The sequence below is a fragment of the Dioscorea cayenensis genome, chromosome 16 (genome assembly GCF_009730915.1).
Source record: "Dioscorea cayenensis subsp. rotundata cultivar TDr96_F1 chromosome 16, TDr96_F1_v2_PseudoChromosome.rev07_lg8_w22 25.fasta, whole genome shotgun sequence".
In the NCBI taxonomy this organism is placed as follows: domain Eukaryota; kingdom Viridiplantae; phylum Streptophyta; class Magnoliopsida; order Dioscoreales; family Dioscoreaceae; genus Dioscorea; species Dioscorea cayenensis.
Genome location: NC_052486.1, coordinates 19,040,479 through 19,184,657, shown reverse-complemented (window position 1 = coordinate 19,184,657; position 144,179 = coordinate 19,040,479). Strand labels below are relative to the sequence as shown.

General features: G+C 34.6%; 5 protein-coding genes and 1 long non-coding RNA gene across 6 annotated transcripts; 3 read left to right on the top strand and 3 right to left on the bottom strand.

The window, feature by feature from the left end:
• Positions 1–38,063: 38,063 nt before the first annotated feature.
• On the bottom strand, positions 38,064–50,549 carry LOC120278595 (pentatricopeptide repeat-containing protein At4g02750-like). The gene is made up of 3 exons (XM_039285339.1): positions 50,336–50,549; positions 49,436–49,539; positions 38,064–38,384 (listed from the first exon to the last, which is right to left on the bottom strand). Exons 1-3 carry the CDS (start codon positions 50,547–50,549, stop codon positions 38,064–38,066), a joined length of 639 nt encoding a protein of 212 aa, XP_039141273.1.
• Positions 50,550–77,174: 26,625 nt separating this feature from the next.
• On the top strand, positions 77,175–92,473 carry LOC120279008 (V-type proton ATPase subunit a2-like). Its single transcript, XM_039285830.1, has 18 exons — positions 77,175–77,333; positions 78,067–78,111; positions 79,281–79,403; positions 79,491–79,598; positions 80,202–80,309; positions 80,400–80,573; positions 81,204–81,341; positions 83,360–83,467; positions 83,623–83,730; positions 83,843–83,991; positions 87,462–87,615; positions 88,905–89,065; positions 89,165–89,371; positions 90,099–90,282; positions 90,362–90,445; positions 90,523–90,713; positions 91,750–91,809; positions 91,890–92,473. Exons 1-18 carry the CDS (start codon positions 77,175–77,177, stop codon positions 92,092–92,094), a joined length of 2,466 nt encoding a protein of 821 aa, XP_039141764.1. The 3' UTR covers positions 92,095–92,473.
• Positions 92,474–92,907: 434 nt separating this feature from the next.
• LOC120278855 (synaptotagmin-5-like) lies at positions 92,908–113,694 on the bottom strand. Its single transcript, XM_039285596.1, has 11 exons — positions 113,367–113,694; positions 112,233–112,334; positions 111,939–111,989; positions 103,554–103,674; positions 101,578–101,696; positions 101,306–101,404; positions 101,063–101,143; positions 100,873–100,958; positions 99,246–99,471; positions 96,015–96,182; positions 92,908–93,613 (listed from the first exon to the last, which is right to left on the bottom strand). Exons 1-11 carry the CDS (start codon positions 113,469–113,471, stop codon positions 93,164–93,166), a joined length of 1,608 nt encoding a protein of 535 aa, XP_039141530.1. The 5' UTR covers positions 113,472–113,694; the 3' UTR covers positions 92,908–93,163.
• A 9,799-nt stretch (positions 113,695–123,493) lies between these two features.
• Positions 123,494–128,064, bottom strand: LOC120279578. Its single transcript, XR_005541951.1, has 4 exons — positions 127,857–128,064; positions 127,403–127,483; positions 124,197–124,545; positions 123,494–124,102 (listed from the first exon to the last, which is right to left on the bottom strand). It is a non-coding gene; the product is annotated as an uncharacterized LOC120279578 (long non-coding RNA).
• A 5,458-nt stretch (positions 128,065–133,522) lies between these two features.
• LOC120278594 (uncharacterized protein At2g29880-like) lies at positions 133,523–134,612 on the top strand. The gene is made up of 3 exons (XM_039285338.1): positions 133,523–133,849; positions 133,924–133,996; positions 134,077–134,612. Exons 1-3 carry the CDS (start codon positions 133,523–133,525, stop codon positions 134,610–134,612), a joined length of 936 nt encoding a protein of 311 aa, XP_039141272.1.
• Positions 134,613–136,745: 2,133 nt separating this feature from the next.
• On the top strand, positions 136,746–143,016 carry LOC120279339 (general transcription factor IIF subunit 2). The gene is made up of 6 exons (XM_039286266.1): positions 136,746–137,102; positions 138,347–138,455; positions 140,777–140,907; positions 141,029–141,103; positions 141,804–141,953; positions 142,666–143,016. The coding sequence occupies exons 1-6, from the start codon at positions 136,893–136,895 to the stop codon at positions 142,783–142,785; spliced, it is 795 nt and encodes a 264-aa protein (XP_039142200.1). The 5' UTR covers positions 136,746–136,892; the 3' UTR covers positions 142,786–143,016.
• Positions 143,017–144,179: the final 1,163 nt, after the last annotated feature.

Sequence of the window (144,179 nt, the reverse complement as noted above, 5' to 3'; positions counted from 1 at the left end):
GTGTTGGCATATATGTGTAAAGTAGTTTATCTATGCATGTGTGCTATGTTAGGTGGGATATATATATATATATATGGTTATTCTTGTGAGTGAGTGTTGAAAGAAAATTTCTTTGTATCGGTGTTGGTTGTGAGTATCGATATGAGATGTATTCATGAGTAGGTTGGTGTTTTGATAATAGTTATATGCTAAAGTCGGGTTAATGGCATTGTATATTTACTGTAGCAGTAGGAAACTTCTATCCCTTTTTTCCTTTCAAGTATATTGTCGAGGGGGGCTTGGGGATGTGAAGAAAGGGAAAAGAGTGAGATATGAAAGGGGAGCAAGAAGGAGTAACAAGCAGAGGAAATAGAGACCAGGTGGTAGCTTAGAAGGTGGTGCAGCTTTTTGGCACGAGGGGCCGAAGGCCTACTTGAGCAAGGAGTTGTTACCTCAAAGTGTGCTTAGTAACAAGATGAGGCTAGTAGAGAATCCTTAATGTATGTAGGAAGGGATCACCATCTTGATGTTGGTGTTAATGATAGCATTGTTTAGATTATCATTGTTATTGACCCTAGTGATTTATATGTTATATCTCTACTTCTAAAGTCTCCTTGGCTAGAATATTAAATGTTCTTATATGTTGTCAGTCAAGAATCCGATGAGGTTGTGAATATTGCTACATACTTTTGAGCTATCAAAGTGTATGTGAGCATTTATATGTTTGACTTAGAAGTAAAGCTTATGTTTAATTATAATATGTACATGCGAGACCTATATATATATATATATTAGTATTTAGAAAATGGTTATATAACTACATACAGGTTTTGAAATTATCACTGTAGCTTATAAGTATTCTTGCTTTGTAGGAAATTACTATAGGTTTGGTATGGGTCGTTAATGTGTGTATATATATCTACATAGGCCTATGTACGTATTCCCATGCATAGAATGCTTGGGATGTTATTTTTGTTCATAGTGAATGCTTTATATTGGTTAGATGTTAGTACATTGTTCATTATTCAAACTGATATAGACTTTTTGCTTTTAGGATTATTTATTATCCTTCATCTGTTATTTTGATGTTGTGCATTCAATATAGTCATGGGTGTATGGTTATTTGAGCCATGGTTGTATAATATTTTTCCTTGCATATGTTGTTTGTATTTTTGCATGATGTAATTTTATGGTGACAGGGAGCCTAGAGCTTCACCTATTATAGTAGAGTTCCTCATGGTCCGACCATCGAGAGGTAGTATGGGTAATCAGTATGTCTAAACCCATTTAGGAGGCGTGGAAACAAATCTAATGGGGAAATTGGCACCTCCAATAAACTAAGACACCATAATTCACCACGCGTGTGGTTTCAGTGGCCAATGTCAAGGGTGGCAGCCCAGGTGGGCCCTAACTTAGCCATGACCATGGTTAGATTCTGGCTAATTTCTTGGCAAACCCTCAGAGTCATGTGATAGAACCCTTTTTCTTGTCTTGCTTCATTTCTATATGTGGTGAAATCTTTATATATATATATATATATATTATTTTTTTCTATTACTTTTAGGAAAATCTGTTCATTGGTTATTAGTAGCCTGGCGATATTTTGGGGTAGTGAATTAGTTTATCGTCCACTTTAGGATAACGCGGAGGTTAACACATGCCTGATTTTGGGTTAGGGCATGAAGGTAGAGCCTTGCCAGTCATGTAGAAGGTTGTGATGGTGAGTTTCTGGTCACTAGTGATCTGGTGATAGCGGAAGAAATATTCGATCTAAAATAGTAGTTGAGGACATTCTCTCCGGTGAGCTGAGGGACTTCTAGCTTTGGCAGTCGTGAAGGCATCAATCAAAGTGGTTTCATTGTGCTTGGAAGTCCGACTATCGTAGATGGAGGTGGAGTTGGCGTCAGTGTCAAACTCATGGGTAATAGTAGAAATGAAGGTGGTGGAGGTCCCTTGTCAATCTTCTATACTTTTCATAGTAACTCAGTTATGACGGCCAATTGAGATGCGAGAGACTTCTGCACCATTTCAAAAGTCTTAGAATATATGTTGCTGTACCATCATGGATAGAGCATCAAGCTTAGAGAGAATGGTGTTCATGTGTGATAATTGCTTGGCGATGATGATGTCTCCTGATGAAACTAGTCATATTGATGGAGGAAAGTTGCTCATCCAATGCTTTAGCTCTTGCCTTCATTCCTTCAGACTGACTCTTAACGAAAGCACCAAAAAAATGATATGTGCAAAAGGCGATGGTCAAAACAAGAGGAGATAAAAGAGAGAAAGGGTGAGATAGTGATAAGGAGTGAGATAAAGAGAAAGAGATGATAGAGAAGTGAAAATGTTGAGAGAAATATTCTTCTTATCTATTCAAATAATCCAAATCACTTTATATGAGATGGAATCTAACAAATCTGGAACTAAATCAACAACCATATCTCTCACTATCATGATTTATTCCACATAATAATTTAATAGACACTACGAAATAACCACTATGAATATTCTTCTAGACTGGGACCATCCGCAACAAGTTACTATCTAAATACTCGTAACCTTCTGCTCAATAAAAGAATAAAAATTTCTTATATTTTTTTCCCAAAGGTTAAAACCAAATCTACTAGCTCCCTTGCCATTGGCATGATTCACCATCAACCATCAATCAACCGATTTGCCTTCACAGGAACATACAAAAGAGATCATATATATATATATATATATATATCAATTATATAGTAGTTTTGTCCTGTTCGATCGTGTCAAATGGATCACTGTCAAAGAGGTAGGTTGACAAGAATCATTTAGGATCAATTCATGAATCGATCAAATTGATTTGTCGCCTTCACATAAACACACAAAAGAGATTTCAACCAGACTCATAAACAAAAGGGAGCGCATCTATATCAAAGTCATGCACAAAAACAGTGTTTCAAGTCCTTGTGAAAAGAAAGGAGAATGGCTCACGGAAAGCAAGATTCCATGCATGTGCTTTGCATGCAAAGCCAAGCAGTGAGAAAGACTTCATCTCTCTCCACTCAAAGGGATGGAACATGCGCATGGCCCTAATAGGGTCACCGTCCTACGTTGTATTCGGTCCCATGCATGTCCCTCTCTTTTTACTACCCTACGTTGTTAGGTGTAACATGAAACCATTGTTTGCAATTTAGCATTGTCTAGATCGAATTCTTATTCTATACTTCATAATATTTTTATAAATTTATTAGTATAACCAAATGCATGTCCCTCTCTTTTAACCACCCTACGTTGTTAGTTGTAACATGAAACCATTGTTTGCAATTTAGCATTGTCTAGATCGAATTATTATTCTATACTTCATAATATTTTTATAAATTTATTAGTATAACCAATGATGTTGATTTACGTAATTGAAATTTAGATCACTTAAGTTAATAATTTTCTGTTCGAATTTTTATATATACAAAAAGCATCTATTTGAAGAGATTTAAGCTCAATCTTATAAGACTTCATGTCAATGACCTAAAAATGTTATTATTATAAAAATAAACAAATATATAATAATTATAATTGAAAATAATATTAAAGTAATGACTCAAATTTATAATATCATATATATTTAATATTAAAATAACTAGTGATAAATATAAAATAATCATCTCTAATATATATCTTTGAAATGAGGTGTGTTTATATGTGTGTTCGTTCATTTTTAATAATTTACAAAAAAATTCAAGTGATTGAATAATTGAAAATCCAAAATTTAACCGAAAGTACAATGGAAAAATCCAAAGCTTTTGCAAAAAGAATACTAGAGTGAAAAACTTTAAAATTGATTTATGTATGTTCATGATGTTATTATTTCTATATATTAAATATTATATTAATAGATAAAGGATTTTATGGAACAATAACACCAAGTCAGCTGGTATCCCTCCAATAAGGATTTGTCATGTTAGATATTTTTGCCACATCAATCTATTTAATCATCTTACTTACCCCACTTACTCCCCATCAACCATAATTTATTTTTCTTTTTTTTATTTTCAAATTATTTTTTTTCAAATTTTTTGTTTCAACCTTATCTCTTATTATATTTAAATTCAATTGTTAAATCTATGATGATCAGCATGCCCCTTTGCTAGCTTCAGTGGCATGCTTTTCACGATGTCAAACATCGGACGTCGAACACCAGACTCTGGATGCCGACTGCCACATATACTATGTTCTTCCATATTTTACACAGTTCTCCTATCTTGAGTGACTTCTATTCAAATATATATATTTTTTTAATTTGTTTCACTTTTTGAAATGGGATAACGCTAGTATTTACTTGCTTAAACTCAATTTTCTCCTCGTGAGATCTCTCAATCTTATAATGTTTCCATCTCTTCCCCTCTTAAGGTTTCTCTTGCTCCTCTCTTTGGGATCACCTTAATTTGATTATCATGATTGTGAAATTCTTAGGTAATTCCTTTATTCTTTTTAATTTCATCATTTCATTGATCTATTAAGTTGATTTTAAATGTTTTCTCTCCAATATTTCTATTTTTGGTATTGTAACATTCTTATTTTTACTTGTTATCATTTTTCTCTGTTAGATCTGTTAATCCATAATTATAATATTATAGAGATAGAGAAAGAATAAAGAGTTCCATTGCTAGACAATTTAGATAATATTTTTGATGGAATTGAAGTTGGGATGGGATGAAGATGCATTTTGAAGAAGATGGTTATGATTTTTATAATCAAGATGCTATGAATAAGGGTTTAGTGTTCAAAGAGGTAACAAGCGTAGTAGTTTGGGTGAATCTATAAGGTAACATGACTTTTTATGCTCAAAAGTAGGGTATTGTGAGCATGCCATTCATGTTAGTGAAGTGAAAAAAAATTAATCATCAAGAAGAAAAATTTTAGAGGGACATGCCAATGTTCTTCTTCCAATGGTTGCTACAAGAGTCGAACAAACAAATTCATATCATTTTCCTAGGAAAAGAGATTGGTTATGAAAATATTAGCTTTACAAATGAAAGCAAGATCATTATAATTTCTTGCTAATCGGAAGAGATAAAATGATTAAAATAGAAATGCACAAAGCATTATCAACTTTTTTAAGCGTAAGCAAGTTGAAGACCTAATGTTTTTTTATTCACTCCAAATCTACCAAAATAATCGGCTAGTAAATTTCTTTTGGAAGGATGGAAGATCAAAATCGGGCCTCTTTTAGAGATATTCTTGTGTTTGATACAACATATAGAACAATCAAGTATAATTTAGTTTGTGCTCCATTTGTTGGAATCAACAATCATTGGAATAATATGTTATTTGGTTGTGCTTTTTTATCGGATGAGATCATTAATTCATTCGTATGGCTATTTGAAACATTAATTTTTAGAATCCATGGGATACCAACAAGTGAAAAGCATTTTCCCTGATTAAGATCAAGCAATAATGAAAGCAACAAAGATGGTGTTCCCAAAGTCATCTCATAGTTGCGTATGTGGCATACTTCCAATAATGCTAAACAACATCTTGCTGGCCATTTTGTAAATTTTGTTTTAAAGCACAATTTACTAAATGCTTCTATAGATGTGAAAGTAAAGTGGAGTTTGAATATAATTGGGTTGCTATGATTGAAAAGTTTCAACTTGAAGATCACTCTTGGTTTAAGAGATCATATGAACTTCTAGCAAATTGGTGCCTACCTTTAGCATGGAAAATTTTCAGCTAGCACAAAATCCACTCAAAAGAGTGTGAGTATGAACAACATATTACATCATATCATGGATTCTTTTATGTCTCTTATTCAAGGTATACAACATTATGAGGAGAAGGAAAAAAAAAAAAGAATTCTTCAAGAAAAATTAAATCAAGATTTTGATGTCAAAATAGAGCACCAAGCAAAGTTAATGGTCATGAGATTTTGAAAAATGCTTCCAATGTCTAAATTCTTACTATATTCAAAAGGTTTGAAGAAAAGTTAATGGATAGCATTGGGTTAATTGTGCTAAAGGAACTGAGGATAGCCATGAGAGAGTTTATTTTGTGAAGTTTTCAATTTCAAATAGCAACATCTCTTGTAGTTGCAATACATTTAGACTCTTGAATTGTTATGTTGTCATGCTTTATGGGTACTTTTCATGAATAACATGAAAGAGATGCGTGAACCATATGTACTGAAGAGATGGACAAAGAAAGTAAAGGCCCTCTCCGCTATTGTTGTTCCAGATCTCTTCATGTCCTGAGTTCTCTTTCCTTCAATGGCATCTGTCACCATTCTCTCCACAATCTCTCTCCCATGCACATCCTTCATGTCTAGACCAATCTTCCATACTTCATTCACAAACTTGCTAGTGATCTGTTAGTCCACAAAGAAAGGCCAACATATCATTGGCACCCCAGCCACCACACTCTCTAAGGTTGAGTTCCAACTATTGATTGAAGAAGCAGCACATTGAGGGATGAGCGAGCACCTCCTCATGTAGCTCCTATGCAATGAGTCATCCTCTTTCACTCATCCCCTCTACCACCTTCGCTGGCATCGATAGTGACAGTAACAGGCCTCCCTCTTTGTCAACCTCGTTGACTAAATCCGGTTGTATTCCCCATAAAAACCATTAACCAGAGTCCATGCCAAAACTCCAAGAGATCTTCACTGGTTATCACTATAAAGCTACCAAAGCTCACTCTTATTACAACTTAGTAAGCTAAATCATATTGGTTACAACCTTTTTTGATAAATATTCAATAACTCTTAAATGTAGTAAAATTGTTAAAGATAAATTGATGGAGGTACTATGACTAATTGTGAAGGAAATGGAAAAATCGAAAGATGTGAAAGAATTAGAAAATTCTAGTAAAAAAATCATTCGAGAAGATGCTAGTGCTGGTGTTAATGATTGTGTGCATTCCTCCATTCATGAGAAGCCTTTGTTTGATCCTATAGATGTTAGAACAAAAGGTTCAAGAAGTTCTAATTTCAAAAGTCAATTGGAGAAGAGCCAAAATAAGAAAATAAAAGAAAAGAAAAGCAAAGAAAGTAGATAGCTCCCAAATTTCAAGAGAAAAAGAGAAAATATTAGGTAATTATATTATAACTTATATCTCCTTATCTTTAATCATAATTTATTAACAATTATTTTCTATAAAGTGCTAGAAAGCAAATCATTTACAAATGGGGATCCAATGGTGATTTTCCTCAACCAAGTTATGTTTATCCCTTATGTCAAGATTTTTCAAGTGCCAATAACTCCAAACTACCATAATTAGTTTTTTTTCTTTTTATTTTTATTAATCTAGTATGTTAATATATGTTTCTTTTCCATGGTATACCATGCTATAACCTAATTTCAAAATGTAAATAGGTTAATTTTGTTGGTGCTCATCAACAATTTATTCATCTTTATAGGTATTTATCAAATATTTTGTAATTTTCTATAATTATCTTATAGTTGTTGCACTTTAGGGTTCAATTTCCTATTTAATGTAAGTTTTATATAGGCCTCTCCTTCAAATTGGGGGTTAAATCTTCAAGGTAACATGAGTTTTACAAGAATGTTGGAAGAGAATAATTGATCTCCAATTATTAGTCAAGTGAAACATGGTGTTTTTCTTATAGTCTAAAAAAAGTCTCATAGACAACCAGTCGTTCATCTCGCTTGGGTTGGTGTTAAGTGTCTGGTGTTGGTTCCGAGAATGCAAAGAAATCAATGCTGCGAAACTTCAATCTTTGAGCAAGGTGGGTTGGTTCGGGTGGGGAAGGAAGAAGGAAATAGCTATAGAAATAGCTTTAGAAAAGCGTTAAGTGCTTTATACATTGTGTTGGAATTTTTCTAATTGCATAGTACATTTATGTATAGGCCTACTTCCTAAGTAAGTTGGAACCTCAACAAACGTGATGGAAGATCATACGGCAGCATCCAACTTTCTTTTATTTTAGACCTTTATAAAGAAACCCATCATTTTTGTTATTGTATTAATTTCAATACTTTGAAGATGCATTTTTGCATAAATGAAAGATTTCAGTTTTATTTTGTATTATTTTTTTTTCCAATCTATAGATGAAGAATGGCATCTTTGCTTCAATTTGTGGGGTTTTTTTTCAATCTTTGAAAATAGTTATATTAATCTGCATAAATGAAAAAATTTGGTTGTTGTATAGGGTTATTCTTTTCAATCTATGAGCAAAATAGTGGTATCTCTGCTTTAAAAGCATTACATTTTTGGTTGTTGTTGGTGATGATTCTGTTCCACAAGTATTCAAAATATTCACAAATAAACTCTTAAGAATTAGATATTAACATTTCATTGAATGGAAGTAATGATCAACTAGTGGTAATTGATCTAATGGAGTGACTGCTGGCCAACCATAATGTAGATGGTTTATATGATCCCCACTAGCCTTTAAAAATCTTTGTTTATTACTCTCTCATTTGTTTTCTGCATCATAAGAGTTTTTGATGTATAACAATTCTTATTGTATTTATCATAGCTATTGTTGAAGGTTCGATAGTTTCTGCAACATAAGAGTTTCTGCAACATAAGAGTTTCTCTAGTGTAAGAGTCTATGTAGCATAAGGTTTGTTATATTTATCATAGTTCTTGTTGATTTTTTTTTCTCGTGATGTTAGGGGCTATTCGTATAGCAATGGACAAAAAATTATAAGTTATGCTTCAATAATGTCACTAGTTCCTGCATATTAATTGGAATCTTATAAGAAAAATTCACAATGCCATCATCATGCCATTAAATTAAATTCATTATCACAACAAATTGATCAAGAAGAGGCAAACACAACCTGAAAAATCCTTGTAAGGAGGAGCATTTATCAAATGATCTTTCATTCATCATTGTTTATGAATTTTACAATGTAGATACAAATTTGACATGCAATAATTTAATTTTAATTTCATATGTTGTGAAGTTCTAGATGATAAAGTCACAAAGCCATGACATTTTCCAATGGCAAAACTTTTCATGGTTTATCAATTATCTATGTCTCATTGCAAAGTACAAAGGTGTTGCGCCTTTATAATATCTAACATTCTGAAAATGAGCGCCGTAATACAAAACCATAAAGCAAAAACGAATGTGCACAAGATTTAAATGATGATTCAGTCTTCAATATCTTAATCAATTTGAAGCATAAACAGCTATGAAATTAACTCTTACCATGAATCATTAACAGGACCATAATGAACAATCGCTAAAATGAGTTGCAAGCAATCTGCATGCAATAATAAGAAGCATAATGCAAGCAAGTCCTTTGATACAGTGAATCAAACATCAAGATCTAATACAAATCAAACCATAACAAATCAAATTCCCATTAACTCAAATGATAAAACACAGAAATGGAAAACCCAAAAATTTGAAAATTGTAAAGTTTACATACATTAACACTAGCCTGGAGAATCTTATGCATGAAGGCATCCTTCCCATTTATTGCAACCAACATCAATGAAGCCTAAAACAAACAAAACCAATAAAATCACATCTTTATGCATAACAAACTTGAAAAGATAATAGAATGAAAAAAAAAAATCTAATTTTTATGCATAAATTAGACTTGTTTATGTTGGTTCAACAAGTTAGAATTTTTAGATTAGTCTAATTTCATAGTATGAGCCTAAAAACAACAAAAAATAAAAAATAAAATAAGCAAAAATAGTATATTAAACTCTCTAAAAAAATAAAAACCAAAAAATGTCGGGAAAAAATGTTAGAATAAAAGGCAACAGACTTAGACATGATCATTAGCATTAGCGATGTAGAGGGCAGAAAGACAGTTATAGATGGTGGTCTAAAATACCATATTTGAATCTCTCTTAAGCGCAAGCTCCACTAGTACTAAGTCACCTTATGGAACGGTTGAGATGAAGCCATGTACATATATTGAGCTGCTATAGCTCACCCTTGGCCTATCATGCTCTATTATTTGACGACTCCGTTTACTCTTGGCCTCCAATGACTCCCCAACCACTCAGAATAGCTTAAGGCAGCCTAATTATGCTCCACACGCAAGGATGAAAAGATCTTGAGTGGATGGATTAGGTAAAAATTTTAAGTGAGAGGACAAAGTTAAGATAAACGTTTTTTTTAAATATAAATATAAATATAAAGAATAAATTATGGCTTATCTAGGGTAAGTGCGGTGATTAGATAAGCTAACATGGAAAAAATATTTGACGTGTAAATTCTTATTAGAAGGGGATACAAGCTGGCTTGGTGTCTCCATCACATAAGAATCCTTTCTCATATATTAATATTCTAAAAGTCAAGTTTCATTTAAGCAAAAATTTGAAATTAAATAAAATTAAGTTTGGTTAACTACAATGCCTCGTTTTGTAACTTTTTTCTTTCATATATCTATAAGGTAGTTGAAAGATAGATAGATTGAGAGAGAGAGAGAGAGAGAGAGAGAGAGAGAAGGACAACTATAATGTAGAAGGTATACTAGTTGTATGCCACAGATTTCAAGAAGAACATTGTATTCAACTGAAGCTAATAAATGCCCTCTATGAGTCTAATGCATTAGGTTGACTTTTCAGTGCCTAATGGCCATTATTATGCTACCTTCTTCTTGTTGCTATCCTAAATAGGGTCAATTTGGCCACTCTAATCATTTGTACCATCCTAGTGAGTGAACCTTGAGAGAGAAAAATAATAGTAACGATTTTAATAAACTATAACGCTAAAAGAATGAACATTAAAATATTTAACATTAGGCCAAACATTATGACATAAAAACATTAAATAGTAAGTGTTATGCGATAACTTGATACTATTATATAGTAAATTGTACACAATAATAGTGTACTTTGATAGCTATATAGTAAATTGTTATTATAATACAATAAACCTTTACATATGACCAATACACTATTAAATTGGAACATTGTACCCTACAAATGAATAAAAACATCTAACATGGAAATAGTCATATGAAGAACTCAATCCAATCACACATATCCAGACATATTGTAAAACTAATTAAGTGTTATATACTTATCTCTCTCATAGACAATACATTTGGCTATCCATAGTGGTCTTTGGGTAGAAGGAATGAGTACCATAGCGCACGATCTTGGGGAAATAGCCTTCCATTTGTTGCTTACTGGTACTTTTTACCTTGTAAATCCATTAGTTAAGAATGATTACATACCCTATATTATCCCATTTGGGTAGGTTCCCTACACAACGCTATTTCACTTTTTCCACTTCTTTGGGGATGTCTTTTATGATCTAGCAGTGGATAATAAGAGCTTTTACATAACTCTTTAACTTGTTAAAGCCACTTGCATGGCAATCGACAAACTGAGGCATCGCCTTGTAATTGTTAATATTAGAAATATCGTTTTTAGTTTTAAAGATGTTGCTCCCCTCATTGTAAATATTGAGTAGCTTAACTTAGAGCACCTTTTTAGACAACTGCTAACAGATCCAATAAGTGGCAAAAGGGGGGCTGCCCCAATAGTTCCATGCATTAGTGGGTTAATCATGTCTTTAATTCCTCTAGTTTGTGCTCAAGTTACTCTAATAGTAACTGATAAGAGCTAGAAAGTTCAAATTTTACATATCATTTATACTGCATTTAGTATGAGATTCGAGATGTTTGGCACCTAATTAGTACGAAAATTTATTTTTTTTGTTCACCACAGGATTTATTTCTATTTTAAGGACAAAGAAGTGAATTCGGGGCCATTTTGAAATAAAATGGACTAAGTTGCTGAATCAGAATTTCACCACGGCTCATAACGGCCGTGGTGACATCTCACCACGGTCGTTGTCTAAACTCAACACTACCGTTATCAAGTCATGTCAGTGTGGAATCATTAGGAGCAATAACTTACTCACCACGAGCATCACAACGCCTGTGGTGAGGCAGTGGCGGACTAAATATTATATAAACCCTAGGTTTTTCTAGCTCAAAGGGAGATTATTTTACAGAATAAGGTACAACGGTCGGAGTTCTGGAGATCTGAGCGGCTGGAGAGGACTTTCTTCACTTTTTTAGCATATTCTAGTGAGTTTTCCGAGGGAGAGTCAGCGTTCATCATTAGAGGAGGGTTTGCGAAGAGATTCTATGCCGTCTTATCAATCTTAGGATCCTCTCAACCTCAACCTTAGCAGACTTATTGGAGGTAGTTAGTTTAGGAATTCTTTAACATTATTCTTTGGTCTTATGGTTCTATTTTTATTTATATCTTTATTTGTGATCAATAAGAACTCAATTCGAGGGGAATTATATGTCTAGGTCTCTTGATTATTGCTTATGAATCTTGATTGTTAAATCCAATAAATCTTTCTAGTTTATGTGATTCATTGCATGTTTCTTGAATGTTATTCTTGTTAATGTGGATAAGGAAGATATGCCCCTACATTATAACACACATGCTATGTTAGATCTATAAATGCACTAAGAGATTAGACATAGCTAGGTTTCTGGATTAGAGATTGATTGCCCCTTCAGCTTAGGGTTTGATTTGTCCCTTCTAGAGGAATTTGATTTGTATTTAAGTTAAACATAGGAGGTTGGGGTAGGAAAAGATTCCATCTTAAGTTCCTAATGATTTAGACCTGGTTGCCAAGAGATTTGGACCAGTACGTAATTGAATTCCCCCGATCTACTACTAGAATATGATTGTCATACTCAACACCTATCATAAGTAATAATCAAGATAACTACCACAAAACCACCAAACTTCTTCCAATTGTGTTTAATAATCCTCCATTGTATTGTTTAATAAATTGTAGAAGTAGAATAAATAAATAACGTAAACATTTAGCCTATTTCTTAGAGGTCTGTCAAATTTTTGGCGTCATTGCCAAGGAGCGCTTAGTCGAGAGATTCTAAGAAAACTTGTAGCTTAGTGTTTTAGCTATTTATTCTTTTACATCTAAATTAGTCAATTCAGTTTATCACTTGTTTCTATCATTGCGACACAATACTGTGAATATTTGCCTTTTCATGTCAGGTATGAAAGGTCAGATAGAAAGGGTACATGCCCTACTTGATTAATGAATTGAACATCATGTAACGCAAAAACTTGATGCACAATACCTCAATATAGTGCAAGTAGGCTCAAACCGTCCATTGAGGAGCCTCTATGAGAATTGATAGTTTGCAGATAGATGGCATGAATAAGGAAGAAATCAGGGCTTATGAAATAAAGGATAATGGCAGTGGTAATCAAGATCCTGAGAAAGAGGAAAGCACCACTGGAGCCACGTTAAGCATGGATAGTAGGCTCAAACCGTCCATTGAGGAGCCTCCGGACCTGGAATTAAAGACATTACCAAAACACTTGGAGTATGCCTTCTTGTGAGAAGAATCAAAACTCCTAGTGATTATTATAGCAAGTTTAACTAATGAACAAAAGGAGAAGTTGTTGGAGGTTTTGCGAAAGCATAAGAGATCCATTGCTTGGAAGATATCTGACATCAAGGAAATCGGTTTGTCATTTTACCCATAAGATCCTGATGGAAGATGGTCACAAACCCTCTGCTCTACCTTAACGAAGATTGAATCTGAACATAAAGGAAGTGATAAAGACAGAGGTAATGAAACTTTTGGATATAGGAATCATCTATCTGATTTTAGATAGCACATGGGTGAGCCTAGTGCAGGTAGTGCCAAAAAAAAGAGGGATGCACATAATTACCAACAAGAAGATTGAGCTTATACCCACTAGAATAGTCACAAGTTGGTGAGTGTGTATCGACTATAGAAAACTGAATGACACCACTAGAAACCACTTCCTTTTGCATCATAGATCAGATGCTCGAGAGGTTAGCAAGACATTCATATTACCATTTCTTGGATGGAGTTTCTGGATACTTTCAGATCCCCATTGCTTCCAAAGATCAAGAGAAGACCACATTCACATGTCCATACGGAACTGTCAAGTATCGCTGAATACCTTTTAGTTTATACAATGCCCCTGCAACATTTCAGAGTTATATGTTGGCTATCTTAGAGGATATGGTGGACACGATAGAGGTGTTCATGGATGAATTTTCTGTATTTGGTGACTCCTTCAATATCTGCCTAAAAAAATCTAGAACAGGTACTAGCGAGATGTGAGAAGACTAAGCTTGTACTCAGTTGGGATAAATGTCACTACATGGTTCAGGAAAGCATTGTATTGGGGCACAAAATTTGAAGAAAGGGGATTAAGGTGGACAAGGCCAAGGTTACTACTATTAAGAAGCTTCTATCAACCACATTGGTCAAAGTCATTCGTAGCTTTCTGGGACATGCAGGCTTTTACAAAAGGTTCATCAAAGACTTCTCACAGATTGCTAGACCTATGACCAAGCTCTTGGAGAAGGATGCACCATTTCACTTTAATCGGGATTGCATGGCAGCGTTCAAAACATTGAAGGATAAACTTGTGCAAGTTTTGATTATGATCGCTCCAGAATGGGACTTTCCATTCAAGTTGATGTGCGATGCTAGTGATTTCGCAGTTGGGGCAGTATTGGGTCATCGTAAGGACAAGCACTTTCATACCATATACTATGCTAGCAAGACCTTGAATGAGGCACAAGAAAATTACACAACCACTGAAAAAGAATTGCTAGTTGCCTTCGATAAATTCTGGTTGTACCTAGTGTTATGAAAAGTTATGGCTTACACTGATCACTCTACGCTCAGTTATCTCATGAGTAAATATGATGCTAAGGGCCTATTTGGTTATGAAGTGGATGACCAAAATGATGGAAGTCTGAAAACACCACTTTAGTGGAAGTATGGGATTTAATTGGAGGTCTCTATTTCATGTGTTTGGTTGAGGGGGAAATTGCACATCAGTAACCACTTCAGGTGTTTGAATGGTGGAAGTGAAAAGCTGGAAAAGTGACATTATGTAGTTCCTTGTGTTTGGTACACCGAAGTGTGGTTATGATCACCACTTCGAGTATGGGGTGAGGTTACCCTAGTAATATATGTTAAAGAGTCTATTAATCCCATTTAAAATATAATTTTTTTTACTAAAATATTTTAATCTTAATTATTTAATTACAAAACATTCCATTTATAATGGCAAATGAAAATTAAAAATCGACAGTTACATTTTAAATCAACTTTTAAATGGTTTATTCAACAAATAAAAATAATATAAATTTAAAGTAAATTCTGTTAATCTTAACTTTGCAAGTTTTAATTTGCAAGTTTAAATTGAAAGTATTGTTTAGCTCTCTTAAGGTTTCACTTTCAAAAAGAAATTAGATTTGACTAAAATATGCTTTCCAGTTAGATTAAAGGAAATTTTCATCAAAACAACCAAATGTTGATTTAATTATATTATTAATGTAAATCTTTTGATAACCAAAATTTTATTTGTTGGTTAATGTTAAATATTTTAATTTAATTTTTTAAATCTATATACTACCGCATTTAAATTTTTGCACGTATGCAGTGTAGGCCTTTTCTTAAACAAGCCGACGGCCGCCTGTAGAATTGACAAAATGATACCATATTGAAAAAAAAATGAAAACAAAAGACAAATGTCATAACATTCAGTTAGTAAACCTATCAATTTACAGCAAATGAATCCAAAACCCATACTACAATGTGTACACCTTCATTTTAGGTCCATGAAATGAAGAGCAAACAATCAAGTTTATAACAAACAGTTTACATATATTTTTTTTTTTTGGTAAAAGAGCTACAGAGTAGCTAAATAGTATTAAAACAAAAGTCCAATCTTACAAGAAAGAAAACTAAAAAGATAGGACCAAGAGTGCAGAAAATTAATACAAAAAATTAAAAAAAACAAAGAGAAGGGAAAAGAATGAGTAGCAACAAGTTAATGATTAAAGCCATCTTGACTTAGCAATTTAGTTAGCTGTTTTCACTTTTCCATTCCCTGGTGATAAAGAGATAATTTATTTCCTTTGATTCCATGACTGGCTAAATTAGCAGCTAATTCTTTGATGAGTGATGAATCAGGTCGATTTAAGTATTGTTTAGCAATGCAAACTGTTGTTTAATCTCATTGATTCTTCTAGAGTTATCCCAGTTATAAATTTCTTCTTGTCCTTGCATCACCATCCAGAATTCATGAGAACTTATAAATATGTTGGAACACCTTTGATTAGAATCTCTAAGAGTTGTGATAGCTACCATCAAAGCTTTTGATTCCATTTCCACTTTTCCTTCCAGAGTTATACAATGAGAGCCTGCCCAAAAAAAAATTTGCATTAGAATCAATGATTAGAAAGCTTATCCCTCATTTACTTGATTCTTCATTCCAAGCGACTGCAGTTAAGATTCCCATAGCTTCCAGTTTACATGTTGTAAAACTTGCTATACATAAGGAAAACAACATGAAAAATCCACCATAAAACTGCAAGTGCTACTAGATCAAAACAAATGGGAAGAAATTAATTAAAGTACACACCAAAATCTTGTAAAAGTTAAATATTAACAAACCTGCAAAACATGTTGTTACCCCGTTGAAGTGGCCGCAGTTGCTCAACTTCATCTCTGTGGCTCAAGTGACAAGGGTGACAATGCATATTCATCAGCATTACCAACTATCCTCATACTGTATTATTGTTGAAAATTAAAAACAAACAAAGAACAAAAAAAAGGAGACTGCAATGGTGCCATGTATGCCATCCAATTGCCACGCCTCGTTTGTTAAACACAGAAAAAACACAGCAATTGATGGACGAAAAATCTAAGCATGGTGATAAGAAATATGGCTAACTACTATGACAACTGTGATATTGCTGCAAAAGAAAAGCGCTTAGCCACTCATCAAAGAAAAATTGGAAAGCTGACAAATATACAAGGAATTCACAATACAACAGAATTAAGGATAACGAGTAATTATATTGTAATTATAGCCAACTAAAAGCCATAATGGGGCACGATATGGCTGCAAAAGGAAAGCGCTTCATCGCTCATCAATTTGCCCTACCAGTGCACCCCATTTGCTTTTAGGCTTTATTAAGGGAACTTGCCTCTATGCATTGTCACAAATCTTGTACTCATCATCGCCATACCATCATCTCCTACAAAAATAAATAAACAAATAAATAAATAAATAAACACATACAAAAAAGAAGGGAATAAATGAGCAGTTTTAGTGAAATGAAATACACATCATAGAGTATGGCATAGATAACATCAAGTAAGTCCATGGGTATATAAGCATGCCATTAGCTAATATGATGCAACTAACAACTGATAAAAGTTAGGATATTAAGATAGCATGGCATCAGGATAAAAATGCATGAAACATGATAAAAGTTAGGATATGTGGATGCAAATGCAAATAACACATTATTGTGCTGTTGACATAGTCAATGTAATGACATACAAATGATGCATGCGATGCAAAAATATAGGAGACATAACAAAATAGATAAACTGGGATAGTTATATATCTAGAACATCAGATAGTTGAGATTATGTAGTGATTGATAAGTCACTCCATTCTAGATTGGTAATTCTTAATCCAATCCACACGCAATGCCATTTTCCTTGCCATGAACCCCCTATCTAGACCTTCACATAACTGAAGATAGTCGAACACATCAATGAGCACGGCCTCATCAAATCCCTCAACCTCCATGACCTTCTTGTATAAAATCTCAGTCCAGTGGGTTGGATTTTTAATTGCATCAATTATTTCACCCACAACAACAAGGAGGTCACTCATTGATGGACTTTTCTGGCTCTTGTTTGAGTGCTAAGATCTTGGGGCTGATGATATGGCTAGACTACTAACAACTGGGGGCAGAATGGTCATCGCCTTCCTCATCAATTGGTTGTTCTAGTAGAGCTATGTCAGCATTATCAAGGTTGTTATCTTCATTTTTAGATCTATCCACGAACTCAAAAAACATAAATGCCGCGTAGAAACTGGTTGCTTAGTCCTCACTACAAATAACCCTTAAGGCTTCATGGTTTTCAATTGGTTTATTGATGAATAGCCGTGTAGTCGGGTTAGCCTGCAGTATAATATAAATTAGGTAAACTGTTGTGACTAATATAGAATTTATAACACATTACCTCTATGTATGTGAAATCCACAACAAGTTCAAGAATGATGGTCTTGGTGGCATCGTCCACCTTGCACCACTCAAGTATTTTGCTTTTTTTATCTCAACATATCGCACCTTCAATGTTCTATAATGGTTCTCTACATTCTCAACAGTAAACTCCGTGTTGAATTCAACATTAAGAGCAAGGGCAACATATGCAAACACTGCCCATTTGAACGATTTATCACATTTAAGTCCATCACAGCTTGATCCACAAGTAGTGGGATCAAGAAATTATCGTACTCCGTTTTCCATCTTTTGTTAGGGGTACCCCATTTGCTTGAAATAGATTTTGAAGTGGCCCTATCACTTGTGTGGTCAAGACTTCCCATGATTCTTTGAATTCTAATGAAAAGTAAAATCACAACGTGTTAAGTTTCATATACATGCTAACTACAATGCATCAAGCAACCACAATAAATTGTGCAACCAACAAAGCTTACCAAAAAACAACAATGTACTCAAGTCATATGTTAGACATAGCATATTAGTTACAATAAAGAAATCACATTACATTCACAAAGCCATGAAATAATCAGCAAATTGCAGTAAGCAATTAAGATGGACATGTAGACATGTTACCAAAAGAATACAAGAACTGCTACCAACATGCTATCAACAACGGAACAAATAATCAGCAAAATTCAGTGACAAAAAATATAAGACAGGTACATACAAGAAATTCACAGTTACATAAACCCAACATGCTATCAACAATGAAGTACTCAACAACAATAAATACACATCATTAAAGAAAACAGAGGTAACGGAAAAATATGACAGAACAAGTCAATATAATACAACGACTTCATACGAAGCCACTGTATCGGTTCCAAATGTCACTCGCGATCTTCTTCCTCAACTCCATCCATTGACTATTTTTCTCACGTTGCTCCCGCTACGTTTGGGTTGCGATGAGGAAAATTGTGAATCCTACCGCGTGCTTTCATCATGCAAAATTGTGTCACTCGGGTCGATGCCTACAATATAGTTATGTACCATACAACATGCAAGAACCAACTTGACCTGCATCTTGAATGGAAAAAAAAAGGGATGAGATGTTAGAATCTTAAAGCAATTTTTGAGTGTTGCAAAAGCACGCTCAACGCGGGAATGCATCATGGAGTGTTGAAGATTGAATAATTCTTTCAGATTTTTTGGTGGCCTTCTGTTGTGTTCTTTTAGATAGTACCTAACGCCTTGATATGGAGCTAGAAAACCATCCATAGTAGTGTACCCAACATCTTACCTACAATTAAAGAATACATGTAAATTATTGTTGGTTTAATAATTAAGTGGGAGAGTTGCAACTTATCCTATCTTCTATCACTTTCAACCTTTTAGGTTGTGGTCTCGACAATGCAGTTCTTAGAACTGTAAAATCGTTGGCAGATCCTTCCCAACTGCCAACACGCATGTGAATGCAAATCAAGATTCACCACAATGAGGACATTTTGGGTCAGACCCTTTTGACCACGAAATCGTGGTATTTCATTAGTAGGGATGGACGCATCGATATGCGTTCCATCCAATAATCCTATACAGTCCTACATTAAAGCAAAATTAATGGGAAAATAACACAAGAGATGTAACTTTTTCAAACAAATTTATGTTACCATCTAATAACATGCTTACTTTGAAAAAAAGGGTACCAGTTTGGGTTTGACTCAATTCTAGGATGACATGCAACATTTGGGGGATAAACAAAGTCATCACGTATGACGCAGATTGCTTGGAGGACATTGTTAAAATACCGGCAAATTATTTCACTGGTTTGTAAAAACTCAACTCTCATGGTCCTGTTTTTGGTGTTGTGCCCAACTATATGTAAAAAAATAGCTAACTGCTTCTAGACTAACACATGTCAGGTGTCTACAAGTAGATGGTTGTCACGGAAAATAGAAGCAAGATACAAGAATAGTCCTACGCCCATCATAAGATAACTTACAGCATAGTCACGTCCACCCCTCAGAATGCGTTCCATGTGCCTTTTTCTAGTTAGGTTATGGAGCATTGATGGTTCTTTACTTCTACCAGGCCTATTAAGATGCTTTTCCTCAAATAGCCATGCAATAACAACAACAATGGTGGTGAAAGAAGCAACTAATGGCCTTGCCCGCTCATGTGCTTTTTCATCTAATAAGAATGGTGAAGTGCTGAATTAATTAGCTTTACTAATGGGAGTCTATACATTCTACTAAGAATTTACACCTACTACGCAAAATTAGGTAAGTTGAAAATTCAATCACAGATCTACAGAAAAATAAAGTAGAACAAGATTAGATCACCTGTAAAACCACATTATAAGAACAAGATTAGTACAACATTCAAAATATAAGAGGCAAGACATGCTTTACAAAATAAAAAAAATTAAAATAAGAACAATATAAATTGTAGAGGATCATTAAGAGGATGACAACTTAAGAGGGAGATTCAAACAAACATGTTTACAACTTTGGTAAGGACACATGTATTGGAAAACAATGAAGAATACAAAATTCAAAGCATACATGCTAGTCATGCAAGCATTAAAAAACAAAATAGACTTAGGTTAGCTAACCAACTCATTGAAGAATACAACATTCAAAACATAAGAGGCAGGGCATGCTTTACAAAATAAAGAAATTAAAATAAGAACAATATAAGCTGTAGAGGATCATTAAGTGGGTGACAACATAAGAGAGACAATCAAACAAACATGTTTACAACTTTGATAAGGGCACATGTATAGGAAAACAAGTGAAGAATAAAAAATTCAGAGCATACATGCTATTCATGCAAGCATAAAAAAAACAAAATACACCAAGGTTAGATCACCAACTCATTAAAAAATACAACATTCAAAACATAAGAGGGATAAGTAAACAAACATGTTTATCACATTGGTAAGGACATATGTATAGAAAAACTAGGGAAAAACAAAAAACATACATGCTAGTCATGCAAACATACAATTATAAAAGCCTACAAAATAAAATAGATCAAGGTTAAAGCAATGAGCATTTGAAGAATACAACATTTTCTGTATAAAATTTCAGGCATGCTTTAAGAAACAAAAATAAAATAAAATAGCAGTTCATGTAAGAAACAAACAAAAACATCTATAATAGATTGATCAAGGATAGCTCTCCAAAAAATCTATGATCACAATATGGACAGTGGGTTGTCAGGGTGAAAACAAAGATCACAAGATACTTGTGGTTCAACATGACACCTTTGAAAAAACCAATTAAAACCTCTGAAAAATAGAGAATGGCCTCGAAAATGGCATGACCCGATGACATAGAAAGAGGGTATTGTGAAATAGATCTACAAAAGCAAAAGATCTTTGAAATATTTTGGAAAGAAGAATCACGGATGAGATATTTTGTAGACGGTGTTGACAAAATAAAAAAAATTACTGGAAAGATCTACAAATACACCACGCTTTCAATCAAAAAATCTTTAAAATATTTTGGAAAGAGGAATCACGGATGAGATATTTTGCAAATGGTGTGCACAAAATCCAAAAATAATGGAAAGATCTACAAATACACCCAAGAAAATGTTTTTAAATTCAAAAATCTTTGAAATATTTTTGAAAGATAACTCACAGATGAAGCTAGAATTGGCTTGATGATGGATGAGTGTAGGCCGAACCACCGGCAACGAAGGATGTAATAGATATGGAATATGACAGTCTTAACAGATATTTTGGAAAACTTTGAAAAATCTAACAAAGAAAACAAGCAATAAGGACAAGTGGTGTTGGAAAACTGAAAAAAAAACCTCAAAGATACACTGATGCCATATCGCAAGGAGGGGATCAAAGCGAATGAAAACTTGAAAACTTGAAAGAAATAATGAGAGAATGGTAAAAACTCATATCTACAAGAGAGGATGAAGCCAAAAGGCCATGGGAGAAGATGGAGAAGATGGCGGTGATGAAGAAACCCTAGAGGAATGCTGAAGTAGATAAGTCAGGGGGTGATTACAAGCAAGGTCACGTGTTGTCACATGGGGGGAGTGAAACGCTGAAGTATGACTTCAGATTTTTTTTGCCAAAGTCAAAGGAGTGAAGTCAGATGGAAAAGAAGTTGCCAAATCACCACTTTAGGACCCAGTTTAGTGAACCAAACAAACTGAACTAGTCTAGAACTCACCACTTCTGCCACTTCAAGCCCAGTTCAGTGAACCAAACAGGCCCTAAACCTTGTTTGATTAGAAGGATTTTACTCTTACAAGAATTTGATGTGGAGATCAATGATAAGCGTGGAGTGGAGAACTTTGCTACAGATTACCTATCCAGGCTAGAAGATCCTGAAAAGAAATCATTGAAGGATGGAGATATTGATGACACAATCCCTGAAGAGCACTTATACAAACTTCATATGGTGAGAAACAAAGACCCATCTTGGTTTGCTGACTTTGCCAATTATTTGGTTGCAGGAACGCTCCCTAAATGGTTCACGTATCAAAAAGAGATGAAATTCTTCTCAGACCTTAGCAATATGTATGGGAAGATCCATTTTTGTTCAAACTTTGTACAGACCAAATCATCACGAGATGTGTACCTCGAGCCGAAGGATGGAAAATTCTCATGCATTGTTACTCAGGACCAGATGGAGGACATTTTGGTGTAAATAGAATAGTCGGTAAGGTCCTCGAATAAGGTTTTTATTGATCCACAATCTTTCAGGATGCTCACAGGTGTGAAAGAAATTGTTATAAATGCCAACGCACAGGTAATATTTCTCACTGAGATAAAATACCTCAGAATTCTATTCTTATATGTGAAATATTTGATGTAAGGTGTATTGATTTTATGGGTCCATTTCCTACATCATTTGGTAACAAGTTTATCTTGGTCATAGTTGATTATGTTTCTAAATGGGTAGAAGCGCAAGCTTTCCCTTCGAACGATGCTAGAGTTGTGATTAAATTCTTAAAGAAGCTATTCTTTACATTTAGAGCACCTAGGACAATCTTAAGTAATAGGGGTACACAGTTTTGCAATGACAAGTTAATGAAACATTAAGGAAATATGGAGTTACACATAGACTAGCCACCCCTTATCATCTACAAACAAGTGATCAAGTAGAGGTGTCTAATAGGTAGTTAAAACAAATTCTTGAAAGATTGTAGCTCATCATCGAAAAGATTGGTCGGATAAATTGGACAATGCCTTGTGGGCATATAGGACCGCATATAAAACACCCATAGGAATTTCACCGTATAGATTTGTGTAGGGGAAAGCTTCTCATCGACCTGTAGAACTTGAACATAGGGCATATTGGGCAATAAAAAGCTTAAATCTAGATATTCATCATTTAGGAAGAAAGAGAGTTACAACTCCAAGAGCTTGAAGAGTGGCAGATGACTGTCTACAAAAATTCAGAGATTTACAAAGAGCGCACAAAGAAATACCATGAATAGAACTTCAAATGCGGTAATGAGTTCCAAGAAAAAGATCAAATATTTCTTTTAATTCAAGACTAAGGTTGTTTCCTGATAAGTTGAAATCAAGGTAGGTTGGACCGTTCATGGTAACACGAGTTTTTCAATATAGTGCTGTAGAGATCACTCACCCCGAGAGAGATAGGTTCAAGGCAAATGGTCACCGTTTAAAATATTATCTTGGGGTGAACAATTGGAATGACAAGGGAGAAGAATTTGACCTTTTCCAATCATCTTGAAGTAAGAGCATGTATGTCAGGGTCATGACGTAAAACAAGCGCTTCTTAGGAGGCAACCCAAGTAGTTGTTATGCCTTACTTCGATTATTTTCAATTTTTAGTTTTTTATCGTTTTGTGATTGAATAAAGAGTGATGCATGATTGAATGGGGTGAAGTTGAATCATTTTTATTGGATTTTATGGGCAGAATTTGTCTTCGGAGTCTAGTTTTACTGTTAGGAGTTGTTTACATGCCTTTTTGCACATGGAGAATCCTTAATTTTTCACTATTTGCATCACAACGGGCGTGGTACGCCCATTAAGCACCCATTGTGATATACAGGAAAAGAGATGTGTTTTTTGAAAAATTTGCGTTAATCTGTTACGGGCTCACCACAGCCGTGGTGACTCATCACAACCGTTCTTTAGAGTGCGCTATTTCTCTAAATTTTCAAAAGTTTTGGCACTGACTCACCACTCCCGTGGTGAGGCAGTTATGAGCATAATGAGCCCTAGAATGGCCGTTGTTAACACTTAGACATTTTTGAGCCCTGATTGAGTTGACAATGGCCCCATAACGGGCTTGTAACGGTCGTGGTGCCTCAGGGAACTAAATCTATGAACATTGGCCATTATCTGGCCATTATTAAGGCTATTATGAGGTTATATAGGGTTTTCATGGGTTGACTCTTGGCTTTTCTCACTCTAAACTTTATTTTCTCTCTTTCACTTCCCCGGAGAAGCCTCCCCAATAATAGTTTATTGATTTCGAGAACCTAGGAATTGTTTCCAAACCATTTAACACAAGGTCAACTTGATTTTTATCGTGGAACAACATTCTCTTCTCGGCCAATTTTGTAAAAAAATTTTAAAATATTTTAAAATGTTTTTTTATAATGCATAAATGGCATGAAATAGTTTAGAAATGCCCATTGTAAGGACGTTGTGAACTTTTCCTGCTCATCTTGTCGTGGCAACATCTGACAACGGGGTCTGCCCGTTGTAAGCAGGTCATCGCTCCATTTTAGCACACAACGGACTCACTACGGGTGTTTTGCGCCCGTGGTGACTCTACAGAAGTGCACAACAAAGCTGTTGAATCACATAATAGGCCATTGTGTGCTCATTATACACATCCAGAGAGTCACCACGGTCATCGTTACGGGCATGTTGAGGCTATTATTGTCACATAACGGCCGTGGTAACCAGTTGTGCATCCATTGTCCATTCTTGCATTGCATTTTTTGTACTCTTTATGAATTGTAAGATATGAATCAGAAGAGGATTGCCAGTGATCCTCATGCAGAAGAAGAGAAGGAGAAGAAGACTGGGAAGTCTTCTTGGTCAGGAGTATCGTGATATGGGAATCTTAAGCATAGGGTACGCTATAGGCAGCTTGTGGATCAGAGATTTGCCAAGGGGCATTAGATCAATTGGTCGAATCTCAAAAGGATAGGTCTCGCCGATTAGGTATGAGACCTTATTTCTGTATAGGGCTGGGATCATTTTTTTTGCATTGATAAGTAGATTGACTGAGAACTCACAATAGAGGTCTTGAGTTCATTCGAGCTCAATCGTACTATCCTTAGCCTAGGACATCGTAAGACCATTAGTTTTCAGATGTCCGGGGAGGAGTTCATGATGTCCTATATGGATTTTTCCATGCAGATGGGGTCAGTTGATGTGGATTATACTCGTACCGAGTCATACTCACAGCTCCACATTGATCAGCCTGTCTACCTGAGCGCAAATCAGGTATAGACGTAGACCTTTCGAGGCCGTGAGGCGTATGTCTGTGGGACCTCGAAGGCATCTGCCTTAGGACACTCGGCATTTCGCTACATCCATGCCATCTTTTCGCAGACATTGACCACAACATCATGAGGGTCGTGAACCTCTGAGATCTTTACTTTTTATGGAGTACGGTAGCTAGGGAGCTCATTTCCATCGGTCGCATACTAGCCTGCTATCTGTGACATCAGTCCCATGATCCCCCTGACAACTATATTTCTTGGTCCTTACATCACTAAGCTTGTACTGGGTCTCGGGCTGATTGACCATTGCGCAGGCATGCGACATGTAGGAGGCATGTAGCCGTTTGGGGACACTAGGCTCTAAGCTATACTCATGATTGAGCGCCGGGACACACTCTACGGGGTACAGTACTGGGTGGTCCACGGGTCTAACTCAAAGTCTTCGGATAATGAGGAGTCTCTCCCAAAGACTAATGTTATCGTAGTTCCTTCGATCCTAGCTCCAGCTCCCATCAATATTGTTACTCCTCTTCCTCCTCCTTCCTTGACGGGGCTACCGTCTTCATCCATTCCACTCGAGGAGCGTCGAACCCGTGTCGAGGAGGGTCAAGAGATGATTGAGTGACTCCTCTAATAGATCCTAGTGCATCTGCGGTGCTAGGAGCCCTCATCCACTCCGGTGCCTACTTCACCAGCAATCTCAGCTCCAGTGGTGCCAGGGTCTCTTCCTACTTCACTGACACAACCTATCTTCCGTCGCTTCTATACAGAGGCAGAGTTTCCATGTCGACAGTAGCCATTTTGATTTTTGTTTATCACTTTTGTATTTTTCATATCAGTTGTACATTGTACTCTTTTATTTCAACATGGGTCATTTGTCATGCTGCTTTTGTACTCAAATTTTGATAATAATGGATTTTATTTTATAGTATTTTTATTTTATTCTTGTATTTAATTTTTTTATTTATCCTCCAATAGGGTTTGAGGTGATCGGGTGCTATTTTGGCCCGCATAATTTGGAGCTTGGACAAGGGTAATTTCATTGCCCTCATCGGCCCAACTTAGAGAACAAGGGAGTACTAGTATCCATACATTCTTTCATTTTCTTTTATTATTTTATTATACTACACTTGTGAATGCATGCGTACATTGGGGACAATAAACATCTTTAAGTGTGGGAGGGAGTGTGACATTTTTATAATATTTGTGGATATTTGTGGGAAATTGTTATTATATTTGCGAAATTCTGAAAATGGTGGTTATGCTTTATATACATGCTAGTGCTAACCTTTGAAGGCATTGCACTTACTTTTTGGAGTTTCTTTGGTCTAGGGACACGATATATGTTAGACTAGCATTTATTCTTTGCTTCTCAAGAGTTTGACTACTTAATGAGTTTTTGCTCTATCTTGTGTCTCTCTTGAGTACACCTTGCACCTTATGTCTAGAAAGTGATGCTTTATAGTAGGGGTATCGTTAGTGTTAGTCATTTTCTTTTTTTAGTTAAAATTTGTTGACAACATAAATAGCTACCTATTTTGTAGTGCGTGGTCACTCTCGACAAGTCGGATACCAAAAGTATGCCCTAGTGGGAGAGAGGGCTACCTTCTGGTAAGTGTGAAAGCTAATGTTTGTGAAAAAAGAAAGAAAGCACATTTGTAAATAGAAAGTTATGAAAAGTATATAGTTAGGCTGAATAAAACCCGAAAAGTTTTTACAACATGATCTAGACTATAAGATAGTGGACCATAAGATCGATACTTGGGAAAGTATTTTTCACCACAGGGTATACTCCTCTTTGAAGAAGCGTGTCCTTATTACCTGCCATTTGATTATTTCCTTCTACTACTAAAACTCCATCTCATGTTGCTTGAGGTCAAGCACTTATCATGTCTTTCAATTTTTATCTTTTCTATATGCTTGAGGACAAACAAATGCTTAAGCGTGAGCATATTTGATAAGTGCTAGAAAGTTCATTTTTTATATATCATATATTGCATTTAGCATGAGATTCAACATGTTTAGCACCTAATTAGTATAAAATATATTCTTTTGTTCACCACAAGCTTTATTTTTATTTTAGGGACAAAGAAGCGAATTCGGGGGTGTTTGAAGCAAAATGGACCAAGTTGTTAAATCAGAGCTTCACCACAGCCGTTGTCCATACTCAACACTACCGTTATCAAGCCATGGTAGTGTAGAATCACTGGGAGCAGCACAGAAGCCACAAAAGCCTCACCACATTCATTGTGAGCCCATCACAACCATGATCCACCCACACAACACCTAGAGAAGCCATGCCAAGATGTGACTTGGAGCTCACACAATAACTTACTCACCACAGGCATCACAATGCCCTTGGTAAGGCTGTGGTGGACTCAACATTATATAAATTCTAGGTTTTGTAGCTCAAAGGGAGATTCTTTTGCCGAATAAGTTAGAGAGGCTGGAGTTCTGGAGATCTGAGTTGCTGGAGATGACTTTCCTCACTTTTTTAGTAGATTCGGGAGAGTTTTCTGGGGAGAGTCAACATTCATCTTTAGAGGAGGGCATGCGAAGAGATTCAGCGTCGTCTTGTCAATCTTGGGATCCTCTCAACCTCAACCTTCGCAGGCTTATTGGAGGGAATTAGTTTAGGAATTCTTTAATGTTATTCTTTGGCCTTATGGTTATATTTTTTTTATATCTTTATTTGTAATTCATAAGAACCCAATTCGAGGTGAATTGTATGTCTAAGTCACTCAATTATTGCTTATGAATCTTGATTGTTAAATTCAATAAATTTTTCTAGTTTATGTAATTCATTGTATGTTTCTTGAATGATAGTCTTGTTAATGTGGATGAGGAAGATGTGCCCCTACATTATAACACACATGCCATGTTAGATCCATACATGCGCTAAGAGATTTGACATAGCTAGGATTCTGGATTAGGGATTGATTGCCCCTTAGGCTTAAGGTTTGATTTGTCCCTTCTAGAGGAATTCTTGTACTTAAGGCAAACATAGGAAGCTGGGGTTGGAAGAGATTCTATCTTAAGTTCCTAGTGATTTATACCTTATTACCAAGAGATTTAGACCAGTAGGCCCTTGAATTCCCCCGGTCTAATAGTAGAATACAATTGTCATACTCAATGCCTATCATAGGTAATAATCAAGATAACTGTCATATAACCACCCAACTCCTTCCAATTGTGCTTAATAATCCTCCATTGTATTGTTTTGTTAATTGTAGAAGTAGAATAAAGAAACAACATTAATGTTTAGGCTATTGATTAAGTGAAATGGAAGTAATAGGAGCCTCTCGTCGGTCCTGGAGAAATACTACCCTCATGCTCACCCACAAGGTATTACTTGATGACTCGTACACTTGAGGTATTCACGGACTCACTTTGACATTATTTGCATATTCACATATTTATTTTCACACACACTAGAGGTTCATCAGTAACATACATTAATAAGGATTGAGGTCACTAGTTTTGACATCTTTCATAAGTTTTCTCATTGAGACGATGTGTGTTTTGAAGGTACAAACAAAGCTAATGATCTTTCCTAGACCTTTCATAATTTATACAAGATCTTTGCTTTTGGCTTCCATGGTGTGAGTTTTGGTTGCAAGAAATGGAAATAGATGTAAAATTAGAGTAGATGCAACGGAAGGAAGGTGAATAATTCTCTTCAAAATTTATGTGGTTTTTAACATTATGAGTTACATGGAATTAGGCCTAGCTAATTATGAAGTTATTAATTGGAAAGACATTTTAAAATTTTCATATAGATTTTTTGAATTTTTTATTTTAAAAGACAAATGAATGAGGGGTTAAATAGTTTTTTATTAAAAAAAATTGAGGGATAAAATAATGGACTGATAGTTATTATGCACTTTCTATCTTTTTTTTATTTATATTTACAAATATAACCCCAAGTCCATCTTCATTGCTGGTCAAAAAGGGCACTCGCCAACTAGGCAGTTGTAAACAATTAAAAAAAAAGGATTAACAGTTACGGCCACCTACCCTTAATTAAGGGTAGATGGGATTAACTAAGGCTTAATCACCACTCAGTCTTGCCTTTTAACACTCTTGCCCTTTAACACTCTTGCCTATAAAAGGCCAAGAGGATGAAGGTTGTATGCACAAGACATTAAAGCTAAGAGAAGTGAGAGCAAGAAGAAAAGAAAAGAGTCTTCATCATATAAAATAGAAAGTTGGTGTTTCTCTTATTAAGGAGAGAGTAGTTATTTTCTCCTTATAAACAAAGAGATTATAAGTCCTAAGTTCTTTCTACTTTAGCAAAATTCTTCTATCCATACTTAGGGTTTATACCAAATTTATTTAGGAGTTTTCCATGCAAAACCTATGTCCATTATTTTTCATCTTTATCATATTTTCAATTTTTTTTACCGTGACCTCGTTCTATCCCATCCTACTTTTCTCAACAAGTGCTACCAGCTAGATTTTGGTGTGTACATCTACATATTGTATGCTCTATGGTTGCCACGATCAGTGGATCAATGACATCTAGAATATAAGTTAGATAATTATTCAACCATTGAAGGAACTGGTTACCATTTTCGAACTAGTTTATAATACAAATGATCACTGCAAAATATGAAAATTCAAAAATTAAACATGAGCAATTTTCCACTATAGAAGATGAAGATGGTAATCATGAGGAAGGATATATAATTTCTTAGCGGTAAGTAGTGAAAGGCCATCTAAGATAAAAAAAATGATAAGTGGAGCATAATGGAGGAGAATATTATTGCAAATCTTCATCTAGCACTAGCTGATGGAGTTTTATTAAGCATAGAGGAGAAGAAGATGGTGAAAGAGATTTGGGATCACCTGACTAAGTTGTACGAGGCTAAGTCACTCCACAATAGGATTTTTCTTAAGAGAAAACTTTGGACATTATGCATGACAGAATCTACACCCATAATAGAGCACTGAACACATTGAATACTTATTTTCCTAACTTTCATCATTAGGATATAAAATAGAGTTATTTTTAAAAAAGAAAAGGAAGAAAGGAGAACTTGGTTTTCAGGTTGAATAAATTTTTGTAGGTCTAAAATATGTTGCAAGATGTTGGTTCAAGAGACTTGATTCTTTCATCATGAGCCTTGGATACATCAGACTTAATGCAAACCCTTATACATATGCCAAGAGGTTTAGTGGAGACGATCTTGTTGTGTTCCTATTGTATGCAAACTACATATTGGTAGCATGCCCCAATAAGGATCATATAAACGTTATACCGGTCCTAATTTGCACATCAGGCCTCTTTAGATTTTTGTGCATGCATTAGGGGTAAAATAGTCATTTAACACTAGTGGCATTCTTGCATGGTTGCATAGTGGCTTCAATGCGACATTCAGCTAAAACCAAGGCAATTCGGTTATTTGGACCATTCTTTATTCATTCCTTTAGTAGGATGGCAAAATGGTAATTTGCCATTTCTTGAGAGAGAGAGAGAGAGAGAGAGAGAGAGAGAACCCTTATTTCCTCATCCTCTCCTTTATTCTTTCTCCTTTCTTCTTTTTTTTCTTCTTTGGCCCAACACCTCCTCACCTTTAGAAATTTTTTGGGGACCAATTCTGGCAGATCAACGCCCAAAAAACTCATTCCCACTTACTCTTTAATATGGTAGGAGCCTTTATCCAAATTTTCATCTTGTATTTTTTATATTTCCACCGTATTTTGATAAATACACAAGTGGACATACAGATCCTATAAAGCAGAGTGTCAGTCCACAGGGAAGAAAGAGAATACTAGTAATAGCCCTATTTCTGAAAATTAGCTTATTCAATCAAATGATGTGTGTGTGGAAAAAAGAGAAATAAAGCGAGAAATACGAAAATAAAACAGGAGAAAAATATGGGGAAGAAACAATGTTCGGGCATAGTATCCCTCTAGGGTTATGAATTACAGTACAAAGGTTGTCTAGGTATACAATCCTATTTGAACTGAGAGATTTACAAAATTATACTAAACCCCATTTTTTAGGGTTAAGAGTAACTAAATCAGTGCAGCATTGATACAAACATCCACATAATCTCATTAACACTCTATGAAACCTCACCGTAAGCTAATGATGATCTCTTGAGTTGATAATCTCCCTTCTGAAAAGATTACCCCAAATCTTAATATAAAGTAGACATGCTACTTCTCCTAAAATCTACTTCACATGATTGCAAAGAGCACTGAAATCATCATTAACTCACTCAGAAGAATTGAGAAAGATGGAGTCTCCAAAGTACCCTATACCCAGGCTTACTCACAATTTTCTCTAATCACGGCAAGTCTATGCTAGGTGGGTATTTCCACTTATCACAAAGCACACCAGGTATGATAGTTAGGGCTTTCACCTTGTTAACAATCAAGCATTAAAACATGCGATTAGATTCAAATAGAATGGATTGCAATAAGGAAAACAATTAAATCATGAAGATCCAAAAACCAATATCAGAAATAAACCCTAGGGCTTAACTATGCCCAAACATCTAATAGATTTTCCCTCCATTAATGGAGGGAAAGCATCCAAGATACAAGGCACGAAAGGAAACATAGAAAACATGAAAACCCCCTTCTCAATTGTGCCATAGGAGGATCACCAGAGAAACCCTAAAAAAGTTTCCACGCATGCCGCCAAGGTGAGGTTGACGGCTACAATCTCCTATCCCCTCAAATATGGATCTAAACCTCCCTTAGAATCACCCCTTAAGTGATAGAGATTTGTCTCCTTTTTTTCCCTAACTTTGCCTCCAAGAATAGAACAAAAAAAACCAAAAAATGCCCTAAAAATCCTTATCAGATCTATTTATACCAATCCGCTTACAGGCTGCTTATAGGTTTAAGGTCATGACTGTAAGGGAGCTAGAGAAGATGGTCGAGAGCCTTACATGATCACATATAGTCGTAAGTCCCATCCATAAGGTCTTATGTCTATGTTACAGTCCAACTTACGGCTGTAAGCGCTGGACCGTAAGCTTTACTGTGCTGCTTCTTTTGACTGCCCTTATGGCCTTAAGCTCTAATCGTAAGCTTTCTGGATGGTCCGTACAAGCATCCTTACGAGCATAAGTCCTATCCCTAAGGTCCTCTGGTTTGCTCTAAACTCCCCTTTACGGGCATATGTATGTTTACAAGGTTCTATGGAAAGTGCTTATAGCCGTAAGCGGTGCCGTAAGGTACTTGTAAGCCACCCAGTTTACCTTGTCCTTGTTCAATTGATACCGAGGAAGCTCCAACTTCTTCGTTTAAGGTCTTGAATGCTTCTTTTGGTTCTCTCTTGTCTTTAAGTACTACCCAAAGCCTGAGAATGCAAGACACACTAGATTTAGTATCGAATAGCACAATATAATCCTAATACAAGCCAAATGAGTGTAGAAAATGATATGGAATACATGAATGTTGTACACTAATCAAATTTTTTGTTTGAAAACCTAGATTTAAATCTTATATTTTACCATATTTTGTGGGAAATTTTGGGCTTAAAATGGGGCCCTTGAACTTGTCATTCATTATTCTTGATGCTTGTAAAGAAATTTCGATGTTGATGTTGTAAATTGAGAGAAAATCCATTGATAGAGTCGGGTTTTACTGTAGCAGTTCTTAATTGATACAACAATCATGATATTACTCTAGAACCAAAGTCTTTTTACCATTTCTTATACTTCTTTCGTCCAAAATGAAGCCCTTCTTACTTGGACTTTATTAAAATTAGTTTACCTCCAATTTAAGGTCTTTTGGGTGCAAAATGATGTCGTTTTGCCCTATAACCCTAGTGTTGCATGTTCAACATGTAACATCGCATATGCATGCATTTTAGTTTTTCAATCTTGTTTTGATTGCTTTTGCATTCCCAGCTTGTGTTTAGGTGATGAAACATCTTCTAAGGGGGAAAAAATCACCGAACAATGAACACGTCCCGAGGCAAGATGATTTGTTTTGTGAGTGGTTGATTTTGTTTTGCATAGTCTTAATAAGAGTATTATAGTATTTGTTTTTATGTTTTATATCCTATATTTGATGTCAAATCATATTTCATTTTCTCTATGAAGAATGAATTTATTGGAATGGTTAAACCTAGAATACTTATACGTATTTATTTTGAAAGAAGTATGTTTGTATGCATATTTATTTATATTATAAGGGAATATGGTTGATGTGTATTTATTTATTTAGCCATTGTATAAGGGATTTCTTAAGTTGGAAATTGAAAATATTTATAGTTTTACATTTGACTTTGATGGTGATTGCAGGCCATGGCCCGACCTCGGACTTAGTTCAACACTGTAGTGGGGGTCCCATGGTCCAACTTTATGGGAGACGGCGTGGTCAAACTTGTGTTTACCCCTTGTTAGGAGGTGCATAGAGACATTGATAGGGTTCAAGAAGGGTGATACCTTCACTATGTGAAAGACCCAGGTTTACCATATGGGGATTTCAACGGCCAACACCAAGAAAGGCAACATTCTAGATTTTAAAAAGTTTAAAACACCTTGGTGGTCCCATATCTAGTCATGACCACAATTAGTTCAATAATTATTTGAGGGCAGCCTATGTTTTTAGATTATGTTTAATGTGTTGAAGATTTTATTTGCGTGAATTACTAATAAATCAAGTTTTAACTATTAAGTTGTTGAATTCCTTGAAATTCCTTTACATGTTATTATTAGTATGATGATTACTATTTGAAATGCTTTATGATTCTGTTATGTCTATGCTATCATCACTCACTGGGTAACACCTATTACTCACCACTCTCTCAAATTGTGACATTGGACTTGGTTGTGCTAGGCAGTCATTAGAGTGACCTGTGTCCCTTCTAGTGTCTAGGTTAGTTTACCTGTTGACATGTAAACTGTATAAATCCACTAAATCTGATTTCTATGTTTTGTTCTTACATTTGTAATTTGGGTGTATTTTGAAACCATGACTTGTATTTTTGTTGATGTTTCTTATATTTAGGGTCTCCAATGTAGGGGTGCCCTATTATACTTTTATTGTTGAGTTTGTGTCCTTCTTCTTTTTAATATTGTGATAACGGTTTTATGTTGAGCCTTATGGCAACTTGGATGTGGGGTGATGTGGGACCCTCTCCTTGTTGTCGTGGCAATTGCCACATGCCTGGCTAGGGTCGAGGAATGACAATTAAAGGCATAGTTGGCAAGGGAATTTTGAATAAAGGACTTAGGACCATCAAACAAGATTCTAGGGATACAAATTCATGAGACAAAAATAATAGAAGGATTTGGCTTTCTCAAAAAAATTATCAGAAGATCTTCTGGGGCATTACATGCAAGATGTAGGCCAATTTCTACCCCATTTCTTGGTAATTTCAAGTTATCCTCAAGTATGCGTCCTAGCAATGAGAAAGAGAGGATGGAATATCTTGAGTATTGTCTGCATCAGTATTGAGAGCCTAATGTTCAATATGATCTATACAAGACCAAGTATTGCATATGCAGTAGAAGTGGTAAGTCGGTACATAGTGAATCCCTGTTAAGGGCATTGGAATCTTGTTAAGAGAATTCTTGGGTATGTAAAATGAACCTCAGATGTTGCATTATATTATGCAGGATCATAATTTATTGGCAGTGGATATGTTAATGCTGATTATACAGGTGATATTGATAAAAGCAAATCCACTACAAGATATATATTCACATTTGCTGAAGAAGCTACAAGCCATTCTTCAAAATTGTAGTCAATCATGGCTACATCAAGGGTAAAAATCTTGAAGGATCACTAAACTATGGTCAAATATCAAAATGGATACCGATCTTCAATTTGTTTTTTTGTTACCATACTTTGATTTGGCTTCAACAGGAGGGTACCCCAGCATTTCTAGGGAAAAATTGTCGACCTGGATATCGGAATGCCCACATGGATTATATTTTCACAAGTCAAATGATGATGTGGAAATGCGAGCTCATTGTGTTTAAGCATGTGGGCTCCTTTTTTTCTTACACTCGGCCTTTAATTATGGTTAGACGGGTTAAAATTGATGGATCACAAATCAAATTTCAAAATTTTTTATCACTTTAAGAGATTATGGGTTCATGACTTCCATTAGGGGAAATCACCTAATGTTAATTACTTTGGACATTGTTGCAGGAATCTCCGATTAAGAAATAAGTGTGAACAAGGAAACAAGTTGTGGTAATAAATTTCATTCATTTCAATAAATATGAAAGTACAAGGAATTTGAAATCATCTTGACGCTACAATGATTGTAGCATTTTATCTCCTTTTATCTATTCTGCCAAAGAGCGCGCTTTGACTTTTGTTAACAGTTGGTCTTCGTCAAAGTTTTGAGAATTTGAATCTCGAACATGATTTAGAAACTTTGCCATTTTATGCTTGCATTACTTTTTGGCAATTTGTGAACTCTTCAACCCTTTAACTTTTAATGCCTTGAGGTTGTTGAACTCATTTGTTGATTTATTTGAAACTGGTATCTTAGACATTTGATTTGTCTTGGATTTGATTTGTATTTCAAATTGTGGATTCTCTATGTTGATGAATCACAAACTTGATTTATTCTTTTCAAAAGCTTCGGCTCTCATGCTTGTGACGCTTCTTTTAGGTCTTGACTTGTGAAACTCTTTAGGTCTTTGACTTTTGATGTCTTGAGACTACTAAGTTTAATTGTCAGTTTATATGGATTTTCAAATCTCGACTCTTTTATATCTTAAATCTTGACTTGGATGCTTTTGGCTCTGATTTTATATATATATATATATATATATGAATATCACATCATATATATATATACATATATATGTGAACATGTTGCTTATTTATATAAATCATGAGATGTCGCTTCTGTCTTAAGATAATTATCTCATTATTGCTTTGAGATTTGTATATTTATTTTTTTTTAATTGTCGTTGCCTCAAGATATGACAACTGATATAAAAGCAAGCCCTGAGCATTATTGAAATATGAGGTTTTGAATCGGGTGATTGTCATTAGCTATCCTAGCTAAGGCCATAGAATTCCAAAATACTCTTTCCTCTTTATTTATTTATTTATTATTTTACTTAATTGAATCCATAGATGTCTTGATTATGAGAGAGACAACCACTAAAGTATTTGGTTGGATACGTACATGCTTGCATGCATGCGCGTAATGCTTTTTTATTTAACTACAAAAGTAGTAGTATTCTCATATAATATATATATATATATATAAATAAATATAATTGAGACAAAATTGGACATATGTCATTCTCTTTTTTTTATGATGAAATGAACTTCTTTCGATAAGAGAGAGAGAGAGAGAGAGAGAGAGAGAGAGAGAGAGGGAGAATGTCATATGGATTTTTGATGATTCCTCAACCATATATATATTGTTCTTAAAGATTTCCTCATACTGCATGAGAGAATTGCGAAAGAAACCCCACCATTTTCTATGCTTAATGACCTTCATTTCTCCATTTATTGATTGTAAACTTGACTTCAAGACTGCAGCATTGGCTTTGGCTTCATTTATCTTCCTTTTCCAACTAATATAGTCTTATATTTGAATGTTTCTTTTGTTATTATATTAGTCATGCAAAAATGGGCATGGTATGCAAAGAATCCAGCCAAAAGCAATGTGACTAAGAATAGGAACACAATTAAGAGTACTTGTGTATTATGGGAACCCATAAGCCATTGGAGAATGGATTTTCAACACCATAACAAAAAGTCAAAATGTATATAATCCTTCATTCTCATTTGCCCAACAGCAATTAGACCAAGTATAAAATGCTAGCGTAGAAAAGCCATGAAATAATAAGTGTTCATTTAATCCAATCATGAAACACACCGGCCATAAATGCCACAGTGCTTAGATCTAACAGGTTTTGGAATTTTGCAGGTTGAGCATTCTTTCTCTAAATATATTACTTCATCATATGGACAAGAAGCAAGATACCCAATTATGACCAAATAAAGTATAAGTATTGTGTGCTTTTCTTGCTCATCCTTTGGTGCATCTAAAGATAGAAGCATCTTCTCTATCTTGTTTATAAAGCCCATGGCCATCTCCTCACTTTAGGATCAAGCCTTAGAATGGTACAGCACTTCCACTTGAAATTGTCTACATAGGCTTTCAAATCATTACCCTGCAATGAAGGTGCTCTTGAGGGATGCTGGAGGCTATGCCGATCTTGTCGGGCTTCAGTTATTGTTATAATAGTGACATGACCAACATATGTCATACTGTCTAAAGCCTCCACTCTAAAACCCATTGATTTAATGGTCTGTAAGTCATCAAATGTGGATAATTTTGATGTGATGTGCCTTTCACATAATATTGGCAAGTCTTCATATAGGATGCCATGGCCGTCATTAGAAGCCGGGATGAGCTTGAGCCCTTCATTGTTAACAATGACGGAGATCATAGTAGTGTCGACGTTGAGGCTATTCTCAACAAGCTCTTGCAATTCTCCTTGGTTTGTGTCATTTGTTAACATTTGCTGTTCCAATGTTGATAGACACATTAAACTAGATCTTTGTTGCGTTATGCTATTAGTTTCTCTCACATGTTTTGTTTTCTCATGTTGCATAGAAAATATAATGATCAAGAAGTTGCTTGTCTTTGCCTTTCAACTCATTTATTGGATAATTTTAACTGAGCACCTATCTTCCTCGGCCAAGATCACTAAGGTTCGTGCACGCCATCAATATGTTAACAGATACAGCCTCATCCGGCTTTACATCTCTGACCAACATCATTCCATCAAACAGTTCCAAACACTCTTCATTATGGCCTTGCATGCAAGGCCAACATGACACCAAATTCCTCTCCGGCATTTCATCAAACACCTGTATTGCAAGCTCAGCTTGGTCAGCACTGGCATACCTATTGCTCAAGGTATTCCACGAAACAACATCCTTCTCGGGCATTTCATCAAATTCTCCATCTCTCTGGCCATCATGTGCCCAGCAATCATTACGTTCCTGCTCATGACATCTCTCTCTAGCATTTAATTGAAAACCTCCTGCGCATCCCGCACCATAAGACTTACTTCTGCCTATTTTCTTCTTCATTCACATCCTCCATGTTTTCTTGACTTGCTTTCATGGTTGATGCCTTTGTTGCACTTTGAGCTTCCTCATTTGTAGCCTAGAGTTTATTGAAAAGGATGGTGATATTCTCCCTTTGTTTCTCTATCTTCCCTACCTTTTTAAAGAATCTCTTTATCCTCCTATCATTATAATGAGTTAAGTTTTCTGATTCAACCTTATTCTTTCTTAGATACTAGCTTCTAATCCTTTCAGATGACTCCTGTACCAACAGTCCTTCCACTTTCTCGTATAGCAAATCTTTGCCCTACTTCAAGTGGGACTATGGATTAGCAATGACATTATCACCTAGCATCACCATTTTCACGATTTCAGGCAATTCCACCTTGCCAGTAACATCTGCAGTTCAGATTAGGAAAAGCTGGCAAGTAGATCTTCTTCAGCTCGGTTGTAGTCACTTTGCAAGGTTCAAATGAGAGTGACCTCAGATTCTTCAATGTTTTGAGATGCACCAACCCAACATTGGTAATGCGAGTATTTAAAACATTGAGTGAAACCAAGACAGTAAATCCTAAAACTAATTACAAGGTCTTATCTGTGAGGTTACTGTTTTGAGAAGGATGCTAGAGTAAAAGAAGTAAGGTCTTTGATGTTCTTCACACTAGCGTCAATTAGAGATCCACCATATAACTCGAGAGATCTGGTCAACACACTATCATTTGTAGGTTTCTATAGTGAAGATTTCGAGCATTTCGGAGTGGAGCTTGTAGATTGTTTGTATAACACTTTCTGAAGTCTAAAATTTGGACTCCTTGTAGCCATCACCCAAAATACAAAACTCTCGTGAAGTGCTTTAGGATCAACCATTTCATGTATTTGATCACACCCAGAACAAACACAAAACCAAGAAGGATCATGGAGCCTGTACCGGTGATCATTGGAGAAGGTGAAATTTATAATATTTGTAACTTCAATATCTTCATAGAATACATCATCTTCTTCTCCACCATTTCCATCACAATCCTCCATTGCTGCTTGCATTGATTTTCACTTCAAATCAAGGAACAACTTCTCCGTCATTGAAGTAATGAATCATAGATTAAAAAGAGGAATCTTTGGGATATTTTGATTTGTTGTTAGTGATTTAAGACATTGTTGTTGGGTTTCATCCAAATCTCAAGTATCAAGACATTAGGGCTCTTAGCAGGGCTAGCAAGGAGTTCTTAATCGGTTCTGGGTAAGATCCAATGTAGTCAGTGAGCCAAGCCCTTGCCACACAACCTTTTTCACAAGGGGTCCTCCGGCGGTTGTCTCTCATGACTCTCCTAACTCCCGCTTTCATTGCTATCATCCTCTAAAAACTGGAGGGGACACTGTTCAAGATCAACTGCATCGGTCATCCATCTCCGTAGCTGACTAGGTAAGCACACAGCATTGGCTAACACATTGGTTGGACTGGTATTCTATTCGAGCAAAGGCTTCATAGATGGGCACTCCGATGGTGAAGGGACCAATGCCGAGATGATCTTCTTCTTAATGGGATATTGGATTTGCATCTTCCAGGTGATGATGACATGAGGCGGGTGATATCATCCTTGCAGGAGTAGATGACCTGTGTCTTGCATGTTAATGGAGATCTATGTTTAGGTGATCTTCTCCTTGAAGGAGTGGGTGGATAACCTCTGTCTTGTAGAAAGCGACTTGTGTAAAGGTGATGCCCTCCTTAAAGGACTTCAAGATCTGTGATGTATTATTGGCGGGGAGCTCTTTTGAGGAGATCTTCATGGAGTTAAGGATCCGCATTGTGGTAGTGGAGGTCGGTCTTGAATGGGAGACTTGCGATAGGAATCTGGTGGGGATCTACGGTGTCAATATGGAGATTTTCGTCGAGAGGGGAACAACACTGTAAAAATGAGATTGATCTCCTCAGCATCATCAGTCTTTCATATTTTCTCCGGCAACAGTAGTGTCATCTTCTTTGCGCTAGCAGTGGCTATCATTGTCTAGATAATACTGGCTTCTTCTTCTTTTTCTCGCCGATGCCTCCCCTTTCGTTCCTTTGTCTTTCTCCCCAATTTCTCCCCATTCTTATCTCTTTGGCCGGCTCCGCCCCTCCTGGCTCCTTCTCTTTCGTTAGCTTCTCAACGGCAGGCTTCTTCTCCTCCCCCCTCCCCCAATCTTCTTCCAAATTTCTCCCCCTTTTTAAAAGCTTTCAACCCTTCACCTCGTAGCTAATCGTGGAACTACTGCCCCGATCGTGGCAATTGTCTTGATCGTGGCGGTGACCACGACGCCCCAATGCAATTTTTTAATTAATTCTATTTAATTATTTATTTATTATTATTATTATTATATTTTTTATTACATATATATATATTATTTTTATTTATTTCTTATTACATATGTACTTTATTTAAATTTTATTTTATTATTACTATCATTATTATCATTATTTTATTTTATATATTATCTTTATCTAATTGAATTTTTTTTATATTTTTTATATTATATATTGTCTGATTTGAATTATATATAAAATCTGACTTGATTTATTTTATTTTAATTTAATTTATTTTTTTATCTGATTTGAATTTTTTATTATCTTTTATTATTGTATTAAATTTTTATCTGAATTTATATTATTATTATTATTATTATTTTATGATTTGATTTTATTTGATTATATTGCATTATATTTATTTTTTATCTGATTTCATGTTTTTATTTTAATTTAATTAGATTTGATTTAACTTTTTATCTGTTTGGTATATAAAAAAATGTAACACATGTCCTAATAGAACCCAAACCCTAATTCAAATATATCTTAATCATGGATATATTTAGAATTAAAATTTAAATGTCCCAATCTTAATTAATTTTGAATTTTTCCTTTTAAAATAATTCATTTGATTGTCTTGGACTAGAATGCAAATTTTGAGATAAAAAATGCAAATTACAAGATTACCCTTGAGAACACATATCTCGAGGCATAAATGCAAATTATAAAAATGTCCTTGAGAACATATCTGAAGGCAAAATGCAAATTACAAGATTACCCTTGAGAACACATATCTCAAGGCAATCTAAATCTTAGAATAGCCCAAATACAAATCCCGAGGCGATCCTAAGTTTCAGATAGCCTGAGAACATATCTCGAGGCAACCTGAAAAAGTGCAAATCCCAAAACACCTAAACACATATCTCGAGGCAAAATTGGTTTAATTGAATTTTAAAAAAAAAACTTGATTAAAAAAAATAATTAAATTTTTTTTTTAAATTTCAAATTTGATCCAATCTCTTTTGTTTGATTAGATGTGATTCTGCGGGAGGGAGTTGGGTATTGAGGATAAGGTCAGGAATATCTTTTAAAAGAAGGAGGAAGATAAAGAGAAAAGCGGGGAGAGAAAAAAAGCAGGGAGAAGATTTGAGTTTAAAAAAAGAGGTTATCTTCTCTCCCATGCTTATTTTATATAAAAAAATATAAAAAAATATTTAAAAAGAGGAGTCGCCCGCCGCTTGTCGCCGTTGCCATCGTTCACCGCTGCAGTATGCTTGATGGCTGAGATAATGCCGCCAAGCATGCCGTTGTTGCCTCTCGTCGCCGTTGCCACCGTTCACTGCCTTGGCATGCTTTGGTGGCTGAGATAATGCCGCCAAGCATGCCGCTGCCTTCACGCGTTGCCATTGCTACTGTTCACCGCCAAGCATGCGGGATGCTGTTGTCAGCGTTGCCTGTCACCGCTGCCCGCTAATCTGCCATCAGTTCTGCCTATGTTGCTATAATCACAGCCAACTAAAAAGGAGGAGGAGGAAGTCAAGGGAGGAGCGGCCAAAGAAAGAAAAAAAAATTTTTAAAAAAAGAGAAGATTTAAAAAATAAAAAAAAGAAGAAAAAAAAGGCCAGAGAAAGAAAATAAAAAAAAGATTTGAAGAGAAAAAAGCAAGAGAGAAAGAAAGTCTTCTCTTCTCTTATACATATAGTTTACATAAAATATATATATATATATATATAATTGCCGACTGTGTCCTTATACATATAGTTTACATAAAGTATATATATAATTGCCGAACGTCGAGCTTGTTAAGTTTATAAGACGCTGAGGTGGTCTGTTCCGACATGGTCGCCGTTTTCCTCGAGCAAGCTCAGCCCTGTTCGTCTTCGATTGCATCGCCATCGGCTTCTCCACCATAGACACTTTCGCTGGATGTGGAGCACTTCCTGTTCATAATAGTCCGCTATCCTCACCTCTTGAGCAAATGAACATAGACAACAACAAAGCCACTGAATGCCTCGAGTATTAAGAGCACCAGTGTCGCCGTCCAGCTGCGGCTGCTGCGGTGGTGTTCGGAGAATCTCATTACCTTGTGCCTCGTCGGAGTCTCTACGATCCTGATTCTAGTTTCCAGGCTCTTACTTTGTAGCTGAGAGATAGAAGATAGGGGTTGGTGAATTGGGCATTAAAGAAAGAGCGTGTAAACATGGAACCAAATTTTTTGTAGTACGCTGCACTGTGATGGAGTGTTATTAATTTGCAAATGTTTATAAATTAGACAAGTACTCTTACAAGAACATGGTTCAAATAAAGAAATCTATTCTGAGTTTTCTTGCTTGATAAAAAAAATGAAGTTGATGATGGTTCTAAAAAAAGGTATGCATGCAAATTCACGTTCATGGAAAACACACGCGTGGCGATGTTCTAAAAGAAAATGAAGATGAATGAAAATGAATTAAAAAAAGAAAAAAAAAAAGAAAATAAACGAAAAGAGAGGATAATAAATAAAATAGAAATATTGCATGAGAAGGACATAGTAGTGGCTACTTTGTTTCTTAGTAAAACATGCAAAACTCAATAGGTGGAGGATCATTTATAAAAAAATTAATTTGCGTGAGGGATGTAAAACAAAGTTTGCACATTTGTTGTCATAAATTCAAAGGTGAATGGCCCACCATGAAAGAGACACTTGCCAAAAAAATAAAAAATAAATAAATAAATAAATAAAAATAATAAAAATAATAAATAACAATAAGCATGTCATATACTCAGGGCCCACCATGTAAAGATATACATGGGACTATTAAAGAAAAAAATTATATGCATGCAAGCATGCATGTACCACCTTTCTATTAAAGGCATGAAAGAACTACAATAATTATGGGAAGTGATGAGAAGGAGCTCGAGAGGAATAAGCTTGTTTTAGCAACCAAGAATGGATTTGATAATCACTATTTAAAGGATTGAGATCATAAAGAACAAGTTTCTTATACAAAACAACTTTTAAAACTCATTCATTTAATCAGGAAAATTCTCACAAGCTCAAAGGAATAGAGGAAATTTTCAACACAACTGAAATAAAGCTGGTTGTCCTTTTTATATCTTACACAAACCTCGGTACCCAAAATGAAACATAAGCTTAGTCACTATAGCACGCATTTGCACCAAATCCATTCAACCGCTTAAGCCATTCTGCCTCGAACTAGCACCAAAACCTAATGATGATCAAATCCCAGCCGTCCATTTATTCTTTAGATTACCTTCTTCAACTGCCTCTAACTTAAATAATGTTGCTTGATGATGAAATCTGAACCATTGATCAAATCTTTAAATGATATCTCATTCATTGGCTGGTTGCCTCGAACTTACTTAATTTATAAATTTGATGATGAAATCTGGACCCTTGATCAAACATTTAAAAAGAGATCCCATTTAGCCTTTAACTTAAGATATTGTTGGTTGATGATAAAATCTCAGCCCTCCAAATTTGAACTATTCACCTTGCCTCGAACTTAAAGGCGATGTTGCTTGATGATGAAATCTCAGCCCTCCAATCCTATCTCTTGATGATCAAATCTAAATTATTCACTATGATGCCTCAAATTTAAATCAGTTATATGCTCCTTATATCTACCGTGAATCAATTATCCTTCTCTAGGTACAAGCTATGCCATCTTGCATAAACGGACCACATTGAAAATGTTTAATAATGAGATATTTATCTCGAGACGGCAATCAGGCATGCAATATGGCGACGAGGCATATGTAGCAAGTTATGCTCAAATATATATATATATATATATATCTATATATATATATATATATGGATGTATAAAATCTAAATCCAAAACAGCCAAGTCAAGACTCAAAATATGAAAAGAGTCAATATTAAAAAAAAAAACATATAAATCGACAATTGAACTCAATGGTCTTAGGACATCGAGAGTCAAAGACCCAAAGAGTTTCACAAGTCAATATTTGAAGATCTATAAAAAATCGACAATTGAGCTCAGCGGCCTCAAGACATTAAAAAGTCAAAGACCCAAAGAGTTTCACAAGTCAATATTTGAAAATCTATAAAAAAAAATAGACAATTGAGCTCAGTGGTCTCAAGACATCGAAAGTCAAAGACCCAAAGAGTTTCACAAGTCAATATTTGAAGATCTATAAAAATCCGACAATTGAGCTCAGTGGCCTCAAGACATTAAAAAGTCAAAGACCCAAAGAGTTTCACAAGTCAATATTTGAAAATCTATAAAAAAAATCGACAATTGAGCTCAGTGGTCTCAAGACATCGAAAGTCAGACCCAAAGAGTTTCACAAGTCAATATTTGAAAATCTATAAAAAAAAATCGACAATTGAGCTCAGCGGTCTTTAGACATCGAAATTCAAAGACCCAAATAGTTTCACAAGTCAATATTTGTAAAATCTATAAAAAAAAATCGACAATTGAACTCAGTGGTTTCGAATATTGAAAAGTCGATGACCCAAAGAGTTTCACAAGTCAATATTTAAAAAATTTATATAAATCGACAATTGAACTCGAGTAGTCTCTGAGACATCGAAGTCAAAGACTCAAAGAGTTTCACAAGTCAAGAAGGGAGCTTCACAAGCATAGGAGTCGAAGCTTATGAAAAGGCAAAAGCAAGTCTATGGTTCATCAATATGGAGAAGTCATAGCTTTAAATTCAAATCAAATTCAAGAGGCAAATCAAATCAAAAATGCAAAATGTCCAAGACACAAGTTTGGATATAAGTCCATAAGTCAAGATAATTTCAAATGTTTTGTATTCCATGAATTCATATTTATTGAAATGAATGAAAATTGATTGTCACAATTTGTTTCCTTTTTTCACACTTATTTCTTAATCGGAGGTTCCTGCGATGATGTCTAGGGTAATTAACATTAAGGGCTTGCCTTTAATGGAAGTCATGAACCCACAATCCCTTAAAGTCCCCAAAAAAAAAATTAAATTTGATTTGTGATCCATGTTTTTTAACCGGTCGAACCCTCAATCAAAGGCCGGGTGGAAAGAAAGGAGCCCACATTATCTGATTTGATTTTTTTTATTTCATGATTTGTATTTGTGGATAATTTTGAGATTTGAATATTTTGGATCATCTCAAGATCTATGCTCTCAGTTGATCTTGAGATTTAGATCACCTCGAGATCTGTACTCTTGGCTGATCTTGAGATTTGAATATTTTTAGATCGCCTCGAGATTAGTGTTCTTGACTGATCTTGAGATTTGGGTATTTTTAGATCGCCTCGAGATCTGTTCTCTCTGCTGATCTTGAGATTTGAATATTTTGGATCGTCTTGAGATTGGTGCTCTTAGCTGATCTGGAGTTTTTAATATTTTAGATCACCTCGAGATTGGTGCTCTCGGCTGATCTTGAGATTTGAATATTTTGGATTGCCTCGAGATTGGTGCTCTTAGCTGATGCAGAGTTTTGAATATTTTAGATCACTTCGAGATTTGTGCTCTTGGCTAATCTTGAGATTTGTGTGTTTAGATCACCTTGAAATATGTGCTCTCGGTTGATCTTTAGATTTGAATATTTTAGATCGCCTTGAAATCTGTGCTCTCGGCTAATCTTGGGATTTAAATATTTAGATCTCCTAGAGATATGTACTCTTCTTAGGTGATCTTGAATATATCCAAATATTATGAAATTTATTTATCTTAATCATATGTTGTCCTAATTTGATTATGATTTGGCTATATGTGATTTTTTTAATTTTTGATTTGATTTGAATTAGGACATTAGAATTTTAATATAAACAAAGCCATATCAACCTTTTTATCTTTTCCCCTTCTTCTCTTCTTGGCCTTCTTCTTGTTCATTCGAACTAGGTAGAGAGCTCTAACACGAGAGAGAATCATTGTGGATTCACCGGTCAAGAGTGAGCCTTAGCACTCCAACATCAACATCATTAGTGGGATGGAGCACAACTTCAGATACACAAGCCATAGGCTCCTTCCTTCTCTTTGTCTCATCCTTTTATCTCTCAATTTCTCTACTTCACCACTAAGGCCTTTTTCAATTCAATTTATTTTCATTTGAATGTTGTAATTAGGGTTCCCTTGTAGAGGGTTCCTTTGAGAATAGAGTCCTGGAATTAGTTAACCCAATAGCCGTATTTGCAGGAGAAGGTTTTCATTGTAGAGGGTTGTGAATGATGTAGCAAGGTTTTTTTTTTTTTTTTGAAATAAAGAATGCATATGATGAATACAAATGATGAATTTGTAATGAAGTATATCAATATTTACAATATCGTTTGTAAAAGCTGTTTAAATGTTCAAAGATAGACTTGAAATCTGGAAGCAAAAGTGTACATCAATATGAATTTGTATAAATCAAACCCTGCTGATTCACATTCAATGATTTACAAATCATTCAATTTGGAAATAAACAAATTGGGCTCATAATAGAGACAATGTCATAAGAAATATCAAGCTTTGTTTATGTAACATGTTTACACAATTTGCAAGCCTTGCACATAAGAAGGAACATAATGTTTCCAAAATCTACAAGCTTTGCTTTGCATATAAACTATTAACTCTTTCATCACAAAGAAAATATTTTCAAACAATCTACAAAAATTTTTCACCAAGCTAATCTTGCTCTTCAACTTACAACATAAGCTTGACCACACCTACTAGGCACCACTAGAAGCGTTAGACTCTTGGCCAACGAATCCATGGTGATTCTCTCTTTTGCTAGAGCTCTTTGATTGGTTCGAATAAAGAAGAAGAAGACCAAGAATAGTAGAAGGGGAAAATAAAAAAGGGTTGACATGGCTCTTAAGGGGTGATATGGCTTAAACACAATGAGCTAACATTTCCACATCACCGTTTGACATGTGAAAATATAATCCACATGGTCATTATGATGCCCATGTCGATAATTTTCACTAGAAATGCTGGGGTACCATCCCATCGAAGCTAAATCAAAGTACGATAATAAAAAAGTAACAAATTGAAGATCGGTACCCATTTTAATATGTGAACATAGTTTGGTGACCCTTCAAGTGTTTTATCCGCTACATCAATGATAGAAGCAAAATATTTGGTAACTACACAACCCAACAAAGAAGCAATGTGATTAAAGATAGTGCTTGAGGAACTCAAGCACATACAAGAGATTGATGCTCTATATGGTAATAATCAGAGTGCCTTACATCTTACAAGGAACCCAGCATTTCATTCAAAGACAAAACATATCAAAGTTTAGTACCACCTCATTCATGAGAAAGTGGAAGAAGAAATCATGGATATATAAAAGATTTATACGAAGGATAACCTAGCAGACTTCATGACAAAAGCAATCAACATTGACAAGTTCACATGGTGTCAATCCTCTTACGGCTTATGAAGACATAAATAACATGAATTGTCAAGGTAGAAATTAACAATGATGTGAAGATATGATTGATTTCCAATCAAATCTTCAAGTGGGAGTAATGTTGGTAAAAAAGAGGATCTTACCAACTAGATTTCTATAAGCAATTAAAAAAAAAGGTCAAAAGCTACGGCCACCTATCCTTAAATTAGGGGTAGATGAAATTAACTAAGTCTTAATCACCTCTCGCTCTCGCCTATAAAAAGGTAAGACAATGAAGGATGTACTCACAACAAATGAAAGGTGAGAGAAATGAGAGTGAGGAAAAGAAAAGAAAAGAGAGTCCCTCATATAAAAATAGAGAATTAGTCTTGTTGCGTGTGGGGAAGCACGGAATAACTGTGGCAATTTGTAGAACACTTGTTGTGCAATATCACAAACTCCTAGCAACAACACAATGAATAGAAAAGCAAGGAGGATATACAAGCATTCACACATGAAAAAAATAAGAGGTACCAAATTTAGCGTGGTTCGGCTAAGAACAAGCCTATATCCATGAGAGGACAATGCATCACCACATCATGGGGAATAATAAATGTACAAGAGTACAAGAAATAAGGACAAAGCTATAAAAAGATTACTAAGCTCTCAGAACTTAACCTCACCTCAAAAATAAGGATCTTATCTTGCTTTAGTGAGATCAAGTAAGTACAAAAGCTCTTCTCTATACCTTCTTCACTCTTTCCACTCTCTACATACATGAGAACCCACCCTTTCTATCTCTCTCTCATAATCTATACAACATCTAACAAACATAAAACAATAGAATAATCTAGACCGTTAGATTAAAAGAGATCAAAATTTGGCTTCATTTCAATGATCAAATCACATCCCAAGCATATCAAAACTATATTTAACAATTCCCAATTGAAGACAAATCTTCAATTAAGAAATAATGAAGCATTAAGCATTGCCCTCCACACATCCGGGTCACGTCTCCACTAACCCGGAAAACCTCCTACAATGAGAGGTCTTCTTTGTAGCCACAACCTTTATCAATAAATCCACAAGGTTGTCATTTGTGTGGATCTTCTCAACATGTAAATATCCACTCTCCAAAGCAAGCCGAATAAAGTGATACTGCACATCAATGGGCTTGGTTCTAGAATAAAAAGACGCATTCTTGGCAAGATGTATCACAATTTGTCTATCACAATGCAACGCATACTTTCCTTGTAACACTTTAAATTGATTAAGCACATGTTTTAACCAAATCATTTCCTTTGCTCCTTCAGTAAAGGCAATATAGTCTGCTTCCATAGTAGATATGGCAACAATCTCTTGAAGTTCAAATATCCAACTCACCGGACCACCACCAAATGTGAAAATATAATCCATAATGGATTTCCTTGTCTTTTTACAACCGGCATAATTGACATCAACATAACCATTAATCACCAATGAAGAACCTTCAAAGCACAAGCATAAATTTTGTATACCCTTTAAGTAGTGAAGAATCCACTTGACAGCTTGCTAATGCTCCCAACCAGCACTAGACATATATCTTGAAACAACCCCCATTACATAAGCAATGTCTGGCCTTGTGCATATCATAGCATACATTTAGCTTCCAACTGCGGAGGTATAAGGAACATTTTCAAATTTATCATCTTTTGGGGAACTCTTCTTCAATAGATTAAAGTGTGCCACTAAAAGTGTGGAAACTAGTTTGCAATCAACCATTCTAAACCTTTTAAAGACTTTGACAATGTATTATGATTGACTCAACCACAACTTCTCATGCTCTCTATCTCCGTGAATTTGTATACCTAAAATATTTTTTGTGGCACCACGTTTATTAGTAGCAAACTTCCTTGACATATGGAGCTTCAAGGATTTAATCTCCTTCCAATCATTGCTAGCTATCAACATATCATCCATATAAAGCAACAAGCAATTAACCATGCCACATGCGGAACCTTTGAAGTAAACACAATGATCAAAATCACATCTAGAATAGCCTTTATCTTACATAAAAATGTCAAACTCCTTGTACCATTATCAAAAAGCTTGTTTCAAACCATGCAACCCCTTCTACAATTTGCACACCAAGTTAGGATTAGACTTGTTAGCAAGCCTTCCGGTTAAGACATATAAATCATCTCTTCAATGTCACTATGTAAGAAATTCATCTTGATGTCAAGTTGTTCAAGTTTCAAATCAAGATTAGCCACCAAAGATAAAATATTTCATTGAAATCAATACCATGCTTCACCACCAGAACAAATATTTCATTGAAATCAATAGCATGCTTTTGACCATAGCCCTTCACCACTAGTCTTGCCTTGTACCTTCTTGATCCATCGGCTTCATGCTTTATCACATACACCCATCTATTCTTTAATACTTTCTTTCCACTTGGAAGCTTCACCAAGTCCCAAGTTTGGTTCAGATGCAAGGAGTTCATCTCTTCTTCCATTACCTTTTGCAACCTAGCTTTCTTAAAACAATTTTGTGCTTTCTAAAAAAGACTCAGGCTCACCCGCATCAGTAAATAAAGCATAATACAAGGATGGAGAATACCTTTGGATAGGTTTAGGAGTTCTTGTAGATCTCTTCAAAATTTGTGGAAACTGAAATTCTTGTTATTCCTCATCAACATGAGCATCCTCTTACTCAAACACCTCCATGCTACCATCATGACCATCAACATCACTATGGCTATCTCTATTATCATGATCTTGAGAATGAATTTCTTGTACTTGCCGAGGAGGAACATATAAGTCAACTTACATATGAACAAGTTTCTTTTCCTTTTGTTCTTCTTGATTGCTTTCTTAAAACATCGCATTCTTATAAAATATCACATCATGGCTTCTAACTTTTTCCTCTCAATTGGATCCCACAACCTGTAGACTCTATCATCATCATTGATAAGACCTTAGCGTAACCGCAAGTGCACAGGTCGTATAAGTAATAAAGTGTACCCAAACAAGTTAGGTAGTCGAATCCTCAGGGACTGATATAGCTCTCGATACTTGCTCAAATTCTAATATCTAGCAAACTTAATAAATTGGTTGAAGTCTAATTTAAAGTAATTAAAGAATTACATAAAAAGAAATAAAAGAGATATAGGGTTTGGGTTGAAAAAACAGCAGTGGAAAAGACAGCGCCCCAGATTAATCCCCTCGACAAATGTATTGACTAGGCAATAATTAAATGTACATCTTCTTGGACCGTGGTGACCACCTACGAAGGGTTTGATAATGTACGACCTCACTCAAGACTTAGAGTGGACTCAACCCCTTCCCTAATGTGTGCCCTAGCTAAATGGGTCATTCAATCACTATTTAGAAAGTGGATAAACAACTAAGGTTGATGTGCTTCTTGACTACAATTGCAGCTATGGGGAACATGTACTCTAAATCGATGCTCAAGCAGCTAGCAACAATTTCCACATTGAATTTTGCAACATACAAACATCCAAGCAATTAACACTAAGATGAACAACCAAGATAAACAAAAGGAAGACCACAAAGAAACTCAATAATCAAAGCAACTAAGTCAATATATCACAAGTCAAGGTTCATTATCCGGGGCACCAAATAACGATTGGCCCCTCATGGTTCTACAATGGATCAAAGAAAAGTAACAAGAGAAAGAAATGTTATCCATAAGACTCCCTTATTTCTTTACAATCATGGTCGGAGAGCAATCTATGATGATCTTGCCAGTATTCCTCTGTTCCCACAACAATCTCTTCACTAAGATTCAGCCTTAAATGGTGCCCAGCTTTACCCTAGCCCTTGTCTCTAGGAAAAAAAATGAAGCCTTTAAAACCTAACTTTAGGGCTTAAAACACCATTCCTGATGCAAGCACGGCCATGCTCTTGGCCATGCTCTTGACCGTGCTTTCCTTGGGGTGTCTTAGAACTTGTTCTCTGCACGATTATAGCCCAACCTAAAAAGTACACGAGCATAAGCATGCCGAGCTTGTTGTCTATGCTTCAAGAGTACGCTGGTGCTAGGAGCCCTAGAATCATGCTCTTTTCTTTGTGAAAACCCCAATAAAATGCACGTGTGTTATCGATCATGCTCCCAAAGCATGATGGTGCTAAGGTTAAGGAAACCGTGCTCTTCAATTTGCTCAAGTTCCAATGAAGTGCATGATCATAAGCACACTCGTGCTTCCAAGCTGGGTTGAATTTCTCTAAGTCTTAAAAATTGCACGGTCATAAGCATAGGTGTGCTTCCCGATTGTTCTCGTCCCGAGAAGTGCATTCCAACTCCATTTCACACTAAAATTCATCTCTATTCATTCCTTTCAACCCAAGACCTGATTATCTGCATCATGTAACAAATATAGCCCAAGTAGCATTGATTTATAGTAAAAGAGTGCAAAAAGGACAAGAGAATCATGCGATAGTATATAAAATATCTATATAGAATGCACTCATCAACCACCATAACTAAGGAAGCACATCTCATTGATTTCAAATCAAGCTTACTTCTCTTTTTAAAAAGCACATGCACATAAGCTTCACAACCAAATATGCTTAAATGATTATAAGAGATTTTCTTACCACTCCATAGCATTTCAGGAACATCACCATCCAATAGAGCACTTGATGATCTATTGATGAGGTACACCACCGTATTTGTCGCTTTTGCCCAAAAGAACCTAGGAAGACTATAGTGAGACAACATGCTTCTTACCCCTTTCACAATGGTTCTATTTGACGGCACTATTTTGTTGTGCAGTGTGAGGGACAGTCTTCACTCTCTTGATGTCATTCTTCACCATTGTCGGTTTGTAAGCATTTTATAAATCTTTCACTTTCTTTCTCAACACAAACCTTGAACTTCTTGAAAGTTTCAAAAACTTGATCCTTGGATTCTAATGGATAAAGCCAACACTTTATAGAATAATCATCCATGAAAGTGACAAAATAAGAATCACCGCCAAGAGACTTGACATTTATAGAGCCACAAACATTGGAATAAACCAACTCCAATGTCTTCAACTTTCCATGAGATTCATGTCTCTTAAAATTTATAGAGCCACAAACATTGGAATAAACCATGATGCAATGCATACATAATTCAGGAGATGAATTCTCAAATAAAGGAATAAGCTTTTTATCTTGAAATACCTTCATTCCATGCTCACTAAGATGACCAAGCTGACTACACCAAACATGTATATCATCATGTCCACTTGCCGACGTACATATTTGAGGCAAGCTAAGAAAAGTATACAATTGAAATAAGGTTCTTTGTTATCTCACAAACATATAACCGTGGAGATCTTCCACAATCCATTGCCAAAAGTGACCATATAACCGTCCTTATCAAGTTGCCCCACCGAAATAAGGTTCTTTGTTATCTCACGAACATGTCCTGCATTAGTTAATGTATGATTCTTCCTATTTGATTGCTTAATAACTACATCAACAATGCTCAAATTTTACAAACACAATCATTACCGAGGGAGACATTATCACAATCAACATTTTTGTAGGTGGAGAAAAAATATCGATATGGACATACATGAAATGAAGCATCGGAGTTTAATACCTAAGTATCCATGAAAGAAGATACCATACAAGAAATGCTTAATGTGACTCCATCATCACTTTGAGATGTTATGCTTGCTTCAGCATCAACTTGCTCCCCCATTTGCTTGTTCTTTAAGAGATTACAATTATTCCTTACATGACATTGCTTCTTGAAATACCAACAAGTAATAACCCACCCCAGTGACTTTGATTTACCCTTTCCTTGTGGCTTGCCCTTACTAGTCGAAGCATCATCCTTTTGTTGACACCTTCCTCTTTCACCACCCGCTAGTGCTTAACTTGAGTCACTAGCCATTTGTGAAGAAGCCATTATAATCTCCTCACTACTCAATGAACAAACAACATCATTTAAATTGAACTTGATTCCCATTATATTCACCACGGTAGTAACAAGAATATCCTAATTTGGAGGCAAAGAGCTCAAAAGTTGCAAGCATAAGACCTCTTCATCAAGATTTACTTTTAGAGTTTTTAGTGCTACAATAGAGTTAAACTCATTCATATGGTTTTGCACCGTGACACCATCTTCCATTTTCAAGAGAAATAACCTCTTCATGGCATGCATCTTATTGATACCCGATGGTTGCTTAAAAAATTGCTCCTAAATCCTCCAAAGTTCATAAGCGGTCTTACATTGATAAACATCAAACAAGATAGATGATGAAATACATAGAATTATCACTGACAAGTATTTCCGATCAAGAGTCTTCCATTGTTCATCACTCATAAATGAGGGTTTAACATCCTTCCCCAATAATGATATATCCAACTCCTTATAAACAAGGTAATCCTCCATCATGATATTCCATATTGGCCAATTGTCCTCCTTGAATTTTTCAAACTCCATTGCTATGAAATTAAATCACCACCAACACAAGCCTCAATTCTTTCAATTGAAAGCTTAGAAAACCTCCACACTCTTATAATGTACCTCTGATACCAATTGTTGTATGTGGAGAAGGGTGAAATGAATGTTGTAATTCATCGAACACTTGGTGTGCAATTTCACAAACATCTGGCAATAACACAATAAATAAAAAAGCAAGGAGGATATATAAGCATTCACACATATACAAAATAAGAGGCACCAAATTTAACGTGGATCAGCTAAGAACAAGCCTACATCCACTAGAGGGCAATGCTTCACTGTATCATGGGGAATAACAAGAGTACAAGAAATAAGGACAAATCTAAAAGAGGATTACCAAGTTTTAAGAACTTAACATCACCTCAAAACAAGGATCTTATTTTGCTTTAGGGGTTGTTTAGTTAGCAATAAGTAGATGTAAGTAGATGTGATGTACAAATTTTTACATGTGAAATCTGCTTTTTGGTGTTTGGTTTGATGTAAAAGTAACTTTTACATGTAAAACATATTACAGTTGATCCCCATTTTACTGTATTTTAAATCACAACAACTTTTACTGTGAGTTGAAATACTGTAAAATTTAAAGTTTACACTCACCTCATCCCCAACTTCAATAGCAAACCACCTCATCTGAACAGACCTCACTGGTGATAATCTCCACCACCGGGGATGACCTCCCTGCTCTTGCCCCTTCCCCAAAACTCCAATTCTCATCATTCATCTACAATCTGGAGGTTAGTATCCAAGAGTCAATGTTTTTTAACATCTCTTGCTCTTCTCTTATTTGTAATTTTTTTTTTAGGGAATCTTGATCCGTTCGTGAATGAAATCTGAGTGAGTGAAACTCTAGAGTGGAATTCATGCTAATAGTTATCATTTTTCTTTAAGATTTTCTCTATTTTTGTCAGATTGCGTTTGGGTGAAGTGTTTGTATATGCATTGACTGAAAATTAAACCATTTATTAGTTTTCTTAGTCGTGTTTTTGAAAAATTTATCATCTTTGTTTTTCTTGTTTCTCAAAAAGGTTACTCGCAGTCTTGATGTGATTCTGAACTTCATTTTCTTCAGAGTCGATTTTTGATCCTTTTGTCTTTTGTAATTTCTTTGTGATCTTATTCCAAGTTGATGAATTTGAGATCTTTATTGGAATAACCAACATTTTCAAGTGGATTTTTTTTTTGTTTTTTTTGTTTTTGGATTTCTTTGTGTGAATCAAGTTGAGGAAGCTGAGGTCTTTATTGGAATAACAAACAGATTTTAGAGTTAATTTTTGTCTATCTGTCTTTTGGGTTTCTTTGTGTGTTCTTATACCAAGATGTTAATGTTAGTTGCTTCGATTAGTTGATAAATTCAAGTTCAAAAGTGCTTGAACATCTAAAAGTAAATGTTATAGTTGGATAATGTATCAAAGATTCTAAAATTCTTTGATCAATGATTTCAGCTTAGGGTTTATTAATTTTTAAATGTTCAATGGAACACATGAAACACTCAACAAATTTTCAACTATGACATGAACTTCTTTTTGTTTGTCAGGTCTTATTAAGAAGGTCTTTGTCTCTTGTTTGGATAAAAACCAAAGGTTGATCAAGGATTTATAATTAACCAGGCAAGTGGTTGTCATGCGCATCAATGAGGAAATATGCCATCAAGGCCTAGAGTTATTGTGCTCTTAGATTTTGTATTGTCTCTAAAATTGGTACATAAGTTTTTGGCATTGTTTTTTCATCCTGATGAATTGTGTTTGGACCATTAAATCTTGATGGTCACCTTTGAGTTCATTTTTCTACTTGAAATATCTTTTTGAAGAAAATTGGTAGCATTATATTGTATTTTATTTTGTTGTTTGGGCAAATGTATTGTTGTATTTTAGTTTATTGTTTAAATAAATATTATATCATGTTGTATTTTATTTTATTATTCATGAGATAAGTACCATGTCGTGTTTTTATTTGTTGTTTGGATGAATGTCATGTTGTATTTTATTTTGTGGTTGAGACAAACATTGTGTTATATTTTATTTTATTGTTTGATATGTTGTATATATATATATATATATATTTTACTTTGATGGATTTTAGATGATGTAATTTCAAACAATGTTGTTAGGTTGGATTTTTAATGTTATTATGTTTTGGATGTGTGTTAGGTGTTACTGTATACAAAAATAATGTGATTAATATTAATGTTGGATGCTATATTCAGATGAATTTTAATAATCTTATATTTTGATTTAAATATTTTGTAATGTGATTTTATGTTTAAAGAATATATTATTTGTTAATTAAATTTAATAATATTTTTAAAAATAATAAATATTATATATTTTTACATTAAATAAATATTGTATTAAATTAATTAATTATTATGGCTTAAATTAATTTGTATGACAAGTATTAAATTATTAGTAATAAAAGCTAATGGAGGTAATCTCACCATATCACTTACATAGTGACCATACCTCTAACACTTACATCAAACCAAACACATAAAAAGTAAATACAATATTTTCACTTACATCAAACCAAACAATAATAATGTAAGTTGAAATATAGTATTTTTACTTAACTGTAAGTCCACTTACATATAATTTGACTCATTGCCAACCAAACACGCCTTTAGTGAGATCAAGCAAAAACAAGAGCTCTCCTCTACACCTTCTTCACTCTTTCAATCTCTACATACATGAGTACTCATCCTTTCTATCTCTTTCATAATCTACACAACATCCAACAAACATAACCATATAAACAATAGAGTAATCTAGACGGTTGGATTAAAATAGATTAAGATTTGACTTCATCTAATGATCAAATCACATCCCAAGGATATTAAGCCCATATTTAACAAGCCTTTCTCTTATTGTAAGAGAAAATAGTTGTTTCTTGTTATAAATAGAGAGTTTGTAACTCTTAAATTTTTTTTATTTAGTGAAACTCTTATATTTTGCTTATGGTTTTACTATAATTTATTTAGGTTTTTTGTTTTTACGTAAAATCTGTGTCTCCAGAGTCTCCTCTATTTTATCAACATTCACCTCATATCTATATAATAAAAAAAATTATTAAAATATAAACTTAATCGGTTGAAATCAAATAAACACAGATTTTATATCGAAACCAGACGGGTTATGGATCCTATCATGAATCCACCATGATATTGGATCCATCTTGGATCCTATTTTGTGGATGATTATTGATTCCATCTCTACAACTATCCCTAATCGTGATTTACACGTGTCAAAGCATCTATCATGCTAGATAAAAGGTCCCGCCATCCCATTTTAATCCTTTTGATATTCTCACCCCCTATATATTTATAATATTTAAAATTTTAGATACAACAACATAAGTTATATGTTTATTTTTCGTATGATGTTTTTTATATTTTGAGATATAACTATTTATAAATAAAGTTATATTCTAAAACTTATTGTTTATCTAATTATTGAATTGTTATATATGTTTTACTTGGATTGGCTTTTTTTTTGGCCCAGAAATATATATAGAATAAATTAAAGATTTTTTGGCTCAAGCTTAGTTGTTTGTATTGATTTTTTTTTTAAGACAAAAATGTTATGAAAAACAAAACAAAAAAAACTTTTTTCTCATAAAAGCTGGTAGAAATAGGCCTGAGAAAAGGATTCTTGATAAAGAGACTTTTTATTTCTTTTGAATGAAAATACTTTTAAATATTTATAAAAATTATTTTTTATGCCAATTATATAAATTCAACCAAACCAATGATTTTTTTTTAATTATTATCAAAAAAATGTTATTTCTAGATGTTATCTGCATCCATTTATTAGAACAAACTTTAGAGTAATGCTATATAGAGCGAACAAGTCACAAGAACCAGCCACACGACTGATGTGGCTGGTGACGTGGCAAGCTCACTTCTCTCTCATCTTTTTTATTATTTTTTATTTTTTAAATTAAAACATTTAATAAATGAGAACTTTTTTGGCTTTCTCTCTCTCTCTCTCGTGTCTCTCTCTCTCTCTCTCTCTCTCTCTCTCTCTCTCTCTCTCTCTCTCTCTCTCGGTTCCCAGCTCCTAACCAACGCTCCCCCATCCTCTCTCTCCTACACCATCGATCCAGGCCGCCACTTCTTTTCTCTTGCGGCACGAGTGCCCGGCAACCGCTCCCCTCTCTGCTATGCCCCCTGATCCCTGCAGCCGCTCCCTTTGTCTCTCTCATGTCTGTGCCCTAGGTTCTCTTCCAAGTTAAAAAGGCTGGCTGCCGCTCCCCCTCTCTCTCGTGCGGCAGATCCCGGTCCTTCTCTCACTCGTGCGCTAGGTTTTCTAGGAATTTTGGGATGAAAGCCTGGCTGCCCTATTCTCTCTCATGCCCGTGCTCCCGACTGTCGTTCTTCTCTCTGGTGCCCTTGTCCGAGACTCTCGGCTCAACTTGAAATCAGGTACATAGGCAATGATGATGCCCTAAAAAAATTCTCTTGTGCCCTCGTCTCTTTACAACGATGGCATAGTAGCTTGGATGGCCTAGTAGGCAACCACTACTCCTATTGTTATAGAGGGAGGGGAAAGGGTGGGAGAAAATTTCCACTGCTGAATCTGAGTCTCTTTTTACATTCTGTTGATTGATATTTTATATATATTCAGCATAAATCATTTCGATGTGGCTGGTTTGTGTAGCTCTATATAGCATTACATTTTTAGATGTTCTTGTGGCCATGATGATTTGCCCTATAAAAGAGTATAAAGATTGGGTGGCATGGCAACTTTAGTTGCAGCCGTTGATTTAGGTTTATCTATGTCAAAGAATGAGGGGCAAGATCTGAGCCTTTGATGAAACATGAATTCATTCTTTATGAATTCATTCTTTGATTTTTTTTATGAAACCCAGGATCTACCCCTGATTTTTCCTGCTCAAATCTACAAGAAAGTAACTTCGGTGAGTATATATGTTAACTTGTTGATCTTTTAACTTTTACTAGTTATTTGCAATGGCCTTAACATGTTCTAATCTATTCATATTATGTGAATGGATGTGGTTTTAATTACGATAAATTAGTCTCTCATATTGTATGATCATATTGTCTAGAGATCATCTCATTTGATTGATATTGTTTGAAATATTCATGTATCCTGGGGTTTACATCACCACTAATTCTATTGAGTGAACTCTGCTGGTGAGCATGCTTCTTGTCTATTAATTTTTTTGGCAGTATTGTAATCCATTAATTTTCTTGCATGACTATTAACCTTCAGGGATGCAAGAATACCCATTTAGTTCTCAATTAGATTGCTGCTAAATGCTTTCAATAGTCGTTTCACTAAATTGCCTTTAAACTCAATTTGTAGTTGGTTTAAAAGCTTGTTTGTTTGTTTTTTTTTTTTTATTTCTTTAACCAAATGCTGATTATATCACATTAAATTAAGCAAGTATTATCTTTTGTACATTCTGCATCTGGAAGTGGAGTATGCTGAATTGCTGTTTGTTTGAGAACCTATGTATGTTTTCAATTTCTTCTCAATATTGTACAAATAAATATAATGTTTTCCTGAACTAATATTATAACATTTCTGTCATAGCTATAATTCTATTGATTATCATCTTAAGGAATTACTTGAGGAATGGTGTGAAGGCATATTATCTGGTGGCAATCAAAATAAGATTCTAGCTGGTGCTGGTCGTTCTCACACTATGAAGAAGCCTTACAGCTTGCTTATCGAGAAGGTAGCAACTCATTTGCAAAAAGGATGTTGGTGACAACCAAGCTATTGATATTCGAGGCCTTACAAAGGTTAGTTTAAGTGCAGTATACGACTTTGATATCTGCTTTTTTTGTTAGCTATTGAGCATGATAGGGAACCCGAGTTTACCAAAGTTTACTGATTCTTGAATGTTCTAAATAAGCTCTCTCCATTGGGAATTAGTGAAAATGGGTAGTTAATGTCTGTGCTCACAAGGAAATAAAGCCCTTTTGGAACATCAGAATCCATGACCCTCTTAGGAATTCAATCACAAGGATTTTATGAAAATACCAAATGAGTGCTTGTAAAACCATTTTGCAGTTCTTATTTAAAATCAAAATGAGTTTATTCAATTTTTTTTTTGCCTCTTACGACCCATGTTTTTGTTCCATCAAATTCCTTGCAAGCACCTTGAAGATTCCTAATTTGTTCTTGACCAATGGTGAGCATACTGGAGATATGAAACAGAGAACTTGGAATAGATTATTAATTCTAATTAAGAGTTTTTATTTGCATGTCTCAGATTCTGTAGGGCCATTCACCTTTTAGACGTCTTGTGCAAAGGTATTATGATGTGAGCACTGGCTACATATTTGACTGCTTATGGTGAATTATTGAAAAAGCCAACATGATCAACATATCACATTGAAATCTTGCATTAGTAACCTTCCTTTCTTTTTTACTTGGTCAGGAAGTGGAAATATTTTGGAGTTCATAGTGTATAATGACTTGTTCTGCGTCAGAGATGCTGCTGGAAACCCAGCCATTCTGCCAAAGATACATAGAAAACATTCAAAAAAGAAACATCAACTTGTTCTTCTTCTTGTTGTTGTTGTTTTTATTGTTGTTGTTGTTATTGTTGTTGTTGTTGTTGTTGTTGTTGTTGTTATTGTAGGATCACAAGACTTTCCTGGTTGTTGTAAATGTGAATGTAAATATGATTTCAAATTAGTAAAAATCCTGCTTCCTTTTCTCCTTCAAACCAGTGAAATCACAATGAAGTTGAAGAAATTTATCCAAAATGATGTCGATGTCAATGAATTGATAAATAGTAAATTTACACAAAAGAGAAGTTGATGTATGTAAACTTGTCCTCTGGAATCATTAAACTGGTTTCAAACTTCAAACATAAATGTCTTTAAGCAACACAAGACAAAATTAAACAACACAAGCTGGGTTTGAATATATGCAACACAAATGTTTGTATTAATTTGATTTATCTCTTCATCAAATTATGTCCTGGCTTTGAATATATGCAACACAAGACAAAATTAAACAACACATGTCCTGTTCATCTCTTCATCAAATATAAATAACATAAAACCTAAACATAAACAACAAGACGAATGTTACAACAATAACACAAACATAAACACAAAAATCTTTACTTATAACACAAACATGAACACAAATTTCAGTTTTTCCTCCACGAACATGAACACAAACACGGACACAAAAATTAAACCTTGTGTTATATAAGCAACTTGCATCACAATACCATTCCCTGAAAATTAGAAAATGGATAATACATCACAATTTCATATCACCAACAATCTTAATCACAAAGTATTGAATACAAAAATAAATACATACGTCTTGCAACTCACCTTAATTAAGGATCATTGCATTGGCTTGTAAAACCTAAAGAAGAACTATGATGCATATCCAGATTAATCGATATAGAATTTGAATTCATCTAAGAAAAGAGATTATAGTCGAACAAATCATTACAAAAAATTAAATGATTGAAATACGTAATTTGGGCATTAATGACAATTACAAGGGAATTACCACGCTCTCTTGTGTAAATTTTTGAGCTGTTGCATCTCCCTTTATTTGTGCCTTTCTTCCAATAATAACATGGATGTTATACACACACACAAAAAAGTGCATTGAAAAAAAAATCCAAAGAAGTAATGAATATACTACATAAAAATGCCTTCTTCTTATTTATGATTATTATTTCTTCAACTTTTGACTTCTTCCTTTTTGATGGTGGACGACCCTTACTCCGCACCTTTAAAGGAGTCAAAAAATTTTTGTTTAGCACATCAGTCACCTTCAACAACATAGGCGTAAACTCTTCCTTGCAAGTTGTGTTGCCTGTTAACTTCTCAATTGCCTCATCCACACATTTCATCAAGACGATGTATTTGTCATTTGACTCTGCTCCAAGTTCTGCGGCTTTAGTAAAATGAGAGCACAATTTATTGTACCATTGTTTCTCCTCACTAGTTTGTGGGTTATCATAACAGTTTAGTACATATGTATGCATGCGTTTGATGTCTTTCCTCCATCGTGGTAAAATATATCAGAAGGAATGTCTTTAACATTCTTCTCAATCAGTACCTTGCAAATGTGCCTACAAATAATCCCCTTGAACTCAAACAACCGACAAGAGCATATAATGTCAAATTCTTCCTCGTTATATAAACATTGTATACCACTTGCTTTCTAAATGCACCTTTTTTCCCTTTGATAATGTCAGACACTTGAATTGAGCAAATTACCCCATGTGAACCAGTGAGAGTAACATTGCAATGTATCATTCCTCGCAACTCATCTTGAAACAATTTAAAAATTTTATTTGTGTATGCTTCTTGTAGTTGCTTCTCAAAATAGCAATTAGTGATCAATGGAAAACACAAGTTAAATGAAGCAAAATCAACTTTGTTCTCCTTCTCAATCTTGCTTTTCAAAGCATTATCATATTGCTCAACAAACTGCTTCAGTGAAGTCATCGGACCAACATACCAATCAAAAAATACATTTACACTTTCACTTCTTTGAGTGGTAGACATTCCAGCCCAAAATATGCTTTTAACATATATAGGAGCCCAGTGATCATGAATTTTGGATAGAGAATTCAGTCATTCATTTTTCTCAATGTTATAGTCCGCCATCATCTTCAAGTATGTGTCTTCAAACTCTAGAATATCCAATGCTTCATACGTGATGCATTTCAAAAGCTTCTTGATTGCCTTGTAATCATTTAAACCTCCAAGCTTCTCGGGAACCTTCTTTATGATATGCCAAAGGTAAAGGCGGTGATGGGAATTTGGAAAAACAAATCTAACTACACCCTGAATAGCCATACACTAGTCAGTAATAATTGCTTTAGGAGCCTTGCCTGACATACACTCCAGCCAAGTTTTAAAGAGCTAAACATATGTTTATGTATCTTCCTTCGACAATAAGCCACACCCAAACAATACTGTCTATCTATGATAATTTACACCGACAAACGAAGCAAATGGCATGTCATACTTATTCGTCAAGTATATTGTATCAAAGGAAATTACATCACCAAAAGCTTCATAAGCAGCTATAGACCTCGCATCCACCCAAAAGACATTCCTCAAATGACCTTCCTCATCCATGTCAATCAAATGGAAAAAATTTGTGCTTCTTTGTTGCATGCGAGAGAAATATTTTCCAAGTGCCGCAACATCTCCAACGCCAAGCCTTAACTGCCTTGCTTTCGCAATATAATTTCTACAATCTTTCTCAGTGTATGTCAAATTTTCATAACTCTCACTTTCAATTGCTAAGGAATGGAAATTTTTGCTTAGGCTTATTCTTTCTTAGTCATTTAATTCAAGCCTTCTTTTCACATATTCATCAATTTTTTTATTGCACTTTTGGAAACGAGCTTTTTGTGGGCTAAGTGCATGATTATGTTCCAAATTAACACTAGAAATGGTAAATCGCCCATCATTGCCATCATGCCAGACAATTTACTTTGGTGGATAGCCTTGGGTTGAAGGATTTTTTTGAAGTAGATATTCGTTTGCCGCTTCTTGCACATGCTAGCGTGTAATATTTCAATTTTCCATCATCACCTAATCTCGTGCTTTTTTTTATTGATGCCAAACCCTTCACGCCGCGCATACTGGACATACAATTTATAAACTTCTTCTTCAAATCAAGCATCATACTAGCCTCTGGCACAATATTTTCAATTAAATCCAAATTTACCGGTTTTCCTTTGGCATGTATTTCATAATTTGAACATCCAACTTCGACATTATCTTTTCCTTGCTCGGAATACCCAAGTACCACTTCTTCCATGTTCTTGCTTTAGGTATATGTCTAAACACAAATTTTACAAACAATAAATTCATAAATAATTTACATTATTTACTGATTTCAGAATTTACTTTAAAATAAATTTCACGATTTGATTACCAGCCAATAGAAATCATATTTTTCAGAAAAAATGCACACTTATTCTTTGGTGGAAAGAGGCTGTCAAAGAAATAACTAATTGATATATAGTACAACTAATTGAAAGAAATGACTAATTCATGTTCTTGGCTGCATTATATTAGGTATGCCACAAGTTACAAAATTAAATAACAACTACCACAAGAACAAAGAGATCAAAATGCATTAATGAGCAAAATCAGACAACATTATAAAAAAAACATAAAATGAGATTTGTAAAACCCTAAGATTTCACATAATATTTCATTGATGAAAATTATGAACCTTAAAATGGGATTTGTAAAAATTATAACCCTTAAAATGAGAGTTCTAAATATTATGAACCTTAAATAAAGAAGAGGAGAGGCAGTCAAGCAAAGATCACCAGATCGATAGGGGGCGGTGGACGGGAGCTGGGAACCGAGAGGGGATGGCTGTCAGGATCGGGGGCACACCAGATAAGGAAGCGGCGGCGGGGATTTGTGGTGCAAGAGAGAGGAGGGGGAGCAGCAGACTGGAGCTGGGAACTGAAAGGGGAGAGGCTGCCAGGCACTCATGCCGCAAGAGAGAGGAAGAGGCGGCAGGGATCGATGGTGCAGGAGAGAGAGGATCTAGGAATGGCGGTTAGGAGCTGGTAATCTAGAAAGAGAGACACGAAAGAGAGAGAGAGAGAGAGAGAGAGAGAGAGAGAGCCAAAAAAGTTCTCATTTTATTAAATGTTTTAATTTAAAAAATAAAAAAATGAAAAATATGAGAAAGAAGCGAACTCACCATGTCACCAGCCACATCAGTCGTGTGGCTGGTTCATATACTTGTTCGCTCTATATAACATTACCCCAAATTTGATTATCCATGAGAATCCATAGTCTTGCCACCATCCTAGGCAAATATTTAACCTTTCAATCTATAAATATGAATCTCAAACCTATGAATTGGAATATCCTGATACTCACAAAGAAAAAAAGACATGACTCAGACAAAAGGAAAAGCGACTTGGGAAAAAAAAAAGACACGAAGAAAATTAATAAATCTTGTTGAAAATTATCTTTTTGTTAATAACTTAGTTTTATTTACAAGTAAATATGATTTTTTTGTCATGTAAACATTTAATGAATATTATAGATACAACTAAATTAGAGAATCTACATTTGTTGATTGTACTATACTAGAAGAGTTTAGATAAAGTTCAAAACCTAAGTTAGAGTCTTATTGGAAATAAAAAAAAAGGAATGATATGATTCAAATTACAAATTAAATTAAATTGAAACTTGTGAGTATTAGTTAGATGAATCTAAATGAAAAAAAATTGCTTAATAATCACCTCTAAACACAATTAAGCCAAATGTTATATATATATATATATATTAGTAGATATGAATGAAAATTAACATTCATGTTTAGAAGTATTTCTAATATATATTTATGCAATTTGTTAGAGAAGTAGCACTTTTAGGAATGAAAACCCAAACAACCTCTTAAATGTAAAAAATATTTCTAAAAATCAACATATTCATATATAAATACCTTAAATGTTGATTCTATCAAAATTTTAAAAAACATAGTTTTCACAAACCAATTTAAATGAATCATTAACCACAATGTGTTTATAGATAGATGAATGCTAAAGACTTTTAAAAGAAAACTATGAGCCAGAAGATGAGATGAGCATTCAAATTCACCTAAGCCTGACTTAAAGTTGGATATACTTAACCCTATTTAAAGGTAGTCTCTCTCTTAACTAAGTCATTTCACTTAGGGTCCGTTTGGATGGTGGAATGAAGATAGGAATGGGATTTGGATCACGGAACAGGAATGGGAATGGAGTAATATTAATGGGAATGAGAATTATGGGGATGCAAATGAAAAATATGTTTGGTTGGAAGAAGTGGGTATTGGGAATAGGAAAAAGTGGAATAGGGATTGTTATGAAATTACTTTGGTACCTTTAGAATAATAAATAATATAAAAATATGCAGAAATATGCATTATGATTAAGAGGAAATTAATATTTATAAAATATTTTGAATATAATTATTCATTTAATTAGTAAAATTAAATATTTAAATATAAGAATTAACTTAATAATTTTGGATCTCCCCCATTAATTATATGTAAATTTTAATTAATTAATTAAAATTAGTTATTATATAATTTGATCACAATAATAAAATTTTTAAATTAAACAATTTACTCATAATACATAATATTTCTTCTGAATCCAATGAAACTTAAAATCCCCATGCCATTTTTAAAATAACTAAAATAAATATATGAATCCATGAAACTATTGCAACATGGGAGATTGTGTCATAATCAATGAAAAAATTGAAAAGCAAGGGTAAAAAAGAAATTTCCATGTTATTCCCTTCCAAACCCTTCAACTTTGGCAGTTATGTGATTAATGTATGGATAGGCATCTCATTAACCGCAATTTGGAGCTTTAACTTTTGTTGGGTACATCCAAACATAGGCATGGGTTTAAGGGGGTAATGATGCCCATTGATGGGGGTTCATTACCCCCATCCAAACGGATTGTTAGGGGAGTGGGATGAGAATGAAAACTTTGTTTGGTTGGAGAGATAACTTTATGGGAATAATAAAAAGAAAGATGATGGGATATGACAAATTACCATCGTACCCATTATAATAAAAGGGTATGATTATTATATACAAAATATTTAAATGATTTTTTAAATTTAATTTCTTTCAAATCTTACCCTTTATTTTAATAATATAATTGAAATAGTTTAATTCTAAATTTATTTTTTATTTGTATACTATTCTATTTTTCTAGTTTTTAATTAGGGTAATAAAAGTAAACTTTTTTAATTAAATATTTGAAGTCAATTAAAATCACATAATCATTTTTTTTTGTTCCAGCTATATAGCACTTTATTAAATCCAAACATCCAAATATGCAACATATTTGCACACTATAATTCCATACAACACAACAAGTTTTCAAAGTTGTCATACATGAACAAAACATTCAAAGTACCAAACATGAACAAGTTTTTATGCATCCAAATATACGAACACAGAGTACCATACATGAACAAAAACATTCAAAGTTTTCATAAGCGTAAACAACAAGTTTTCTCCATATCCATTACTGCTTCATAAGAGAGGCCATTGACCGGCAAGCTCTGTATAACTCATGCTTCTGCTTCTCCTACATTTTAAAAAAAAAGGCAAATAATCAAATCAAACCTAGATATATAGGAAAAAACAAATCACTTCAATTTTGCAGCCCTAAATTCCAAAAACAAGTAGAAAGGATTTCACACCCTTAAATACACACCAAAAAAAAATTTACTAGAAAGCTTAAAAAATGACATATAATCATTTGGACATTCTATTGACAAACAACACAATAATTCAACATGGATTGTTTAGACAATACAATAATTCATCTTTTTTACTGGTGCATAATTGATTGATCATTAATTTAAAGATTCTTACTTGGATGGTTTAGACATTGGGTAGGTGGTGCGGCAATCTCGATAAAAAATATATGACAAAATGCAACTTCTTATCATTTGGAAGATCCCAAAATACTTTGAGTTGATCTTCATCTTTTGCCAAAGCCTGCAACATCATGAATGCTTCATCATTAGTAAGCCCATCAATATCAAAAAGCATTGAACCTAATAATTTCTTCTTATCTTCAATTTCCATTCGAGCTGCTTCTCTGATAGCTGCAATTTCTATTTGTCAAACTCTGGATTCAGCATTGCGTGTTGCAGCTTCAGCTAATGTTTTAAACTCTGGACCAACCATTTCTACAAAGCTATGAAAATTTTCAGAAATTTGGTCCATCGCCGGGTCTATAGCAAGACCTTTTCTTTTCCGACCTATAGATGACTTTGATGTGCTACTATTCCATGCTACGGATGATGGTGATGGAATTTCAGTGGGTTCTTACGTGGCCATGAAAAAATCATCAAGAGGCACCTGAGAGAAGCTTGAATCCTCCTCCAAATTAATGTTGTCTTCATGTTCATATTGCGCAGCGTCATCCAAGATATCGCCTCTTATATTGCCATAAGCTCTGTCTTTTGTAAAAATAGAGACAAGATCATTAAAAAACGGAAATGATTTTCCATACAAACCAGCTGCTTCCTTATGAGCCTGCATATCATTAGAACAAGAAAATTAATAAATTGCATGACGAATCTAGTCAATTGAAAAACACACAAAAATAAATTTTTATACCTTGACATACTCATCATACACACTTTTCTCACATACAATGGTGCTTCTCTCGTAGTTCCAATCAAACCCTTACACGCAAGATATCCGAAATGGCAACAGTTTTAGTTCTCAAAAGTTTTACTCGTGATTCAATGTTTGGCACAGCTTTTAGCATTGCATGTGGGTTCTTTTCTTTTATCATCTTCTTTAGTTGGAGAAGGTATCCACCTCAAAAACCATTTTCATCCCTCCAAATAGGGCTCATAGAGAGCTCTACCAATGCATCAATTAAGGCCTTATCTTCTTCAGCTGTCCAGTACCATTTGTTTTGTCCCCTACCCCGTTGTTGTGATTCTGAGTCCATACTATTTAAAAAAATGAAACAATAGATAAATTGTTAAATAGATAACAAAGTTGATCTAAAAAGGATTAAGCCCATCAAGCTCTGTCATCTCTAATTGTTCAAATGAAAACATAAGAAATTTAAATCCAAATTGTTCAAATGAAACTAGTGTCAAAAAATAAAATTCATATTTCTATGTGAGATGTTTAAAGTGAACAATGTGAAATGAATGTTATATTTGGAGAATTGTCATGTGCTTTTAGCAATTCAAACATTTAATAATATTCACAAAGCTAAATGTCTAGACTAATGATGACGGTTCAAGCCATCATTGATTGCCAAAATAATGTAGGTGCCTTCATATAAAGAGAAAATGAAATGTGAAATAACATAGTGTTAACCATGCAAAGTTTTAACCATACATTTATAAAGTCAAATAACAAAGTGTTAACCATGCATTAACAGACTCAAATGACAAAGTCAAAAAACACAGCAAAAAAATAAAAAAATAAAAACATTCATAAAATATTGATATTTAACTGGTTCCTCCACTTGATTGCCAAGTGTTAAACATGTCTATTGCCATTTGATGTCTAAATTGAGTCCATTCATCTATTGGTTCAACAACTGTAACATTATCAGTACTTTCTTACATTATTTACTCCAAAGGTAGATCATCTACTTCATCCTCTGCAGGGTCTTCCATCATCTCTCTTCTAATGAAATTATGTAGTAAACAACATGCATTAATAATACGTCATTGGGTGATTACATTGTAGAAACTTAGACTTGTTAAGATTTTTCAACGGATTTTTAGAAGGCCAAATGTACTCTCAATCACATTTATGGCACTAGCATGTTTCATATTAAAAAATTTCTCAGGTGTTACTGGTCGATCTTCGTTGGCCCACGAACTCAAATGATATCGTTGGCCTCTAAAAGGTGCAAGAAATCCGGGGCAATTTGCGTAGCCGGCATTGACCAAATAATAGAAACCTAACATGCACACATGTTTGTTATTACATAACATATTATTAAGAAGAATAAACTAAAAAACAATTGTAGCATATTTTATATACCATGGGGAACCTTTAATCCATTAGGCTTCATGGTCACATCCCTAAGAACACGGCCAGGGGAGGAGGGAAAAGGGGGGCGGCCGTCCCCCCTTATCGTCGGCGAACCTCCGCCACCCCCTCCTTTCACCCCTCTATCTTCTCTTCGCCCCAAATGCCAGCCCCCTTCTCCTCTCTCTCCCTTATACTACTTCCACATCTCTCTCTCTCCCTCTCCCTTTTACTTCTCTCTCGTTTCCCCTCCTCCTTTCTCCCTTTTACTCTTTTACTACTTAGGTTTTTAATTTTTTTTTTAATATTTTTTCTCTATTTATTTAGAGTTTTTATTTTTATTTTTCACTTTCTCTATAGTTTCCCTCATCCTCTCTCCCTTTTAGTACGTAGGTCTTTTTAAATTTTTTTTTAAAATATCTCTTTCTCTCTATTTCTTTAAAAAAAATTTTAAAATATCAATTTTTTATATAGTTTATACTTATCTTTTTAAAATAATATTTTTTTTAAAAAATATTTACAAAAACTTATTATTTAATCTATTGATAATTTATAAATTACTTTATGTGGTATATATATTTTTTTTATTTCAAAAATCTATGTTTTAGTTTTTAATTTTTTATAAATTAGTTAACACAAAATATAAAATTATATTTTTAACTAAGTTTTTGTAAAAAATTATTGTTTGCCCTTGATTTTTATAAATTAAACTATAAATTAACATATAAATAAAATTTAAACAAAATTTGTAAAAATCTTATTATTTTTTTTTTATTGTAATTCACCCCCTTACCTTATAATTTTTGACTTCACCCCTAAACACGGCCATCATGTACTAAATCTTTCCAACCAAATAAGACATATATAATTTGCATGTCTTGACTACAGACCCCGAGTACATTGGTGGTGATTTCAGACTTTTTTGATCTATATTGTGGGCGATCAACTCTCAGGACATTTACTTGTATATGTGTTCCATCAAGTGCTCCAAGACAATTCTATGTTGAGAAAAGAAATATTACTTGCAACGCAACAACTAATAATAATAAAAAAAAAACAATAAACTCTTGCCCTATTACCTTAAACCATTTCCACCTGATGTCATTTGAATCGTCAGAGATAGGTTCGGGTTTCTTCAGTAAAACACCATGGCACATAATGATAGACTTCAAAACAACATGAAAATGCCGACTAACTGTTTCGGCTGATCGCACGAAGTCAAACTTAATTACCCTATTTTTAGCATGATGTGCCACAATGTTTAGAAACATTGCAACCATCACCTCCACCATAACATTTCTTGTTTCCCGTAGCCTACCGGTGGTGATCAACAATTGACATAATTTATGGAAATAATGATGATCCATGCGTAGTTTGTCGAGACATTTAATGTCGCTTTCATAGACCACCTGGCTCAAATACTCGTATTGTTTACGTCTTCGAATTGATGTTGACTCAATCTTATATTCTACCATTCTATTTTTATTGGTGTGTTCCTTTCTTGCACACACAACTATCATGAGGTGAAAAACATGAAAGTAACACATGTACATTAGGAAATATAGTTGTAGCTCCTCGATCGCATCCATGTCTAAAATAGCAGTAGTACAAACATTGTATGAATATCTAAAATATTATAACCACAAAAGAATGGTAATAATAATTTTCATTAATATTTAAAATTACAATTATGAAAATAAAATTTTTTCAAGTGATACACAAGTACAAATTCAACAAATAAAGCTTCCATGATTAGAGTGGAAAAAGAACAAAAATTCGTAAAAAAAATTAAAAAATTAAAAAAAAAAACTAACCACCATGAATAAATTACCAGCCTAAAATTATACTGCATACCCTAATTTTAGCCCATGAGCATATGCTTTTTGGTGATTTAACACATGAGATGTGATATAAATGAGACTTTTAACCAGTGGAGATGTACACAAGCTAAGATTCGATGATACATGCACTAATGGCATTAAAACACTAACCAAAGGATTATGTGGCATGCTTTAGTTTTAACTCATATGCTGTGAATTGAAATTATCTTGAAAAAATTGGCAGGCCACGACTTAAAAGAAAGAAACAATGGCCTAAAGCAGAATCATTTGCTTTTTCGAGTTATAGACTCATTACATGATCTAAAAATAGCCATGTAAGGATACAACTGGCACCATCCACCCCAATGTCCTAGAGAGCAACCTTAGAATTTTCATTGCTTATCAACAATAATCCAAAATAAAAGTCTCACTAGCAATACTGCAATAAAAATTTTTATAAAGCATTAACAAATTGGTACAATTGAATGAGTTTTCTTTATTAAAAATATTGTCTGTCTACTCATGCCAACAAATCTTCATTTAACACATGTTGCAAAAATAAAAAATGCAGGATAATATTCAGCAATAGCAAAATTTTTTTGTAGTTCTAGTTAATAAATATGCATTTTGCAAAGTAGTAGGCATCTGTGCATCTGGCCACTCATACAATGGAGCTTATTCCATATAATAACCTTTTGTCAAATACCCACCGAAATTGAAAAAAGATTTCCCTATCAACTTCCTTAAAAAACTCGATTAATCTTCAATCAAGATAAGGTAATAAGCAACAAATCCAAATCCAAATAATATTCAGTTAGCCCTTAAAGAACTCTATCCTCATCACCATACTAGATCATAAGTATGATAAAATCCAAGATCAAATCAGGAAATCCAAATCCAAATCTAGATCATAACAGCTATGAGTAACTACTAAAATTTCACAACATCCAAATGCAAATTAAAATCAACAAATCCCAAAAAAAAACAAATAAAACAAACAAATCATCTGGAGATTTGCGATCCAAGGAAGCCGACCAAAAATGTCCGATAGAGGGAGAGAAGCCAGCCAAATAGAGGGAGAGGTGAGAAGTCGATCAGAAATGTTCAAGAGAAAGAGAGAGAGAGAGAGAGAGGCGTGATCAATCAGGTGGGATTTAGGAGAAAATGCAAGCAAGTCAGTGGGATAGATGAAAAGAAAAAATCTTGGGGGATAAAGTTGTAATTTAACTCCCATGGAATAACCATTCCTCCCAATATTGGGCGGAATGGTTATCCCCCCTAGGATGGGTTCATATTCCTTTACAAAGGGGAATAGGAAAAATATTTAGCCAACCAAACATGGGGCTGAATTCATGTAAGCAATGAACCCCATGCTAAGGGGATTCATTGAGTCCATCCAAACGGACAGTTAGATGGATAAATGACAAAAACCTGTTAGTAGCCTACTTGAAGACTAAGAACATGAGTACCTCCATTATTCTGTGCCAAACCTCTCCTAAAGCCTCATTAGAAACCATTAGTCCTCCAAAAAATCAAGCATGTTGTGGAGTAATTTCTGGCTTCTACTATATTAAATACTCATAAGAATAAAAAAGTTTGACATGTTCAAGAGATACCATTGCTACATTTAGAGTTCTTGGGGCTCAGGCAAAGGGAGGGACTAACAATCACAAGGCGACCACTAATGTGGATGCTGATTTTTTTTTCCTTAAAAAACATGCATACCATCTGGGATCATAATTTTTTTTTTCCTTAAAAAACTAGTGTTGTTTATGTTTTCCCTTTTGTATCTACACTCTTGGTAGAATCTGTTTTTGTTGTATTTCCTCCCCTTATGTACTTTCTATATCAATCTCTTGTACTCTCTCCTCTAATATACTTTTTAATACCTTACTACTATTACAATGCATATAGTTTATCTATTTTTTTTAAAACAAATAGGCAACAAGTGCTAAAGGCACTTGGTTCAAGTGGTTAGTGGCATCAAAATAAGTCTCTCATGTGGCGTACAGAGTGGTGAGGGTTCATATCCTTGTTGGAGTAATTAACTCATAGGTGATGTCGCAACCAACTCACAAGCCATAGAAACAAGTGCTTGTCGCCTTTTCAAAAAAAAAAAGTGCCCATCATTTAAGAGAAGTCAGAAACAATTAGGAACGTACACAAATGTGGAGCATAACCTCAAGTTCAACAAGCACTCATGTCATACAGTATGGGTTTTATGGGTTTTAGGGTTTAATCTCATGTCCTCCCCAAAATGATACCCTATGTATGAGACCTGGTGCCAATAGGCCAAGAGAATATTGGTATTTATACATATTTTTTTAAAAAAAAATCAGTTGTTAACTATTAGACGACATATATACTAGATATTTTAGTGATATAATGAATTTCCGTTTTGTATTTGCCTAACCGTGGTTTTCAAGTTTGTAATATTTCAATTCATACATGGATTTTTTTTACTTCTATATTAAATCTTATATTAATTATAAAAATCAATAAATTCTTTTAATGGCAATGGTATCCAACATTTTGAAAATACATCAGTAATAAAAAAAATATTAAAAAAATAAATATATTAACTATTTTAAAAGTTAGGGTCTTCAAAACTTAAGATCAAACAAAAAATTCACTCAAAATAAAAATATAAGGCTGTGTTTGATTGCCCTTTTTTTTCCCTGAAAAAATTTTTCACGGGTCATTTTCCAGCTAAATAGGCTGTTTGTTTGCCAAAATTTTCCATGAAATTTTTTTCCACAAACTCTATCACGTGACCTTATTTTCCCTCAAATCAGTGGAAAATTTTTCCTACCTCCACCCTGGAAAAGTTTTCCAAGGAAAACGTAAGGGGCAATGCTAAAAAATAATGTGCGATGATCAACTTCAATGTTTTTCCTTTTCCTTTAATTTTTTTTTTAAAAAAGATAAATTATATAACTTGATAATATTTTTAAATAAATTTATCGAGATCGGTGAGAAACGGATCCCAAGGGTTTTTGATGGTAAGATTCGGGTTCCACGTGGCACTGTTATAATTAATTGAACTTCGAGTTCTACTCGAACAATTTTTAATAATTTAAAAAATTCATGAAAAAAATATGACTTTTTAGGGAAAAATTGATGCTGATCAAAGCAACAGAATGAGATTTTTTTCGAGGAAAAATGTAACATTTTTCAGTGGAAAATAAAACAATCAAACAAACAAAATTTTGAGATTTTCCATAGAAAATTTTTGATTTTCTAGTAGAAAAAAATAATCTTACGTCAAATAAGCTATTTTTTTCGTTTTCCATTCGAAAATTTTTCCATGGAAAAAAATATTGCATAGAAAAAAATTTTTCTTTTCAGGTCGTTTTTCCAGTATTGTCGGTCAAACCATGACCTAAATGTTTAATTTAAATTCACAACGATATTTAATATTGATTTTTTATTACATTTTGTGGTCTATTTGTTAAAAAATTTAAAAATAATAAGATTGTGTTTGAATGCTCTTTTTTTCCATGGAAAATTTTTCTACTGGTCATTTTCCAACTAAATAGGCTGTTTGTTTACTATAATTTTCCGTGAAATTTTTTTCCACAAACTCTATTACGTGACCCTATTTTCCCTCAAATCAGTGGAAAATTTTTCCTGCCTCCACCTTGCGAAAAGTTTTCCAGGGAAAATGTAAGGGGCTATGTGAAAAAATAACGTGCGATTGAAATATTTAAAATAACTTTTCTTTTAAAAATTTAAAAGAAAATTTTTTCCTTTTTATTTAAATTTTTTTAAAAAATATAAATTATATAACTTGATAATATTTTAAATAGATTTATCCAAATCAATGAACAGATCTCGCGATGTTTTGATGGTAAGATTCAATTCCACGTAGGGATGTTTATAATTTTAATAATTTCTTAAAAAAAATTTGCATGGAAAATGTGATTTTTCCTAGGGAAAATTGATGCATTAATTGCCGTACAAGTCCCTATAATTGTGTACTTTCTGTCTTTTTAGTCCTTCTAATACTTTTAGATACAATTAAGTCCTCATATTTAGTCGAGAATGACCCAACTCGACTAAATACGAGGACTTAATTGTACCTAAAAATATTGGAAGGACTAAAAGTGTAGCAAGTACACAATTACAGAGACCTATATAATAATTAAACCAGGTTTTTTTATTGTAAATGTCACATTTTTCGTGGACAATAAGAGCAATCAAACAATAAAATTTGAATTTTCTATAGTAATTAATTTTTCATTTTCCATGTAAAATTTTTCCATAAAAAAATATTTCATGGGAAATTTTTTTTTCCAACCATTTTTCATGTTACCAATCAAACACAACCTAAATAAAAAATAAATAAACCAGAGAATCATTACCTTTGCCCCCAAAATTTAGCGAAGTATAATTTTACTCCTAATTTTTGTTCGTTTGATTCGTTAAAGAGAACAACACAAGCAGTACAGTACAGTACAAATAGTTGAAGTACAGCACAAGTGCTTGTGCTATTCTATGTTTGATTTTCATTGAACAGTATGGAACACAAAATAGTAAATTACGATAATACCTTTTTATTATTCTATATTTATTTTATAATAAAAAAACATACAATAATATTTTATGAAAATCTTATCAAATTTTACAACGCCCAACAACAACAATTATAAGTTAAAAAAATAACATAATTTTAAAAACATTTAATCCACAACCAACAAACTTTCATTAATATTTAAATCCTAAAATATAAATAAATAAATATAAATAAATAAATAAATAAAATCTTAAATAAATAAATAAACAACTAAATTTTAAAAAGATAAATAAAAAGATAAATAAATAAATAAAAACAAAAATAAATCATGTTATCACTGACTTAATGAGTATGTAATTTTTTTAATTTTTAAATAGAAACGATTTTATCATAAATTGTCACTGTCTTCTGTAAAAAATTTTTATCTCAGTGGTTTTAGCGGTCGAAAAAAATTAAGAAGTTGTCTTTGTCTTGATTGAATAGTTTTGTCTTTGTACTACGTCGCTGTAAATCAAACGCATATGATAAAAGTTGTTACAGTCTTTGTCGCCAAAATTTTACATGTCAAAGCGGACTACAAAGGCAGGGATGAGTGAAATACACAAAAATTGGGAGTAAAAATATCACCAGATAAAATATTAAAATCCCTCCCGTGAAGTGGAGGGACGCGTCGCGCGACCCCAACCGATCATAGTGTCGAGAGAGAGAAAAATCGCAGCCTCTTCTTCTTCTCCTGCTTCTTCTTCTTCTTCTTCTTGGGCTTCGCGGCTTTGCTGAGAGGGAGAAGGAGAGCACTAATGGCGGATCCTAGTCGGGGGCGCAGTGGCGGCTGCTGTCCGCCGATGGATCTGATGCGGTCGGAGGAGATGCAGCTCGTGCAGGTTATCGTTCCCATCGAGTCCTCTCACCTTACCATCTCCTATCTCGGCGATCTCGGTCTTCTTCAATTTAAAGATGTAAATCACGAGCACTATCCCTGTTTTTCCTTTTCTGTATTCGTTGATGAAACCCTAGAGTCATCAAAGTTGCGATCTTGGATCGAGGTTTTTGATTCTTTTTGGGGTTTTTTTTGTTGTAACTGAATTAGGTCTTTGTTGAGTTTTAGATTCTCCATGTTCTTTGATTGGGAAAGATGAGGGGTTTTTTTTTCCGCCTATGATTGAGTTCTGATGGGTTGGAGTCGCATGGATGATGTTTTGTATCTTCATTCATTTTTTTTCGTTCAATTCGTAATTGCTTTGATACTCAAGTTAGCACAAATTTTTTTCCAAGTCTTTGGTGAAGTATCATTAGATTTGTCAATTTCGTGATTGCGAAGATCAATATTTGCTGGAGATTAAATTGAATATTTCTCGTCTGCAATTGGTTTGTTCGCTCATGTAACACTTCTTCAGTGAAATGATGTATCATCAGCTTCAATTTATTCCTGCTAATTGATTATTACAATTCTAGCTACAGAATCTATTTCTTAGTTTTTTAAGGCCATAATATTCTTTCTTGAAATGGGAATTTGATCTACTGGGTGACATGTGCTTCTCATTTTGTACTTGACAGAGTGGTAACTTGACTATTTGACACAAGTAGCTCATTCTTCAATCATTTTGAACATGCTATATGTCATATTTTATTTCAAATACGTTTCATCAATAACTAAAACGTTTTTCAATTATAATGTGGTTTTTTTTTCAGCTTAATGCAGACAAAAGCCCCTTCCAACGAACGTATGCCAACCAGGTAACAAGTCCATGTTATGTTTATTGAGCATGTAGATTGTGTTGTTCCTGCATTTTCTGAAGTGATTTTAATGAAGGTGAAGCTATATCATTTAATGGTTTAGTGACAATGACCCCTCTGAACTTGATCACAATTAAAACACATTTTGGGTAGTTATTTTTCATAATTTTGGCAGAGTGCCTGGACTTTAAGATTTTTTTAAAAAAAAAAAAAATCCTTCATAGAGCATCATTGATGTGAATAAATCATATTGAGGATGGAATTTTAGTAGTGTTTGATGGCCCAGTAGGAAGGTATCATACCATAAGTGGAGCACCTATAATTGATAAAGTTTGACCATGCTAGAAAATGAGCTTCTCCTACCATGCTACATTTGTGTGCTGGATTAATAAGGTCTGCATGTGTCTGTATGTTTGCATGTTTAACAATTTTATATGAATGCTTGGATAAGTAATCTGCACCAATAGGGCTTAGTAGTTATTGTGAGTTTGTAAAGCAATATTCTAGGTCATATCTGCTTGGTAGCTACAGTTATGGTGTGTGTTTCATAAAGATATGAATGAGGTTGTTGAGGCACCTAGGTGTTGGGAGTGGTAAGCTAGGTGACCGCCTTGTGTTCTTGGTGATGTTGATTTTGAAGGAAAAAATTTAATTGGAATTTGCGAAACTGTGTTTTGGATATTTTGAAATTTGTTTAATATTAGGCTATTACATATTATCAAATAAATTTACTCATATAGAATATGTTTTATAACTTAAAAAGTAGTCAAAATGCATGCATGATTAAAAACTTAATCTAGATACGAAACTTTTACTACATATGATAGGTTTGGGTTTGAGTTATGTTAAACATAACAAATTTGGATTTGGCCAAGTTGGGATTGATTAGTGAAATTGAGGTAATGATAACTGATCAGCAATCTAAAACGCTGATATGTGTTAGCCAGTTTTTCTGCACCTAGGCATCCACCTTTAACAACACTAGGTATGAAATAGGCTTTTGATGATGACATGTTTGAGACTTTGAGATAAACGTCTTACAATTATTATTAGTTACAAAAATCATAGGTAGTACTTGATTGATAACATGAGTTTCCTTTGCTTGACTGGCAATTCTGATTATTTATTATGATTATTAATGTTATTTTTTTTAACTTGGAGCTTTGCAGATCAAAAGATGCGGAGAGATGGCGCGGAAGCTACGCCTTTTTAGGGAACAAATGACAAAGGCTGGAATATCTTCAGCAGCAATGGCTGATACATGGACTCATGTAGATTTTGATGACTTGGAGGTATCTTTTGCTATTATCACTCAGAACCTGGCTTTAATTTTAATCTGTTTATGTAGTTTTCTTAAATTTTGCTTGAACTTGATGCAGATAAAACTTGGGGAGCTTGAAGCTGAGCTTGTCGAAGTTAATGCAAATAACGAAAAGTTGCAGCGAACTTATAATGAACTGTTGGAGTATAAGCTTGTTCTTCAGAAGGTGAGGGCATGGTGCATTTGTGCATGATGGATGTCTTGCATGATATGCTTTGCATGTTCACATGTCTTTCTAGAATTTTTTCCTTATTGCTCATGTGTTTTCAAACCTTCTAACCTTTTGATCTCATAACCAAACTGAGGTTGTTTTGGTTGACCTTGTTTGAGGTGATCACTTGTATAGTTGTATCTCACTGCTGCCTATTTTGACTTTTGAGTTCATAAATAATGACATAATTATATAGTCAGAAATCCTCACTTTTGTAATTTACTTGTTTTGTTCATTTGTGAATATGAAAATGTTTGGTCAAGGTTGGGTTGTAAGTACAAGAAGTATTCGGGAACAACTTATTGCTAAGGTTGGTAAGCTTTCCACGCATATGGCTATTAGTTGGCGTGAAAAATGTACAAATGGGTTCATGAAGCATTTCTGTGATAATTAAGAACTGTTTTACGTGGTTTCAATTTAATTTTTTAGTCCTCTAATTTGCTGTACCTTAAGAATTTATTTTTTTATAGTCAGCTTGCAAGTTACAGAGAAAATTTGAGCAGAATAAACCTAGGTCATCTGAGTAATTATATTGTCTTTTCTCCTGGTTTCCTTCAGACTGGCGAGTTCTTCTACTCAGCTCAAAGTAGCGCTACTGCCCAGCAGAGAGAAATTGGAGCACATCAAGTTGGCATTGGTTCACTTGAGAGTCCTTTGTTGGAGCAAGTATTAAATTGGCAAACTCAATTATTTTTTTGAATTTTTTTCCTAAAGAACCGTTCATTGAACTAAAATTTATAATGTGTAACTGCTCAGGAGATGTCATCAGATCCTTCGAAACAAGTTAAACTTGGGTTTATGTGTGGACTTGTGCCCAAGGAGAAGTCTATGGCTTTTGAAAGAATCTTGTTCCGTGCTACTAGAGGGAACGTTTATCTCAAACAAGTTCAAATTGATGAGCCTGTCACTGACCCAGTTTCTGGAGAGAAGGTCAATCTCTGCTGATAAATGTTTCTTTTTTTAATTATTGAGCTAAAATAGCTGTCTATATACAGACAACCTAGACATCGTTTCCAGGTCACTAATATTTGTTATCTATATGTGACAAGTTTATGCGTTCTGTCCTTGTAAATTAATCCTCCAAGCACTGAAGCTTCTGTCATTGTTGTTCCAACTATGTAGGTTTTAGCTGTCACTCTCGTATATCTATTTTGAAACGTACTTGTGGGCTACTGATGGAAAAAATTAACCATTGAGAATATGAGCAAGGGGCTCCATAGTAGTCATTTAAGCTTATAGTGAAATATGATTTTATTAATATGACAATTACTCAGGATCCACATTATTCAGTATACTAATAGGTGTTGTTTGGAAAGATCTCCTTTTAGTATCTATGATAAAAAATTGTGATTGTTTCTATTTTTGCATTCAAAATTATTAATATCCACCATTAATGGGGTTTGAGTTTTTGGCTTTACTTTTATACCTCTGTAAAATGATTTAATATAATTTAGTTCAGCATCCATCCATTTGATCTCTATTATGTTTTTCCTTACTTATGAACAAATAGTATTCTTTCATATTACTTTTTCCTTTGTTTGAAGATATACTCATCTGCAGGTTGCAAAAAATGTTTTTGTGGTCTTTTACTCTGGAGAAAGAGCAAAGATTAAGATCTTAAAAATTTGTGAAGCTTTTGGAGCCAACCGTTATCCATTCACAGAAGACTTTGGCAAGCAGATGCAAATGACAGAGGAGGTTTGTGGTTGTACATAATTTTGCCTTTCTAGTTGGTGTTGTGATTTTCTCTTGCTTGTACTGTTGTTCATTTTGATTGTTTTTGTATTATATTCCTACTATTGGTACTTTTAGACCTGTACTTTCTTTTTGGTGGAGTAGATTGTGTAATAACTTCAGAGATCCGACTACTTTATTCCCTGTTGTGTAATTTTTCGTTTCTCCAAATTGTCTTCTTTGTTGCATAGGTAGCAAATGTTAAGTTCTAATCTAGAGTGCCTGCACTGCTAGTTTTACTACCTCTCATCTTTTAAGTTAGATGACAATGGTTTTCCACCCTTCCACCCTAATATATTTACAACTATCATCATTGAATAAGTAGTAGCTTCTTTTTTAGATTGAGACGTGCTTTGTTGAGTGAGGCATACTTTCATGTTGTCCTTATGAAATAAACTGCACCAGGACCTTCAAACGCATCAGGTAATATTTTTTTTTTTTTTTTCAAAGCCTGTAATTTTAGATTTTAGGACTAAACACACTTTTTTTCAGGTGCCATCATCTGTAACTTAAACTAGCAAAATGTTAGCACGGAAAGGTTTACTTAACTTTCGGGTTCAAATTTTCACTCGATAATATCTGTGATGGAATTATGGAAGTGAAGGCCTTCATAATTCCCTTGACCCTTTGTGCAGTGAGGAACTGCCTCCAAATTTTAGAATAGGTAAAAAAATGCCACCTATCAACATATTATAGTAGACTGGCCAGGTATTACCTATTGGCATCATTTCTTACCACGATAGACTGACCAAGTATTACCTCTTGCCATTGATCAGGAACTGGGAAGCAATTGTGTGATTTCTAGTTTTACAAGAGGAAAACATTTTTTCTGGCTATCTTCAATCATTTCATCTCATTTACTGGGTTCACCTCAGACCATATGTGCTCCAATGTATGAAAGCAACCAACCAAGTCTTCTAGGAAACTTTGATAAGTTATTATTATAGAAATTGGTTGATAGAACAACTTAAGAAATACTACGTTAAACAATTGATTTTAAGATAAACTCAACAGCTGCAAACCATCTAGATCAAGCGATAGGGCCAAGCATTTTATATTGCTGGCCTCTGCACCTCTGCCTTTCCTTGCATGCTGTGCTTGCTGTTACAGTTATGAATGGACTAGGACTTCGTCAACACAAGACACTTTACTGTCTGCCTCTGGGTACTCGGGTTTGCAGCATGGGAGCTGATTACCCAAAAAATCCCTGGGAAAAAAAACGATACTTTGGTATGAAAATCATAGGAGGCTGTATTGGCGGCTGTACTTGTCAACTTTGGCTATTGGGTTCCAAGTCAATTCAAAGGTTTGCGGAAAACTGGATGCTAGGGAGCTGTCTATCTGTTAGTGTTCCTTGTCTGTTATAATGATTATAAACATTTATTTATGAGGCCTGCTATTGGAAAGGTTGATTCTGATGCTGATATCTCAATTTATGTGAAACCTCAATTGTCATCTATGCTAGAAAGTCTGACATGGGAGTTAAAATCTGCATTTACAAAATCGCCTTGAAGGCAGACTAAAGCAAGATTGGTTGTTGCTTGCAATTTTCTGCTTAAGTCTTTTCTTGTGAATTCTGCATTTATAATATTCTAATTGTAATTTTGGCATTATTATGTATTAGATGAACTAAAGAACCAAGAAATGCGGCCAGTGACATATGCACTGTGAAAAGAGAATGTTGACGTGGGCTGCTAAATATAAGTTTCTCATTAAACAATTTTTGGTTTTTAAGATTATGATCATATGCGAGAAATCGTCTGTTTATAGGAAACTGTCTATTGATTGCATCAGTTGGTCATGTGTTACATGTTTGCTTTGCGTGCATTATTGTTTATATGCATTTGTTAAGGAATTATAATGGACCTTGTGTTATTCTGAAGCGCATTATTTACTGTTTCTTTACACTTCATTTCTCTAGCACATTTTTTTCTAGCTATCAAATGTGCTATAATTTAAAATTTAGATGTTTTGATTTTCAGGTTTCTGGAAGAATAACAGAACTGAAGACGACCATTGATATTGGATTACTTCACCGTGATAATATACTGAAAAATATTGCCCACCAATTTGAACAGTGGAATCATTTGGTGAGTTCATACATTAATTTTTTTAGTTTTAACTTAATTGATGTAGATAATCAATAGGGAAATCTGGTCTGTGCAACTGAAAAAATATTATTTAATATTTGGCTAGAAGGATATAGTCAGTGAAATATTTTCTAACAAGAGTTAAAATTTTGCAGGTTAGGAGAGAGAAATCTATATTCCATACTTTAAACATGCTAAGTCTTGATGTTACCAAAAAATGCCTAGTTGGTGAGGGCTGGTGTCCTGTTTTTGCGACAAGTCAGGTATTACTAATTTTTTTGTGCCTGAATTTTTACTTTGTTTTCTTCTGTAAAATAGGTTTCTTGTTTTCTTTCCAATAATTTCATTGTACTCTACTGGGCTTCAAATGTACAGATTCAAGATGCACTTCAGCGGGCTACCTTTGATAGCAATTCCCAGGTTGGGTCTATTTTCCAGGTTCTGCAAACAGGAGAACTCCCTCCTACATATTTCCAGACAAACAAATTTACCACTGCATTTCAGGAAATTGTTGACGCATATGGGTGAGCTCCTGCTATACTGGACTGAACAAATGCTAGGGCTATATATATAATACCCTGTAGAATCTTGAATCTGACATATACCATCACAAAGTTTCTCCTTCCAGAATCTTCTGGGGGTATATAAATGAAAGGAGAAACCTTATGAGGGTAGAAATGCTAAATAATATCTTCTTGGTAGTGTAGAATGAAAATTTTCATTTAAAGTAAGAAATCTTTTATGATATTTATATACTGAAGTAATTGCTTGATATCAATATCTTTTATTTTCACAGTTATAAAATCAAATTAAGAATAAACCTTTGAAACTTTGACGCACTTGCAACCTTGTCTTTGGTATGACTTTTATTTTATTTTTATTGTTGATAGTATAATAATTTCCTTTATGCTAGTCAAATGTTACTGGTATAGCAATTCTCTGCTAAAGCAAATTTTAATAAACCAATATTCTTGCTGATTTTATATTCAATGATACCAGTATGTTTTCTTTTACTAAATTGCGGCATGGAGTTCTAGTGTATTATAGAATGGCGTTTTTAAAAATTCCAAGTAAAGAGAGAACAAGATTATTGTTGCTAGCTCTTGCCTTTTTATCTAATAATTGAATTTTACCTTTTCGGTTTACATGGGGATCTTGGTATATGTTTTTTTGCCAATGATGTGTTTTTAATTGATAAAAGTAAGGAAGGGGTCAACTTAAAGTTGGAGATGGGGAGGAACACTTTAGAAGCTAAGGGTTTCAAGGTAAGTGTGGTAAAGATGAAATATTTTTAATAAAGCAAATGGAAATGAGGAAGGGGTTAGGATGGATGGTATTGAGATTAGTAGAACTAGAAGTTTTCAGTACTTAGATTCTATAATTCAAGATGACAGGGAACTTATTGAAGATGCTACATAGAGGATTAAGACAACAGGTAAATGCAGGGGAGCATCTAGAGTTTTATGTGATTGTAGAATACTTTTTAGCTGGAAAAGTAAGTTTTATAGAGTGGTTGTTAGGTCAATGATGATGTGCAGGTCAGAATGTTGGACAATTAAGAAACAACATACTCAAAGGTGGCTAAGATGAACATTTTAAGCTACTTAATTAAGGAATGAATTTATTCGAAATAGATTGAGAGTGACACCTATTACCAGTAAGTTAAGAAAGAATTGATTGTATGGACTTGTCCTTAGACGATCATTAGATTCCCCCATAAAAAAGTGGTAGCTCTTTAGGTTAGGGTTATAGAAAGAGGAAAAAGTAGACCAAAAAATTGCTTAGCAGGAATCTTATAAATCTTATGAAATGATATATCTCAGTTTGGTTTATCTAGTTTTTGGGCTCTTGATAGAGCAAGTGTGGATGCGAATGATTCATATAGCTGACACCAAATAGTTGTGACTAACGGCTTCTTGTTGTTGTTGTTGATGATGATGATGATGATGTTATTGTTGGTTTACATGGGTACTTGGCATTGTATGGAAGATGATATTTTGTGAATCCATTTGGTTTTATATTTGGTGGATCCACTATGGATGGTTTTGTTATACTAAGTTAGCGAATACAAAATTTTATGAAGAAACACATTCATGATTAGTTGTAGAAAGCAAACATGAATACGAAGTAAGTATATTGGGCAGTTAAGGATATGTTTGGAAAGGCAATTAAGTGCAAGGAACTAGAGGAAACACAAAAGAAATAAAAATCAATACAGTTTGACAATTATCCTCTAGTCCTTTTATCAATGTAATTGTTGAGATAGATAAAATTCTTTGATGCAAGTTGTTTAGAAATAAAGACAATGAGAAGGATGTGGTAAATGAAGATAAACAGTAGATTCTTGTGATTTTGGGTTTAAAGCAATGTAATTCTGAATCTAAATTTGAAGTTCAATAAATGTGGAATTATAATTGAGATTGTGGTAGGTATTTCTAAGGTATATCTAAAAGTGATTAGTTTAGATATCTTGGGTCAGTAATTCAATTAAATAATATAGTTTAGCCAAATGTGCTCCGTAAAATTGCAGATGAAGTGAAGATGGAGGTGGAGTTTATGTGATTTTGTTATGCATTTAAAAAACAAAATTTAGATTCTGCCTAGCTGATTTTATGATTTAGTTTGACATGTTTCAATTGTTGGGATAAAGAAATTATGCGCCAATAAGAGGAGCATAGCAGAAATGTGAATGCTTACATTAATGTATAGCCATATAATAGAGATAGGATCACAATGAAGAATCTTAGCGCAAAATTAGGGAATAAGATAAGAGCACTGCTGGCAAGAAGGGATAAAAAACTGGGTATGGCAAAAAGGATTGAGATAATTGGCATAAATGAGCTGATAAAAATGTTATAGCTTGACAAAAATTGTATGCCAAAGATGTGGAAAATATTGCAAGAGAATTTAGAATTAAAAAAAAAAATCAAAAGAAAACATTACAATTTTGTGTAGTTTAGGATTAGAGTTTTTCTAAGAGTTAATAGTCTTCCATAATTGAGTTTTGAAGTTGAGAAATATTTCTTCTTGACTGTATTTCTGTGGCTATGTTGATTGGCAGGCCTAGAAATTTGCATAGTTCCATGTTTGAAATAATTCCTTTTCTAGTTAAGTCCTAGTTGATTTGTACACTTGAAGCATTTCTATACTTGATTATTTCTTTGATCAATTCTCTAATATTGAAAAGAAGGGGTCCGATCTTAACCCCAAACCTAAATGTCTACCCAGTTTGATCCCTATTATTTTGAGCCTCTTGTCATACTCCCTCCATTCCTTTTTATCTGTCTTGAATAACCGAATCTCATAAACCAAGAAAGTTGGTTATTTCACATAATTTAATAAAAAATTAGTTATCTTTCCAAAATTACCCGTAATTTATATCTTCACATTTCTCTCTCATATTAAATTTCAAGAATAGAATTGAATAGTGTAAGGGTAATTTTGGAAAAAAATAATAAATGCTTCTTGATATTTAAAAACGACAGATAAAAAGAAACATGGGTTTATGACAGATAAAAAGGGACGGAGGGAGTACATCCCAATCTTAATTGCCTAATTCAGTTGCTGAAGATTCTATAGCTGTTCTCCAACAAAGTGTATAGGATATAAAATATGAAATATTGCTGAATTGCTATTAAGTAGAATATAGGTAGTGTTTTCCTAAAGAATTCATATAGCTGGCCTGGATATAATTTGGGATTAAGGTTTCATTATCATTCCCTAGTGTTCTTACTTTTTCATGAGTTAGGCTTCTATTTGACATGCCAAACTTGCAATTCCATGTTTTTGATGGAAACATTGATTCGAGATGCCTTCATGTTTTTCACTCTGTGGTAATTCATTGTCTATTAAACTCTTTGTGCCACAGGGATTTCTTTTTTCTTTTTTTTTTCAGCCTGTGATTTTTAGTGGAGCTTGATTGAGACAACTATATTCTAAATGTAGATTATCTGCTTGTGACTTCTTATTAACATATCGTTTTCATTTGTTGCAGTGTTGCAAAGTATCAAGAAGCAAATCCTGGTGTATTTACGATCATTACATTTCCTTTTCTGTTTGCGGTCATGTTTGGAGATTGGGGTCATGGTCTGTGCTTGCTAGTTGCAACTTTGCTTCTCATAATCCGAGAAAAGAAGCTATCTAGTCAGGTTTCATTTGGAGCTTCTTGTGTTAATTTTCTTATTTTTATGGCATTTAATTTTGGTAGTGTTTCTGTATATATATATATTTATTTATTTATAATTCCATTTTCCACCATAGTTTATGCATTCCTGCCATTTGTTCCTATATAAGTTAAATTTAAACATGGGAATGTTAATAGTTTATCTAGTAAACCTTAGGTTGAAAATAGTTTTGTCAGTCATGGTTCTTGCTTTGAATTTTGGAAAGTAGGCTTAACTCTGAAAGTGGTTAACTTTCTTTTTCTTTGAATCAATTTACATCAGATATTCAAGAGCTTATTCCTTGGTATCATGAACATACTAGTTTTGGATTTTTTTTTTTTTTTTGGGTGGCCATAATCTTTGTATTAAATAGTGTGCAACATGTCCTGTATCTTTAAACTAAGATGAAATGGTCATTCATTTCATAGCTTCCATCAAAATAGTTCCCACACATAGCCAATAATAACATGGTTGTGGTGTGACATACTGCTAGTAACTTTTTGCTTATTTTAACTGAATTTTTTGAACATGATGTTGTTATTTATTTAAATGCCATCATAATGTGTTGGAGTTACATATGGCAATTTCTTCGGTTAATAGTTATTAATCACAAGAAAATAGTCTTGTACTTTGGAAGGTAAGACAAGCTTCATAATGCTGTAATTTTTTTTTATCTTGATTATGTATGGGATCATGCTATAATGTTTTAGTAGTCTTCATTTTCTTCAAGCCTTCTGATCTCCTAGATTATACATCTCTGTTTTTAATCTTATTGATTATTGTTGTCTGGTGCCAACCTCCTTTGGTTTGATTTATTGACTGCCAGTTTACCTTTTATTGTTTTATTTATTTATTTATTTTATTTATTGTATGGTCAGTGTAACTGAACACTGGGCTTCTGCCACAATGCCATATTTAATTAAGATCTAATATATGGTGCTGATTTTACTTATCTTTGTCGTGGACTTTTAGTCAGCTGTCTTTATGAAATTATCATAGGTTTTCTTGATGATGAATTTGGGTTATTTGGTTTCTATCATTGTTGATGCTGAGTGAGAATACTTTCCTTAGAGTATTCTTTTTTGGCTTTATGCTAGGTTCATAACTGTTTCTTTTGAGTTGGACAGTGGATAATTAACTTTGCCTTTGTAATGTATATGTTTTCATGTTTGTTCTTCATAACTGCCTACTCATGTTCTTTGTTATGTATTTATTTATTTATTTATTTGTGAAAGTTTGATCTGATTAAAGATGTTCTATTTTGGGATTCACAGAAACTCGGGGACATCATGGAAATGACCTTCGGTGGTCGCTATGTAATTTTGATGATGTCGGTTTTCTCAATTTACACGGGACTAATCTACAATGAATTTTTTTCAGTCCCATTTGAACTTTTCGGTCCATCTGCCTATGCATGCCGTGATGCTTCCTGCAGGTACTGGAGATCCTCTTGAGAATGTCGATGTTTCCTATGTTGCCCATGCGTTGTGTTTTGCTTTGGTCTAATTATTCTTATCTGTATTTATTTATCCAGGGATGCTACTACTGAGGGGTTGATTAAAGCAAGACGTACATATCCATTTGGTGTTGATCCCAAGTGGCATGGTACACGGAGTGAGCTGCCATTTCTCAATTCTTTGAAGATGAAAATGTCCATCCTTCTTGGAGTTGCACAAATGAACCTTGGAATTTTCTTGAGCTATTTCAATGCGAAGTTCTTTGGGAATAGTATTAATATTTGGTAAGTTCATTTTCCAATTCAGGTCCTAATGTGTGTATAAATGCATGCGGACTCCAGTACTTGCTTTGTCTGTTGACTGTTTTAACACATCCAACTGTCAATCTATGTAGTCTCTCTTGCTTTGATGGTAACATGTTATTAGCACACTTATAAACTTTTCTTACCAAAGTTGAAAGTTCTCCCTCTTGAAGGCTTGGAAGGCATGTGACTTAAGGGTATAAGAAATACATATCCATCTATCTGACCATTCCTTTTTTATCATATGTTGATGACCAAAGGCAATTTTCACCTGCTATTTGACGTTGCTACAGTTCATGGTTATATATTTTAAGTGTGAACACTTTAAGAATAGTCATAAATCAGAGTCTTAGTTATTTGGATATGTGTTCATTATATTATTTGAGGTAGTCTACATGATGATGCATGTCTTCTCAAATTTTTCTCGAGTTTCTTGATTTTCTCCCAATCTTGTTGTGTTGCTCCCTGAATTTGTGAACCATTTTATGGAAGGAGAAAGGCCACTTTTAACATGATTTCTTCAAATGTCTTACAATGATTCTACCTCTCACTAAATAATATTTTTATGTTGGCTAGTTGCTTAATGAGTCACCATTGGAATTATTACAGTCGAAAGCCTAGGTCTTTCTGTGTATGCTTTGCATTACTCTTTGGAATCACTCTGCATTTACTGGTTCTAATTATCTACTCATCTTCATTTCTGCTCCAGGTATCAATTTGTTCCTCAGTTGATATTCTTGAACAGTCTGTTTGGTTACCTTTCTCTACTCATCATTGTTAAATGGTGCACTGGTTCAAAAGCAGATCTATACCATGTGATGATATACATGTTTCTTAGCCCAACAGATGAACTTGGTGAGAATGCGCTATTTCCTGGCCAAAAGATGCTTCAGGTTTGTGCATACTGGCGTACCATTTTTTTCTCACTCGTACAATGTCATTTTAAGTGCTAACTTTTCGTCATGCTATCAGCTTGTATTACTTGCACTAGCACTTATATCTGTTCCTTGGATGCTGTTTCCGAAGCCCTTCCTTTTAAAGAAGCAACATCAAGAAGTATGTGTAAATTGCTTGTTGGTTCTTATATGATGTTTCTTTACTCTAATTAAGGATGCCCATGCTTGTTTTTGCAGAGACATCAAGGACAGGCTTATACTATGCTTCATGGAAATGATAACTCACTTGAAGTGGAAGACAATGGGGCACATGACCATGAAGAATTTGAATTTAGTGAGGTTTTTGTTCACCAACTGATACATACAATTGAGTTTGTCCTTGGAGCTGTTTCCAACACTGCTTCATATCTTCGACTGTGGGCTCTCAGGTATTTTACTGATCCCCTATATATACTTCTGTAACATGTCATCTAATTTGTTAGTGAACTAGTATGCTAGTAGAAATCATAAATTATCCATGAGGGTGACTTGATAATCCATTGCATTTGAATTAAAAGCATTTTCTCATCAGGGGATATTAGGGATGTGCCCAATTAAATCATAACTGAATTAATTAACCAAACCAAGCTAACCAAGTTGTAGTATGCATGAATAGAGTGGTCCAGCAAGGATTCATTCTTTGTTGTAACATATGATTGGTTTACCTTTTATCAGATTATTGATTCCAAGCCCTCAACTGTTAAGTATTAACTATGCTAGTTGGCTACCTTGTTTGGGAAGTCTAGTTGGGTTATGAATTTAAAAAAAATATACTTTTGAATTTAGGTTTGGCGGAGATATTAATCAAAATTATGAGAGTCAATGTAAGTTTTGAGTCAATTCAATTATCAGTTTAGAGATTTAATTTCAATTAATTTGGTTGTACAATATAGGACTAAGGCCGCCAGTTGCCTATAAAGTTTGGGCCCGAGAGTAAATGATGGTCCATTTCAGTTCTTGAACTATATGAATTTGTTTGTTGTGGTCCGCTACTTCATACACTCTAATATGTTATTTGTGTAGCCATATTAGCTTCCACATTGGATTGATTGAAACTGCACAAGTTTGTGTAGTTTAGGGGTCAAAATGAATAATCACCCAAACTTTAAGAGCCACCCAGTAGTTTTAATCTTAATTGTAGACTAAATATACATTAAAAAAAAACACTCTATTGATGCATTTTACTTAATTGAATTAACCAAACATACCTAATGCACACCCCTAAGTTAGAATTTCCTGTGCCAAGTTGGGGCAAGCCATTGTTGTATACTTCATCATCCGTTTGGCATCTTCATCGGCGACCTCATATCTTAAGTTCCTTAATATTTTCATTTTATTTTGTTTTAATCTTTGTCCAAGTCTTTTTTTTCTCATGCATTACTAGCTGTTTACTGAATTTCATTCATTTTATTTTTCCTTCTGCAGTCTTGCTCATTCGGAACTTTCCACTGTGTTCTATGAGAAGGTCCTCCTCCTTGCATGGGGGTAAATTTCTTCACTTTGTCCTGCAAATGCTTTCCTATTTTTTCATTTAATGATCAAGAGGAAGATTTTCCTTGTGACAGGTTCAACAATGTCTTTATTCTCATCATCGGCTTCGTAGTCTTCATCTTTGCAACAATCGGCGTTTTGCTTGTGATGGAAACATTAAGCGCGTTCTTGCATGCCCTGAGGCTTCACTGGGTGGAATTCCAGAACAAATTTTATGAGGGAGATGGGTACAAGTTTGCGCCATTTTCATTCACATTACTCTCAGCAGAGGATGATTAGTTGCACCACATCGCATGGAGATTGTATAGCAGTTTCATCGGTTTTATCGGATGGAAATTATTTCATGTGCCGTAAATTTCTTGTTTTTATTCCGCAATTCATATTGAGGCATGTGGTTTGCACATATGCGAATATATTATTTTCATCGACTGCTCAGGTGATGTTGATCTCGCCATCGTCATTCTTGATTATGAAATGGCCCCTTTGGTAAGTGCTTTTTGCAGGTTTTAATAAAGTCATTTTGGTGTATGAGGTGCGGAACATGGTTTTATTTCTGCCATTTTACATCATGTAATTTAATGTGAAGCAAATCTTGTATAAGATCAAATTGATGTTATGGTAAATTTTTTGAGGTAAGTACCTGCAATCTTTCTATGAACATTGGTCTTTACCGGGAAATTTTTTTTTTTAATTTTAATTTATCTTTTTATTTATTATGAAGCTGAGCAATTCTTTCCTGAAGTTTTACCATGTGGAAATGGCCTTTTAAAAAAAAGAAAAGAAAGAGTTACTGTTACTTGAGAGGGAAAGCAAAAACTAGCCTCTTATTGCGAGGCTTTAGCACTTTTGATAAAATAGTTAGTTTCCAGTATACTTCTAAAAATAACTATTATGTGATTCTTTTGAAAATTGAATGTACATCTTGTACGCATGATAAAATGGCTAATTTTTCTATAATAAAATAATTCCCTTGCATTTATGTCTTAAGATGGTTTTTTTTATTAAAAAAAAAATTATTGCAAGCATTTAAGCCTACATGATTGAATATAATAATATTTGAATCATTATGAACGTAAAAGTTCAATACGATCCTGATAAATTTGAACAGTTTGGTAGTTGAGGATCCCTTTTAGACTTTCGCCTGAAGAAAATGGTTCACACTCTTGCAACCAGAGAAACAGATAGATCACTTCCTAACAGTTTCTAAGTCAAGCATGGTATTAAAAACACTATGATCTCATGTTTTTTCTCACATCAGTCATCAACCCTGACACAATTCCAACAGTTGAAAGAAAACAAGATCTACAAATGCAGAAATGCAAAGCAATGCGCTGTTGTTAGCTCAAATTCAGCTCCCATTTGGATCAGCATGACCTGAATTTGGCTGACCTCCATGTCTCTTAGAGCTACTGAACTGGCCGGTCACACTTCTACCGACGAATTTCCCAGCTTTACTCAGTCCACTGCCAACAGCTCCAATCCCCGAACCCACAAACCCGGCCCCAGCCCCAATTCCTGAACCCACGATCCCGGCCCCAGCTCCAATTCCTGACCCAACTAAACCAGCTCCGGCCCCAAGTCCTGATCCAACGAGCCCAACCCCTGCCCCGATTCCGGTGCCTACCATCCCAACACCAGCACCAATACCTGATCCAACCAGGGATGCTGCCCCTCCCAGTGCATCAACTGTGCTGCCAATCACCCCAGCTTCCTTCAAATTTTTCTTCTCCTTTATCGCCCTCTTTTCTTCTTCTAAGGCCATTTGTTGTTCCTGCTTTGTGAAAGGATGATACATGACCTGCAAAACAAAGAGTATCAGTTTTGACAAGTTTATAGGATATAGATTAGCATGGGAAGTTTGAAATACTCAGCTAACAGCAAGCTGATACAATGATAAATTTATGTTATGTTGGATTTGATTTGGTCAATAGTTATTTGGTTTTCTGTGAAGTTCTGTACAAGTTTATTATCTAAAGGAAATATAAAGCATGGTTTCAGTAGCAGAAATTTCAGTCTTTTACCTCAAAATTGGTGTTCTAAATCCAGAAACTTGTTCAACTACAAGAGAATTTCAATATATTCAACAAATGGTTTTTCATTAAATAATGGTAATAATTGATAAGCATCTGTTCTTCCATCATAGTCAAAGGATTAGATGTATGTTACATCTGACATTATTATCAGTCAAATCTGTTTTAAATTGAAGCTGAATGATTCAAACATTGTTTTTCATTGAACTTACATAATTATGCTTAAAAATGAATCTAAACATTGTAAACCTTCTCCTATAGAATTGTAATGGATATTAGTAAGACTAATACACACCTGATTAGACAGGCTATTATTAGAATAACAAAGTTTTTGGATTGAAACACATTTGTTTTACTTTGCATCTAACAACTATGACCCCAGATCATCACCTTCTTTAATTAGTTAGAATAACTTACTAACCACTTTTTTACCTTCTATCGCTTCTGCTGGGACTCAATCAAAGCCATCTGAATGACTTTATCCAGTAAGATGCCAACCCCAAACAGACAGTGACTTTGACCTTGACTATAGAATACTAATCCAAAACAAACAAGCAAGCAAACTATTAAAAGAAAAGGACTTAGAAGTGAAAGCTATAAGAAAAGTCTTTCTAATTGAATACAATTCAGGCACAGCTTTCTTTAAACAAGAGAAGGATTATGATTTTCTAAACTTTAACTCAAAGGACATTTTTACCTATATACTCTAAACATATATTATTACTCAAAATGCTTGTCCCAAACCCAGACTGGTTCAATTTGTCTTAGGCTGGGTTGAGATATAAGACTGTGCAACTTAATGCATAGATCAGAAAACCACTAATACAAAATTACAACAGAAACCAATAATTATCCACATGTTTAGGCCATTCTTGATGAGAACTAGACTATTAGCAATACCAGACTGTTTGATTATCAACTCATTCTTGGCTAGAGATGTGGTAAACTTTATTATGAAAATGAAATAAACTGTGCAGTTGAATGACTTGCTCTTTTCTCACATGAAGGCAATATAATTCGCTATTTAACTATTACTAGAATAGGGATCAAATATAATTTAAGTTACATAATTGTGCAAAACTTGAATTATAGATATTAGATGGAATTTGATTGTAGTTAAGGCATGTGAGTTTGTGCTGAAGTGAAGAAAGTGGGGAAGTGGGGATGAAATGTCACTGTGATGAAGTGGGTGAAGTTGAGATTTAATCTCACCTCCAGTGTTTACTTTTGAGGAAGCGTGATACTTTGAAGCTCAAGTTTGTTAAAACTTTACCAATTCAACCCCACTTTGGAAGCTTTTGGAATGAATGGGGGAAATAGAAAAGTGGGGAGAGTAATCATGAGTTAGCAATGGTGGAAAGCTAAAATTATGCCATTAATCAAAGAATCAAACCTATTGACAAAATTGCATACTACGGAAAACTGCACCTATCAGGTACAGAGATCAATTCACCATGTGGAATTTGCTAAAAAGTTACAAGCGAAATTGGTTGCAAAATCCTACTCAACAGCAGAAGATGAGATTTAATTTTCATGCTCTAGCTAGAAGTAAGATGTTGACACTCATAAACAAGAAGCATTCCCTTTTAAATTTGAATATTGTTGAAGCATGACCCTCGATGGAGTTAAATCAAGTACAAGTGGAGGATTTGTGATATATCTAAACCTATTACTGTAATTTCCACTACAAACATATCATGCTCACCAATGCTTAGTAAAAAATAAGGCTCTTGAAACAAACTCAAGTATTCAATCGATCAAGATGAGGTTAGGTCTCGTGCAAGAATAGTGAAAATTGAGCCAGAGAAAAAACTCTTTGCATTTTTGTTTTATTAGGGAAAGATGGGGAAAGGGCACTTGACTACTTGATTTCATAAGTACAGTACAAAACAAACATTAGATCTTACTGATAGGAAACGGTAACAGAGTATTACACAATTTAACTATAGTTCATAACTAAAATATTTCCATTCTTAAATCAAAGGAAAAAAAAGGGGGAATACCAGTAGCATTAAATCAAATAAATAACACATGGGATATCAGACGGCTAAATTGTCAAGTACCAGGAATCAGTCATTCAACATGATAATTTTAGCATCTCTCGCAGAAACTAAAAATAAATGACATTTCAAAGGATGCACAAGATGAAATATACTAAATACTACTAACCTTTATTTTCAAGAGCCCTCTGTCCTTCTTATCTTTAATCTTCAACATATCTAGTGCTGGAAGCAACCTCAGATCAATTTCTTTTGAAACCTCAGGCTCCAACTCATTCAATGAAAACTTCACAATACCTAACCTTTTATCTTGTGCCATGTTATCTTCATCTAAAACCTGCACACAGGAGATTGAATGAACTACAATAATTAAAATAAGCAAATACAGATAAATTACATCAAAAGGTTTAGTTGTAAGAAAATAGAAAAATAAAGTATGAATCCAAATTCCAAGGGATGGCCATGTTAATTTGTCATAATAATACTTCTTAGAAAGGGAAAGTGGCTTGCACTATGTATTACTTGTACTTTTATCTAACATCCAGTCATTATTTGTCAGATACTATAGCCTAGCAATCCCAGTGTACCCAAAACAAGATTTAGATATAACTCTAACACATGGCATCTATATTCTGCACCAGAATATGGAAAAGCCAAAATCACGGCACCTTATTGTAGTTAAGGTACAAAATACAACCCACGGCTAAACATGTTTCACGTTCAAACTACATTAATAAAATCAAACTTGGAAATGCCTACAGATCTAGTAAGTCAACAGAAAATGGCTGTGTCATTGCTCAAAATGCAAAGTTTCTAAGCAAAACTTAAAAAAGAAAATTAATTCAAAGAAATATTCAACGAAACAGGATTTCCATATATGACACAGACCCGGCCACCAGCAAAGTATGATGACTCGAACTACTATTCACTTTAGCCCATCCTTGCCAGGCCTCGAGTATTGCCTGGTAAGAAGTGTCACACATTTTTAAGTTCAAGGCATACATATAAACACATGATCTTTCTCGGTGGGACTACTTAGTTCATCTAGGCTGTGATATCACACAGAATCTCTAAATTTGAACTAAATGCAGCACATGAAAAACATAGAATAAAGCTGATAAGTGCTTGTGCGATATGGATGCGAAGCGTTCATTCCTTATGTTGAGCATTACTTTTCTCAGGTTTTTACACTAATATATGTGTTTTTATGTTACTTTTATGCAGGTAGGGTTGTGAGGCCAAGTATGAAGGAAAGAAGCCAATGTGGATTACAATGCACCGATTTTGGAGGAAATCTTGCTAAGGTTCAAACGCGAAGACATAGGTCGATGTGAGATGCTAGAGTGTGTGCCAACCTCCTCGTATTCGAGTTGGCACATCCATTTGGAGGGGCACAAAGGTAGTCACACTCGAGCATTCCGACTTATGCACATAGAACAAGAGCTTCACCAACAATGCCTATCATTGAAGATGCAAGTGATCCACGACATGAACGTGTGCCCGTTTGCGTTACTCCGATTCCAACAATGCCTATCATTGAAGAGCTTCACCAACAATGCCTATCCACGACATTGAACAATGCACTGTAGAAATTCCCCACGGGCGCGTGAAGCATCCACGCCCGTGTAGTCGCCCGATTCTAGCCCTATTTAAAAGCAGAATCAGCCCCGATTTTAGTATTCTTTTCTCCATCTTTTCCCCAACTTGAGAGAGGGCTTCGGCTAGGGTTTCGAGGGGTATTGGCCAAGGTTTTGGAGAGGTTCTACGGCTCCGACATCGTCATTCCTTAGGAAAAAAGTTGGTAGGGGAGCTTTCGTCGAGGCGTATCCTATACCGGACGAGGGAATCCTTGGACGACGAGTAGAAGACTTTCCACAAGACCATCGACACGACTATCGAGGGAGTTTCTTTATGGATTCATTGCTTTTACATTCTATTTCTTTGATTGTACTTAGCTTCATGGAGAGCTAAACCCCTAGTGGGTACTCGGGTATTGTGAACCCTAGGATGTATTTGTTTCTTTGAACCTCTTTATTATGCTTTCAATAAATTGATGTTTATTGTGAGTTCCAACTTTGAATGCTTGATTGTATAAACATTTCCCCTAGAGTGACACTAGGGTTGAGAGTTCTTGTTGGTAACCTTGTGAGTGAGTGACACACCACGAGCGTTAGACAAAGCTAGGTTGGAGAGGGTTGAGAGGGTGAGTCGAGAGGTACAGGAGCGTCCCCTTTCCCCTCCGGCGTGATAGATTCTACCTCCGTTCCTCGAGTTCTTTGCGGCCATAATAGAGTGAATGGTCTAAGGGATGAACTTCCGCTGGGGCTTAGTTGCGCGTGGAACGGAGTGAAGCGTTGAGGTGATCTTAGTATCTAGGGCTCAATTGCGGTTAGGGACCTTCCACCTGGACCAAAGGGTTAGGTCTATAATTAGGAAGAGATTTATCACTTGGAATCCCTAGAGCTCATTGCAACTCTATGCGAGTGCAAGGTGTTGAGATTGTTCAATTTCTCCTCCGGGACATGTATAGAGTTAAGCATAGTTGACCTTAGATTTGGGACTATGTAATTAAGGATTTCCACGACTCACCATTGCATTGATTAGGAAGCATAATAGAGGGTTCTTGCACTTGAAACAATTATCATAGGCGGAGCATTATCCGGGTACCCCATCTTTATCGATTGCCTTACCCTTTTCTTTACTTTTGCTCTCTTACTTATTGCTTTTACTGTTGAGAATTGAATCATTGTCACACTCATTATCATTGATCTTTTACATAGCTAAGAATCGAATTAAGTATTTTTATTCCCTACTCCCTGTGGATTCGATACCCGCTCACCCGGGATTATTACTTCGACAAATCCGTGCACTTGCGGGATATACGCAAGGGGACCTTGTCAAAAGCACACATGAATAAGATAAGTGATGTGCCTATCATTTTGACTTTGCAACAGGATCCATGATCTTCAAGACATCTTCAAATGCCTAACAAAGGTATGATGCAAAAAATACATCACCCATGTTTCATTTTTGATATATTAAGAGATTTACACTTCAGAGTTTAAAAAGCCAGAAGCAACAGTCCAGAGAAATCATGTGATGCTTGTCTCAAACGCATCCTCTGTTAATTTGCAAAGCAGTTTTGCAAATTCAAAAGTTAAGAAGGAACAAAAGCTGTTTCAACAAAAGCTGAAAATATTCATCCTGCAAAACTTCTCAATTGTGGAATGGCTCCACCAGCTAGATCCTTCATCTGTCTATGTCAAATTGAAAGAACAAAGGCTTCCTAATTCATGTACTTATACAATGAACAGAAAATGAATGCCAAGTGAAATTTATTAGGCAGGGATATATGCATTGCCAGACTGAGAACTAAATAGGACAAGTGAGTATATCATACCTCAAGGATAATAGACTGAGTTTCCTTGTCTTCAATGACCATATCAAAATTTTCATTCCATTCAGGATTGAGATTGTTTCTTATAACTTTTGTTTTAACCTTGAACATCGGACGAACATACATAATCACATACGGATCAGATTTACCAATTATTTCCATATTTTTCAAGTCACTTGCTTTGACAACAGTCACAGTAAGCCTCCCCTCTGGCTTAAGCTCTAGTTCACTGAAAATGACAAAAGAAAGATTATTGTCACACCCATATAATGTTTCATGCAAATTTGCTGGCATAGACTGGTGTTATACAAGTTATCCAGATTCCAGAGTAAGGAAATCCAAATGCTGTACAATGTAAATAGTTAATCCCTTAATGAAAATCTGTAATGCCTTTAACTGTGTAACACTTAAATCAACATTCTCATTCGTCATTATAAAAAAAAGTAAAAGATCAAGCAAAAAAAAAAAAATTTCAAAATGTATATGCAAGCCCAGTATGTTAAAAACAAGTTGTGCAGCAACTGTATGTGTGATGTTTAAAGAAAACATAGTGAATATTTTCAGAAAAGAGTTCAAAGAGATGATGATACTTGAATTGGTTATATTTATTAGTTTAGATTGCAATTACAATTATGACTATCTCAAAATTCATTAAAAATGTTACATAGCTTAGTTCATGCTAATCCAGGATAAAATATTGTGAACATCATGAAGTTATGTCAACCTAGAAGAATCAAAAGCTTGATAAAGAAATCTTGATTTAGACGGGTGTTTTGAAATGCAGTATGGAGTGCAGGCAGCCAAAAGGAACAACATGTGCATATGCAACCATATTTGAATCATTGGGTTTATAGCTAGCACTTTAACTTCCCTTAGGATGGGTACCAATGAGGTATATAAGGGAAATTCAATCCCAAACTATCAACAGCTTGGGAAAGCTGCTGAACCTCTTCAAACTTAATTTTAATATAGATGATGAAGAGATTTGAATTTTACATTTCTCAATACCAATAAAAGTAAGATTCTTTCATTGGAAGAAAAAGATCAACTTGATAAAAGATAATGCAAAATCAAATCTTACAAAGATTAATGATTAATCATACTAATGTATATCTATTTTAAGTGCACTTTATAACCTTGATAACAAGATCTAAGAAATGAGAAAGTACGTCAACTCACATACTAAAATACTTCCCTCTGGTTTTCACACAATTAATATTTCAAACACAGAATTCAAAACAGCCATCTCTCTGTTCCTAAAACTAGCACTTGGCAGAACTGACTTCAATGATCAATAAAAAAAAAAAGCGCTAATCTGGTATTTGAAACCCCAGGTTCATATTTGCGAGTTACATGCAGAGTCACCAAAATATTCCATGTAGCATGAAGCCAGTTTCATGTAAACCAGTTCATGCCATCAATTTTGTGAGTTAATAAAAGGTGGCTTAATCCAGAAATACGCCCATGCTTGATTAGGACTTGAAGGAGATCACACATTCTTATACTTCATGCAACGTAAGGGTGGATCGCTTTTTTTTATTATTTTACTTTTTTTTTAACTAAGGAATTTCTATAAATATAATTTTTTTTTTTTGAGAAAAAAAACCAGCCCAATGGCATATTAATTTACCTAACGTCCACATCTTGTCCGCCAAGTGGAACAACAATCCTGTGAGGCCACTGGAGTTGGTCTGAAATAATTGAACGCACAGTATCCTGTAAAAAACAAATTTTCACATTTAAGTGCCTGGTGCACCAAGTGTTTGAGGATTGGCCTAATCACTTAAAGAAAATTAGAATAAAATTCAAATAAAACTTACATCTATCATGTCAGAAAGTCCAGGCACAGCAGTCAAACTTCCTCCCACTGCCTTTAAGGTATACTCAAATCTAGGCTTTGGCTGAAACAGACAAGTTCTGATTATCATGAATTTGAAGTATTGTCTTGTATCATACTGCACTAGAAATAAGCTAAACTGGAAAATGGGTAAAGCTTTTGAAACTACACATTCTCTTCCTATTTCTACCTCAAAATATTGACATAGAGATGAGTTGAAACATACCTCAGAAAGAAGTGCAACAACAACAGCAGATATGCAGGGAATCTCTTCAGAAAGTTGAAAAATGACACGTATTACAGTGAAAACCTGAAGATCCTTCAACTTGAATGAAAGAAAATAAAACGAGTCAGCTCTCATATAGTCTGATAGAGAATCAAAGAACATTGGAACTAAATCACGTAGGCAGCACAACAGAACCGCAGTAGTGAGCATTGAGTACAATTGAGAAATGAGTTTACAGTTGATGCAATTAAAGCAAACCCAAATGACCAAACCTGAATGGGTAGTGAAGCAACAAGTGCTACAACTCCAAGAATTATGTTAGGATCTCCTCCCCAACGAAAGTCAATGTCCATTGTGATTTGACCTTCCTTAAGACTTTGAAGTCGAATACCTTCATAAAAGAAAGAAAGATTCCCAATTTAAGCAACTGCTTACTTTCTCGCATATAGGTTATATTTGCCTCAAGGAAAAGCAGAGAAGAAATTAAAACAAAAAAAAGGAGAATAATAGAAAATGATGCAAGGAAAACAAAATGAATAGGAGACTTAGGATTTCATTCCACTCTCAAATCAAAGGTCGAGGATTCGAATCCATGGCTTGTCCGCATTTCTAAAAAATAAAATAAAATAAAATTCCCTTAAGCCCTTAAGTTTATGTCACATTTTCTTATTTGAGAATAAAAGATAACAATTGTTCTTTCTCGTTTACTTCTAAATTCCTCTGCGCATGGTCTTCCAAGAGTTTATACTAGAAATACAAAATTCTAAAGCATTTTCTACATATTTAAATTCTATTTGAAAAAGAAATATATTAAAACTCTTAATATAATACTTTTTTCTATTTGATCATTTCCTGATTATGCATTATTGTATTTCCTAATTATGGTCTTTCCTTTTGTATTTCTATTCTTATTATGAACTCATGTGCTTTTCTATACATATATGAGATCTCACACAATCAATCAAATTAATAAATTTTATCCTTTCTCACATGGTACCAAAGCGGGTTGAATCCTAACATCTTCTTCATGCCTGATATCTCCAACACCTTTTCTTCTCTCTTTTTTTTCTTTTTTCTTCCCTAAGGGCTGCCACTAAGCCCGAGGGCTGTCGCCAGGCATCTAGTGGTGGCCCTCCACCACCAGAGCCTAGTCTAATGTCGTTCTTCTTCCTTACTACTCATGTAACTAATCAGATAATTTGAGACAATTGTTTATCATTCTTTTTCACCTCTTGGACCCCATATTGCATTAATGGTTGATTCTTACATCCTCACCGACAACTACTTTCTGTGGTGACTCTGTGAAGAGGCCACCATCACAAGCACCACTTCTTAAATGCAAGGTACCTCGATCAAGCTTTTGATGGTACCAACTTTATTTTATGAGCCACTTCGTTTGAGCACTTTGTGGGGTCGTATAAGAAGAAATATACTCACCAAGGGTTGTTCCAAGCTAAGCATGCATGATATGTATGCTCCAGCTTGAGTGGGCATGTTAAGAATAGAATATTTTTCTTTCTATTTGACCATTTCCTATTTATGCATTACTGTATTTTCTAATTATGGTCTTTTCTTTTGTATTTCTATTCCTATTATGTACTCATGTGCTTTTCTATGTGGGTGTCTGTGTGTGTGTGTACCTGAGGGCAAACAATCAATGGAATTAATAAATTTGATCCTTCCTCACAAAAACAATGTTCATAAAAAATTAAAAAGAAACAACAACATTTCAATAACATGAACTCAACAGATTTAGAAACTATCAAACCATTATTTTGTGGATTAACATCATAAAAATGAAGGCCATGAGGAAAACTAGGCAATCAAAGAATAAAATCCCTAACAACGAAGCAATCACTTCATCTAGGTTGCACATGTTTAAGTATAAAAAAAAATTTCAATTGAATGACAACAAATTACTCAAGTCAGTTATATACCTAGTTAATCCAAGTTAATCAACAAAGTACTTGCTATATAATATTACAAGTCTACTTTTACAGTTTTAACTAGAGAATATTTATGACTGTTAAACACAACCATTACTTAAAATGCAATGATCACAAAACCTTCGTTTTCAAGTAAACAATACCCCATTGAAAGCACTGGAGGTACACTAGTTTGCCCTTTGACTAACCAATAATAGGTTGCCATCCAATAATTAAGGAATACTCCATTACCGCATTAAATAGAAACAGTGAACACTGAAACCAAAATGGTGAAAATCTAGAAGTTGGCATGAAGCATGAACCTTCAATCTTTGGTGGCACACTTCCAAGAGAAAATTTGCTGAACTTCAGTGAGGAAATTCCTGGTGGACGGTAATCATCCAGAAGTGGCTCTACAGATTCTTTAACAATGGCTGTCACTGCCTAAGACCAAACAGATAAGTAAATTCAGCAATGCAGCATCGATTTATCGTTTAAACATAAGGCCATACAAGCATTATTTGACATGAAGAACACCATGCCAAGATCCTCAATAGGCCATGGAGGACTATGCTAAATTAAGGGATGGGATATAAGAAAAATTATTAAGATCTGCACATGAAACTGTATATTCATGAACTACAAAATTGAATTGTTATAAAAACAGCCTTGGCTAGCAACTTAGGCTATAATTTCAAGAAAATATGAATCCTTTCTAAAGTAACATATATAATGTGTTTGTTCATGCATCTCATGCTAATTATAAAAAAACAAAACAAAACAAAACAACAACAAGAAGAAGAAGAAGAAGAAGAAGAAGAAGAAGAAAACATTGGTTACACAAGCAAGTAAATAAAAGGGATTGAGCCAAATTGAATACTTGAACTAAGGGTTTAAGGGCAATTGTTAAATTGAGTCCACTAATGAAAAAAGTGCAATTATGTATTCCAATTGTTAGCAATATATTGATTATAACATGCAATTAACACTAATCAAAGCAATAAAGAGGAGTTAGAACATTCAAGTCTCTAATTAGGGGTATGATAAACACTCTCTTAAGACAATTTCACCTCTTTCATGCAAGGGTTTTTCATCATCTCTCTGGTCATTAGGGTATAGCTAACCCAATACTAGAAGCTCCTCGCTTTGCACATCTCGGCAAGGAGAAGCCCAAGTGTCAGCCAAGTAAATGGAGAAAATGAAAGAGGAGTTAGCTGAGAAGAAATGAAGAATGTTGTTGGATATTAGGTTTTAATGGAAGGATCGAGAGCTCAAGGTGATAAGCAGCCAAAGATAACAAAGTGTATATATAAAGTAGATGATCATCCAAAGGTCCATAGTTATTAAAGGTGGCTCCCTAGGCTCTAGCATAGTCGCCTTGGAACCTCCAAGGAGCATGGCATTAAACAATTACCCTAAGGAGTGTGCCTTGCCTTAAGGCTCAAGGTGATTTGAGGCACACCTTAGTAAAGTGTAGCCTTTTTTTTTTAGTTTTTAGGAACTAGATAAATATGAGCCATTAGATGATCATCAAATTAAATTTCAACCCTTAAAAACAAAGAGTTTTTTTTTCAATTTTTAAGAGCTGGACAAATATGAGCCATTAGATAATCATCAAATCAAATCTCAACCCTTAAAACAAAAGGGTTTTTTTTATTTTTTTTCAGTTTTTAAGAATTTGACAACGATTAGGATTTCCTAGCGTAATAGTATTTCTTACTAGAAACAAAGTAATAGCAGAGTAATGATTCTTTTACTATATTGATAATATGCTATTTCGCTCTATAGATGTTTTATTTTAGTTTTAACTTTAAACTTTGATTTTTCTTACTTTATGAGAATCAGTATGTACTATAAATTTAATGAATTTTTTAATTCTTTTAAATTTATTTTTGCAACTTGCTTCAGAAAAGCACACGCGGTTGAGCCTTATATTTGTGCCTAGGCAATTTAAACCCTTAGAGCCTTGATGCGCTTTGCGCTTTTAATAACTATGCAACGGTTCAAAATGCATCTGTTAAGGTTGAGGCATCCAATGGTCATTAAAAAAAAACCGTTGGCAGATAAACAAAAGAAAATAAGTGGAAAAAATATAGTCTAGCTGATGAAGTGGGAACCACTACCAAACATGCCGCTGCCAACTACTAGCCAAGCAATGTAGTGCATGCACGTGTGGTAAAAATGGCTTGGCCTAACAAAAGCCTAATAGCGTATTCAAAGTTGCAAGGGAAAAGCCATATCTAAGTGCATGCACATAAGTCCAAATATCTAATGTGCGACTAAACTTTGCAAGTGTGGGAGAGATGGCTTTGGTTTGATTGTATAAGGAATAAGGTCCAACCCAACTACAGCTCTAAGCTCAAGACGGCCTAATTCTAACGATTCCCACAACCATAGTCCAGCTTTAGCTGTGGGCTTGAGGCAGCCTAGTTCCAACAATCCCCTACTACAGCCATAGCCAAAATCAAGACAAATATATACATATCAAAGTTATCACAGGTGAGCCTCGAAGGCACAAGCCGCACAAGGCTCAAAGGCCTGTGCCTTTATGCATATCAAACATGATGTGATATGAATGTGCGCACCTCTGAGCCTAGGCGCCAAGCGAGGACCTAGACAAGCCTCCATAGCATTAGCCAATTTTGTTTTCTTAATTTTACTTTGACTTCTAATTTTTGTCTACACATCTTAGTGATTTAAAATAAGAAGAGTCCACATAAAAATAAATTATGCAATCAAAATCCACTTAAAAATTAAGGCAACCATAGCCAAGCAAAACACAAAGCTCAGCAATTCAGCTCTCCCCTGTTTTGGGTCCTCCACTGCTGTCCGTTCCTCTCTCTTGCAACAGATTAGCTCCTCTACTTCTGGTACATCTCTCCCTCTCTTTCTCTCTTCCTATGTCTTTCTCTATCAAGTCCTTTGATGTCCATATGTTGTTGCTTTATGACATCGCTAACTAATTTGCCGACTTTTTTTTTTAATTTAATTTTTATTAAAATTTATGCATTAAAGATTAGAGAATAATATGTAAGTTGGTTGCCGTTGACTGCTTAAACCTTGCTAACTGTTGTTTGCCAAGTGCCGACTTGCCGTTGTTAATTTAATAAAGTGTTGTGAACAACTGAACATCATCTCCCATTTGCTAAGTGTTTTTTTAATCTTTTATCATTGATTTGCTTATTGAAATATGTGGTTGAGGTGTATATTTGCTCAATTCGTACAATTGAAATGTGTCAGTCCTATCTAAATTATTTTGATCCACAGTGAACTGATTTTAATCACAGAATTTAGTTAAATTATGCATTATAGGATAGATAAATTATAAAGCTTTGTTAATTTAGGATAAATTAATTGTAAACTTTTGACACTTTGTTAATGTTTTTTATGCTAAGTTAAAGTTGTTTTTGTTTAGTGAATTGAATTTGTGTTTATTTATTGACACTAGGTATATGGTTTCTTCAAGTGAAAAGAGTATTTCATTGTCAAGTGGGAAAAGTGATCCATGTTGGAAATATGTTCAATTGGTTAATCCAATCAAGAAAAACAATTTGAAATGTAACTTTTGTGATAAATTTACAAGAGATAAAATATTTAGAGTTAAACAACATATTGTGGGAGGGTTTAGAAATACAACCCTTTGTAGAAGATACCCACGACCTATGCATGAAGAGATGTAGCCTTATATGGTAAATAACTCTAATGCAAGTGGAAGGTAATTTTCTGGATATTGCTGAAGTAGATACTTTTTCTGGTGATGAAGAGGATGAAGATGAAAAACATTATGATGAGCCCGCAACAAGTAGTAAAGTTTTGAATGCAAAAAAACAACATTGCCAAAAAGGGCCAATAGATTTATACTTCACACAAAGGGCAAAAAAATCAAGTAAAAAAGAAGGAAAGATGAAGCAAACCATCAATGATACTTGCAAGAAGGAGTTGCGAGAAAAAGCAGAGAACTAGCTCGATGGTTGTATGATACAGTGATTCCATTTAAAATCATTAAATATCCTCAATTTCAAGTAATGATCGATGCAATTGGTCAATATGGCATCATATGAAAGCACCTAGTTACCATGAGGTATGTATGTCTTGTCTGTATTAGTATGAAAGCACCTTGCATGTCTTTGCTCTTTAATGGTTTGATGGTTGGACGGATAAGAGGAATAGCACTTGATAAATTTTTTTTAGTGAATTCTCCACAAGGCAACGTGTTCTTAGAATCTGTGGATGCATCAGATTATACAAAAACTGGAGAAAAAATGTTCAAATTGCTTGATCTCATGGTCCAACTTGTTGGAGAGAAAAATGTTATACAAGTGATTATTGGAAACGCATCTGCCAATATCTTTGCAAGTATAGAAATAATCTATCTTACTTTATTAACTCTTAAGTATCTAATAATTCTTTAGATTTATTTTCAGGTAAACAATTGGAAGAAAAATATAGAATTTGTATTGGGCACCTTGTGTCGCACACTATTTGGATTTGATTTTGGAAGATATTAGTAATTTAGTAAGATGCCAAATGTGAAACAAACCATACAAAGAGTTATCAACTTCAACTCTTTTATTGATGTTTAACCAAGCATGATGAATATGTTAAGGAGTTTCACTAGTCAAAGAGAACTTGTTCGACCTTGTGTTACAGGGTTTGCCAGGGTTCATTTCAATCATGACCACAAATATTTGCATTTTATAACGCTGTGGACACAAAACTTTTTTTATAACACAAAAGCCACTTAACTTTTCTCCGGTTGTACCTGTGGCCATAATGGCTTGTTTTAAGGTTGTTTCCTGAGCCATGTCAGCGCCACATCAGCAAACTCACCGGAAACAGCCTTAAAACAGGCCATTTTGGCCATAAATGCAATCAGAGAAAAGTTAAGTGGTTTTTGTGTTATAAAAAAACGTTTTGTGGCCACAATATTATAAAATGCAAACATTTGTGGCCATGAATGAAATCAACCCGGTTTGCCACTGCATTCCTCACACTTCAACGAATCCATAAATTGAAAAACTGTTTGAGGAAATCGTTTACCTCTAATGAATAGGAAAAAAATAAGCAGTCAAAAGAAGTTGCAGGGAAAAAAGCACTAGACAAGTATTGTATACATTTTAAAGATTTTTGGTCCTTTAGTTGGTATGATTCAAATGGTTAATGGTGAGAAAAAACTACCTATGTGTTACATTTATGAAGCCATAGATAGGGCCTAAGAAGCTTTAGCAAAGTCATTCCGAGAAAATGAAGAACAATACAAGGTTGTGTTTGATATCATAGACAAACGATGGAAATGTCAACTTCATCGACCTTTGCATGCGGCTGGACACTATCTTAATCCAGAATTTTTTTTTATGCCAACCTAATAGAGATTATTAAGAATAGCAAGATAATGGATAAGGTGCTTACAACTCTAGACAGGTTGGTTCCGGATACATCACGTCAAAATTAAATTAATAGTCAAATAAGTATATATCAAAATGAGAGTGGGATATTTGGAAGAACCTTGGCAATTAGGAATCAAAATTTGAAATCACCTGGCACTTAAGTTTTCTTATAAATTGATAAGATTCAAATGATATTATTATGTAAATAACTTTATTATTAATTAAAAGTTGAATGGTGGAAATCTTATGAAGCCTTAACTCCAGAGTTGCTAGGCTTTGTAGTCAAAGTACTTAGCCTAACTTGTAGCGCATCTGGTTGTGAGCGTGATTGGAGTATTTTTTAACATGTAAGGATTATTCTTATATATTCTATTGTTTTATTTGTAATATTTGTAGATTAAACTTAAATAATATAAATATATAATATTGCTTTTCTTTTTCAGGCTCATAGTAAAAAAAGAAATCAAAATTGAACAATTTGGCCTTTGTGAAATATAACTAAGCATTAAAGCGTCAATATGATGACCATGATCGCATTGACCGCATTTCTCTACAAGATACTTATTGGAAATATAGTCCCACATCGGTTGTGTGATAGAAATGTAATGAGTTTATATATAGGTATAGGGGTTGAGCCACTAAGTCTTGAGACCTTTTGGTGTAAGACCCCTAAGCTTATGTAGTACTCATATAGGGCCCACTAGTACAAAAATATAAAATCTAACAATACTAATAAGGCAAATGAGTGGTTGATGGGTAAATTAGAAAAAGAGTAAGAAGACAAAGAACTAGTATTTGGTGATGATGACCTTAATTAGGGTGCAGTTAAAAAGCTGTTGGGGTTGATGAAAACACATATAATACTCAAGGAGGAAAAGGAATAAATGTTATCACTCCGAGTTCTAGGCCATCAAAGGGAAAGATAAGACATCATCTGCTAGTTTGAGAACCCCCTTAATTCTTAGAGATGGTGATGATGAGGAAGAAAATCTTGAAGATGATTATTTAGATGAAAAGAATGATAAATTTGAAAAGGAAATTGATGATGTTAGTGGTGATGATAATGTTAAAACTTTATCCAGATGATAGTACTCTTTTGGATGATCCCACTCAATATCAAGACGTTGTTGCCTTTTTAATGTATCTCACACTCACTTGTCCGGATATACAATTTGTTGTACATGTTGTTAGTCAGTTTGTTGTACAATCATTATTCAAGTTCTTCAATACTTGCAAAGCACATCTCATTATGGATTATGATTCCTTTCATCGTCATCAGCTTTACGTGCATTTTGTGATGCAAACTGAGCTAGAGATATCACAGGCCAACATTCCGAAATTGGTTGGTGTGTTTATCAAGAAAATTCTTTAAACTCTTGGAAAAGCAAAAAAACAAGGAGTTGTTGCTAAATTCTTCACTGAAGTAGAGGATCAATCTATGGCATCTACCACAATGGAGATTATTTAGCATCACTGACTTTTAGATGCTTTGGGATTTCCCTCTTCATTGTAATAATAAAAGCACCATCTTAATTGCTTAGAATTCAGTTTTTTATGAACAAACAAAGCATATAGAAACTGATTGTCAATTTTAGCGCCAACATTATCTACAAGGCACTATTACTCTTCCACATGTTCAGTCTTCCATGCAAATTGTTGATATGTTCACAAAGACTAATATATTGGCTCATTTTTAGTTTCTTTTAAGCAAAGTCTTGATATCTACTTCTTCTCCATCAACAATTTGAGGGGAGATGTTAGAGTAATAATAATGCATGTTTAATGTGTGAAGACAAGAATATCTTTTGGGTTAAGTTCAGAAAACTCTAAACCTACGCTTATTTAAAAAGGGTTGTGACTTAATTGTATTTTTAGTATGAAAAACTATTCTTTTAATTGGAATATCACATGCTTTCCTTCAATAATTTGTTTGTTTTTTTTTAATTGCATTACAAACACCATTTAATAGATATTGTTAGTGAGTCTACACGCATACTGTTATAGGCTTATAGTTGTAGCCTAACAACTAACTCTACATAGAAGAGATCTCAAAAATTATCTGTAATGTAATATCTCACATAAGCACAAATTTTGATCTCATCAAGAGCTAAGCTCAACCTTAAACCACTACATGACAGCATTCATTTTAGAAATAAGGTTAGAGTATACCTCTAATATAAAATTGTGCATTCTCAATCAACCAATCTGAGCATCATTTCCCTTGACACTTCGTCTATTATTTGTCTTAATAGTCCTTTAGTCAAGTAATCCTCGAGATTTAGCTCTAGCTATACAAATTCTATGCTCACAACATTGTGTGTCAAATGTTTCCGCACTGTCTTGTTGGATCCTCATATGCCCCTATTCATCTTGTCGTTAGTGCTTTCACACTTAGATAATTCAATAATAGTTTTCGAATTGCAATGAATAGCAATAAGAGATATAGGTGAAGGCATGATAGGAATTTCAAAAAGGAAATTTCGAATTTATTCTACTTCAGTACATGTAGAATCACGTGCAATTAATTTAACTTCCATGATGCTACTTGCATTGAGCTTCTACTTAGCAAATTTCAATTAGATAGCTCCTTGTCCACATAAGAATACTTGGTCAAAGACGAATTTCAAATTCACTAAGTCAAATATCTAATTGACACCCATATAGCCTTCGACTAAGCTAAGGAGTCTACTATCTCACTCTCTAAGATACCTACTCTCTTACACTCTCTTGCTTAGAGTTTTTCTTTAAGTTTTGATATAACTCCTCTTTTATAGATATGGAAGATGCCCAATTGTTAACAATAGTTTATAATTAATATTATGGGTCCCATAATAGTAATGTGGCCCATCATTGCTAACCAATTCCAGCCACGCTTTTCACAAACACAAAATATTATTTATTAAAAACTAATAACCAAAATATAAAAATGAAATTATTTACCAGGACCAAATTGATTAATTAGGCTCATTAGACAACTTGATTGCAAATTTTTAAGGACTATCAAATGGTGATCCATAGTTCATGAATTATTTTTGCTTTATGCTTAAATAAAACCTCCAAGTTACAACAGACAAATCAATAAATTAAACGGAGGCAGTTTCATTTGTGACATGGTATAGTCACAAAAAAAAAAAATTAAAAACAAGTTAATGTAAAAGAACCTAAAACGAGAACTAAATTACATTCATGAAATCACTAACAAGACAAATATTGCAAGTATGATTAAACATAATTATTGAGGAAATACTTTTAGGTTATATTTTATGGGATGAAACACAAATTATGTAACCAGAAATCAATCATAAAAGTTACGCATCTTACTTCTGAGATAAAAGGCCAAAGTTTGCCCAATTGCTTGTTCAGCCACTTGACCTAAACACACCAAAGAAAGTAAGGAACCTAATTACATAATTATGATTGTATGCCTTAAATAATTTCACAATTTGTTTTCAATTACAAAATAATATGATTTTCAGCATTGCAAGTTTATTGCTGCGCAATCTGTTGTCCTTCGATTAACCATTTTAAAGATTTTTGACTAACCTCACATGGTGCATGCGCAAAATCATTCATAGAAAAAGAAAAATCTAACAGAAAATAAAGACAAAAGATAACCTGTTCATATAAAGGAAAAGATATCCATTCAGGATAGCTGTCACCACAGAGTTTCTTCAAATCATCTCTATTAAGGGATCCTAGTAGCTTTATATCCATAGCCTGTAAAAGAAGAAATATTATTTACTGCAGAGGGATCATTGACAATAACAAAATCCCCAAACACTTCCTTAATTTTGATACAAGTACGCAACGAAGCGAATTTTGCAAGTAAATTTTTTTTTACAATTGATAGTCAAACATCTGACTCCCTTCAAACTCGGATGTTTTTCCGAGGCAATCAGTGATGCTCCTTCCAGTAAATGAGAAAACCATAATACCAATCCAGGATTGATGTACCAACACCAACAACATCCCAATGCGGCATTCTCACATACACACATTTTTGGTTCCAGAAGTCAACCGTTCATCTAATCAATCATCCAAGAACACTGGCATATCATAATTTATAAATACCATGTATCAAGTATAAAAAAAAATTGACCTAGGAATAACAAAAGTCCTATCACTTGTCCATTCATTAGCTTTTCCTATCATCCAACCTCCCTGGAGTCACCATCTTAGCTTGTTGCAACACAAAAAATGCTCTCAAAGCTGATACTAATTTTTCTTCGATAGTATGATTCACATGTTCAGATAATGTGCTTGTAGCTTTAACTCAAACTTAGCATGAACTTATAGGCAAAAGCAATAAGAGGGCAATAATGGATTGCATGTGAAGGCACTTTGAAGTAAGATTAGTTCTTAGATGAAAACTTCACATAACTACCCAAACTTTCCTTCTTCCAAACTAGGACTCTTTCTGGGGTACTGGGCAAAACTCCATCCAGTATATAAGAAAACCACAATAGCAGTATTTACATCAACACCAACAACAACCATCCCCAAAGTGACATTATCACATACTCCCATTTTTAGTCCTAGAATTCAATTATCCATGCAATTAATCATTCAAGGACTCCAGAAAACCATAACTTACAAAATACACACCATCCAAATCAAATCCTATACACTTGTCAATTCATGAGCTTTTTCCAGTACTCAAAATCAATCCTTGAAACGTTAAATGCACTTCATAAATAGAAAATAAAAAAATAAAAAAAAATAAAAAGGAAATGGATCGCAATGGCAGACCTTGGTGATGCGCTTAGCGCTGCGGTAGCTCATCATCCGGCTCCAACCGGCGATAAGAGCGATTCCCAAAAGCATCCCTATAAACATCCCTGAGATCAACCCCATGTCCTCCTTCTCCTCCAATTCTTCTTCTTCTTCTTCTTCCGAACCAAAAACCTCCTTCTCAAGCAATCCAAGCCCCAAAACTCCGCGGCTTCACATGCGATGCAATGCATGGAAGGCTGGAAATCAAGAACCAGAGGCCACATCAACGATTTGGATCCTCTTTCTGCGGAAGAGGCTGTGGCTTTTGCAGCGGAGACGGCGGAGTTGGGCACTCTATTATTGATTTTCTTTTTTTTTTCTTTTTTTTTTTGTTTAAATGAAATTGCAAGTAAATAAGAAAGTGGGCGGGGAATGGAGCTAGTGTTGGTAGGTGGGGCCCACATATGAACTCTTTTTTTTTATTTAATGGTTTTGAAAATATTTAAAAAAAAAGTGATTTCAATTATATTTTTGGAAAAATTACTTAAAAGTCCCTGTAAAGTTTCAAACTTCCACTGCAGTCCCTCTGACAATTTCGTTTCCTATTAGATCATTTTTTTTAACCATGTTCTCTTTAGCCCTTTTTGTTAGTTCCATCAGTTAAGTGGAGGTAAAATGACTCAAATGCCCATGTAACCATGTGAGATGAAAAAACAAAAAAAACAAAAAATTTCCCTCCAAGTCACATCACATTAAATGTAAAGTATGATCAAATATTCCAATGAAGCTTCCTTGTTAGAGAAAAGATGATATTTCACTCCTTCTCAACATTGCCATTGTTTTTAAACTTGTGCTTGTTTATCTTGGTCTGGTTGCCGAAGCTTCAACTTCGTCTTCCACCTTGTTTAGTTAACATGTTGAAGTGAAGATATTTATATGTAAGCTGTTGTTGCTCATGTTGTTGTTATTCTTCTTCTTCTTCATCTTCGTCATCTTCTTGTTCTTCTTCTTGTTCTTGTTCTTCTTCATCTTGTTCATGTTGTTCTCCTTCTTTTACATCATTTTCTTCATCTGCTCTTCATCAACTTCATCTTCTTAACCTTCGTCTTCGTTATCTTCTCTTCATCTTGCTCATCTTGTTGTCTTCATCTTGTCTTCATCTTGTCTTCTTCTTCTTCTTCTTCTTCTTCTTCTTCTTCTTCTTCTTCTTGTTGAGTCCAATTAAGCACGTTTTTGCATCTGTAATATACGAAGCTTAATCACTTTTGTCATTTTTGCAATTCTATGTAAGCGTCATTAACAATGGAAATATTTTCCGCCGTAGCGCGATACAAAGGTGAAGGATGTGTGCTTCAATTCACCATTTTAAGTTCATGGGAGTTAGTCATGGGTGAGATATGTGCTCGCTGGACTGTAGATGTTTCTCAAGTGAAAGTGATGTTTGTAACGCCTGACACATGCAAAACACTTTACCCAATCGAGTCTGACGTTGATTTTCAACGTATGTGTCATATATATCATAGTTTCAATAAATTTGTCGTGGACATCATCATCGAGGATGTGAGTGTCTCCGCAGATGGAAACTCGGCCTCCTTGATCCCATTGTAATACTACAATCATTGATTTTGCTGGTTACTTATCGTTTATGTGTTCCTTTATTAATATATCATGTGTATTAATATATCTTACTGTATTAAAAATATTTCTTGTGTATAATACCATATTCTTGTATCTTATTCTAATTTCCCGTGTACAATATGTATTTCCTATGTATGATATTTGTTTCCTGTATAAACGTTTCCTGTGTATTATTTTTTATTGTGTGTATTTTTTTAACGCTAATGGTTTGAGAATGCAGACCACTTTAAAAATTGCCTGCGAAGCATAGCTATAAGAAAAAATTTTGACTTTACATTTATAAAAAATGACAAACTTCGAATGACTGTAAGGTGCACAGCTCAGGAATACCAATAGCGAGTGCATGCTTCTAAAGAGGGAATTCATGGCGCGTTCCAGCTGAAGACAATGCAAGCAACTCACATTTGTGGTGGAGAAATTGGTACGACATCACATCCAAAAGCAAGCAAAACGTGGGTTTCCAAACGTGTCATACAAAAATTAAAAGAAACACTATTATACAAAGTTGTTAACATACAGAAAGACATATTGTGTGACCACGGTATTTGTCTTCCATACAAGCGCACTTGGATGGGGAAGGAGGTTGCGAGGTCAGTGATTTACTGTAGTGAAGTTAGTAGCTTTGATTTGTTTCTATGGAACGCAGATAAACTATCTGCGATAAATCCTGGCAGTGTTGTAACTTGTAACCATTGAAAATGACGGCGAGCGGTTTAAGCGTGCTTTTTTTTTATTCGGGGCTTGTTTATTGGGGTTCAAGCATGGTTGCAGGCCATTACTTTTTATTGATGGAACCCATTTGCTAGCCAAGTATGGAGGGATTCTGCTAGGGGCTACAGCCAAAGATGGCAATGAAGGTCTATTCTATGTAGCATTTGCTATCGTCGACAACGAAACTGATGAGAACTGGACTTGGTTTCTTACTACTCTTAGGGAGGCCTTATACGGTGAAGATACCTATGATAAAATTATAACATTCATATCAAATCAATTTAAGGGCTTGGTCAATGCTATCTCGCGAGTCTTCCCCTCATCACCACATGGTTATTGCCTATGACATTTGGAGGCGAACTCCATGAAGACCAACTCTAGCCTCGGTAAAGCTTTGTGAATGCAATGCTGGACAATAACTGTGAAAATTGCATACGCATACACTTCGAAAGAGTTTGATGATGCAGTTCGTGAACTTGCATGTCTATCAGTCGATGCACACGCTTGGTTGATAAATAAGTCTGACGTTGATCATTCGTCAAACTTTTTATTTAAAGGAATGCGATGGTGCGAGATGTATTCCAACGTGGTAGAGTCCTTCAATGCCTGGATTAAAGAGGCACGACATCTACCAGTAACAAGCACGGTTGACTCTATCAGGTTAGTCACCTACCGGATATTGTTATGTGTTTCCGTGCAAAATATTAGCGTTTATGTGTATTATACAAGTATCGCGTGTATAAATTTTATTTCCTGTGTATACTGTTATTATAAATGTGTATAAGTAAATATTTCTGTGTATTATACAAAGATCATGTGTATGCATATAATTTCTTGTGTATACAATTAGTAATAATGTGTATAAATAAATATTTCTGTGTAGATAAATGGGTTTCCTGTGCAACTATCGTTTTGCAAGTTTAAAATTATGAATATGTTAGCCGAAAGACGTAAACAATGCAACAACTGGGATACACACCTTTGCCCTGAAATACGAAAAAAGGTTGAGCAAATTGTTGATGAAAGTCGTTTCCTTAGAGTTGGTTATTCTACTGATGACACCTACGAAGTCATTGACAATAACAACAATGCGGTCAACCTCCAGTCTCGTAGGTGTTCATGTAGAAGGTGGGAAGTACATGGCCTACCGTGCAAGCATACATGTGTAGTGATTATGCAAACAGACACGAATGGCCATTCTTATGTTGATGATTACTTCACAATGGAATGGTATCATCGGGCGTATGCAAATCTAATATCCCTTGTTCCTGACAGTGATAAACCATCTGACGACAACCGTCAACTACGGCTTCGGCCACCAATATCAAAGAAACGGCTAGAACGTCCTAGAAGGAAGAAAATAGAGTCACAAGCCTTCGATGTCCGTGAATTACATTATAGCCGATGCCACAAGGCTGGGCATAACTGGCTATCATGCAATGCAATCATAGCGGACTGACCATGGTAAACCTGACGCTAGCGTATGACATTTGATTTTGCTTTCACATGTTCAGAAGCATGACTTTTTTGACATTTTTCTTTACCTGTGTTATTTCTCCCGTTTGTGTATTGAAAACCTTAGGCATCTTTTGCTTTACTGTGTGTGTTTTAAGTTTGTTGTGTGTAGAATACATTTTCCTATGTATACTTTTGCTTTACTGTGTGTGAGATATGTTTTTTTGTGTAGTACATTCGAAATCTATAGCTATTTCGCAGGTGTTATATGTTATTGCATAACGACATTTTCAATTACAGACAAACTTAGGCATTATAAACGCAAGATCTCACATGGAATTGGGTAACTATTCATGTTAGTTTCCAGTACTTTATACATTTTTTCAACATCGTCGGTGACCACATTGTTAGACTCGTGCGCATTATACTGGTTCTCCTTTTCTTCATTCCTTACTTCAACAGGGGTAGCATCTTCAGCAGTTGATTCATTCTTCTCGCCCTTGACTGCGACGGTGTTCTTCTCTTCGTTGGCATGCTTTGTGTCATTGTCAGTGTCCTTCTCACCTTCATCGTTCTTCTCCGTGGTGGCCTCCTTCGCAATCTCGGCGTCCTTCACGTCGTCAGCATCTTTGTCACCTTTGTTGTTCTTCTCTCCGGCAGCATCCTCCTCAGCTTCCACGTCTTTGTGACTTTCGTCCTCCTTTTCCCCGGCAGTATCATTCCCATCTTCTATATCATTCTTACCTTAGCTTTTCTTCTCCGTGGCGCCCCCCATCGCATCTTCTATGTCCTTGTCATCTTGGCTGCCCTTCTCTCCGTCAGCCTCCTTCTCACCTTCTATTTCCTAGAAACCTTGGTTGTCCTTCTCACCTTCTATTTCCTTGAAAACCTGGCTGTCCTCCCCAGCGGCATTCTTCTCACCTTCGACGTCATTCTTCGCATTAGTGCTTGGTATAATTTTCCTCCTTATCGCGTCGAGAAGTACAAGCTCCCCGTTAAGAAGCTACTCCATATACCACATGCAAAATACCGGGCAATCAAAGGTACCAGGTGCCCGCTAGGGGCAATCCTGTACATGCTCAAGTGTGAGGTCTCGAAAATGGATTACTTTCGGTGTTGACCTCGATGCATAGTTTCAAAAGATCCCGCTGAACAGTTTAATAGAACCTGTTAATCACGAAATAAATGGGCATATATAGGAAAGCATATCATAGAAGTACTTACCATGTTTATGGAGTCGGAATCATAAATGTCAGAGCTGAGTGAGGAGTAGTACATGTACTTTCTTTTCTCAATGTCCAAAAAGAGCAGGTGGTAATGACCATGAAGTAGGATTGGCATAAGTATAAGGTCAGCTATTTTGTACCCATATATGACATCTTCCATCAGGTACACTGTTTGTTCCGCAGTGAATTGCAATTTCTGCATGGCAAGAGCCAGGGGCCTTGTGACAACACCACGTCTCTTGAATGCCAAAGGATTTGTTAGTATTTCTGCACGGAGCATGAGTACGAGGGCATCCAATACATCATCATAGACATTTTCCTTCCCATCAAGGAGAATGAACAGATGGGCACGGGTAGTATAGCCGTAGTTGTTATCATCCCTCTAGATGACAGAGCTGCATAAAAGTAGCACACAACCGACCATAAGTATACACAGTGAATAAAGTATATACACAGTAAAATAAATTGTAACACAACAAAATAAATATCTACACAGTATACTAATTATATACACATGAAATTGAATATATACACATTAAACTTTAAATACTCACTGTAGAATATATACTTTACTCATGAACATGATTTTGTAATATAAATACTGGAAAAAAGTACCTGTCGACAAGTGTGTTGAGAAAGATGGTGAGGGCTACCTTTTCGAATTGATTGAGCCTTCCCCAACTCGGGTAGGACGAAAGTCAGTGTCAGCCTTCTTTTGCTCCTCGAAGTACACCTTCCCTTCTGGTTGAGGTTGGTATGTGACCATCGCAAGCGGCGCTTCTATAATTTTTTCCTTTCTCAACCCGTTAATGATTGAAGTAGTGCGTCTACAGCGCGTAATGCTGCATCATCATTTTCGGAATCGTCACTCGAAATGGAAACATTTTCACCAGGTTTGTTCTTATGTGTTGGGCCCTTATTCCTTGTAGCTCTCTTTGGTTGAGCCCTTTTCAGTGGGGCTCTCTTTGGTTGAACCTGTTTTACCGGTGTCTTCTTCACTGGGGCTTGTTTTAGTGGAACTTTTTTCGGAGATGGACTGCTTTGAAGTTTGTCTTGCGCAGCCATGCATCATGTAACCCATTTAGGGAGCATCTTCGGCCTCTACCGGGATCTTGGTGGCTGTTAGGGCCTCAGGAGGCGGAACTTGAGACGGAGTTTCATCCGTGGCCACCTAAGGAGACGGAGTATGAGACGGAATGTGATCTATGCTGGCTTTAGGGACTAGATCTTCATCACTACGGACGGAGCGATCAGAAGCGGAGACCTGTGATGCAACTTCTGGCTTTTCTTCTTGAGTAGTTACTGGTGGGACGTGAGCATCCTCGGAATCGTCTTTATCATGCTCTGCTGGGATTTCTATATTATCTGTAAACTTCGTACTGTACTGCCTAGGACAGCTTTTTCGAAGCCATGCAACCCTTTTGAACCTAATGCCAGGACTAGGGGACGGTCCTGATGAAGGGGGGCAACTGATATCCGTTGTCTTCACAGGGGGGACTGAATCCTTATGCGATGACCATGACTCAGACCTTTTTCTCTTTGCATTTTCATGTTCACGCTCGTCTATACGAGCTCAGAGGTCATTGAACTCTGACAAGACTTGTTGTAATAACCACCGCATTTCATTGTCACTTTGCGGATCCTCCTCTGGCCTTTCTACCGATGACTGTCGATGGCGAATTTGTTTAAGGGTGGTTGGAGGGGATTAATTCCGACGTTGCTTCTTTGTTGGCTCAACGCTTGGCTTTTTCCCAGCAGGCGGGGACCTTGTTTGTTGTCTGGACTGCCTTGTGTAGTAGCCCAATTCTGATGCTCTATCAGGGGTTTGCTTCTGATCAAGCTTAATATTACCAACTAACATATTCTCCTCGTCGTTAGCCTGTAGAAGCTCAGAGAACTACCAAGTAAAAACCCAAAACATCGTAACGTTAGAACATTATACACAATAATTCTATAATTCAAAAGAACACTATATTATATACAGGAATACCATATTATACACATGTATCGAGTAATGTACACAGTACAACATTGTAAAACATGGGAAATAACACATTCATTCAAATTACCAATCATTTTTCGACAGCAATAGGAATAACTTACTTTTTTCCCTTTGATTGAGTTCAGTAGCGGCTCGATAGACGCCGACTTGATGAAATTGGAATCTCCATAGCAAAAGATACAGGGTGTCTGGCCTATTCTTTGTTTCTTGACACTACCCGTCACCTCATAAAACTAAATAATTAGAGCAATGGAGCAACCCCTCAAATAGCCTGCACTAGGACAGTTTCCTTTACAACAAAGTTTGACACGGGCGGCTGTCGCAGGGATGTCTTCCATCAATCACTTGTGAGTAGCGTGTGCCCATGCGTAACGGTCTAGTGACCCTAGATTATCGGCGTACCTTGCCACGAATGGTGCCGCATTTAGACAAGTGTTGGGGAATAGAATCGTCATCATGAAGTACACCACCAGGATCTTCACAAAGGTCTCTTCATCGCCGTGTTTACTACGTACAATTCTCAGCAGGCTTTCTTTGATTGCGTCGCGGTGACAGTTGTACATTTTATGAAGAAAGTTCTTCTCAAATTCTATCTGGACCCTCTCGTGCTTGAAAGAGACAATATCTCCATGGCAACTAAGGCCTAGGATGAGAGCGATGTCTTCTGATCTGAACGAGAGCATGCTTTGTCCTATCTTAAACATTTGGCGATTCTCGTCGTACAACTGCAATACCGCATCGAGAACCCCTCACTCTTGCAACATGGGAGCGATGCCCATAAAATGGGTAAACGGCGTACCGCGGAGTATCTCCCAATGGCACCTGTTCATTTGTTTTTTTCAACTCTGCAATGGTTTCAATAACTAGGCCCAGATAACACCGAGCATTTACAAGTATTGTTGCCATCTTCTGATCTATATAAAAAAACCAAACACAAACTCAATCACTAAGAGATAAATATAATATTATACACAACAAACCACACAGTCTACATAGAAAAAGCAAGAAACTTTACTCAATAATGTTGATATTATCAAATGAATCACACAACATTACATAGAAAATAAGGAAAGCCACTCAGATAACCATCCTTCCATGGCAATTAGATATGTCATCTCACCTTCATGCTGCCTTTTTCCCTTGAGGTAACTCGTCAGTCTTTCACAGAAAATCACCGGAGATCTTTGCCGAAGAAATTCCTGAACAAGTGGAAACCGGGGATGAAAGTTGCCGGAGATCTCGAAGACGAGGTTTTGCAAGAAATAAGATGAACGAAAAAAGGACTTCGACGACGTTCACCGATATAAGAAGAAGGCGAGAGGATGCGACCTTTGGTGGAAGGGAGGGTTTTGTTCCCGAATCCCAATGATTCGCAGTCCAATCAAACATCGCTAGCAGTTCCCAACGGAAAAAGCGGGGGTAAAAATGTCCTTTCAGCCGGTTGAATTCAATTCAAAGCACTAAACTCTCTCAGGGGCAGCATTGTCTTTTCACACCCCATTTAACGCCTCCGTCTCCTCCGTCAACCAATTTTGGGCTGAAAAGGAATTTAAAGGAAAAGGAGGGACCCCTGCGGAAACACAAACTTTTAGGGGATTAAAAGGAATAATTGAAACTTTTGAGGGATTTTCTAGTACTTCCCCGTATATTTTATTGTCCGAGTAAAAATATTGGGTTTTTTTTTCGATATAACTTTTTTTTAATTGTTAAAACAATCCAATGTTAAATTTATTCAGTTTTAAAATAATAATAATAATAATAATAATAATAATAATAATAATAATAATAATGACATTCTTCCAAAATAAAAGCGGTAAAAAATGTAATTTTTTTTATAAATTAATAATAAATTAAAATTTGTTTATAAAGACAAAAAAAATTATTTTTTTAAAAAATTTTGTTTATGAAAAAAACCAATATCGTACTATTTATAAAAAGTCCACTCATCATATAGCTGATGACTAGGCTTGATATTATATTTTAAAACCATGTTAATGGATAAATTTCACATTAAGCTATTTTGATAATTAAAAAAAATTATATTAAAAAAAATGCTTTTCTTAAAGATGGATGTAAAATTAATAATTCAGAATTTTAGAGATATTTTACCCATATTTCTTTTGCAAAGTTTTGTTAAATATTGATATGTATACTCTCCCTATTCCAAAATATTGATGTTTTATTAAAAAAAAAATTATTCTCAAGTAAATATTATTTTAAATATAAATTAAAATTTAAAGTTTTTTTTCCCAACTTTGTCTTTATTTTAATAAAAAGACTTTTACAATTATCAACCAATGTCATCTTTGGAAAAGCAATAATAGCCAGAGTCACATAAAAGAGAAGGCCATTTGGTCCCTTCTATTTTTCATTTAAATTTACTTAATTATAGTTTTTTATTTAAAATGTGTATAATTTGTCCTCCTTTTTTCCTAACTAGTGGCTTCTTAATTTTTGTTTTATAAAATATTTTGTATATAAAATAAATAAATAGAGATATTTTGGGATTTCATCCAAGCAACCATATGAAAAGGGATTTTTTTAAATAATAAATCAAAATAAATTAAAAATTGAAGGGTCTAAAATATGCAACTAAAGTTTTTCCATTACCAATAGTAAAAGACTTAATTGTAATAAATATTATTTTTCACCATCACTAATTCGGTTTTAAATCTGTGAACTTTGGAGTTTAAGAATCCCATGAATTGATAAATGGACATTGATTACCTATGAATTGTATTTAGCCTCTTCCTTGAATCATGTAATATAAACAAGAGGAGAAAACCAAAAATTCTTTTCTTCATTCTTTCACTCCTATAAGGTTTTTTTGTTTCCGGTAGGCTACTTTACAAAGCCATCTTCAAAAGGCAAGCTTTTGTCGTAAAATGTAGGACTAAATAGAGCAGATAAATGAAAAAATAATGCTAAAAAATAAATGTTACAAAGATATTATGTGGAAAACCCCTGAATAATTAGCGTAAAAACCACAAGCAATGATAGAAGAATTTATTAAATAGAAAAATTTCAAGAGTTACAAACTCTCTCTAATAATAAGAAGAAAACCACCACTCTTACTTATACTAGGAGAAGTACCAACTCTCCAAAATATTTTTTTTATTATTATACTCCAAAATTCTTTTCTTCATTCTTTCACTCCTATAAAGTTTTTGTTGTATGACTAGAAACCAAAAATACATACTTAGTGTGATGACCTCTTCAAGGGCTAGAGTTTCTCATGGAAGCAATAAAATTATCTATCCATCTTTTCTGGAGAGATGGCTTTCTCAAGTAGAAGTTCTCGGCCTCTTTTTTGTTGTCGATTAACTTATTGTACACCATTTCCATGTCATCATCACTATAACCTTCCATGTCCCACAACACATCGGTAAGTTTTTCTTTCCATGTCTTTTTTCTAGTCCTATCTATTGATGCCGCCAACTCACCTATCTTTTCTCCAATGTTTTCTCCTGAACCATTTTCACCATTGGTTCTTATTCTACGGGGAACCCTAGCAGTGGTCTTATTCGTAAAAGACCTTAGTGCTTCATGTCTTTGATTTTTTGTATTCATAGGTTCACTGTCTAATGGTGTATTAGGTGGAGGTGCACTCTCATCCTCACCTGGCGTGCCACCAAATTGGTCAAAGATGGTCCGTGCATAATCTCCAGTAGCGTGATCATCTCCAGCAACCAAACGTAGCTCATCAAAAAAGAGTATAGGCTTGTTTAAATACTCCTTGGCTTTTGGTTGTCCCAATGTAAAATGAAAGATAATGAAGTAAATAATAATATTAATAATCATGTCAAACATAATAAATAAACAAAACAGGTATACCTCCACATATGTACGATAGGTCTCATCTTCTAACACCAACTTCTTCTCTGTGTCATTCCATCCAACACCACTGAGGTTCATAAGTTTTTTAATGTCTTGATATTTTTGTTTTAAAGTGCGCATGTGATTCTCCACATTATCGGCATCCATGCAAGCGACAGGGAACCTACTATTCACGACATTAGCTGCTTCGACAAATGCCTGGCGCTTGAAGAATTTGTCAACTTTTAAACCACTTCTTGCCATGTCTGCAAGTAATGGTATCAAGACATGATCCATTTCTTTTGTCCATCTTTTGTTTGCCGTTCCTTTTCGCTTCTCACCCTGTGCACCTTCAGCATTGTTCATCCTACAATAGTAACGAAAATAGACATTATTACCAAACTAAAGAAAAAATCCATCCACCAAGTAATAAATAAGCAAACCATTTAATACAAACATAAAGTTTCACTATCAAAATAATTTTACTACAACACAAAACAAAACAAATGTAAAAAAAATTACCCACCAAGTAATGAGTAAACAAACCATTTAACACAAACATGAAGTTCACTATCCCAAAAATTTACTACAACCCGAAACAAAACAAATGTTAAAAATACATCCACCAAGTAATGAGTAAACAAACCATTTAACACACACACATGAAGTTTCACTATCCCAAAACAAATGTAAAAGATACATCCGAATAAGAGTTTTCATAATGATGCCCCGAAAGCAAGACCACTTGACACATAGTCATGCCACATGTCATCTTTAATTTTCTCATGAAGTTCCATCCATAGAGCTTGTCGCTCACGTCGTTCTCCTAATACGTTAGGTCTTTCGTGTGTGAGGATTTCATCGTCATCTCGAATTTGTTATTGCGCGACAATGTCATCCGGATCAACCTCCCTTACAAAATTATGTAGCACACAACAACCAAGAACAATATCTACTTGTGTTTTGAAAGGATAGAATGGCCTTGAGTCTAAAATCCTAAATCGATTCTTTAAAATCTCGAACGCTCTTTCTATTCTTGTCCTAAGTTGAGAATGACGAAGATTGAATAACTCTTTCGAATTTTGGGGTCTACGGCCTGCTTGTTCTCGTAAATGATATCTAACTTTTTGGTACGGAGATATGAAACCATGTGTTATTGTATACCCGGCATCAACAAGATAGTATTTTCCTAGCATTAAATATTAAGATATTGAGTTCACTTTAAAAAATATATATATGAGAAATATATAATATGTGTTGTATCTAAACATGGAGGTATATGCAATCCATATGGTGGTGGTCGTGACAATGCATCTTTCAAAACTAAGTAGTCATTTGCTGAACCTTCCCAGCCAGCAAGAACGTATGTAAATTTTAGATCCAAATCACATGCGGCAAGAACATTTTGTGTGATGCCCTTGCGGCCCCGAAATTTACTCATTAGATTTGCACTTACCCTTGCGTCTATATGAGTGCCATCAACAAATCCAATGCAATCCTGGGAGCTAAAACTTTATTAGGTTGATAGTCTAAAATACTTACTAACTTGAATTTAATGGAATAGAAATGCATCACACCTTGAAAAAAGGATAAAATTTGGGTTGAATTCTATATCAGGATGTATTGATGTGCCCGGTTGTTTCACAAAGAAATGTCGGATGCTACAAATAGCTTGGAGGACATCATTAAAATATCTGCTCACCGTTGCACCAGATCTAACAAAATCAATTTTCATTGCCCTGTTCTTTGCATGGTGCCCGACTATGTGTAAGAACATTGCCACTTATTCCTCTACCGCAACATGGATGGTATCCCTCAAGTGACCGTGCTCCCTTAATATAGTGCAAAGTCTGAGGTAAGTATCCTTGGACATCCGTATGTATTCCACACAATTATGAACGCCTCCATCTAATATTCGGGTCATGTGTGCATTTCGATGAATATCTCTAATGAATGAAGGTTCTTGAGGTAGCACCTGTCGTTTTTGTTGGTTGTACATTGCTAAAATGACCGTCATGGTTACTAACATAGGAGCATCGATGTAGATTAATTCGGCAAGATTGTCATTGGCCATTATAAACCTATATTGTCATAGATTATTTTTTGGATATTATCATAATATTATGTGAAATAAAAATTATTTCATATTAATTCTAAACATAGACATACCTTATATACCACCAGAAAAAAATATATCTAATCTTGAACCACATTGGAAGGATCAAATTAACTAAAATGAACCTTAGAGACAAGACACCTAAGCTCACTATCTTCAATATCATTTAAACTATATTCAATCCTAAAACAAAATCTCATGTAGATATATATATATATATATATATAACCATCTGGTGATGAATGCACACGTGCGAGGCAGGGCATAGTGTAATTAGTCCATGGAAATCAAATACTCATTAACATGAGTAACTACATTAATAAACACACTCTCCTGTCAAATTTTAATTAATTATGATGTGAAGATATATATATACATGTGTGTGTGACAATGAATTAATGTGATCTACCTCAGCAATATTATGGTTCATCATGGAGGCATATTAAAAGAATAGAAGTGATTAATTAGAGTGAAGATGATCACAACTTGTTTATAGGGTAGTTAGTGAGTATTTATTTTACTTCCAACCAAATAGCATAATAGTAAATCTTCTAACTTTCTTTTTTGTTGATATGAAAGATGAAATGTTTTTAGTGATGAGTGGCTTTTTCTTCCGAAATTGCTTTCATGGGTCTTGATTTTCAACGTGTGAATCATGTACCTTGGAGTGATGAAACTGGGGCCACACATGAAAAGGGACAATACCTATAGCTGTGAGAAATGCATCCTGCAGCTGCAGTAAACTACATAGGCAAGCTATCTTGTTTGTATCTATGTGTAATTACTTAGAAATAATATATATGTATATATATATAGTGAATTTGAATTTAGCATGCCTAATCAAGATTGAAAGAAACTCACATTGGTTCATTGCTGTGCAAATGCTTGAACTCTTTCTAATTTTGCCAGGTCGATGAATATTTTATTAACAAAACTTTGCTTTTAAGAATAAAATAACTAGGAAACGAAACCGAAACTCACATCTCAAAATCTCATCAAAACAAAACCAGAAAATCCTGCACTCACATCTACATAATCTAATTATTTTACATCCATGAACCTAAAAGACACTCGCTGAACAAATTTCAAGGAAAGAATGGCATACTACCTTGTAAAAAATAGGAATGATAAGTTTCTTGACGTAGTTGAGGGAGTTGCTGCTTGATGCCCCAATGTACCAATGTATTACCTAATAATCAACAAGAATAATACACTTCTATGAAATATATGATTATTGGATAAAGTATTAAAACTATTATATGTATTGAACAGAATCTTAGAACAATTAAAAACAAAAACTTTACCAAAAATGAATCAAACGAATCAAATGAAATCATACAACAAACACAGTAAAAAAGAAATCAAAACATGCAAAATCCACCAAAAAGCCTCACAATCTGTAAATATATAAATAATATGATCAGATGGTGTTAAATCCAACAAAAAAACATAAAAAAAAAGAAAGAGAGATTCCACAATCAAAACACACAAAATAAACATAAAAAGGATTAGATCGATCAAATTAATCATAGAAACCAACAAACCAACAAACCTATGCTCACCTAAGTTTGATCATTTCACACTGCATTAATCATAGAAACCAACAAACCAATAAAACAACTGCACTGCAACAAATCATGAATCAATAGAAAGCAAAAAGGTCACCAACACATATGGTCCGGATATGCATATGCGTGATTTTTGGTTTCTAAGCAACAAAGGAAAAGGATGGCAATTGTTATCTGTTCATTTGCTCCATAACAAAAATACTTGAAGGTATGATAAACAGTAAACTAATTGGTTTCCAAACAAGAAGTTAGAGTTTGTATATATATATATATATATATTTTCTTATAAGCAAAGTTAAAATAAAGACTCAACCAAATTATGCATGGCATGAATATCACAATTGAGGAAACAAGGATGAAAACTTTGTCATAAGAGCCATAATTCATCTCAAATTAAGCACAACATATCACATGGCATGAGGTGTCCATGTTGCAAAAGAGCTGGTGGAAGTCGCTGTAAGTACATTAATCTTGTTTGCATATTGGTCAAGTATTAACAGAATAAAAAGAACACATAGACGAAACAAAGGAATGCAAAACATAAACTTTCATAAAGAAGTGGAAACATCTAGGAGTAGAGAAAAGCATCAATTGATATAGTTTGAACATACCCAATAATCTACACATGGCACCATGTGGCACAGAACTTATGATCAAACAACCAAATAAGAGAAAATTGGTAAAGGCCTCACAATGTTCTTCAAGAAATTTTGAAGAAGAAGAAAAGCACCTTGCCGGAGGGAAGATCCAGCCAATGCCGTACGAGAGATCCACCTGCTGCCGAACGGAAGATCTAGACTCTATCTGAGGGGAGATTGAGCAGCTGTTGAAGAGGGGATCTAGAAGCTGCCAGAAGGGAGATCAAGCAGTTATGGGAGGGAAGACCTGTGTACTACTAGAGAACAAATCCAGGTGCTGCCGAAGAGGAGATCCGGTCGCTGCGGGGGAAGATCCAGCCGTTGCCGGAGAGGAGATCTAGTCACTTCCAGAGGAGAGATCCGAGCAAAGGAGAGCAGCGTTCGGCCTCACGAAGGGGAGATGGGGAGAAGGCCCGATTATTCACTTCAATGCCTTCAAAAGAAATTTTGGAAGTGGGTGGAAGTGAGCTTTTATATGGGGCTCACTTCCCCCACTTCAGTGTAAAAAATGATGAAGTGGGTTTTAACTAAAATCCACTTTAGTTTGAAGTGGGGGAAGTGGCCACTTCCCCCACTTCAGAGGAAAAGAACATCAGAAGTGGGGGAAGTCAGTCCACTTCCTCCCACTTCCCCTCACTTACGGCAAAATGAACGCCCCCTTAAGTTCTGAATGAATGAGAATTTCAACCATTGCCTTTTATAGGCAATTCTTACACCAACCCAGCCAACACTTTTGACAACTTTTAATTTATTTTAATGTTTTTCAATGGGAACCGTTGATTTGCACCATTGTTTGAGCAAATGGATTAAGTTAAAGCTGATGGTTTTGAGTGGAGTTGGTAGCCAATGATTTTGACTAACAGCGTTTACGTTGGTGCATGTTCATGCCGAGTAGCAAAATTGAAAAACCAAAATACAAAAAATCAAAGAATGGGAGATATTCGAACTCCAAAAACTAATTGGGTTTCTAAAAAGTATTAATATCGGCAAACTTTTAATGAAAAAAAGATATTCAAAAGCATGTTCATTGTTTTGTTTGTGGGACTGGACTAGGCTTGGTCAAGACTGGGATAGACTCAAAAACCATATCTATTAGATGGGCTAGGCTAGGCAAGGCCACATTTGGGCCAAATTGTTTTGGACCAGTCCTGGTCCTATCTAAATTTTATTAGGCCCAAACCCAACCTTGACTAACCCAAATATATTGAATTTTTTTAGTACAAAATAATATAAATAATTAAATAAATCCACTAATACAATCCTTAATATTTTATCAAACAATGAAATAAATACAACATAACTAATATAAATAGTCCAAATAAGTAATATATAAACAAGTACAACATAATTTCATGAATAAATACTACATCAAGCACAAGTACAACATTCTTAATAAGACAACAATTGTTCCATAAAACATAAATATTGTATAAAATCACAAAGTAAATTGATTCTTGAATCCCACCGTAATAGTTTAAGGAAACAATTACTTATACAAAATAGCATCAAGCAAAATATTAATATAAAAATATCAAAAAGTAGCCTCAAAATTTACAAATAGACCAAAAAAATATATATGTTGAAAAATTGTCCTCATAATTTGAGCTTGAACATGAATCATGTTGCTCAACATCAACAACCATATTGAATTTTCCTTTAAATTATTATTTTGAACCATATTTCAATATTTTTAAAATAAAAAAACCAACATTAACATAAATTTTTAAAACACAATTACCTTGATTGGTTTGAAGGATTCTCGCAATCAATCTCAACGACACATTATAGCTTGTATAGTTTTTGAACTTAATGAAGCTTTATAAGGACTAATCACTCAACGAACTGTGTTAAATGTGCTTTTTGAGACAATAGTAGATATTTGAATAGTCAAAATATCACGAGCTATGCTTGAGAAGTCTGAAAATCTCATTGAACATGACTTCCAAAAATTCAAAACATCCAACACCACATTTCAGTCTAAACATGATTCTTCCAAATAAATATCTAGCTTTAACTTTTGCATTTGCACTCTATTAACATAACCTTCAAATCTATCTAACTCTTGCATTTCATTATTACCCTCATTATCACTACCATCATCATTCATAATCACATTGTTTTTTGTGCTTGTATAATTGGAAAAAAGATGGTTAATCCTTTTTATAAGCTTTAAAACACTTATATAGAGTTCTAACCACATTTGAAGTATATCTTTCAGCTTTCATCCCATATACTTCAGTATAAACAAAATTCACTATATTTAACCTTACAGTGAAGATCCAAAATCACAATACAAAATAAAATCAAGCTATACGCATTGCAATATTTCATCAAACCTCATCTACATTTCTTTAACTATATGTGTCAATAAGTTTTTTGGTCCATTAACCACATTTAACAATTTATGATGAATTTACCACACTTCTCTAAAATATAAATTAGAAGTCATATATGTAACACAAAACAAGGCACAAGTTAAGTCATGAAAAGACTTCAATAAATTGTACTAAAGTAACAACATCATATCATTCTCCATCCACTAAACTTTACATAAAATTACTATTCTAACGAAGTGCCTAACAAGCATGTCATAGATAGAGTTTCATTTGGTGGACAATCAAGACACAATTTATTTCCAATATCAAAATTTAACTTTTTCTACAATGTTATAATTTTTTTTTTCTTCCATGAGTGGATTGCTTCATATATTTAGCACAAAGATGTAATGTGTCAATAGTTAACATAATAGGATCTAGGCCCTGTTTGGATACCACTAAATTCCATAGGAATGGTAGTGGTTCCTATGGAATTTAGTGATATGTAGGAAATCACAATAAAAAGGTGTTTGGCTACTATTTTCATAGTGTAAAATTACTGTGAAATCATAGGATTCCATAGTATTTTTAAAAAGAGGGTGCCATCAAAATATTTTCTCCCTTTGTTTTTCGGGTTAAAGAACTCGTCCCTCACGCCTTTCTTTCCCATCGCCCGCTCCAACGCCTTAATCCCCCATCGGCCGCTCGAACACCTTCTTCCCATCGACGGCTCCGGCACATTCTTCCCATCACCCGCTCCGGCCCTGGAACTGCCAACGAAGTCCCTGCGGTTTGCCTCTCATCAGGATCTCGTCACTGGTGGCTTCTCCAAAGGTGTGTGAAGATATTTAAAGAAAAGCAAAGCGATCTCGCCGCTGCTTCTTCGTTTCCGGCCCGAGCATCCTCGTCCTCTCCAGCGATCTCGGTCCGTGCCCTTCACTTCTCTTGATCTCTGATCTCTGATCTCTTTCTTGGTTCTCGGGAATTCTTTTGGTGTTGATGCTTCTGAGATTGGCTAGGGTTTTTGTTGCTTTATCTTTTTTGTGTTGATTGTTGGATGGAAGGATCATTGAGTTGGTGTTGTTTTTCAGGGCTTTGGTTCCCGGAACACGGGTGGTGCCACCATTGCGAATTTCCAACGAGGGTTTGCGAGGTACATGGATTATTTATCTTTCTTATTCTTTTTTATGAATTAATTGTTTTTTATTTAGATTTATTTGGAGTTTTGAAGACAGTTATGAAATTGTTGGTGATTTAGTTTGGGTTTGAGCTTGAGTTTATGAAGTCTATTATTTCTTGGGATTATTTTCAAAGTGTTTAGATGGTTCTCATTTGTTTTTTTTTAGGATGAATTAATGATGTTTTGTTTCTAGTTTATGGTACCAAGATTTCCTTGACATTGGACAAGGCACTGGTTTCTTGAGATTCTAATTATTTGTAATTTTTCGATTATGATCTCATTGACGTTGAACAAACCATCCTTTTCTTGATATTATATTAGAAGCCGTGTGTTGATGGTGATCATGGGTTTTTTTTTAATTTATGAATCAGTTTTTTTATTTTGATGGTTCTTAGTTTTTTTATTATTTTCTTGCATTATTAAAGAACATTTAAGTGGACAAAGAACACACATCATGGAGTATAATCCAAAACCGGGTTCCAAGACCTTGTTAATGAAAATTGCTTTGAAAACTCAATCTTGTTTTCCCTGAATGAATGTCTGCTTGTCACTGATACTCAAAATGAAAACAATTCCTAGCCCTGATGATTCCCTGCAAACCAAATACTAACAAACACTGCTCACATATTATTATTATTATTATTATTAAATGATGATTGAGACGCTTGGAAGCAGAGGAAATGAACATCTCTGAAAACATAACATAAAAAATAAAATAAAATAAGAAGAAGAAGAAGAAAAAGATATCAAGTGGTTCATTACAATTAATGAATTGCAGAGTGGAAGTGTGGCTTGGCCTTTTAAGAGCATTAGAAGACATATCCCATCCCTTTATTTTTCCTTGCTCTTTAAAGAACATTTAAAGAATGAATTAGTTTTGACTTGATACGGATGTTGATTCTTGATTGTATAGATTTGAATTCTCAGTTATTGTTTGCAAATTTATGTACTAGATTCCTTTCTAAATTGTATTAAAATTTCGCCTTTTCTTTTCGGTCTGTTATGCATATATGTCTTACTTAATGCCAACACTGAATTAGCATTTTTATCATATGCTCTGATTGTCATGTTAAATCTGTATAAAATTAACTTCTGAAAACTGTTGATCAACAATAAACTCACAAAGAAAGAACTCCAAAATTAGGGTATGATAAGTTAGCACACACATGATATAATTAAATAGATCAAAGTAAAACATTTACATAATTAAAGTGAATAGAATTTTGGCCATTGCATGACACTGATAATAGATTTTACAGAGAAGAAATTAACACAATTTACATGCACATGTTTTGGAAATGTTTGTTGAGCCACACAATCTGAAATTACTATACAAGGACAGGAATCATGGGACAAATATCGATGTCAGGAAGTGAAAAACCCCTTCAAGCATGCAATAAGAATTTCCCAAATTTCCTTTATCTATATGTTAACAATCTTTATTAATATGAAAAGTCATGCTTGATTGCCTATAGTGAATAGTGAAATTTTATAAATAATGGCATCCATTTTGGCTTTGTACTATAGATGGCAACTCAAGAGAAGACTGACACAAGGGCTAAATGGAATGAAAGTCATAAAGCTCATATAGTGAAATTGTTAGGCGACTATAATGTTCCAGCGTACCGTTCACAAAATGGATGGACTAAAGAGGCATGGAATAGAATATTGCGTGACATGGTAACGAAATTCTTGAATTTAAAATGCACCGTTGTACAAGTTAAAGCGTTAGAGCAAGAGATGAAAAAAATTTACAAGCTTCTGAAGGGGTTTACCGAATTGAGTGGCTTTGGATGGGATTATGAAAAAAATATGGTCGAAGCCACTGAAGAAGTTTGGGCACCACTACTTGAGGTATATATTTTTATCACATAATTTATAAACTTTATGCAACAATTTATGTTAATCATTTTCACCAAAATATGCAGAGAAATAAAGAAGCTAGAAGATGGCATCAACAACCCTTTCCATATTTCATGGTACTGCAGGAGATTTATGAGGGTAAGAAAGTGTTGTTTACTAATGTTTGCTTTAAAGATTTGTTCATATACTTTCTAATAATTTGTACATTTATTACACAGGGAGATATGCAGAAGGAAGATGCTCTCGTGATGTAGACTATTATGCAAATGTGCCAATGGACACTCCATCTCCAAGCATTCCGACTCCAAATGATCCCATCCAATCATTGCCTACACCCGAAATAGAGATAGAGGATCCTAATTTTGCACAAGTGGAGCCTCCATGCAGTCAACCAAATATTTCACAACCCCAAAACTCATGTAGTGCAAGCCGACAAAGGTTAGGGGATGAAGTGCAAAGAAGGAAAAAGGACCGAAAGCGAAAAAATGTTCAAGAGTCATTCTTCGAACAATATATAGATATGCGTCGAGCTGAGACGGATAGATATATTGACGCTATGAAAATGAACCGGGTAGAGGAGAAGCACACCATTGGAGAATGCATGGCGGCATTTAATGTGTTGTGTGATCAATTTCCAGATGAAGATTTTGTTAAAATTACAACATTGTTTAAAGACAAGGATAATCGTGAAATCTTCTTTAGTCTCATCAATGAAGAACGGAAAGTGTTGTGCCTTCGGCAAATGATTAATTAAAAACAATGTTATGTTCTATGTTTTTAATATTTAGTTACATGTAAAACGTTATGTTTTATTTAAGACGTTATGTTTATTTGCTGGCAGGTTTTTGAATTATTTGTGGCTATCTTATTCCTTAATAACAAGAAAAAGGATTTTATAAATAAGGCAACATTGATAAAGTTACATACTGATAATTGCAGCCCTAAAATAAAACAACATCGATAAACTTACACATCGATTAAGTTACATTTCTACGATAGTTACAATAATTATTCCACATTTGCATTGCTATTTCATCTCTTTTGCGAGCACCTGCAATACGATCAGAGTTCAATACGTTGACATCATTTTGATATGTATCATCTCCATTTGGGACAGTAACTTCGTCAGCTGCACTACTGATTTCTTCAATTTTATCCGTGTCATTGTGTATACGTATGAAATTATGCAAGACACATGCGGCGACTACTATATCAGTTTGGGAATCTATTGGATGGAAGGTTGCAACTTTAGTATAGGAAATCTCATCTTCAAGACACCAATAATGCGTTCAACATGATTTCTCAATGAAGCATGTCGCAAATTAAATAGTTCTTTGTAATTACTTGGTCTACATCCTGCCTGTCCTTGCTCTTGTAAGTGATAACGCACACCTCGGTATGGAGCAATAAATTTTGGAGTATTTGCATATCCTGCATCCACTAGGTAATATTTATTTGGGGGACATGGAAGCCTTGGTCGATTGAATGCTGAAGTACTCTAGCATCAGAAGCAGAACCTTCCCAACCAGCCCGAACATATACAAAATGTTGGTTAAAATCGCATGCGACCATGACATTCTGGGATAATGTTTGTTTCCTATTTCTGTAAGGATCTTGCAAGGCCAAAGAAATAGTGATTGGAACATGTGTTCCATCAATAGCACCGATACAATCCTAAAATAAAAAACCCATAAGATTTGTTAAGAGAATATATAAAAAAAGCAAATACTAAATAAAAAATATGTATAAAGATTTCTAACCTTGAAATATGGAAAAAAAAAATGTCTATTATTCTGGATAACTGGTGATGTAATTGTTGGTGGCAATTCTATATATGTAGTCGCAAGAGTAGTAATAGCTTCAAGCACTTTTTTAAAATAACGGCTAACCGTTTCTGCTGAATGTTGAAAACGTTCTTGCACATCACGATTACTAGCGTTGTGCGTAAGAGTGTACATGAACATTGCTAGTTGTTCCTCAATTGTAACCCTTTTCGAGCTTCGAAGAAGAAATCTTTCTCTTAAACAATTAGCAAGTGCTTGAAATATACGAGGCTCCATACGAAATTCACGCTTACAACGTGCGTCATGACCTTGAAGGATTTCTTGAACATATGCATCGCCTGTTAATATTGATGTATGACAAGGCCTAGTTTCTGAACTTACAGGAAATAAACTTGGTAAAATGGTGATCATGAATTCGTCATCATCTTCATTAAGCTTTCTCCATTGATCCAGATCCATATTGAAACAAAAGAGTTTGAGACGTACAGATTTAAGATGAAGAGAGATAAGTTTACAAATGACATAAGAGTGTTGGCTTTAAATAGAGAGATTGGTAACGGCTAGTTTTTAAAAAACTTCAACGGCTAGTTTTTAAAAAACTCAAACGGCTAGTTTTTTTTAAACTCTAATGGCTAGTTTCATTTTCAAAATTAAAAATTCCTATAGAAAAATTCATGCGCACATCCAAACACTGATTATGTAGGAATTTTTCCTGTAGTAAATTACGTAGGAATCATTTCTGAATCCTATGGAATAAAATTCCTACAGAAAAATTTACTATGCAACCAAACAGGGCCCTAATGTTGATTGCGTAACCAGATTTCCATTTATAGTGACTTAAGCATGAGCTCTTCGATTAAAAAATAATAATAATACTAATAAAATTTTAATTAAATTAAATTAAAAAGAAGGTATTAAAAAATTTATGAATTGTTAAGGTAGGAATATTTTGGGTAAATGGAAGTCAGCGAAGGAAGCACGTTTTTTTCCATATTTATTTTCATTTATTTAAAAAGAAAATATTTATGCGTTATTTATTATATAAATAGTGCCATCTTTAAATATTTCTTTTATTTACTACATTTATAATTTTATTTTATTTAGCTCAAGTATCAGTACAGGGTCTGCTTCGGAGCCCTAATTTCATTATCGCGCCAACTTCCCGATCAAGAGCTCAAGAGCAAACTCCAAAATTTCGTTTTTTTCCCTCAGTGGTGGTCAGTTCCCAGTGCTTCGATCCGGGAGCATCCATGGCGGACGATGGAGGGAGGAACGTGCTAGAGACGGCGCGCGCTGATCGCTCCGTGTGGCTGATGAAATGCCCTCCTGTGGTTTCCCGCGCATGGCAAGCCGCTGCGGCGTCCTCGTCCTCTTCCGAAGCCTCGGCCACCCAACCCGTCGTCGCTAAGGTCGTTCTCTCCGTCGATCCCCTCTGCAAGGATGATCCCTCTTCCGTCCAGGTATTGGATCTCTGTTTCTCTGCTTGACGCTGATGGATTTGTTGAAATTTTGCTTTCGTTAGGGGATTAATTGTTTTCTTTTTTTGGTGGTGGTGGTGTTGATTGTGATATGGGTGTTTTCATGAATTTTGTTTGATAATGTCCAGATTAATTTGAGGTTGCCTTTGTTCTTTTGGTTAAACTGTGAATTGCTTAATCGATGACTACAATTGCTGGTATCTTTTGGTATTTTTTTAGCAGTGAATGATCTGTGGAAAATATTAGTGCTTTTGAGAAACCTTGAGGTCTGACTTCTCACCAAATTGTCATCATGCTAGTTGGAAAGTTTTATAGGTTTGTCTTGCACTTGGAATTATCTGTTTGTAGTTTGCGGTCGGTGACGTGCCATTTGAGTGTTGGCCTTGGTGTACTTGTAACACTGGTTGCTGGTGATCCTCGTGTACAAATTTGAGGTGAGAAGGAGACTCTTCACCTAGGTAGAGGTTGGCACATGTTAACCTCTGAAACTCGAACACAATATTTACTGGCATTCATCAATTTTTTACATATATTCTGCCCATATTTTACAGTTTTGTGGGGTTTAGGTAAAAGATTTAAGTTACATACTGAGATTTGAGGAAGACAATAGAATCATTTAGAAAGAAGACATAAGGACGTGGTTGTGGTGGAAACAATAGAAATCTATTTTTCAGGGAGAATTGGTAGTGTTGTTTGGATGACAGTAGTTTACGGTTACCATACGATGATCAGGAACCTTAGAAATAGGAATGACTTTGACGTTGATAAGTTAAATTTACATCAATTATCTGAAGTTTAACTTTTCTAAAAAGTAGGAACAGGTAAAATATCATCTGAACTCCAACCATTTCTTCTCTAAACAATATAAAATAATCAAGAGGCTTTTGTTGCATGAAAGTTCACTGATGTTCAATGTTTATTGGACAAAGATACAAATTTTGTCTGGTCTTTGGTTGCTAAGACATTCAGTTTCTACCTTCTGAGTTTGATGTAGTGGGTTCAAAATAATATTAGATTTCCACCTATACTGCATATGATTGTACTGGATTGTAGCTAAAAAGTATGCAACACTCCTCAGTGATATCTAGATGAACATGCATAGCTTATTTTGTTTTAATTTATTCAAGTGCTTGACTTGGCAAAGATGATACATCTATACATTTTTTTGGTTTCATACTACTAATTGTGTATTTCCATTTGATGATTTTTTTTTCTTGAAATGACAGTTTAAGATGGAAATGGCCCAAACTGACCCTGGAAACACACCTAAAAGTTATTCGCTCAATATGTTCAAAGACTTTGTTCCAATGTGTGTTTTCTCTGAATCAAGCCAAGGTATGAGGAAGATTGTACATACATACTTTCAAGCCTTCCTTGTTCACATCATGTTGTCAGGCAATTTCTTTGATTGGAAGCAATGTGTATGTGCCCTGCTTGGCATAGCCTGCTGACTTGACCAGCTTTTCCTAAGTTTCTTGCTTCTTTTCATGTGCAGAAAAAAAATGGGAATAATGTGTACAATCACTTTCACTGAATGATGCATATTATTTGTTAGAATTTTATTGAAGACAAGTTTATATGATATGATGGTTTTCACATATCACCATGATGTTATGCCATCACTGAAGGTTTTAATGGGACCTTTGGACTAAATTGAGGATGGTTTGAACCTAGTGAATTATTTTTCTATCAACGGCAATGGTTTTTGGGCTTTGTTAGAGTAAATTTATATCTTGTGTGAGTCAGTATGATGACATTCTTCACCAACCTTTTTGTTAATTATTATAGTTTATTGTATTAAAAAGCTGCAGATTAATAATTGATTTTTTTTCAAGCAAGGATGCTATCCTTTCTGAATCATCTAGCTTGCAATCTTGGAATTCTGATCACACTCTGATTCTGGGGTATGCATGCTGTGTTGCCATTATGGATGTCTTTTGTAATGCCTTTTTTGGTTCATACAACAGACAAATAATTGCATATTCCTTGTTATCTATCTAAAATTTGGTGAATAATATGTAATAGGCATCAAAAGAATCAAGGAAAAGGTTATTAACTGAGAATAGCAAGAAGTTCACTATGGGTAACTCTTCAAGAAGCTAGATCAACGAATTGGAATCTATGATACCTGTGATAATTTTAATCTTTATCGTGATAGAGATGAAAGTGTCTATATGATGTGAGATGATGCTGGAATTATTTTAGGGGAAATTGATTGCATAATGCCTGTTGACTATTGTTTTGAAATGTCTTGCAATATTCTAAAAGTTGTCTATGCTGCATATACCACACACCTTTCAACTTTCCGGTTGAGATAATGAAATTCTTGTCATAGAAAGTGAAAGAGTTGGTTTTCATATAATTCTGATGAAAAACTATATTCTTGGGAGGAAGATTGATAAGATCAGGAGTCGACTGTGACACATTCAAATGTTGTATGGTAGATCATTTTCTGGTAGTAATGTGACTGTGAGAATAGAAGTCAGATAGATGATTCTGAATGATATTAATTTTTTATTGTTAGTGACAAGCAAGTTGTTCAAACACTGGGTTTTCTCTGTTCTGATGTCTCAAGTCTCATTTAATAAATTATCATAGTATATCAAATAAAGTTCGGTTGAGTAACCACACAAGAATAACTTCAGGGGCAGCAAATATATCTTATTTGATGATTTTTTTTCCTTTCTGCATCATTCATTTTAAGATACAATTGTATAAAAAGTGTCATGTCTCCGAGTTATGATCCCATTTCATTATTGGCTTCTCCTATTCTATCTTTTTGAAGGGAGCTCTATTCTTTTCTCCTGAAAGCTTGCATATGGAATGTATTATCCAGTAATTTAATACTGGGGGCCTTGGTTGTCACTTCTAACATGGAAAGTATGGTATTATTGCTTAAGAAGGTTCTGATATGAGAAGGCTGTTCTTTCATGTCGATCATGAACCTACCATTAGTCATTCAGTTTCTGGAAATCTCAAGTTTTGTTTCCAATGCGCTGTGCTACCAGAAATCCTCAATGGAATATCCCCCTCAGTGATGCAGAACTATTGCCCATCCTTGAATAGTTAATAAATTAGTTGTTTGTGATCCTGTGAACTCATCTATGTAACAGCCCTTCATCATGGTTAAAGGTCTGATTGATCTCTATGGGGCTGTAAATAGTTCCTATGGTTGATCAACAAATTCAATTAAAAGTGATCAGGTGGGCATTTAGTTCATTAAACATTGGGTTTAATTTGATATTTGAAGTTTAGAAAGGTACTAACTTCATGAGTCTTGGTTATAATAGTCATAGTGTTCCAGACTTGGTTAATGAAAATGGTGTTTGGAAAGAAGGCTTGGATTTAGTAGACAGTGGTCTTGGAGATTTGTTGGCCCGTTGATAATATTATGGTCATTATAAATCGGTATCAATCTCTGTCATTTATGATCTTTTGCATTAAGTTATTACACAACATTTTTAGTGATTGGGTAAAAGATAAGGCACAATTATCAGCATTATGAAATTTGTAATTCTGCTTTGTGTTTTGAAGTTGTTGAGGTGTTTCAATTCTATTTTTCATCCCATTGCACTATTGAAGATTGAGCTCATTTAATAATTTCTTCGTTTTCCTTTTTCTGACTTCAACCAGGAAACTTGATTTTCATACTGTAGGAAAATATTCAATAGAAGGAAAGGTGGAACATAAATTTGATATGGAGCCTCATAGTGATAATTTGAAGGACTATGGTAAACTGTGCCGTGAAAGGACAAATAAGGCTATGATTAAAACTAGACAAGTCCAGGTGTGCAATTTGCAAATACTCTTGTTTTATTTATGATATCCTTGGAAATTTTTGCTGCTATACTCCTTTGAGTGAACTATATATTTTTTTTTTGGGTCATTTTTTGCATTTATTCTATTAGGTGATTGATAATGACCACGGTGTGCTTATGAGGCCAATGCCTGGCATGGTTGGTTTAATCCCTTCTGGTTCAAAGGTAAGTACTATTTTAATTGATTTAAATCACACCCACTACTAATCTGGTAAGGGATAAATTGGAGCAAATAGGTTGAAATGTTGCATAAATATTATATGACAGGGATCCAGACTGCGAGTTATTAGATTCTAGGCATGGAATATAGTCAACTTCCATGTTATTAATTAGTTGATCAATTTTGCTTCGATGGGCTGTGCTGGGCTTATTTCCATTTGCTATTTGGGCTGCAGGTAAAAATAATTGCAGTCATGACCCTGGAATGAGCTAATCATTTGGATTTAATTCCAGTCTTTGTTGTTAGAAAAATAAGGTCTTCTTCCTTGTCTACCTGACCCTTTGGAACCATTATGGAGTTAACTCATTAGTTCCACTTACCTGAAATACATGTTAGGCCTGTAAATAACCAAGTTAAGGTATATCCTTGTAGCTCTTTTTTTGTGGCATTTATTTTTGTTGCATGACCTTTTCTGGATGGTTTTATAACAGTCTTTCACTCAGTAATGGTTGTAGACCCTTGTATATAAATTTATGCGCTCAATATTCATACCTTTGAAGTCTGTTAAATCATTCAAGCTCTTGTGCAGCATATGGTGAATATTTGTTTTGGTGTAGTGCATATTTTGAGATGAAATTTTCTTATCCTTGAAGTTTGGAACCCTACCATCCTTCACACAATTATTTATTTGCTTTCTGCTACCAGGAAAAGAAAAAACCAACTCCAACAAAACAATCTGACGTGAAGCGAACAAGAAGGGATCGGCGAGAACTGGAGAACATAATCTTCAAGCTTTTTGAAAGGCAACCGAATTGGGCTTTGAAGCAACTGGTTCTAGAGACAGACCAGCCTGAGGTACCCTACCAACCATTGTATTTCAAGCTTCTGGTTGTAATGTAACTGATTAAATTCATAGAATGCCCTCCTAACCTAAAATTCCTGGAATGTTGCATTTTACAATTTTAAGAACCTTTTAATTTGATATTTGCATATTTTAATCATTTTAATCTTGGCATTCCTGATACACATAAGTTACTACCACCAAATAAATATACCGTATATTTTCAGTAATATTGTCGTTATGACCTTAACCTGTTATGCTAATAGACCATCTAACAGAAAATTCACATATTGAGTTCGTTCACATTGTTTCTATTTCCTTTATCCCCCAACTCCACTCATGGTGCTAATGTCCTTGCTTCCGTACCTGCAAATTATCCTCATTGGCTGTGAGTACAAAAAAGTTTGCGCAAGTGAATAGACAGATTCATGGAACATTGGTTTTATTAAGTAGTTTACTAACACTTTATTGCCATGACTTTTTCTCATTCATGCAAATCCTGCTTCTTGGTATGTTCATCCTAACTTAGACATGTTTCTGCTTCATCTGTTTTTCCAAGATAGTCGGTTCAGTTCTGTCCATATTGTAATGTGAACATGCATTTGACTATATATATCTTCTGTCCATATTCTAATGTGAACATGCATTTGACTATATCTTAAATGTGTATCAGGGGCTCTGTAGAGCGTTTTGTTTCTTACTGCTCTCTGTCTTGTCTGTGTGCAGCAATTCCTGAAAGAAATATTAAATGACCTGTGTGTTTACAACAAAAGGGGACCAAACCAAGGAACCCATGAGCTTAAGCCAGAATACAAGAAATCCAGTGAGGATGTGGACACTGCTTAGGTACATGTTCTGTTCTCAGTAAAAACTTCACTGATTACAGTTGTGCGCAAATTGTATATCCAAACCATCGTTTTACTGTCATTTCCCTATCAACCTTGTGGATCTACAAATACAGGACAAGTGAAAATTACACATTGGCATTATAGCTCTTATCAGGCTAGTTTGACTTGATTTGTATTAATACTGTTACACCCCTGCTTTCTAAATCATAATCAATATGTTTTCATCTGATGAGCATTTTGCCGCAAGCATCTTTCTTCTGATGGCGTATGTAAACCTGGTAAAATCTAATCAATTATATGTACTCTTCTTAGTTTTGCCATTTGGTTAATTGAAAACCTATTTCAGTGTATTTGTGTAAATATTTTAGTTTACTTGTGTAAGTTTAAGAAGATTAAAGGAGGTGATGTTTTTATTTAAACATTAAATTCCCATTTAGTCCCTGCGTTTGGTAACAACACGATATATATTATATAAATAGTGTTATATATATACGGTTATTTTTTGTTTAGTTTTTAAATTTATATCTCAAATGATGTGTCAAGGCAGTGCTTTGCTTTGAAAACATTTTCTATGATAACCAAAGATCAAAGTGGTATAAAGAACCATTTTGGCGCAGACTTTTATATTAATAATAACTATATATATTTTTTATTTTTTATTTTTTTGCCTAAAACACAAATTGTGCTTTGCATAAATAGAAAAATGAACAACATTGCATTTATTTTTTCTATGTAAATCTTGATTTTATAATTTATTTAATGTTTATTAATTATTATTATTATTATTTTTAAAGTTCTTTTTCCGTATGAACAATGACCATTAAAATATGAATAACTTTGATGTGAACAGCCCACTCCAAAAGTCATGTCCATGAATGAGAAAGCCCCTGCTCCTGCTGCACTGCAGTAGCAGGAGACAGATGTGTCTGGTTATGCCCCTCTCATTGTTGTACTGTAGTGAAATCCCTGTTTCTCTGGATCTGTCTTGAATGCATTGTACCCATAGCTTTGCCCTTGATTTGAGTCAAGACTTTTCTAAAGTCAGTCCGGAAGGAATTTTTTATTTTTTATTTATTTTTCTATTGTGGAATGTACTTGAAGTTCAGATAAATTTTTATTTTGCAACTACTTTAATTAATACCTTAAAATATTTTTTTAGAAATATATATTAGATTTTTATTTAAAAATTTTATTATTTTTTTATTATCTACAAGCTCACTAGTAAGATCATCTAAGTTTTTGATAATCTTAATCGAGGTAGTTCTTTCTCTTGCTAGAATTAGTTAGCATGAGCTAAATTAGGCAAGCTTGTATACATTAAATCCTATTAGTTCCTCTAATCGTGCATGAGGTTATGTAAACCCTAGCGAGTGAGAAAGCTTGGTAAGACCC

Bases quoted from the DNA above. Each gene is read 5' to 3' on its own strand.
- LOC120278855 (XM_039285596.1), bottom strand. From the start codon at position 113,471: ATGGGGTTGATCTCAGGGATGTTTATAGGGATGCTTTTGGGAATCGCT. The intron at 101,697-103,553 runs GTTCATGCTTCA...TCTTTTATGAAG, and splicing joins TGTGCCACCAAAGATTGAAG to GTATTCGACTTCAAAGTCTT. The intron at 101,405-101,577 runs GTTTGGTCATTT...CTTTCATTCAAG, and splicing joins TTGCTTCACTACCCATTCAG to TTGAAGGATCTTCAGGTTTT.
- LOC120278595 (XM_039285339.1), bottom strand. From the start codon at position 50,549: ATGGAAGAAGAGATGAACTCCTTGCATCTGAACCAAACTTGGGACTTG. The intron at 49,540-50,335 runs GTATTGATTTCA...TGTGCTTTGAAG, and splicing joins TGTTCTGGTGGTGAAGCATG to GTTCTTCATTGGTGATTAAT. The intron at 38,385-49,435 runs GTGAGTTGGATA...TGTCATGAGCAG, and splicing joins TCACATTTGGTGGTGGTCCG to GAACGTAATGATTGCTGGGC.
- LOC120279008 (XM_039285830.1), top strand. From the start codon at position 77,175: ATGGCGGATCCTAGTCGGGGGCGCAGTGGCGGCTGCTGTCCGCCGATG. The intron at 78,112-79,280 runs GTAACAAGTCCA...GGAGCTTTGCAG, and splicing joins AACGAACGTATGCCAACCAG to ATCAAAAGATGCGGAGAGAT. The intron at 90,446-90,522 runs GTATGTGTAAAT...TTGTTTTTGCAG, and splicing joins TAAAGAAGCAACATCAAGAA to AGACATCAAGGACAGGCTTA.
- LOC120278594 (XM_039285338.1), top strand. From the start codon at position 133,523: ATGGCAACTCAAGAGAAGACTGACACAAGGGCTAAATGGAATGAAAGT. The intron at 133,850-133,923 runs GTATATATTTTT...CAAAATATGCAG, and splicing joins TTTGGGCACCACTACTTGAG to AGAAATAAAGAAGCTAGAAG. The intron at 133,997-134,076 runs GTAAGAAAGTGT...TTTATTACACAG, and splicing joins ACTGCAGGAGATTTATGAGG to GGAGATATGCAGAAGGAAGA.
- LOC120279339 (XM_039286266.1), top strand. From the start codon at position 136,893: ATGGCGGACGATGGAGGGAGGAACGTGCTAGAGACGGCGCGCGCTGAT. The intron at 138,456-140,776 runs GTATGAGGAAGA...TTCATACTGTAG, and splicing joins TTTCTCTGAATCAAGCCAAG to GAAAATATTCAATAGAAGGA. The intron at 140,908-141,028 runs GTGTGCAATTTG...TTATTCTATTAG, and splicing joins TTAAAACTAGACAAGTCCAG to GTGATTGATAATGACCACGG.